This window comes from Rhea pennata, chromosome 2 (genome assembly GCF_028389875.1).
Source record: "Rhea pennata isolate bPtePen1 chromosome 2, bPtePen1.pri, whole genome shotgun sequence".
NCBI classification, from domain to species: domain Eukaryota; kingdom Metazoa; phylum Chordata; class Aves; order Rheiformes; family Rheidae; genus Rhea; species Rhea pennata.
Genome location: NC_084664.1, coordinates 19,330,209 through 19,432,477, shown reverse-complemented (window position 1 = coordinate 19,432,477; position 102,269 = coordinate 19,330,209). Strand labels below are relative to the sequence as shown.

Sequence of the window (102,269 nt, the reverse complement as noted above, 5' to 3'; positions counted from 1 at the left end):
CATGTTACCAACTTTTCAGTGTAGCCTTCTCGGATAACAAAGCCAGGTGTCCAGGGAAACTGCCTTTACCAGGATGCTGCTCCTCCTGCTGTCCACGTGATGGTGTCTGAGGCACAAAGAGAAGCCAGAAGAGATAAGATTTCCTGGCCAGCATCACTGATCCATACCAAACAGAAAAGAAGCAGGTAATTAATAGGCCTGTAGTATTTTACTTTCCCTTAGACCAAAGATGACCAAGTAGTGAGGTAGGTTATCCATCCAAGAGATATGTTTCTGCTTGTAGGCCTCTGGAACCAGAATCAGAAGTACCTGCATGAAGCTGCCAACGTGAGGAAAGGCAGACTGATGCACACCTTTTTCAGGAATAAGCCTCAGTTGTTCTCACCAGCAATCCTTGCTTTTCACATTCTGTATTTTGATATATTTGGTGGGCTCATGGTATTACTATTTCAGTTCTAACTTGGTACTCTGCAAAGAAATATGATATTGTTCAAGCAGGAATTTACCATCATTCAGCCAGAGACAAAAACAAATTCAAGTATAATTCAGTGTGCCTAAGGGAATTAGTTGCAGTGTAAAATTTAAGCAAGTAGATTATGACTAGGAGGAGCCCAACAGAACTCACTTTAATATTAACTTGGGTTCCTAGCAATGAAAAGCTACTAAAACACTCTGAAACCATAAACAAAGCAAAACTCTTGTTTTTCATATTTTACTGTTGGAAACTGTCACGGTGGAATAACAACTTGTTTCTGAAAATGCTGTGCACATTGTTTACAGCAAAATTTCCTAATTTTGTAGAGGTCTAGGGAAAGAAAAAACACTCCCACTTCTTCTGCATTCACTTAAGCTGTCCACATTCTTTCATTTGTTTCAAATTAGAGGAGCAGGAGTCTAACAGATAAAGTCATCAGCCTCAGTCCTGTTGAGGGTTTATTCACTTTAGGTCAAACAATGTTAACTTGTTTTAGAAAACCATTGGGACTATCAGCTGTGCAGCATTTTCCCTTGAAAAAAAACCCTACAGTTTAGAAGAGTTCAACACAATAAATATCCAGTCTATTTTAAACTGGCCATGACAGAAAAGGTTTAAGTGCTCAAATAGTAGAGCAAAGTAAAATGGCAATTTGGGTTTCCTTAGCTCCTCCTCTAAAGTAACATCTCTGTGTTTGGTTCTGTGCTGTCTACTGTCTACTGAGAGGTGATAAATCAGCCCTATTTTTTAAAATGTTTAGCTTAACTACTTAACTGACAATTTAGGTGGAAGTAGCTGGTGATGAATTGACAACAGTGTTATCACTCTCTCCATGTTTTATCACATAATCAGCAGCTTGATTTGCTGATTAGTGAAACTGTGCTTTAGTGGCACAGAGGTGCTAACAGCCATCTCCAAAATTCAGGCTACCTGTCTTGTATTTCTTTCAACTGTACAGAGTTTACCTCTAAATGAACAAAGTTTGACAGCTTTCTCCCCAGCCCTGCCACTGAACAGATCTTCCTCTATAGCAGGGGCTAGATCAAAATAGCTTTCAGGAGATGAGTAAAAATAATACATTTATGTAATATGAATATAAACATTTCCTAGACTCCTTCCTCCTTCCAGCAATGACATGCTCTGCCCAATGGCAATATGTCACTTGCTTTTTACCTATTTTCCCCACTCTGTCTGGAGCTTTTACTTTGCTTTCAGCTCATCAAATACCTTGTAGATATGAGGTACTAGATGATCGGAGGGCTGGAGCACCTGCCCTATGAGGAACGGATGCAAGAGCTGGGCCTCTTCAGCCGGGGGAAGAGAAGACTGAGGGGGGATCTTATCAATGTCTAGAAGTACCTGAAGGGAAGGTGTCAAGGGGACAGGGACAAACTCTTTTCAGTTGTCTCATGTGACTGGATAAGAGGTGATGGGCAGAAACTGAATCACAGGAAGTTCTGCCTGAACGTGAGGGGGAATTTCTTCCCTGTGAGAGTGACAGAGCACTGGAACAGGTTGCCCAGAGAGGTTGTGGAGTCTCCTTCTCTAGAGCTATTCAAGGCCTGCCTGGATGCCACCCTGTCTAACATGTTCTAGGTGACCCTGCTGAGCGGGGAGGTTGGACTAGATGATCTCCAGAGGTCCCTTCCAACCTTACCGATTCTATGATTCTATTCAGCTCCTACTGGTTTCTGTATCTGACTTCCATGTGCTGCTACCTGTGCCAGCTGCTGTTCAGCTCTCTTTTCACTGAAGAGAGAGACAAGAGATGCTCTGCAGGACAGCGGGAACGATCTAAAGGCCAGAAGGTCTCTGAACCTCTAAGCTGATTACTATTTATGGGGACTAGGCTCTGAAAGTGATACTACAATGTTCTTTATTTTTTCAATGTTTTCCTCCCACCCACCTTCCTGCTCTGGCATGAAATAATGAGATAGAAAATGGGGACACAGTTCCCAGGAAAGTGTGCTCTCTCCTGTTCCCCTCCCCCCCAATAAAAGAAAGATCTGTGAGGCATTTTGGATTGTATTTGTATCTATATAGTGTGAATTTTGCTAAATAGGCTGGATTAGGAATAAGTTTGCTACTTTTACACGCTAAAAGGTCACTGTAGCTTCATAGAAGATATGTTATAAATTCCCCCCAAACCTATATCCAACTTCCAGAGAACAGGCTGTCTAAAAATACTGCTTTCAAGGAGAAGAAAATACTGGACTTCATTCTCTTTCAGTGTTTCACAAACTCTTTGAACAAATGTCCAATGCTACAGAAGATGCTGGCTAACTAGAGCTAGATATGTTATCTCATGAGTGATTCTGCTCTAGTTTAAGGACTAGCAAGATAGTGAGACTAGCAGTAGCTGGAGCTGAGTTGAGGTTCCAAGTGACTCATCTGCCTATAAGAAAAAAAAACATAGAAACCCAGCCATGTAAATTATTGCAACTAAAAAACACAGATGCTCATTAATTTTCTGTAAACAAGCTATATTGACCACCTGTGCAAATGGTAGTGTATAAAGAAATGTTCTTTTGAACTGAATGAAAGCAATAGACAAAATGTTTTTCTAGTACAACTAAATTAATTGTTAGCACCTTACACCAGTTTGCCCTTGTTAGGCAATGGATTTAAAAATGAAAATCTAGTCAAAAAACAATCCAAAAGTCTGATCAGCAGTAACATAATGCTTTGAGAAGTCAAAACGAAAGCAATGAGCTAAGAAACACCCATATTAACAGAATGTTTTCAGCCACTCTTCTGCTGAGACACTCTCAGATGTTCTTTTCAGAACTACTTTCCCAGAAGAAAGCAGCAGCCAAATGTTTTAACTCATTAGATATACTTGAACTCTTCTGTGCAGTATTGTATGGTTTCATATGCACCAGACTCCAAACGGCTCCACATGGATGCAAAGTATCTCCACACAAAGGTCATTTGCAGGATTAGACCGAAGCATTACAAGAGAGGCAAAGGGAAATAGTCCAAGTTAATTTAATTCTCAAGGCAGTCCTTAAGCTCTAAGCAAAATGCAAAACAAACTCTGAGCATAGTAATGCAAATCATTTTTTCAAAAAATATAAGGACAGGGCTTAAACTTTTTAATGCAGAAATAGTAGACTTTTCTTCTAATCAGGTATGGATGGACTATTAGATATGAGGATGGCACAAGTGAGTGAGGGCTCAAATACTATGCGACTTCTATAAAGGTAACTAACCTAAGTAACTGAGACTGATTAATACCAAACAGAAATCCAGAGGGAACGTGCTTGTCCTCAACACACTGAACTGACTATTTCTGTTCTGCATGTTAACACTCTTCTCATTTCCATCTCTGTAGTATCAGCTGCAGGTCCCATTTCATTCCCTTTGAGTTCTTGTCAAGACTTCTCTTTTGGAAACATCATTAAGTTTTAAAAAAATCTTGATAAAAGGCAGAGAACAAGCAAAGCTTTGTACTAGTCATCATTTGTCAAACTTTTCTGTTCAAGTTTTTTTTGGTTGAGTTGACAGCTTCTGTGTTTATTTAATCTACTTTCCTTTATTTATTGCCTTTATTTTATAAAGAATTAGTTGCTAAAACATTTGGCAGAACAGTAAATTTCTTAAAATTCAGTAATGTTGCCTTTTGAACTGTTTGATACCTCAGAAGCACTAAAGAGTTAAAGAAAAATAAACAGATCACTGCAACTTTGAGCATTACAAAACAGAGGTAAATACAGCTGTGCACAACTCAAGTCCCTTTCCAATAGTTAGCTGCTTTAGAGTTGGGGAAGAACTAAGTGGAAACACTTCAGCAGTCATCTTTTGGCTTTTTCTCCTGCAAGATGTTTTTAGCTCAGAGGATTAGGGTCTTCTGGATCAGGACAAAAATTGTTCTTATAAGAACAAGGCCAAGGACAGAGAGTAAAGCACTCTGCTTGTATTAGTGGATGATCCACATTGCTGGTGCCTGGAGACAGCTACCTGAAACAGCTGCATACTTCAGCTAAAGCTAAATGGTTATTTCACAGACTGCTGGACTAATCAAGCCATTTCTCACCTATGAATCAAGCTGGGTGTTGTTTCATAAAGTTCTTCAAAGCTGGAGAATAGTGGACCAGTTTCTTTCCCCCTTAACCTTTTATGCTGCTCTGCACTAAAAGAGGTTATAGAAACACCTACTCCAGTCTGAGGATGTACCTGCTATTAGGGCAACTGGCACTTCTGGACAAGGGGCTGGTGCTATATCTGTGATACCGCTCCTGCAGCATCTTGTGTAGAAGCACTGCTGGAACATCCTAGTACTGGCAAGTGGAGCTTCGGTGCGGAGCAGGCTGCAAATTGTGCTAAACTGCGTCAGGACTCACTTCCCATGCTTCAACAGACAGCAGGTCCAGTCAGTAGCTAAATCAGTTGAGTTCTTCTCTGATAAATTCCAGAGCTGTATTCATGTAATCTAAGGTCTAGACTATTGCAGTTTTTGCTAATATCACATTAGCCTCCTCCAAGTTCTTTCAACTCATGCGATCTCCATTGTGATCCACTGACTGTGCATAGGATACCAGAAAAATCTAAAAGCTCTTCAGAGTATTGGTTGGAAATGTTTTCATTTAATGGATCTCATTCTTCTCTCTCCTCTGGCTTTTGATGAAAAGACTTGTTTTTGGTTTCAATTCGGAGCAGGAACACTGTTGAAATACTGAAAATATTAATGAATTAGCATAGCATATACTCTTTCCAAAATAAGAATGTTTTATTCACCTTTAGTTTACTTAGAACAAGAATGAGGCACTTTTATGCTGGATAAAGTTGTTCTAACACAAACAGTGCTGAGTAACTCCAAATGCAGGAGTTAGGGTAACTCAACAGAAGCTACATTGCAAATCTCACTTGCCTTCTAGGCAAACAGGGTGCCTAATAACACAAACTTCTAACATCCTGAAATTTTTCGCATGCCTAATGTCTCTATTCAAAGTGTTCAAACCTTTACTAGACACCAAGGATGGTAGTAACGACACCTGACTTTACCAATCTATAAAGTTTTCATTTCACCTGAGATAATAATCACCGAGGCTCTCTCAATAGTGAATGAAGAGAGGCAGGAGCTGACAGAGCGCAATTAGGCCATTATTTCAAGATGGGCTGCACCAATGTTTTAGGGTTCCTATTTCTCTTCACTGAGTTTTGGGAGAGCGTAGACTACTGTAATTGTAATGAAATATTACTAGCCCATTTCCCTTTTGTCCAGGTTTGTATTGTGAGGATTACAGTAAAAGTAACACTTTATTCCTACATATAAACCAGCATGCCTTTGATGAGTAGAGGTGAGATGCTGTGCAGTTCTGCTCTGTATAATTGCATATGTACAAATATTGATTATTTTTATATTAAGAAATAAGCATGACATGAGTTGGCATTAAGGCTGCCATCCAAATATGTACAGAGAATTCTCTCCAGTTAGTATTGCTGTTAATCAAGTACACTAACTGAAACATTTAAATTATATTAATTGGTTATTTCCTTATTCTTTGGCTTATCACTTTATAAATTGTAATGCTGTTTTGAGGAGTGAGAGCAACAGCATGACTATGCACAACAGAGGTTTGTTGGAGGTTTGCTTTTAGTATGAAAAGGGTTCTTATTCTGAGCAGAAGCACCAAGACTAATATTCTTAAAATGTCCGTGATAGAAGATACTAATTTTTATTTTAGTTTCATTCATTATGTTACAAAACTTAGCAGTATATCTATTGCAGAGTTTATCAGGAACAACTGTGATACTGGAAACAATATGCCTACTACATGCCACTTTTACTGATACTGAAATTCTGTCTGTTTAATAGTAATACAGATTTGGACAGTGGTGTCCACAAGCATTATAAATCATTAGAAAATCTTTTGCACAATTGATCTATGCATATGTCCAGAGAAAACTGAAATATTGAGGTATGTATATAACTTACCTCCACTGAAGTGAACAGTTAAGTGTTATATACCAAATGTATGAAAACGGAATTCAGATCTCATGTTTTCACAATATACAATTCTGAGAAGGGTGATTTTTTTTTTATTTTTTTGGAGATCTCTTCTAGATGTCAGCATAGTAGAAGGATTTGCAATACAGATATTCTCTAAAGTATTTGGTGGGAAGAAAGGACTAAGGCCTTATCTTGTTCACTGCTAGACAAGAGACTAGTTAAAGATCTGTCCCTTCCGTGTGACTGGAATCACAAACCAAATACTCCTACAACAGTTTATTTTTCAGTCCTTGGGGCTGTAAAGACAGCCCTTAGAATCTGATTTGAACCTAGATCAGTGCAGTTATTCTCCTGATACTGCCAGCAAACAGCACAAACAATAACTTTGTTATCCAAGAACTGCCACATTTATCACAGCTAGGATGTTAATTTAGAAAGCAAATACGACTTGGTTAGCATTTTAATGGTGTGTCTACCACCACTGCTGAATCTAGTGGAAGGTGTACCATAGGTCAAAGGTGCTGTTGACTGCACTTGCAGATTAAAAGGGGAGAAAATGATGGATTGAGAACTGGCTGAAAGGCAGAGCTCAGAGGGTCGTCATCAGTGGCATGGAGTCTAGTTGGAGGCCTATGGCTAGTGATGTCCCTCAGGGCTCAGTACTGGGTCCCATCCTGTTCAACTTTTTCATCAATGACCTTGATTAAGGGACAGAGTGCCTCCTCAGCAAGTTTGCTGATGATACCAAGCTGGGAGGAGTGGCTGACACACCTGAGGGCTGTGCTGCCATTCAGAGAGACCTGGAAAGGCTGGAGAGCTGGGCAGAGAGGAACCTCATGAGGTTCAACAAGGGCAAGGGCAGAGTCCTGCACCTAGGGAAAGATAACCCCAGGCACCAGTACAAGCTGGGGGCTGACCTGCTGGAGAGCAGCTCTGCAGAGAAGGACCTGGGAGTGCTGGTGGATGACAAGTTGACCATGAGCCAGCAATGTGTCCTTGTGGCCAGGAAGGCCAATGGTCTCCTGGGCTGCATTGGGAAGAGTGTTGCCAGCAGGTGGAGGGAGGTGATCCTGCCCCTCTACTCAGCCCTGGGGAGGCCTCATCTCAAGTACTGTGTCCAGTTCTGGGCTCCCCAGTACAAGAGAGACATGGAGCTACTGGAGAGAGTGCAGCATAGGGCTACAAAGATGATCAGAGGGCTGGAGCATCTGCCCTATGAGGAACGGCTGCGAGAGCTGGTCCTCTTCAGCCGGGGGAAAAGACTGAGGGGGGATCTTATCAGTATGTACAAGTACCTGAAGGGAGGGTGTCAAGGGGACAGGGCCAAACTCTTTTCAGTTGCCCCATGTGACAGGACAAGAGGCGATGGGCAGAAATTGAATCACAGGAAGTTCTGCCTGAACATGTGGGGGAATTTCTTCACTGTGAGTGACAGAGCACTGGGACAGGCTGCCCAGAGAGGTTGTGGAGTCTCCTTCTCTGGAGCTATTCAAGGCCTGCCTGGATGCCACCCTGTCTAACATGTTCTAAGTGACCCTGCTGAGTGGGGAGGTTGGACTAGATGATCTCCAGAGGTCCCTTCCAACCTTACTGATTCTATGATTCTAAAAGAAGTTTTGAATTCTTCCAGGGTTTCTCAGACACAGATAGAAAGGAGATGCCAGTGTGATCAAAAATGGATTTAGTATTGTGAGCGTTAGCACGGCAGAAACTACAATTCAGAGACCTATCTAGTACAGCAGGCACCAAACATGCAAAAAGGTTGGACAGTAGAAAAGGTCCTTCAGGAGAAACCCTCGTGTTTTGAAATGTGACAGAATGCTTCAGCAGCTCAGCAAGGCCTTTGGGGCTTGCTTGAGAGCAGGGACTGTCAGTGAAGTCACACAAACCATCTTATGTTAGCTTGTAGGTAGATCAGACCTTAGTGTTTCTTTTATGAAACTATTGCAGGACAATCACCTATAAAGCACTGAGGCCTTTGACAGTGGTGGGCAGAGTAAGAGTAGCATGTTGAAGTATCCTACTGGATGTTCATTATGAACTTCAGAATTTTTCATAATGTTCCTTGTCTGGATGAAAATCTCTACAAATAAAGAGCAAATTCCTAGTCAGCTAACTGATCATACATATAATGTATGTAATTACAGAGTTTGTATTGAGTTAGCAATGCTTACACTGTTTATTTCATTCACTGTGTAACAGGATGCAAGTACATGGCTCCATACTTATTCAGTCTAAAAGCATGCAAGTGTTTAGCACTCAACCAGAAGCATATCTTTTTCTGTTCTGCCTCCAAAGTAGTTCTGTTATGAAGATCTATTCCTAAACTAGCACATAGATGTCACTTAGAGACAGGTTGTAATGGGAAACATTTGCTTTTTGGCTAGATTAGTGCATTTAAATGGATCATTGATGAGATGCAGCTGTAGGGTGGAGGCTCTTTAAAAGCTGCACCTCTCATTGCCAAGTATAATGAAACACGGATGATTTCCAGCTAACTTATTGTTGATCTTTATATGAGGGAAATTTTGCAACATGAGTATTTGATACTGTAAGTCTGCACTGTGGAAAATCAAAAGATGTATACAAGAATTATAAAGATAAGACAAATAAAGGGAGGAAAGAAATGCTGACAAAATAAATAAAATAAATATGAGCTGAACTGGAGACAGTCAAAGATGAGTAGGAAATTAGAAATGTTGAAACTTTTTTAGTGGACAAGAGATGAAAATAATGGAAAATATAGCAGATACAAGGAGTAGTAGGGAGCTGGCGCAAGCAGTCAGAATAACCCTGATACAAAGAAGAAAATTCTTTGAAGAATAGATTGTGAAGCTACATAAATTAAGAGCTCTGATTCTGAACAGATGACCTTTACCAGCAAAGGTAAAATATATATTTTTTTCTGCTATGCCCTAGTCACAGTTCTTTCATTACTTATTTAAACTTACATGCTCAGTATATAAGAAAAGCAGACCCTCTGAGTAATTCAGATAAATCTTCTTGCATCCCAAGTCATTTCTTTCTTTTTCTTTTCTTTTTCTATATATATCAACAACATCCATTATCAGTTTATTTATTTTGTCTCTGATTGTGAGATGGGAAACTCTCCGGCATCTCAGGCATCTGATGGCAATCCAACAATACTGCAAAAAATAAAGCCTTTTGCCCTTGGAGAAATAGAACATCCTGCTTGGATGAAAAAGGAATAACACAAGGAGACCACTGACCTGTTGTCCTCTTCTGCAAACTATAGAAAATGCAAAGAGTTGTAGAAATAACTGAAGTCAAATAATTTTTATCAGATCCTTTAATTTACAGAAATTTGTGTGTATGATTTTAAGCAAAAGAATTCCTCAAAATGTGATCCCTTTTGGGTTCAGTTTTCTTCAGTGCTTCAGCTTGAAAAAATGCATTTTAGTGGAATTCAACTACTAGATAATACCGCCGTGTGTAGAGAAAAAGAAAAGCCCGCTGTGTGGACTAGCTGCTTCTAACGGGATAACCCACAGTTTTACACAACAAAAGGCCTGAGCAGTGTAAATGGACAAGAAGGTCATTTCTCTGCTGCTTCTCTGAATTTGCTCTTTCACTTTCATTACTTTTCAAGTGTTTCCATAGCTGCATCAAAGATAATTTTTTTCAGTATATCAGTGTAGCCGGACCATGGCGATTTGCTAAAGATGCAACCATAAAGGAACCATTTTATTGGCCTACTGGTTTTGAGAACTGGAAGCTTGAATCATTTATGGGAACCAGGACACTTTCAGGGCCAAATCCTAACTCCATTAACTGTAGGTGGAGTTGGACTGGCTCTTACATGCAGTAAAGAATGAACCGTGATAGTAAAAGCTGTTTCTAGCAAGTACCTGTTCAGAAATTAGAGCTATCTATGACAGTTCCTGTTACAGCAAGGCTGGAGGAAGGGATTTACACTTCAGATTGCTTCGGCTCTGCCATCTAGGGGAGGTCAGTCCGATAGGGTACACGGTAGAATTAAAAATGAGGTATCAGCCCCAGAACAAAGGAGCACTGGCAGAAAAATCTGATGCTATTCCCCAACCAGGTTTGCAGTATGGAGAGGAAGAGGGCTGGGGGAGGGAGGCAGTTATGCTAGCAAGCTTGAGTTGTAACATTATCGCAAGACAGAAGAATGATCTGTTAGAGTCATATTAGCATTTCAACCGGTTTGTAATGAGGACAACCCAGGGCAGCTGTGAATTTGGCAGTCTTATTTGAACTGACTCTAAGCAAGGCATATTATTTAATTTCAGAGTAAAAGAAACTGAGACTGAAATAGTCTTTCAAAACCGTATAGTTCATCCCCTTCCAATTCCAGCTGGGCTGGTCTCAGCTCTCTGGTTTTGTGTTTTATCTGGTCTAATTTTAAATGACTGAAGAGATGGAGTTTCCACCACTTCCCATGGGAAATTAGTCCATGGTCTGATAGACATGGCCAGGATATTTTCCTGATGTTCAACCTTCGGTGGTTTTCCTTTGTTCAGTTTAATCTCATTATTCCCAGTTATTCCCTATTGGTCAAGGCTAAGTGATCAGCCCCTCTCCTCTGTGTTTACACCTTCACCCAGCTGGGCACAGTTGTCTTTAGTAAAATCTGATAGGCTTGATTGTATATTGTTTGCTTTTCACATGCAGAGATAAAGCAAAAATATGAGCAAATGGTAGTTTAAGTTAGTCTTAAAGGATGCTTTCAAGACAATTTACTTCTGTTCACCAAACCTAGCTGAAGCCCTCTCAGATCTTTTAGGATATAGTGACTGGTAACCCCACACAAACCCACCATCTCTTTCCTACCTATATTGTAAAAACTATGGGACCACATGTAATAGAAGGTGGAAGTAACAGAAGTGGGAAACTAAAATCAGTTATCTATAATAGGACACAGATGCTAGAGAGTGACACCAGAATGTGGTTTAGTGGACTGGCATTAAAAAAGATTACCAAGAATATCGTGATGTAGGTACTACTTTGGCTCAGCTTAGAAAATCACCAGACAGTAGAAGGGAAATGAGTGCCAAAGAGACAAGCTAACATTTTAGCTTGGAAAGAATATGACAGATCTGAAATAAAAAGACTGGTGAATCATAAGCATGGGGAAAGTTGTTGAAATTTTATTTATGGTAAGATTTCTCAAAGGTAAAGCACAGAGAGGGAAGAGAAGGAGACTGAAAATAGCTATGTGTTGAATTTGTGGAAAATGCTAGAGAGAATAAAGAAGACCCCCTAACTTCTTATAAAAAAAACTAAAGATACAGAAGGAGAAATGGACTTGTGGAAGCCAAATGAAAACACAAAGAGTAACCTGATCAAATCTATAGGAAGGTAGGAGACAGATCAGAGGAGGGAAGAGGATATTAGCTAGAGAGAAATCAGTGAAGGTGTTTGTGAGGCAACTGGGCTCTCTAGATGCTCGGTTTGAAATGCAGCAAAAATAGAACAGTCTGTTCCTTGTTGGCTTCAATCATAAGAAAGCTGTTGAAAGAGAGATGTACTATTCCTTCTCCTTCCCCAACAAGGTCTTGCTTTTAAAATAACTGAGTTTTTGAGGTAACACTTTAAAATATTTTTAAAATAACATTGTAAAATGAAAATGAAAGACTCACCTCCAGTTTTAAATTTTACAATAATCATGACCTAAGGACACTGATGTGGTGGAGCAGAAGTGGCAGAAGCCAAATCAGGGAAGAGCCAGGTCAGAAGCAAAGGAAAGAACATATAAAGAGGAATTGTAGATGCTGTGCTCAACGAACAGACCCACAAGAAAGAGAAGAGAAAGCACATGGACAGGCAACTGGGGTCAGCTACAAGCTTCTTAAGATAGAAGAGACTAAAATACTGTTGGCAAGTGTTGCTCCTTGCACCTGCAAAAATGCTATTTTATCTTTCACAGTGAATCCAGAGGCAGCAAAAGAACATTGCTTTTAGCAGGGATAATGACTATAATTCTGTGGCACTGACACTATCAAGAGCTGCTCAAACAGCATATGCACAAGCTCCAGACACCTGTCCTTTGAGCACAGCTGAAAAATGTGAAGAACATTCAGATACTAAGTAGGACAAAAAATGTTGATATGGGTTCAGGCATGTTCACTCATGGGAAACTGCACTGTATTCCAGCCCATCCAGATTGCAGTGAAATGGAAAAAAAAATCTAGCATATTTTCATGAGCTAAGTGTAAAGTTATAGTTTTTATGTGATAATATAGTAATAGAAAATGGATAAGTCCTCTGGAGACAACAGAATCTTCTTTCATCTGGCTCTGTTCAGATACTGCCAAATAGAGATAGTTTCTAGCCACAGGCATCCAAGTCCAGAGATATATTTTAAAATGTTTATGTTCAGATTTTGAATTTCAGGTGTTTAAAACAGATATCCTCTTTTGCAATAGATACTTTTGTCTAATGTATGTTTAGAAATGTAATTTTCTCTACAGTTGTTTGCTTCTGCTTTTTCTTATACTTTTTTATCACCCTAGCTTCCTATTTTTTTAGTATCTTCTTTCTCCTTCTCTCATTTATTTCACCTTTTCTTCTGTCAGTCTTTCTCTGTGCTTTTTTCATTTTTTTCACTAGTCTTTCCTTTCCACACCATTCATAACTATAGAGGAGGATCCTCAATAAACTTGTTTTCCATCCTTTTACTCTCCAGTAATGCAGTTATCAATCAATCCTTTAGCTGTTGGGAGGGAAGTGCACAGAGAAATGAATGCAGATATTTTCTGGACCCAAGTTTATATCTAAAAGGATTCCACCAGGCAGCTTCTGCTGTCCTTCCAAAAAGGAAACTTCAGTGTTGTAGTCATATAGATTATTATTAGTTCTAACTATACATGACATAACTGAGCCAATCTAAGGGATTTCTTTCCTCTCCCAGTCACCATCTTAGTTTCCCTGTGCACTTGTCTGACCAGATGATAAACCAATTTGTCTTGCTAACCGTGGAGAAAACTGTTCACTCATTTTCTGTTGGATTAGTGAATTGAACTGTGTCCCCCCCCCCCCCCCCCGGATATTTGTAGCAGATCTGTGGCGAGAGAGGGGATTGGAGTACCTGCCTGGACGTGGTGGTGAAGGTTCCCCCTTTCAGTGTCAGTGGATCATTAGATGAATCCAGCCATACTGTAGAGATATACCCTGACCACCAGGAAGGAAACCAAGCGAAGAAGATCCAAAGTTACTGTTTACTCATACCTAATCTGCTGATAGCTACAGGAAAAGCAACAAGAATAATGTTACATGTGGTATGGCCCACACCACCGTAGACTACATGTACAGATTTTTGTGCAGTTTGCCTTCCTACAGCACACTGTCCTTGGAAAAGTCTGAAATGCCCAGTGGGCCAGTCTGGCTTGCCAGCACTCCAGTTTTCAGGTAGGAGATGAAGAAAGGCTGGAAAATAGTAAGTAAAATTTCAGATTGAACTTCCTGAAAATGAAAATAAATATGAGGTTTTGCTGATGGGCAAGGCATAAGGAGACTTTAAACACTGATTTAGTAGTCCAGCTATGTAATTTTCATTTGGAAAGTAACAATGCAAATATAAAAATATTGTATAGGCCAAAATCTAGTGATCTTTTTGAATTCTGCATTTTTGCAGTGACTCCACCTAAACCATTTGTCTAGATCCTATTTGGCTGGACTGTAATGGTGTGGTATGCAATATCGCTTAGTTATCCCTTTTAAGGATCAGCCTTCAAATCAAAAGATAAGAGAAATGTCAAGACAGAAAGCAAGAGTTTGTGGTTCACAAGATGTCTCATGCTTTGGTTTCTTGACTGAAATTTCTGAAATGAGAACCACCTGCTCCTGGTAATAACGAAACATCTTTGATTGGAAAGTCAAACAGCTATTTCAGCAGAGCCTGGAAAAAAAAAAAGCTATAATAAAGAAATTCTGCCAGAAGCTTCAGCAACAGTCCTGCGAGACTAGAAAGGAAGTACAACAGATCCTACAGAGCCTGAGAGTCCAGCAGGGGAAAGCTACTTCCAGTAAAGTTAAGACAAAACAGAATTAAAAATACAAGAGAAGATGAAGAAAGACAGCAAAAGAAATGCAGTAAGGGAAAAGGGGGGAAGTACTAGGAAGAGGTGAGGGTGCAGCAATCAGAGTATAATCTGGCAGTTAATACACTGGACTAGGAATTGTGCAGTTTAACTACCCGGCAAATGGCCAGTTCTATGGCAAGGGCCACTCACCTCAACGTTAATGTGCTGGTGTTACGTAGAACACTTCACCATGGATATAGTGCAGTGCAAAATAGTGAAAAGCATTAGTATTATGGCTCCTACACAGCTTGTTTTCATTTGTCTTGGCACGCTCCCTAATACCTTGAAAGTAGAGCTGATGCATACCTCTAAAGTCAGGGCTGTAACTTCTCAGTCTCCAGACAGAAAATCTGGGACTGTGTACTTGTCCACATCACAAATTTATATTCTGGAAGCCAGCTTAGAAATGTTTGCAAGGAGCCAACTCGTAACACTCTTATCTGGAGTAGTACTTTATTCTTGGATGCCACTACATTTGACTGTCCTGTCGGTTAGATGAACTTGCACTTTTGTCAGGAGTAACTTGAAAATATGGGTAATAGGAAGATGTCCAGAAAGAATGAGTGATGGAATCTGGCCCCGAGTGACACGCAATGCTTGGGTAGGAGGTGCTGAAAACATACAACTGTGACTTTCAAATTTAATTGCAGTGGAATTGAAGGAAATTTGAACTAATATGACATGAAAGCTCAGATGGACTGGTTTGGCATAAACGAAGCCTGTAGTTTGTTTAAACATCTATCGCACTGACCTCTAGTAACTGGGGGTCAGGAAACAACGACGGGGCCGGCGGGTGTTTGCTGACTGGCTGTTTCAAGGAATGTTGGAAGAATGTGCCAAGAATCTGGCTTTGTCAGGGAAAAAGTTCTGGTTTCTTGAAAAGATGATCTTTAGGAAAAAACAGAAGTGAGCTGACACATCAGTGAAGAACACTAAACCTAATGGCAGGTGACAAGCTGAAGCAGGACCTTTTCTAGAAGCGTCTCCAGATTTTACCAGAATCAGAAGTAGTAGGAGAGGCCCGAGGCACTGGACAATAACCTTAAATTATTTTTTTATGTGTGCAACTAGTACAGAGGGTGGAAGCAAGGTCAGGGTTACGACGTCTTGGCAGGCACCCCTGAAGGCTCATGCCCAAGAGAAAGTCAGAGAGCAAACGCGGGGTTGCTGGGGTGACTGCAGAGGGCTGCACGCTCAGAAAAGCAGCGTATAGCTGCGCCCCAGCATGCTCTGGATGTGCCACAAGACCGGCCAAGAACTAAGATGAAGCTCAGCATCTATTTTATACTAATTTTTGCCATGGCCAGAAGGGCTCATGTGATGAAGAATATTCTTCTCAAGGCAGCTCTTCTCACTCTGAGGCTGCCTTATTGTGCCAAGGTGCCGTAAAATGTCACAGGCACAGGAGAAAATAATTTCCTGGTTGTTTCAGTAGTGATTCAGCATTTAAATGGGAACGCTGCAATGTACTACCAAATGCACACAAGATATACAGGAAGAAAAACAGTAAGTGAACCTGTGGTGAAAAGCATAAAGAAAGGTAAAAAGAAGTGTAATTTGGGTGAGAAATCCACATGGTACCTTTAAACATACTGAAAATAATCTGCTTGCAAGAAGGAAAACTGAGCCTCCTTAGATAAAACCAAATTTGTGAAAGTTCCCTTGAACGTATTTCCTAAAGTCAGTAAAGTAGAGCTGAAGCAGTACAATGAATAGGAAATCAGTGAGAAATCCTGTGACTGACTTAAAAAGCTGAACCAGAAGTGAACACCAAATTCTGGTAGAACTCTGGAAAAATGAGAATATCGGAAATAGAAAAAATGCTTTTTATCATTTAGCTGAAGCTTTATTAAAAAAAAAAAAAAACAGGAATGAAATTACTGCTTTCCTATTTGGCTGTGTCCAAGTTTCCCTTACCTATCATTTCTATAAGATTAGTAGATATAAATAAGAGCTTTTATGTCTATCACAAAGTAGTTAATACAGACAAATAACTTAGTGAAACAAGAATGCAAACTGCATTTTTTAAAATTAACTTTTCAAGCAAGTTTGGTACAATGACTTTGCTTGGAATTAACTCAGAACAGTAACTGAAACTTCTCAGCATTTTTTTTTTCACCGTAGATGAGCCTATAGACATTAATCAATCATGCATGCTTGTTTTTCTGGAATGACTTCTTAAAAGACTTTTAAAAACATGCTGCAGAATTCTTTTTCAAAGTTTTAGGAGAATTCCTAAGAAAAGAAAAGAAAAAAGAAAAGAAAAGAAAAGAAAAGAAAAGAAAAGAAAAGAAAAGAAAAGAAAAGAAAAGAGAAAAGAAAAAAGAAAAGAAAAAAGAAAAAAGAAAAAAGAAAAGAAAAGAAAAGCCCTAACTTCTTAAATAGAAGTTCGTAAGTTTGCAGCTCCTTAGCTGTTAGCTATTAGTTATGTTACGGATAAGTAGAGTATTACCTACTGAGACACTACATTTCCCTACATATCAATACTATCTAAAGGAGGAAAAGAGTTGCCTTGTTGCCATAGGGTTTAAGTGTCTGGTTCTATAATTTTGATTAAACCTAAACATGGAAACCACACACTTCCTTGATTTTCAAAATACTTCCCATCTACCCAAATATCTCAGCAGGAGCCATAGGCTGGTAAGGGGTGTAGTCAAGAAATGACATTTTTGGCCTGTAAATAAGCCCATAAACAACAGACATCATGAATACACATTGCTAGAACAGGCTGGAGCCAAGAGCAGCAGACAGTGAGAAAAACCGGTTCTGGAAGAACCTCAGTAAAAGTAGTGCTCACGGTCATGAAGGGCAACACAAGCACTCAGCAGAAGGACACGGGTGGCTAAAGTTCACTTGATGACATGTTTTATTTAGAACTTGTTCTCAGTGAAAACCTAACTCCTACATCTTTACAGTTTTAAACTGTAATCCCATCTGCTCTAACATTAGTGAGAGCTGAGCTTGGAAAATACCAGGAGACCTCAGCAAAATGCTGGAAATAGCGTTGGCGGTCTCTTCTGTGCCACCAGAGCCTCTGAGCACTGCGTGAGCACTTGCCTCTGGCTATGCTCTCAATCAGGCTGTCGTGTCAATCAGAGATTATGGCACTTCCTCCTCATCTTCCCAACCCAACTCCTCCAAAAAAGAAAGAGGTAAAACATCACTATCTTCGTCCCATTCCAACAGAAGTATGTTACCCCTGAGGTTTATGCAATACCCGCTGCATCATGGCTGTTCCGGTGATGCATAACTATATAATAATGGCATTTTACATGTGCTTCAGTTAGAGACGCGCTTCTTATCAAATTAAAGCAGATGAGGCAGAAAGGCTGTCTGCCTCAGGAGGATAATAGCTGCTTTCAGATGTCCACAAAACGATGACTTCAGGCATACCAGGGCCTGGCTGTTAGGAGCCTCGTGGAAGAAAGCTGCAGAATATCTGAACAGATGAACTGAAGAACAGGAAAAAAAGCAGTTGTGCTCTGTGCCGATTTTTAAGATTCATAGTTATGATTTTATATTCTATTCATTTTTCTCTTACTAGAAATAGAACTTCTAAGTTTTGACTATGGACTTTGGAAAGTCTGCTTGATACCTGAAAACAGTTTTGACATACATTTCTCTGTTCAAATAGTAAACACTTACTGAAACAGTCATGACTCCAAGAGGGCCATGTTGGTGGATGAATGTTTGGCAAGGCTTACCAAGAACTGTATGACTGCATTTCCGCAGTATTTAGTAATGTATTAAATATTACACAAAAATTTAAAATTTCAGAGTTAACATAGGACCATTCCTATTGTTACATAGATGCCATCATATCATCAGGCTAAAGGATTGTTCGGAACAACATTCACACTGAAATATGATTCTATTATCATCCACCCACCTATACTAACTAAAAACTATGGCTTCGATCCTGCTATGAGCAGAAGCATCCTTAGTACGAGCTTAATTTGGGGCATATACATGACTCTATTCAGTTAGGGCCTCCTTCTCTGTAGGAATGGAGACAGTATAGACAGAACGTGCATTCCTTATTGTTCTTGAGTGGCTTGACTTATATTTTTACATCACAAAATACTGTTGTCCTTCTACATAAAATAATTTAAATGTTTCAGAACCTGCCAAAGATAAAACAGTGTAAATAGTTTAAAGGGAATGAAAAATAACATCAGTTAGTCTGTGTCTGGCTGAAGAATTCAAATCATCCTGAGGCAGTGCCATGACGTACCTTGACTTCCTGACTTCCTTCTTTTTTGCACAGGAAATGTGTTTCTTGTATTTGACTCTTTTTCCATAAATAGGTGGAACGTAATCAGGAAAACACTCACTAGCTTTAGACTTTAGTTTGTGACTGTGTGGGGAAAATATTGAAATGTCTTGATGCGTATTTTGGCTGGGCTGTTGCAAGATATGGTGGAGGCCTGACAGATCCAAATGCATGTCAGATCTGACCTGGATAAACCCTCTTCTATTCTTGTCCGAATACTGGAGCTAGAAATACTGCAGCAGGGCGGGATGTTTGTTGTGCTCATTTGCGTGTCAATAGCCAGATTCCTCTTCCAGCTCTCGCAGTTGGTTCATAGCCGGGCTGTTGTCTAAGCTCTGGGAACAAACGGGACATTTGGCGATGCTGGTGGGTACACAGTGTTCTCTCTGTGTGCCTCATAAGCCACTTAGCTTCTCCACTGTTATACTTTCAGATACAAATTAGAGGGCTTTTCTTGCCTTAAATTATGTATTTACTGCTTTTCTTAAAAGCTGTCATGAGAGGTCAAGAACTGTCACCCAGATTAGTGTCTCAGCGGAGACACTAAGGGTTGCAAACTCCCTGACATTTCTGTGATAGCTCCACATTCACCAGAACATCCTTCACCTTGCTCCTGGCACTAGCAGAACTTGTAAATCAGCTTCTGCCCAAAGCAGACTAACTGGGAGAAACAGAAGTAAATAAGATCTAAGGAATAAGGTAAAGCCTGAGATGGGAAGTCCTAAAAGCATCAGAAAAACAAGAGAGAGAAAGAGAGAGGGACAGAGGGAGAGAGGGGGGATAATAGTAACAACGCTAGGATCTATTTAGATGGACTAATATAGGTGTCTAATTTGGTTGGTTAAATGTAAGACAATTCAGAGATGATTCAGGTCAACTTTTCAGAGCTGACTCTGCCTTGCTATACAGCTTAGACAGAGTAGTATTTAGAAGCTTAAACTGGGTGTTTATAGGTAGGACCCTAAATGTAGTTAATAACATTCCTTTTGTAGGAAGATAGCAAACAATTTCAGTTTAATATGTTTTTCTTTCCCATGTAGTACAAACAGGCCCAGGACCAAAATTTCTCTCAGCATAAAGCCTTCTATCTCCATATTCATTCAGCAGGTCATATTTAACCAATTTAAATATCCTTCCTGTACACTCAATAGTAGACCCATTCTGATCAATAATTTGCAGGTAAAGTTTTTTACGATGCTTCATTTTTTTTTTTTTTACCCTCCTTGACCTTTCTGGTGCTCATGCTACTGTTGAATATTCCTCTGTATCTCATCTACCTTCTGTGTCAAGTAAGCTGTCTGCTTTTTGTCTCTCTGTGCAGCTGTTTATGCTGATCTGCTATTTCCAAAATTAAAATTTTGAGCACCCTCACCCTATTCCAGATTTCGTAAGAAAAAGCAGAAAGACTACTAAAGTAATTCTTATGAAAACCCAAACAAATAAATCAATTAAATAACACTTGCATGCATTGGAAAGACAAAGACATATTCATGCCTGAATCAAAGAATAACACAATTGTACTTGTCTCTCCTCTTCTTTTGATACCTTCTTTTTCCATTCAAACTTCTATTATTGCATGTTTTCCCAGTCTACCTAGATTAGGCAAGTAACATACCTTCAAAGGTGCATAATCACTGAAAGATATAGCTAGGCACCTACTTAAGCAGGAGAAATCCCTGAAATTCTTCTTGGATGCCTAAATACCTTTGAAAATCTGGCCCCGAATGTTTCAGAACAAGGGCTTATCTCTTCTGGAGAACAACAAACATTTGTGAGTGCCATAAAAACTCAGTGGCAAGAATTTAGTTAAAAGACAACAGGGTGAAAGATAGACCATGATATATAAATAGAGTGTATGTGATCACATATGAGAAAAACAATTTGAAAAAAAAGAGAGTAGCTTGGGAAAACTACAAATAACTGAGAAAAGACACTACAAGGTACCTCTTTCTTCTGGCAATACTTTCTAAATATCTTAGCTAAATTCAAATGTTTTCCTATGCAGTTGCAGAGCTACGATGGTGTAACATGCATCATCCAGAAACAGAGTTCGCCCTGTTATAACCTTATGTTATAACAATGTTGACAAATGCAGAAAGCTTTACAAACAGTTGGACCAATGGATTGTGAAACATGTATAGTAATGGTTCAATTTAATGACACTTTGCATCATGATTAGAAACATGTTTCTTACCATTATCATAGATTCGTGCAGGTCTAATGGAGACTACTAGATCACAGTAACACAAATCACTTTTGACTTTTTATGCTCTGGGAACAAATGGGAAATCTTTCCTGCCACTGCTGAAACAAACTAAAGGTCAGTCTTTGAATGGTATCCAAACCTATTTCTCTCTTAACAGTATTACAAATAAAGTGCTGCACTGCAAACTCCAGTAGTCTGTCAGCAGTTCATGGCTCTGTGCAGCAGCAGAAGGAACAGCGGGTGACAATGAGGTATTTAACTAACTCATTCTAAGTTTTTGTGGATTTGGAACCCACTTTCTGTTCCAAGGTAGCCAGTCATAATAGGGAAAAGTGCTTACATGTGTTCATGTGAAGATACAAAGAAACCAAGCACACAAATCCAATCCACACCATTTTATCCCCAGAAAGCAAAGCAGTGGCAGCCAATACTTTGTAACAGTGCACAGGTACCAGACGTACAGCTGACAGCCTCCAAGGGCTTCAGCATCCCACCTAGCACTGATGTCTCTTCTCTTCCTTCTAAAGAAACCCTGAGTCTTCGCACTGGAGCAACCATATTTTCTGCAAAATAAACAACAACCTTTCTTCAATATGTTAATGCCCTCTTCTTTATTTTGGTTATCTTTCCCTCTCTTCAGTTATGGTAACTGCAGAATATTGCTCTGTCTTAACAAAAAAATCATTATTCTAACACCACAAACTCTATACGGACCAGAAAACTCACAATTTATGGTTTGAGCTCAATTTGGGCACTGAGTTAGCTAGCTGTATACAACTTGCTTGCCAGAGTGAAGTATATAGCATTAAATTAACAATTGTGAAAGGTTTATGAAATTAGAAACTTTTATTTTTCCTCCATTTTTCCTCATTTTTTAAAAGGATTGGGGAAGGATGGGGCACTGTTCCTCTTTCATCTGGGAAGTTTCCAAATGTGGACCACTGAAACAAGCACTCCCTGAGGTTGACTCAACCCCTTAATTATCTTTTGCTCCTTCAGGTGAGTACAGACAGAACTAACTTTTGGAAGACTAAACTTAGGTTGTACACACTTACATACTTAAACTTAAACAGATGTTATATGTGTAAATTTATCCCTCCAACCTAAGGAAAAAAAGAAATCAGGCTACCTTTCATAGTATGCTTAGATTTTGTATTCGTCTCGGTTCTTTTATGTAGAATATCAAGGTTTCAATTTTGGAAGACATTTTTAAAGGAAAGGTGTTCCTAAATTGATGGTTTTAGAAAACAGACCGATTCCTTTAACTCTTGCTATGTTATCCTCTGTTTTTTTCTCTTGTGATTCTCTTATTTTTAACTGAAACCAAAAATTAAAGTATCCTAGGTAGCTAGAATCAATTACAGTCTTTGTGCATACCAAGTTTGATTAAAGTAGAGGTTTTCACTGCCATTTTATCTGGAGAAAATCAAAATGCAAACATATGCAAAGAAGCTGATTTGGCCTTTATCTTCTTCAATCTAAAGAAATATTAAAATTTAAAACCCCAATATTTCTATTGGAATAAATGTCATTCTCATCACAGAGCAGCAATGATGACTCATTTCAGAAGTATATCTCCAAGTTAAGCTTGTGCTGCATATACAGTGCAGACCACTCCACAGATCAGAAACTTACTGTACTACAAATGAACATCACATACAATTGATACTGTATTTTTTGGTAAATGTTAGGATTTTACATTAGATAAAATCAATCATAAAATTTTCAGAGTACACATAATGTATTGGAAATAACACTAAATAAGCAATTAAAAAAACAGGTATGATTTTTCTACTTTTGTTCAATTCACTGTAAATGCAACAATACTACAGCAGAAATTGTATAGGAAAAAATATTTTAATTACAGACCTTTTAAATTATTTCTTTTTCAAGTAAAAACTGCTAGATATTCAGACCATATCTATACTTAGTAACATGAAATCCTAATGATTTGCAGTTAACCAAGTTGCAGGAATTATGTTTCCTACTTTTGCTTACTCTCAAGAAAACCTCTTTCAGACATTTTGAACTTGGACCTGACGTAAGCATGAATGAACTGAATGACGTTTAAAACCTAATGACTGATAAACATTAATGTAGGTTTAAAACCAAACTAGTGGCATGTTATGTTGTATTCAACGGGTGGGGAAAGGATGCTGGTGTTAGCATGCATGAGAAGAAAAACAGAGATAAAAATGGATGCCTGCCAAACACATAAACACCATGTCCAAAAAATAGCTGATTGTAAAGCACATCCTCTCTTCTTATGTAATAGATGTTGTTGAACTGATTTTTTAAAAAGTGCAACCACTTTATGAGTCATAGGGTGCAACTGCAACCGAGAAAATGTTTACTGGCCTTTAAATTAAAGTACATTGTGACCAACGGAATCAACATTATTATTAAACCAGGAGACAGCTATGGAAAAATATGATTTTTTTAAAAAATAATCTGAGCACCCTGAAGAAACTAAAACCATTATTAATCCAAGAAATATATGTAGCCTCATCTGTTCACACAGTTATACTGATGATACTCTCACAGTGAAGAAATTCCCCCTCACGTTCAGGCGGAACTTCCTGTGCCAAATTTCTGCCCGTTGCCTCTTGTCTTGTCACACGGGACAACTGAAAAGAGTTTGTCCCCGTCCCCTTGACACCCTCCCTTCAGGTACTTGTACACATTGATAAGATCCCCCCTCAGTCTTCTCTTCCCCAGGCTGAAGAGGCCCAGCTCCCACAGTCGTTCCTCACAGGGCAGGTGCTCCAGCCCTCTGATCATCTTTGTAGCCCTATGGGTATGTTTTCTTCTCCAAAACAGAAGAAGGATATTCTAAGACTGAAAACATTTTCAGCAGAGATCTTTAAAAATAGGGGTTAAAAGAATAAACAAGAAAGGATTAAAATATTTCTCTAGCAATCACAGTAATTCTATTTCATGCCATTAACATGATGGAATTTATCCAAATAAAAATAGAGCCACAGGATACATACATAAGGTATGTTTAGATTACCAGTTAGATGCATATTTTTAAAGAGCTTTTACAGGATGTGCAAAATATTACCAGTTAGATGCATATTTTTAAAGAGCTTTTACAGGATGTGCAAAATATGATGAAGCAGGAAAATAATTATAAACAACTGTGCAATGTAACAAGTGTTCTTATTGTTTCTTTATTAGTTTAAAGAAAACTGAAGCCTAATAACAATATGCCTCTTACAGTTCAGAACAAAGCTATTAATGTTCTAGCTACTTACTTTGCATTTGCTTCCCTCAGAAAGTTGTTGAGAACAGTCGCATACAGTACAGAATTAAAATTTTCAAAATTAATACAACCAGTAAGTTAACAAATTTCTTGAAACACAATGGATAAGGAAAGGAAGGAATCTCTAGAGTCTACAACATTCATATGTTAACTTGTTTTCTATGTTTTGCTATGCACTTTTTACTTTGTTTTAATACTAGTATTCTCCAACATTGATAGATCTGTTTTCCTAAAGAAGATAAACGGTTGCAAAAAGTCTCATCTCAGACATCTGATGAAAATCAAATTATAATTGAATAACTGTCTGACTAACATTAAACTTCTGTGCTTAACAGGGTTTAATTAAGGAAATATGCACAGGAGAACATTATGTTAATTTTTCAACTTGTTTGTTTCCTATAGAAATAAAAGGCGCTTGTCTGCTATTGTTTTCTCCTGATTAAAATTCAGTATATTAAGCACAGTTGAGTAGATCTATGCCTACATGACAGACCAAAAACACAACTCTTCAAAGTTCAGATCGAGAATATCTTGTAAAGGTTCATTTTGTATCAGCAGTCTCAATCAATGTACTTTGAGAGTTAAAATTTCTGCTTGTAACAGGTGAGAATGGCCTACCAGAGATGTACTACCATATAACATACCACTTCAGTAGAAACTTTCTAATTGAAGAATTAAATCAAAATAATGTTTTGAGTATAGCAACAGCAGATTTGACCAAGAATAAAGTGACACAGAAGTTAACAAAATTCTGTAAAATAAAACCAAACTTAAGACACAGAATGGCACTTCTGAGCAATCTTATGCAACACAGCAAAGTACATTAATTGTAGTAATGGCTGATTTAGAATGATGGACTGAATGAAGGAAAGATCTATTCACAATGAAACTTGAGGCAGACAAAGTATTAGTTGCAAGGCATATTATAGGGCAATTTTTGTACTTTAAAGAAGTAATGACTTTAAAAGCCCTCCAGATTTTACATAGGAACTCTCACTTCTGCATAGACACTAGGCAGCATTCTAGAGTCCTTATTCCCCTTACTATACTGTGTTGAAAGAAACAGTGATCAGTTGAACTGCTCTTCTGAGTGATGCTTGAAGGAGTGTAGTCAAAATTCTTGTTCACTGAATTTACAAATCTTCATGTGAGGATGTTATGGCGTTAGACTCTGTATTTTGCTTTGCCATGATCATTGATAACACATATGTGCTGAAAAAATATAACACTGATTGCAGCAGCATAATTGATTATGTTATTAATTATTAATGAATTGTTCTGAAATACATTTGTTTGACCAACCCAGTGATCTTGTAATTATCCCTTTTCTCTCCAGAGGCCTGGAATTGAATTTTGATTTCACTGTCTAGCTATAGAGAGTTTTTCCATTTGTAATTCCCAGCTTTGAACTCCACCCTCAGGAGTACCACAGGAAGCATTGGTGAGGCTTGAACCTTTTCTCCATCATTGTCTCACTGCGAAAAGGGATAGATGACAGAGCAGTAAAAGGCCTAAGCTGTCTGAGCTGTAGCTATGGTGCACTTTCTCCTGCTGCCCCCCCTGCCCACAGTTCCACCCAGGAATGGTGGAGCTGCAAAGTCCCAGGCTCACAGATGATGGAAGCGTGGCAGAGGTGACAATTTCTGCTCTTAGCGGGGAGAGATTGGAAGCTGTTGGGAGGAATCATGCACAATGCTGGGCAATGACTCCTTGGGTTATTAGAGGCTTTTCTGGGAGGTCTGTACTCACTGAAAGGAAGACCCCAGTGGGGAGGGAAATCACAGGCTCTTTAAGACCCCCCCCCCAAAAGTAAAACAATGATTTTGTAAAAACACTTACATTTAGATCTCTGAAGTGCTCATTGTAGTCTAAGGCATAACCTACCACAAATAAATCTGGAATTTCAAATCCATAATCTGTATTGAAAAAAATAACAAACATCATCAATACAAAGTAGGCAGCTATTATACAATTCTTCAATTCATGTGTTGGTTCTCTGACCAGAAAGCTATAGATATACATAGTCAATTTAGGTTATGTTTCTTTTGCCTCTTAAACAGCCAGCTGAGGTTAGCAGTGGCTCTATGCATGAATCCTGCTCATAGACTGTTGGGGACAGGCATGTGAACAGTCAGTTGAGAGTTAGGAGGAGGTGGTGTACAACTGTGTGGGGCACAGCACATCTGAGCCCTGAATCTTGCCTCTGTGATTCCAGCTGGAACTAGCTGTAGAGAGGCCTCTCTGATACTGCAGAAGGAAGCCAAAATCAGGGCAAAAAAGTTCTGCCTAGGTTGGCCTTCAGCTTTGCTGGTGTGTATGTGATGACAGCCAGCCAGTATCACACTACTGATGAAACAAAATATAATTTTAATTAAGTAATAACTTGCAGAACTACACAAAGGCTTATATATTCTCTTCTGAGAGTTGCAAAACTGTTATGCATATTATACTACCAAAATGTCTCAGATGCTGAGCAAACTAAAGCCCTAATCATATGAAGACTCATGCACATACGTAGTTCAGTCATGCAATCACACACTTCAAGCTAAGCATAAGCACATCTCTTTTTCAGTGTGAAGCCTGGTGCAGCATCAGCACTATAAAAAAGAATTAGACCCTTTCCAAATTGTTCACCAGAAAAAACCAGAAAAAAATACAACCTTACAAACACAAAACTAGGTCAGCATAAAAAAATCTGTAGATATTCAAGGGAGGATTTTATTTGTGTATTAAAAATCTGTGGGTAAGAGATATTTTGGAATTGCAAATTCAGGAAAATGAGGAACTGACACAGCATTCTTAGTGATTTACAAGACTGGCCTCCGATGTTCTGTAAAATTTGTCCCAGTTGAAATAGATGAGAAAGTGGATAATACCTGTTTCATTTTATGAATTATTACATAAAAATATTAAGCTTTCATTCATGCAGTAATTTTATTGCATTTTTAAATATGTTTAACATTAGTAAACCTAATAAAATAGGTACTTTAACTTACTGGATTAAATTCCAAATATTAAAAAAAATATATAAAAAAAGTTGCACATGGAGATGATTGGGTCACAGTTTAGATTACTGGGCTAAAACTGGCCCAGCACTAAATTACTTCTGCTTCACAGAAGTTTCTCTCTCTCTTAAATCCCAGATCCTTTCATGTTTCCTCCTAGTATTCATCTGTCTCTCTCCTTCTATCCCCCTCGCCAGCTCAGATAACCAGTACTGGTTATGTTTAGATGGAATCCTGCAGCTCATTCAAAGAGAGCTAATGAGGAAGGGAAGAGAAAGACTTTCTTTTCCTTACAGTTTTTCAGAGACAGAAGACAAAAAACTCACCTGTCATGGATAAAATTTAACTTTCTCATAACTTTCTTATAAAGTTGGCATTCTGCAGAAAACATCAGACTATAATGATCATGGCCGGGATTTCCAAAACACCATTATTGAAATCATTCCATTGCATCCTATAATCCCACTGACAATTGAAATTTTATAATGTTTCTAGGTGTTACTAAAATGGTATGAAAGGCAAGTGATAGAATGGTAACTGTGATATAAAGAAGATTTTCACAACACCACTTACAATCTGGTCTGTACCCATCAGGCCGAGATGTTCTTTTCACCAGCAAACTGTAATTAAAAATGGCAAAAAAAGTCAATTTGGTTATTTATCTGAATAACATGCATAAAAAACTATTCCCTTTGTCAAAAAACTTCTGAGCCATATGAATCACTTTTCTCTTTCTGCTTCTCCTTCCAACAACGTGCTGATGACAGGGAAGAGATGAGTGCATTCCCCCTCAAATGCCATCCGTGCCACTCTTGGCATGGCTGGAGGTGTCACTGCCACTGCAGGACAACACAAAGTCATTTCCACTCTTCTCCTCTCCTCTGCCTTGTCTCAGGTCTCAGGGACTTTGGCAGCTTTCTCTGCTGAGCTCCCTCTGTGATACTGCAGCGCAGGATTAAAGCAGGATCTTGGAAGGTAAATCTGCATGGGAAAATATTTTCTGCTAGACTAGCCTTTTGTTTCAGTCTGCTAGTTAATTACTAAGTTTTGTGGTTGTTTTACTCACCTTGCCACTTTAATCATTTTTGGCTTGTATTTTTCAATATTATCAAGCAGAACCTTCATAGTCCTTCCAGTTCCAACAATATCCTTACAAAACATGAAAAATACAGTAAGTAAAAAACAAAGCAAAGCCAAAAAGAGGAAATCTGGATGACAACTAAGCACTTCCACATTCTTATTCTGTGGAAATGATATTATTTCTCTCAGTGTATTGTGAGCCACATCTGAAAAAGGTTAGGACTGTGCTCATGTTTTTTGAAGCAATCACTTTCTACTCAGAAAATAAACAGCTAAAGCACTGTCTACTTCCTCTTGAAAATAGTTATGTTTCTAGTATGCAGGTATCAGACTTTTCACATTATGTTCAAGACTACAGCTGCGCATCTCAAAGCAAATCTGACCTATTTGTTGTTTTATTATTCCAGCAAAAAGGAATTTTCTCTAGATCTGCTGCACTCAACCTGATCTAAATGAGATAAAAAATATATGCCTACCCAACTGAGCATCACATGGAGAGCAGCTGTTGTTCATGAACTTTACAGACATGTAATTTCCATTAGCAAAATCTTACCTCTATTCCTCAGCTATCAAATAGCTTTAACAGACTTTGCTGCAGACATTTTTTATTCCTGTCACAGCAATTAGTGTTAACAAATAAGGAGCTCCTAGCAATTATTACAGTGGCTGATTTCTGTGGCTGTTGATTTATTTCCCTCTGCTATGGAAAGACATTCCAATATCTATAGATTTCCCTCATTACACTGTCCCTCTTGCTGTTGCTTTCTCTCACAGGTAGATTGGGCCTGAAATGCCAGGCACATCCTGACATGCCCTTTAAACATCTCAGTTTCTTTTCTACCACTTTTGAAGAGAATCACCTACACTAATTAAGAGAAATTTTGCAGCGCCAGAGAGGTGACACATTCTTTTTTGCTTCTCTACAACTGAATACTGTTGATTTACATCAGCAGCTTATCCGTGATGTTACTGCAGCAGGGGATACTGCAGGATGCAGTGCTGACAAGCAGCAGTCAGGAAACTTGAAAGACTGACAGTCTGGTCCAGCGTGTAAACAATACTGAAGTTGTAAAGGATGTGCAGGACTATGCTACTATTTCAAAGTCATGCAACTGAGAAGTTTAGGGCATTGCTGCAGTTGATTCACTGCCCTCCAAGGAACAGGACAACTTGCAGAATGGCTGCTCATGAAGCCATAAAAAGAACAAATCAGGTGATGCAGTAATGAAGGTTAGAGTACAAATTAGAGCCTCACCAATGCAGTTTGACTCATCGTGCAAATGCAAGAAGACTGAGAGGTCATTAAGTAAATCAACTCTTTATCTACTTCACTGCCTCCCAGTCCAGGAAACACAGCTGCAATCCAGTCTGTTTTAGAAACTAAATACACAATCATGACTTTACTATGTGACTTTATTATCAAAGTACAATATGATAGAAGTGGCCTCCTTACCTCCACAATTAGAACATTCTGAAACAAACAAACAAACAAAAGGAAATATGGTTACACAATATTCACAAACTAAAAGAAACAACAAGTAAAATGAAGATAAATATATCTATGCTCATATGTACAATTGGCTAGGATACAAGGAGCTTCTGTTTGATTTATGTGCTCTGAATAAGAACCAGACAGAAATGTAACACCTGCAGTCAGGAGCTCTGACTTGGCCTTGTGCAAGAATGGATATAGCTACAGATGATACAATCAGACAGAAGAAATCCAAATGGGATAAATTGCACTTTATTCCAATGTGACTGCAAGTGTCTCAACAGCGTACTCAACAGTCTATTCAGTTTATTCAAATACTATTCCCTATGCTAATATGAGACTTTAACAATAATATTTTTACTCTGAAATATGTTCCCTTTTTTCCCCTAGAACCCTCACAGAATAAAGAATTATGGGCCAACTTGTAGCACCCATCCTCAGACTGCAAAGCATCCTCTTCTCTTCAAATAATGCTGCTGAAATCATTAGTATTACTTGAAAAGAAAGGGAGTGGTCAAGGTTAGAGCAGTGATGTCAAGCCTTATGCCTGCACAGTCACACAAGCTGATGTTTTGCTGAAATGGTTCATCACTGTTCCAGGCAGCACAGTATCTTAGATGATTTCTGCTCTTCTATTAAAACCAATAATAAGAAGTAATATTCTTACCAGAAGCAATAAGAATCTGTTTATTAGTGGACACTATCATATGCACATGCAAAAGGATAGTGCTCTCTACTACAGTCATGCATGAAGACCTCCTTTCTGAGATGGAATCAACAACAGCAAAAGGAAAGTTATCTCACACATATCCCTCTCTCTCTCTCTCTCTCTCTCTCTCTCTAAATATATATATATACATGCATGTTCACATTGTGAGTGCGTCCTGAAAACCTTGTGACTGATAGTTTCACATCCATGCAGTACTCACTGGACTAGCTTACACTGCACTTCCTTTTTATCAAGCTTATTGGCTTTGCTGCATACATAATGCAGAGCTCATCTAACTTTCTCTGCAATCACACAATCCCAAAGTTGAGAATTCTGGGAAAGACTCAAATAATACGGAGAAGGAGGGTGTAAAGTGACAGTGCACATAAACAACATACCTTTGAGAGTTTCATTAACTGTTATCTATTTTTTTAAATCTTCAAAGTAGAAATAACTAACATGGGTTATCCATGAGTACATTCATAAGTTATCCATAAGTATATTCATACTGAAGTTCCTCCTAACAATCACAGTGGTTGGTGGAGAAACATGGCAACCACTAAAGAAACATGTTACCACATACTGTATTATTCGTCAATGCTCTGAAATGGCAAAACACTTGGTAAAGGTGTGGAAGGAACTCCCGTAGTAGTTCAGCAGACGTCAGCAATGGAGATATCCCTCCAGAAAGCCACTAATTTAGAGTGATCTCTGATAGAACGTGCACTAATCTTGGAGGGTGGTTTCTTTTTGGTGCTTTCATAACAGGTTTCACTAGCGGTTATCCAGCTTGCCATGCCTGACTTTCAACTTCTCAACTGCTGACACAAACAACTTTGGGATCCGGGAGACCTAATCCTGTATAGGCAAAGAGTCAAGGCCTTTCAACAACCAAAATCTAAAGATGTCCTGCATCTAGAAACTTCCTCCTTCAAAAAAGAATGGAAATTTGTTAATTCTCCAGGTAAAATGAAAGACCAAAACCATGCTCAGGAGAAGCCTACAACATGCTTACAGGCACACACTGTCTTAAAAGAAACAAGTCAGAGGAGCCAGCCAAAAGGGTCTGGATACCATCTCACTTCCTGGATGGAATCATAACCAGGAAAAACACTTTCAAAGATGAGGCCAGGACATCTGGATCTGAGTGGATCACTAGATCCAATCAGTGGACACCTGAAGATTATGTGCAGGAGTAACGGTTTAACGATCCTCCTGAGGAACTTGCACAGCTGGTGATTTTTATATATATCTATATATGAAGGTATTTATATGTATGTGTGTATATATATATATATTTATTTACATATACACAGACATCATATACTTATATTTAAAATGTTTTATATGTATGTGTGTGTGTATATATCTATAAAACATACAGAACAATCCACAGATGTGCAGAGAGCTACAGGTTGCTGTGGAAAAAACTCACTAGAACTAAGGAGAAGAACACCTTAAGTTACAGCAAATAACCCAGAATGACTGGGACTGTCATCCAGAAGGAAAGGATAACCCAACAACGCAACCCTAACATCCTTACCCGTTCTGCCAGCTTAGTGCAACTCTTGGTGTTCTTCACAATCTTGACAAGAAGTTTCCTCACAGAGGAAAAGCAGATGTCTTCTAGTGAAAAGATCTATCCAGCAACTATAGCTTGAGATGGGACACACCATAACTGACACGGCAGAGAGCCACAGAATCCTACATTAGCAGATTGTGTCAGGGTGTAGCAAGGGCTGTTTGCTCCCCTAGGGGAGCTGGCAGCTGAGTGTAATAACATGACTGGCAGGCTAAGGACCTCTCCAGCCAGGGCCCAGCCTCATAGTACTCAAGTGAGGTGAGCAGAGCAGACCCAGAGATGGTAGCTAGGTTCAGCCAAGAGTCCAGATCATCAAGCAAGTTTGTGGTGAGGCAGGTCTAAGGTCAAGTGGAGGTCAATCCACAGGCCAGAGTCAGGATCAGTTCCAGCAACCATAACCAGGGTCAGACATAGCCCAGTGATCACCAGGCAAGTCCACAGTGATGAGACAGGAGTCAGCCCACAGGTCAGGGTCCAGACTGGTGGGCTCCATGGCTGGTCAAGGGCCAGGACAGGGCCAGGGCAGGGCAGGAGCTCAGCATTACTATGGCATCGCAGGGCAGGACTAACAGCCCTGGGCTGCGCTGAAATGGGGATCTGAGCCTGGGTAGTGATAGGGGAGGCTCGGGGGGACGCAGGGGAGCTGGGCAGGGACAATAAGGCCTGTCAATGCCCTCATGACAGGTTGAGAGAAAAGTATAATACTGGGACATTTCGTTGACAAAGATGGATTTTGCTGCCAAAACTGCTTCAGTTATCCTATCATGAACAGAAATACAGATTTTCTCATTTACTCTCAAGCACAAAACACAAAATTAGATGGAATATGGCGACAGCAGCCTCCCTGACCATGCAATTAGGGTTACAACTAACTGAGAGAGATAGACCTTACTAATTAACTAGTGAGAAAAAAAAATTACACATTAATAAAAATGGGACTGAAGAGAGACTTTGAACAGTCATTAAGACTATTCTCCTGGCCCAAAGAATTGACTTAAGCTATTCCTGGCAGATATCTGATTTACCTGTTTTTGAACCTGATGAGGACGTCAACTTCCTCAGGCAATGTGTTTCAGTGACTCATTATCTAAGAGCAAAAATACAGTTAGAAAGTTTCTGTTGATATTTGACCTGAACTTGTTTTGCAGAGGATATAGAAAAAACTTATTTTCTTCTCTTTTTAGGTTCTTCCATATTTGAAGACAGATATATTTCCTCAGCTTTCTCGTTTTCAGATTAAACAACCCTTATTCATTCAATGATTCCTCACAAGTTACATTCCTAGATTTCTGATCTTTTTCTTGTTCTGCTATGGAATCTGTCCAATTGGCCAGAATCCTTCTACAATTTTGATGCCCCAGACTACAGAGAAGCTTTTTCCAGTGCTGAGAAGAATAAAAGAACTACTTTGTATGCCTTACAAATAATCCTCCTTTTTCTATATTCTAATACAATGCTTCCCTCTTTTATAAAGGTATTCTGTCGAACTTGTGATCCACCTGTCATCTCCAGTCCAGAACTGTTGCTTAATCAGTCTTTCCTCACTTCATGTTTATGCAAAGGATTACTTCTATATAAACACAGAAGTTTGTATTCATCTTTATTGTCATTACATGCCAAATTTATTCAAAGCATTATGTGCTTTGAGCCAAATTCTTAAAATAATTCTTAAAATCGTAATCCCACCTTGTAGTATTGTTCCAGGTGGTAACATTAGTGTGAAATGCTAATTCCATCTTTTAAATCATCAATGAAATATTACATAGTCCCTGAAGAATATCCTTTAATGGATCCCTCCAGTCTGACAGTGAAGCGTAATTAATTTTCTTGAAAACAGCTTTCCAACTAGTTATACATCCATCTAACAGAAATTCAATCTAGTCTGCATTTCCTTATTACAAATGACTTGAAGGAAAAAATTGAATGTGGTGCCAGACATCACTGAAGGATCTGTCTGATCATAAGAGTGGCAGTCACATGCACAAGGCTTCAACGGAAGGATAAGATCTAGTATTGATTAATTAACTTGAGAAGGACGGACCTTGGTGCAGCCTGACGTTTGATGACTGACATTCTGTTGGCATTCTGTGGTCTTGTCACTTCCTTCTCAGATTCAGGGAGTCAAAGAGTTGTAAATGGGAATTGTCACATGGGAGATTTGGTCGTTTGATAGTCCCTTTAATCAGTCTAGCTCAGGAAACACAGATATTCTCTTTTGTATTATGTACATTCTCATTATTTCCAAAACATAAGTAAGATTCCTTGTGCTTTACAGAAAGCCTGGGAATAAGGACTTTGTACTAGAAAAGCCACTGTAAACTATTTAAGTAAGAAAACATTTCATATATATAAATAAGCAGGCAGCCTGATACTTGAGAGTGACCCATTAGCCAGGGTTACTGTGACTAACGTTAGCTTTTGCTTGTGAATGAAGGCACTCAAAATGGTTTGCCATTCTGAATGGTTTGCCATTTTGCCATCCTCTGGTACCAGAACTATCTCCTCTAGAACTACTTGATGTTCTTGGAAACTGACTGTATTGCTCCCACTATCAGAAGACAGCCTGTTGAAGTAGACTACTGATAGAGAGGTTTGAGAAAAAGGAGTAGACACAGTAGCAGAAAAATAAATGGGGGGGGGGGGGAAAGTTTCAACACAGAGTATCCAAGATAAGGTATTGGTGATGCTTAACTACAGCTGGCTGAAATGGGGTAGCTTATCACTGAGCAGATGCCTAGAAGATAAAAAAGAATGTAGTGAATATAACAGGTTGGTATGTTATTAGTATTGTCACTATCATCCTAAAGGTACAGCTGGCTGCATCTAGCACACCTTGGCAAAGGTCACAGAGATGGGCTGGACCTTATTTGGCTTCACCTAAGTTGACAGGCAGGAGACTGGTGAAACTGATCAGCTTTTGGTAACACCGCAATGCCTGATAGCTGGTCAAGAGACATGCCAAGGACACTGAAGAAGTCTTCTTCCCAGCATATGTGTTTGGGGGTCCTCTACCATATAGATCAAGACTGGTTTGTTCTTTCAGATACAGCTGTAGCAAATCAGATGAGAAGAATAGTAATCCCACCTTCTAGCATGTGCTCAGTATTTTCTATTTTTGAACCTTGGAGAATAGGAAACAGTAATCTTTACTGATACGAGTCTCTTTAGCTGACTAGACTGAAGACAGTATAATTTCTAAGTAAAGCCACCTTCACCAATACCAGCTATGAAATAGGTCCAGAAATCAAATCATGATTCTGGTATATCTTACAGTGAGACACAGAGTGAACAGTCAACTTTTTGAAGTATGTCCTGGAAAAGATTTCTTCTAGTGCAAATAAAAAACCCTTAAGCAGATTGAAACACATTTTTATACTGAGTGGTTGCAAAAAGGAGCCAAAGATTTCATTGCTGATTTATCATAGAAATGGTTGGGAGCTGATGGGTATGGACGATTGTGATTTACCCTGTGTTTTCATCTGTTCCTTCCAGATAGCTGACACGAAGGAGGCTGGTGCACTCTGTACTATAACTTTCAAATGCAGGAGGGAGTGGGCTGCTGTGAAGCTTAAAATTCTCCCATTTTGAGTGATCAGGGTTCACACAATTTGACTCTCTGCATATGGACACTGCATATATGATATTCACATTGTAAAACAGATCTATACAAAAATAAAATTTGCCCTCGTGTATTATTTTAGAAGTATTAGAAATGCTTTATAACACCGTGCCATGGGACATCTGGAAAAAGCAGGAGGCTTTTGACAATATTAGTACTATGTAAGACAAAGAAAAAATCATTTCTAATTCTTGCATACCATGTGAATTCATTTGTCACGTGATGAAAGACACACACACAAATAAATTAGAGAATATCATAATTCCTTTCATGGATGCACTTTTTACTTCTGTAATAAATATGTATGTCTCTGTGGATTTAAAAACCTTTAGTAATGGACTGAAACCTGCAAAATTTGAGAAATAGTCATCTGTACTCTACTGCCTTTCAAAGCCACATGAACCTACACACTGAAGTATGTGGGTTGTTATTACAATACATGCAAGAAAAATCTTGTGATAAGCTGAAAAATACTCAAGCAGTGAGTCAATACATTTCTATTGTTTACCTTCCCACAGGTCAATAATAAATGGAACAATGTCAGCTAACAAGACCAAGTATAGTAATGAGATCATGTGTGCCTCCTGCCTGACAGTAATAAGTGCTATGGAAACTATTTTTCACCTTCCTGGAAAAGAATAACATTTTTTTTTCCTGGACTTGGACTTCATATTTCATTTAAAAGGCTAATTTCAAAGGAAAAATTACTATGCTTTGAAATAAGCATTTCAGTATTTGAGGCAAAGGCTGTCTGCATTCACATAGCATATAATAAATACTTTAACAACATGAAGTGCTTAGCTGTACATTTAGAAAGGGGGAGCAACTCTACTCAAATAATCAAATAAGCAACCATACTTAACACAACACTACAGCTAACAGGACAAACACAGCCCTTGCATGTAAAGCAAGAAAATCAGGTAGGTACACAAAGAAGCTATTTTCTCCTTAAATGCCTTAGTATAAAATCAATAGGATACTACGTACACACATTTAAAAAAAAATGCTAAGAAAAGCAGGGAGAATTTAAAACTGAGAAAGAAGAATGATTTGAGCCCTGGAAAGAAACACTCTACAGTGAAGTAAGGTTTGTAGCAGGAAATAGTATCTTTTATTTAATTAACAGCCCAGTTCCCAGTAGGAAATTTTTTTCAGAAAAGAATTTTGACCTCTCAGCCCACATCCTCAAAGAGACCACAAAATACCTTCAACAGCTGATCCTGTGAACAAAAATTCAGAACCATTGTGTGTGCTAAAAATCATGGATTCAGTAAGACACTGGTTTTATGGCACATTACAATCTCTCCTCAGAGCCTGCCTTCAACTCATTTATCAGTTTTCCATAGCTGATAATTTGCTCTCTTTTTCTATCTCAGAGAAATTCTTAACATTTTTATCTCCCTCTTTGGTAGCGGGGAAGGTGATTGCATAGGACAATCATCTTTTTCTCCCAAATTGCCTAACTGATTAGCAGCAGGTTAAAATTAAGAATTACTCCCAGCATATACTTAGCCTGAAGTTTGCTGATTCCATTCAGATCAATAGAAGGATCTGCAAGTTTGAAATTTTTAAAGCAAGACTTGAAAATAGTCTATGGCTCAAAAGAGAAATCGTAGGCACAGTGAAGAAATTATCAGGTAGGATCCCTTGCTCCAAGTTACCCCAAAGTTCAGATAAGAAGATTTTAAGAGTGGCTTCTGATCTTAAAATATAGGAATCTCTAAACAAAGCTTTGTTTATCTCAGGCCAAAGAACTGTACTGTAGAATAAATAGAAAAATGAACTCTAATGGAGGAAGATTTGCAGAGATTTTTGAGAAGCAATTCAAAAAGGCAGATTTACCTATGTCTTGAAAAGCTCATAGAAGGTGAGCAAGTAGTAATCTTAAAAAAAGAAAAAGCAAAAGAACTTTTTCACAGATATTTAAATGTGCAACTCATTGGTGTAAGATCTTGTGGGACTAAAGGCATAGCTGGATTTACAAAGAGATGAGATAGATGTAGATAACAATTCTAGCATTGGATCTATTCAAAATGACAGTCCAGATACAACTTTGTATTTAGGAAGTCTTTATACTTGTTCTGTCTCACATTTCCTTTCCCTAATAAAATTCTAATTGGCTGCTGTTGAAGAGATTATGCAAGCCTAGACAAACACTTCATCCTATGTGGTACGATAGTAATTGTGGTCTTATGAGTGGAGAAAATACGTGCAAATTGAGACTGATAGAAATACTTTTGCCACAAGGCCCCATTGCTGTCCTGAATTCCTTCCTCTCTGCTTCTTCGAGGAAATTATTCTTAAACTATTTGGGGACACATATAACATACTGTTAGTAATACCAGCTTATAAAGTATGAATGAATACATAGATATTGGGAAAAAAAAAAGCAGGTGAAGGCAATAAAAAATACGAAAGATAAAATAAATATATAGCCCCTTCCTACCTATATGTATTTCTTTTTCTGGAGGAGGGCACACTATCTCAGATTTTGATTCTCTTACGTTCAATTTCCATTCAAAAATCTGCATTTTCAAGTAAGATTATTTCTAAAAGTATCTTCTTTTCATGTGTAGTTTGTATCTTAACAGAGTACATAATTTGATAAGGTGATTGCTCCAGCTGAATTGTTAACCAATTGTTAACTTGCTCATCGCACCTACAGCCCTAGCTTTCTTAGCATTGTGTTTGGGGAACCTCAGGTCCTGCTGGTTAAACAAGACATTTTATGACAACTTAATATAAATTAGCTTTGAAGAAGCCATGATATCCAGCTGAAGAATCATCAACAAACAAAGGTTAAACAGTAATACATCAAGTTTTAGTGAAGTGGTCTAAGAGAGACTGCAAGGATTGCTGTTAGAACAGATATCATTTAACAGTATGCACATGAACAAAATCTACAGATACTCACATCTCATCAGGATAGAAAATAATACGGAAGACTTTTGAGAGATTAGAAATGTAAGTAGGAGCTTTCGACTGGATTCTAGAAAAGGTCCCAAACGGCTGATTTTAATAGTTTCTGCTGGGCTGATCCACAGCTAATATCATTTCTGAAAGACCACCTACCTTCTCTGAAAGATATTATTGTTTGAGACACTGAATTTGGTCAGTGTCGGCTGCTGATGAGTGCAAATGGGTTAGTGTTTTAAGAGTCTACGTACATAGATGCTAGCTATCACAATCAGTTCAGACTAGCTCAGTATCTTGAAAACTCAGCAGTGGGTGACCTAATGGAGGGAACGATGATATGCTGTTGTTAACTTTTTGTTCCTAGAGCATTGTGTTAAATGCTGAACCTACATGTTCTGCTTGCAGCCATTTTTACAGAACGTTTCTGTTGCGCACAAGTAGGGCAGATTACCATAATCAGTCTAAAGGTAATGCATGAATGGATCACCATCTCCATTCTCTTACTTAGATGACATAGTGTAATTGTCTGATAATTTGGAGTGGGAAGAGGATTTTTGACATAAATGCAATCAACACAATTATGAATTCATATGACATAAAAGAAGGTAGACAGTGGGTGAACATACCTCATATCAAAAAGAAGGTGGGAAGTCTGGAAAGTTTTCTTTGTACTTTCCTTCCTCCAGAACAAAAAGAGTAAACAATCAAAAGTAACAGTAGAACAGATTAGCTAAGAAGGAATTGCAAAGATAGGTTATTAGCTTCAGGGAAGAACAAAAAATAGAACGTCTTTTGCTGTGGAAAAAACAGTTAAAGTTGGTAATTGTCAGGAGTAGGCAGTATAAAACCTAATTAAGAAAAAAGCAGAAAGATAAATATGACTAAAGATGACAGTTAAGTGGAGGTACAGAAGACAGAATACTTTGAGATGCACAAAACCTATCAACCACTGAAAAGATGAAAAAGGCAAGGCTGAACATATGATAGGAGTATACTGAGATGCAAAGACGAATGGGAGACATGACTATTGCAGAAGCAAGAGAATAAAACTCCATGTTGCACAGCTGCCCCATGGATCATTTATTAAATATTCAAATGCTAACATATTTAGGAGGATTACAAAGAAACAGTTCTCGGTACTCTTGTTATAACTTATGACAAGCACAGAAAATGGTTGAATAAAATAAAAGAAATAAGAGACACAAATATTGAAAAGAAAGTGAGATTGAAGTACATCCCTGGAATGTGTTCCCATATGACAAAAGGGAAAAGAAAGAAAATGACAGACAACTGATAAAATAATTTAGGCTACAGATACATAAAAGAAGTCTAGAGATTTTATAACACCATATTCTGCCAGAAGGAAGTAAGGACTACTTAATGGTGAGTATCTTCCTCTGATTGAACTCTCTTTTAGATATGAGTTGACTGGGCATTTTAGGAGAAAACCAGAATAATGGTAGTATGTTCAAACTAGTACAATGAAGAACAGGAATTCAAGACATGCACTTTCTCTTCCTCTTGATCAGTATTTATTACTGTATATGCTTCTCCAATAACACCTAAACCACTGGCTGTCAACAAAATGGATTTAATATGAAGAATGACTCTACATGAAGGAAGTTATACATTGATCTAAGTTTTGGACAAAATTGGCATGATCCTTACAGCTGGAATATTAATAAAAGTGCATTAGATTCATAATTACACCTTACTAACTAGGTTGCTACCTTGTTTTCATTAAAAGTTCATATTAACCTAATAAAGAAGAACAATTAATTTTGTCCATACTCTATGTTATATAGAGAAAGTTGTAATTGAATAATTGTATGTATGTAATTTTTAAATTAAATATATATTACACACATATAATAAGTATGTAAATACAAAACTATACAAATTATAAGTATGTCATTTTGTCTAACTTGTCTCACTTGTGAGGAAACAAGTAAATGGTATAGGAGTTTTTTTTAAAAGGTTACAGGACGTACTCCATATGGAACAATACAGGAATAACTCCTGCCAGTAGAGACTTTGGACAATGTAGCCAGCCGCACAGCACTTGGAATTAATGTTGTCTGAATTCTGTATTTCTCATGCGTCTGGATATCCGATTACAATAATTGTTCCTTCCCCTTCAACAAAAATAAAAACTTCACATTATCTCCAATGCATTAAGACAAAATATACATACATAAAAGTACAACAGGTAAACAGCAGTGATAATTCACAACACTGGTTCAGTTAGATCTACTGAAATTTCAGGAGGTTTTAAAATATTTTTGTTTAGATGCTACAAATACTTTAAAATGTGTTATGAGTTATTACAGCATTGTGCAGTACTGTGTATTCTTACAGTATTTACACCAAGCAAGGTTATATTATTTGTTGTTTCACCTTATCTGCATGGGTGCCATAAACATCTTGCATTGCCTCTTGTTTTCTGGATAGTTATTAATTATCTCCCTATTTTCAAATTTTATTCTGTTTCATCTGCATAGAAAAATATACTTATAAAGCATTAGAGTCTTAGGCTACATCAGGACTCATTCTCCAAGTACGTTTATTAATGATTCATGCAAAGGAAATCTTGAGTCTCAACTCTATGACCTTCTCCACGATACACGGAGAATTTTGAATTTGTGAATAATTTTTGCCAGGTAACAATTTGGGTATGCATACTAATTCCTTTCTCTCAGAATATTTATCTTTTTCATGCTCTAGGTTGTTATATATTTTTTCCTAAGTTTTTAATATTTTTATAAACAAAAGTATGTTCTAGAGATACAAAAGAGATATTTTTCCTTCTGAAGAGCTATTATCATTAACAGTTTATTTTAAATTTGCTTTTTAAATGTTTTGCTTTCTTAAAGCTTTCTCAGAAAGAAACATTGCCAGAGAACAGCATGTTCATGAAGCTACTCAGCAACCTATTTTTCAATATAATGTACCACAAGGAGAGAGGTAATTGTTAAGAAATACATGAAGTCTTATTTTTTCTATTTAGTGTTCACTAAGATCATAGTATAGCTGAGGTTCCAGGTATTATTACCTAATATATATCAGTTAAGATCAAAATCTCCGTATCTTTTGCCTGCAATTTTCAAAAGTGTTTTAGCCATTTATGCTTCGGAACTTGACAGAAAGTTAATGGAACTTACATTCCGAGTACATGCAGGCACTTTTGAAAATATCTTCCATGATCATTACGTTAATAGGTTTTAACTTGGCATATTAAATTTTGACACAATTACAAGCCTTCATTAATAGGTATTTCAAGCAGGCAGAAGTATCCATTTTGCTTAAAAGCAGAGAAGTTGAATTCTACCAGCAAATCTTCCACTAATGCACTTAGTGCACTAGGGGCTGACCTGCTGGAAAGCAGTTACGTGCAGAAGGACCTGGGAGTTTTGGCGGACAAGTAGTTGACCATGAGCCAGCAACGTGCCCTTGTGGCCAGGAAGGCCAATGGTCTCCTGGGCTGCATTGGGAAGAGTGTTGCCAGCAGGTGGAGGGAGGTGATCCTGCCCCTCTACTCAGTCCTGGGGAGGCCTCATCTCGAGTACTGTGTCCAGTTCTGGGCTCCCCAGGACAAGACAGACATGGAGCTACTGGAGAGAGTCCAGCGTAGGGCTACAAAGATGATCAGAGGGCTGGAGCATCTGCCCCACGAGGAACGGCTGCAAGAGCTGGGCCTCTTCAGCCTGGGGAAGAGAAGACTGAGGGCGGATCTTATCAATGTGTAGAAGTATCTGAAGGGAGGGTGTCAGGGGGACAGGGACAAACTCTTTTCAGTTGTCCCGTGTGACAGGACAAGAGGCAATGGGCAGAAATTGAAGCACAGGAAGCTCCGCCTGAACGTGAGGGGGAATTTCTTCACTGTGAGAGTGACGGAGCACTGGGACAGGTTGCCCAGAAAGGTTGTGGAGTCTCCTTCTCTGGAGATATTCAAAGTCTGCCTGGACATGATCCTGTCTAACATGCTCCAGGTGACCCTGCTGAGCAGGGGGGGGTTGGACTAGATGATCTCCAAAGGTCTCTTCCAACCTCGACCATTCTGTGATTCTGTGATTCTGTGACTTTAAAATGGTTACTAAAGCAAGCAGTTTCAAAAGCAGGCAGCTAAACTAAAGCATTAAATTAAAAAACTTCAAGGAATGATTTACACTGACTGTAGGAGGCTCTGAATCAGTCTGCAAATGGTTGATTGCTAAGATGTGCTGAATACTTGTACTAATTGCTTAAGCCAACAACAGATGGAGGAGTTGGCATCTGTGGACATAAGGCCACTCCTTCATATATCCATCTTTAGATGTGCAAGTACGAACATCTGAGCTCAAGTTTTGCATCTCAGTTTTTCAATTAGTAAAATGAATCAGAAGGAAACCCTATTTTCACTTATTACGGTGAAGGTACTATTTAATTAGTGATAGATCAGCTGTGTCACAGGAACAACCACATACATGCAACCTCTGTTCACCCCACGAGCCATGTCAGTCTCATCCCTCCCTTCCTCCTCTGCTTCAGCCTCTCCAAATTCAGCTTCTGTCCCTGGATGACTCCTCATCAGTAACTGTTTTCATCCCCAAACCAGCCTCTTCATGCTTACTGTAGGTCCTAGCCCCCACAACCGAACAATCCTAAACTGTACTCTTGTTTCTCTACCCAAATATTTTCTAGTCTCAAAACAAATTTGATGTCCTTGTTCCACACCTGGGAATAGGAGGGCAGGACCTACAAGCAAAAGGTCACCAGGATTTTCAGTATAAGAAGACAATGTGCTTTATTTTTTGAAAGATCAGAACTATTTTGGCTGAAAGTTTTCTTCTCTCTTATATGCATATGCACACATAAAAAACCAAAAGTTGTGAGATAAACAATAATATTTTGCACCAGTGAATTCAAATTACACTAGAAAGATTAAATCTGGAAAAGATGTAAGTAACTGAAACTAGGACCTTATAATATGCCTGGCGAGATAAATTCATCAAGAACATTTGGGATTGAGAGATGAGGAAGGGGAGCTGGGCTTAGAATGTGAGAAAGGACTCAGACTATCTGGGAAAGAGAAATGTTAGGTAATGTTAACAGGTGCACCACCAGCTCTGTCTATGAAGCAGAGGAACATACGCAAAATCAGTGCAGAAAAACAGGTAACTCCAGTGCTTGAATATCAGAAAGGAGCAAATGATAAATATTGCACAAGAACATGATTAACGCTTTAGTGATCATCTGGAAAAAGAACCCACCCAGTTGAATTTAGAAGTGCAAATTGAGGACATATGGATCACTAAAATTGCCTGAGTAGGATAGTATTTTTTTGTTTAAGTTCTAGTTGCTTCAAAGCCCATTTAATACTAATGAAATACTTTAAATTAAGTTTTTCTCTTCCTTTTCTGAAGTGTGCAATAGTACAACAACAACAAAAAAGAGCTTACTGGTGCTGCATTTGAATGCTTTGAAGAAACTGATGCTGTTTAGTGTCAGCTAATCCAAGAGTAACTGTGTACAGTACAAATAACAAAATAAGTATTATTGCCTTATGCACAAGTGAATATCCATTTCTGACCATTTTCCACATAGACTATTTGCCTAAAGAAATCAGTCTTCCTTCCTCTTCAAGTACTGCTTTGTAACAACATGCTTGGATAAAAATAGCTTTTCCACTGCATCAGACCTCTCCCTCTCTTTCATTACCACAATGTTCAATCATAGAGCAAAACATATTCAGCCTTAGAGACAGCCTGGTGCTGAAATAAAGTATCCCATTTGATTAGCCGTATGACAGGTTCCACAACTGAACCTTATACAGTTAAGCTAAATTGTATTAGACTGCTCGTCTGTTGGACAGGGATATTCAAAGTGCACTTTGTTTGCCTGCAGCACCAAAAACAGAAAAAACAAGACTTCAAGATGTAAACAAGCTCAGGGGAAAGCATCCAGAACAAATATTGCTACACAGTATCACTTATAGTATGCCTATGACTACTTGGGAAATCCTTACACTAGGATGGAGGGCTACATTTTGATCATTTTTGGCACCTGTAATGTGAAAGCAATGGCATTACAGCAATTTAATGGAGATGAACACATTTCTTTGGTTCCAAAAATTAATAAAAATGTATTTTGAAATATATAACCCATATGTGGAAGTATTAGTACCTGATTTTGAAACTGACAGTTAATGTGCAAAACTAAAGTTTTTATCAACCATTTTTAGTGGATGTATTTTCTTTCTTAAATTTAAAATTAACAAACCTTCCCCGTCAGCTTTGAAAGATCATCTCCTCCTATTATCTGCATATCTTGCATTGATTGATCATTCTGAAAGAAGAAAGACAAAATTTTGAAATTGGATGTAACTGCATAAAATAAAAGTATAAACACATCAACATTTCCTCGATCTCTCACAGGCTCAGTTACCAATATTTTTTAATGTTTATTGCTACCAGTATATGACAAAAACATACTGTGGCATGTTATTGTGCCATCTAACATCTCCTGGTTGTATTTAAATTACCATTAAGCTCCAGACTTCTTCGAACTAAACAAAGTTGTTTCTTATTTTTTAAATAAATGATGTTCCTTGCTATTTCTTAATGCAACAAGTGTTGAGTAACATATTAGTTCTTTTTGCAGTGGAAAAACAGAGGCACCTAACACTTTACAAAACACCTTTAAGTACATTCTTCTTTGGTACAGTCTTTATAAACACAGCTAAAATGTGCCTACCTGTGCCACTCACAGTGACCACTCAGCTATTTTAGAAGAAATTCAATTAGTATTTTTTTTTCTGGAAAATAGTTTTGCTAAAATTATCAGTTGCATTCAATAAAAGGATCAGTGTGCAAGTGTATGGACATACAATTTCAAGGGCTTTGTTTTTTGTTTTTTCAGCTAACTCAAAGATGAAATTCTTGAGGCTAATTCAATAAAACATAATACAGTCAACGAAGTCAAACTGATCTCAACAACATAATACCTTTTGATTTTTTAAAAAATTAGTAAAACATTCTCTTCTGATAAATTTGTTTTACAGAAATTTCTAGTGTAAAGTCATTTTGATGAAAAATACTCAAATGGGTCTAGTTCAAATTCATTAACAGCAGCAAAGATAAGATCAAATAGTGGAGACATAAGGAAACCCTATTGCTAACAGAAGACATACTGTTAGAAGTCTTAAGGAAGGTAGCAAATTAAAAAAAAAAAAGTCATGGCCAGGAAGTATGAACATTGCGGAGAAATCAAGAGCAAATTTAATAAATGTAGTTAATGGAGTTTTTGCAAAATTGGTGCATGTGCAAATCTAATCTCCCTGCCCACAGGGAGACTGGGTTAATCCAATTTTAATATTAGCTGCAGTATCTTAACATGACACTATACCCAACACTAATAATATCAGAAAGCTTTAGCTTTACCAAAACCCACCAAATATGCAACTTCTGAATACTTTGCTTTTACTTCATAAATAAATCCAGTGCTCTGAAGTCAAGCATATTTCCATGAATAAATAACAGGGCATTATGGCAGACTAAGGGGTTTCTTCTTCCCTCAACAGCAGCAGCAGCGGTGGCGGCACGTGTGTGCCTGCCCCACGATGAGGTGCAGGCTGCCTGCCTTGGCAATCCTCCCCTTCCCAATGAAACTGCACCAGCAACGCTCTCAGCCGAATGCCAGGCACTTGCAAAGCATCTTTGCGGTCACTTGATCACAAGCAATGTGGCAGCGCCAGGAATTATTCATGGTCCCCAAGGAAAAGGATTGTCTAAATTAACATAGTCTTTCTGAGCAGCTGTAAAGGTTGTAGTGTTGCTCAGCTGAAAATTTCTGCAAGGTCGCCTGCTACACCCTCCAAAAGATCTCTCTTCTGTTTCCAAAAAACACTTACACCATGGCTTTGGAAGAGGTCTTTGGCAGTCATTGCCTTAAAAGACAATTTTAGACCTGCCTTCACATTTCTGCACTGGATCTAGGAGCTTTAGATCCTCTTCATGCTGCTCTGATTCGTTTCCTGGGAAACAGGGCTACAGCAGGAATGAAGGTTGCATCCCATATGTTTTCTAATATAAGTTTCAGCATTTATTTCATTTTTGTAAAGAAAACAGAAAAAACAAAGCAAGCAACACGTTCCTCATAAGATTATTTTAAAACTAAACAAAAAGTGGAGATAGAGAATATTTTAAGTTTAGGCTTAAAAGCATAAGCCTTTTGCTGTAGAGTAAGCCAGATCATTCTTCAAAAGTCAGGGACAAATTCAGGTCAACACTAGTATGAGACTGTAGAAAGCAGAAAGATTGTTTCTAGTGTCTATCGGGGCATGTGTAACCAAGATGGTGACAAAAGATTTTTCCATTTCCAAATAAGATGGAATTTCAGTAACTAAAAAAAACCAACACGCAGGAATTACTGAAGGAGCAGTCTGCCCTTGGTTGCTAGTTGAAAAAGAGAGAAAGAAAAGATAACAGTGAGGTTCAGGGATTAATGAATGAGATTTTGTTTTTAATTAAAAAAATCTCTTTCAGCAGACTTGCAGCAGCAGTGTTTCCTTTGCATTTGGTATTTCTGGCTGCAGCTGAAAGGAAGACGCAAAAATAGCATCTTCATTGCCGGCGAGCGGTTAAGCAAACACAAAGGCCATTGAGAGCCGGGGGATTAGAGCAGCCCATCAATCTGCGTATTCACACGCTGGCGGCTGTGCCACAACTGCACAATTATGTAAATCCCTGCGTTCTGACTGGACAACTATTGCTGCCAGAGGACAAGACTGAGCCTTTACTGTGCCTAAAAACCATATACAACAATACCACTCTGAACCCTCCAGCCATGGGGCATCCAAGAAATAACAGAAAAAAACGACCTGCATCACACAGCAGAAAAATTCTATTTCAAAACAAAAATCTGATCATTGATTTTAATGCCATTATTAGAAATATCTCTACATTCACCAACTGACACTGAAAAATACATAACTGCCAAAGAGCAAGATTCAGTAGCACAACGTTACATTACAATAATCACAATGTTCATATAGAGAGAGTGAGTTCGCACACTATGGTTGCCATAGGAACCTCTCAATGCTTTTTTCTCTTATTTCTCAGTTTATAATCTCAAAATAACATTGCACTAAATGTTAAATATGAGATACAATAGATGTCAAAAAGAAAAAAAAAGATTGAAAAAAATTGATTCATTCAGAACTTTACTGTTAATTCAGAGCTGTTTGTTTAATTTTCACAATCTCAGTTACTCAGGGTTTCTTTCTTTCTTTGGGATACGCTCCAGAGATTGACAGCACAAAACCAACATACTGAGTCTCTGGGACTTAACATAGATGCAAAGACACTTTCAATTTCTCAGGACTCCTCAATACTTTCTAACAGCCCTCTACCTTACCAACACTATTTTTGCAGTTAAATGCTTAAAACTAAATATAATGTCCGAAAGAAAGACAATATCAAAACCACACTGCGTTTTGATTTATGCAGCACAAAATACGTTGCAACTGTTTCTAAAGAATCATGATGCATCTCATGTCATCCCTGCATCTCATCCCAACTCGTATTAAATGCCTACATTTCCGATTTTTTCGAACTTAATAAATTTTTGCTTTTCTAGGATAAGTCTCACTTTTGGTTTTGCTATTGTATCATGTGTTGCACGTTCATCTGTTGTTCAAATGTTGTGCATCATTTGTTCATCTTTGTTTTAGAGTTTCATTTCATGCAGACCTTGTCAATATACATCTTGAAATCCTAGGAAATCTTAATGAATGAAAGCTAGAATGGTGCTGCTTCCACCTTCACTTCTCAAAGCATGAACAATAACGTTTTGTTTGACTTTCTATGCTGATTGAAAGTATAGATAATTAAATTCCAGCTATATTAAGTCATGTCTTTTGAACTGGGTGGGGCACAGAAATATTACATCTCTTTTACATCTCCTGAGATCAACATTTGGACATAGTTCAAGTTACAAGTGAAATGAGTTGGGTGGTCTTAGGAAAATTTATTATAAACTGCATTGCTCATCTGAAAATTGCACCAAACTGTGAACATCTGTTACTCTTCTAAAGGAACAGAATCTGGAGCATATTAATACTGAGCTCAGGGAAACAAACATTCTTTAATGATGGCAAAAAAGGCAGTTCTAACAAAATAGTTTAAATCCATAACTAAATTATACAATATGGATACTGTGATATTATCACACGTCTACTTAATGTAGTCTGCACAGTTCATACATAATCTCTTAAAAAAAAAAATGAATACCTTTTTACTCCCCAAATTCATCAGAGAGACTCCTAGGACAGAAGCACCTGATCAGCAGGCCTGTGCCACCTGCTTTGTGTCACTGTGTTGGCACAGATCTGCCAACCTGAGGATTCCTATGAGGGCAGCTCTGCCACTTTGCACCCTCACCTCATCTCCTACAACTGGGTACTCCAGCAAGGCTTTGACCCCAAAGAAGGGACGGACAGACTATTAGTTTTAATTACCCTGGGAGTCTCAAGCACTTGAATATAATGTAGAGTATCTGCAAGGCTTCCCCTTTCCTCCCCTGCCCCTAAGCGAAAAAGTGACTTGACGCTGCCTTTTCTTACCTAGGTAAACTGAGTACAACACGAATTATTGTCTGTGAGGTTTCTAATTTATTCCCTCAACTGGCACAGTACGAAAAGCAACAGTCAGACACTACTTCACCAATAGGATTGGTCTGACACGTTCACTAAAGCAGACTGGAGTTCAGACTTTACACTCACTTAGGCCTCACTTTTTATTTTATCATTAAGACTGTCATTAACTGCATGTGATCTACGCTACTTCTACTCTAATACAGTGATTCATGATCTTGAACACTTGAAACATCATTAGAAACAGGATTTCTCTGCCCTAAATTTAAGCATCTAAGTCAGATATTTAAATCTATGCTACTCATTCCTTCATCATCAATGGAGAAAATGAGACACTTGAAAAGGTGATTTATTTCAACTAAAGATAGGTTTGTATGATAGGTCAAATAAATCATCTATTTTACTATACAAGAAATCTACAGAAAATAACTTATACATCTATCTGTCAGACATCTGAAATTAGGTTAGATGGATCTCAATCTGAGAGACTGAGGTTTTTTTACTATAAACTTCACTGAGCACTCAGAAAGAAATTATTTTCACATCTACCACAGACATGTAGGAGGTAATAATTTTCCATTAGTAACATCCTGAACCATTCATTAGACTCTATCTCACACAGACCTTTCACATAATTCCTCTCAGTCCCACCATAGCATATTTTGCTTGCACATTTACGCAAGGTTTAATTTTAATCTAGTTAAAAGATATTTGAGGAAAGATTTCAAAAGATACAACCAAACACTTTTCCCACTTATGTCAAAAATAAATATTTGCAGCCTGTCTTCACACATTCAGAAGCAGTTTTATAGTACTGACACAACAGTTTTGCAGTTAGTTGTATCTTAGTTGTATGTAACATTACACTGGAGGATTAATAGGGTTCTGCAGTCTGAACTTCTAGATACAGAAAAGTAAATTTACCTGTAGGGTCTACTCACTGAATAATGAAAACAATTGCTATTTTATATGTATGTGGGGTTCATGCTCATCAAGAATGGAGTCTTAATGACCTTCACTAAAATTATAACTTGAGTTTGACACTGGAGGAAGGAGGATAGCAACAGGGTAAAAACAGTGCCTCTGAAGGTGATCTGAACAGCTGCATTTTGAATGGCACTGGGGAACAAGATGGATGGATGTCATTAAAGCCAAAGAGATGATGATATTAGCCAAGGTAATGAATGAGGATGATTAGAACAAATTTCTTTGCAGTTCATACAATAAAGTAAAGCTGAGACTTCAAAATGTTACACAGACAGAACTGATGCATGAAATAGGTATCTCGTTTCAGAGACACAGCTGTGCCAAAGGCAATGGCTAAAATACACTGCTAAAACTGAAACTGAATATGACCGAAAACCCAAGCAGAACTGTATACTCTGGCACGCAAATCAACATATATTATAGTTATCTTTTTCAGCTAAGAAAAACATAGTTCTCAGATGAAAAAAAGAAACAGGTATGACAAGAAATTACTGTTGAGCTAGTATCTTTCAAGTATGAAACCTCAGAAGCAATGCCTCTTACCTAACTTCTAAATAGAAAACTACTGTGACTTAGCTGCATCAAACTGATTCATAGTAAGACCGAGCTTTCTGCTTTTAAAAAATAGCATTGTAGAAATTAATTGTAGGTGTTTGTAGAGGTTAGATTACTATACCTGCAATAGTAAAAGTTCCTGCTTTGAAATTATATACTGTTCAATAATTACAATATCTTTTTCTTCATGACCATGCTCTACCATCTCATTCATGAACATAATAATTAAAATGAAAAATTTGATATTCTAGTTGGGATAGAGACACCCTACTATGAAACTTACTTTGCAATCTGCCCTCTGAAAGGTACTTGAGTATATGAATATGATGGTCTGAGAAATGACGGTATGGAATCTACATTTTTATTAACCGATTTTACTACTAGGTAAAATTAAACTGATATAAAAAATATAAGCTACGAAACTATCCTCAATATATCAGCAGAAGTAAGAACATCACCGGAGTGGTAATATGTTCTTACCAGCAACATATACTTGAACTGATAGTATTTGGGGTTTCTTCTCTAAAGAATGATAGCTACGAACAATGGACCTCAAGAGCACAGGCCAAAACATGGGCTGTTACGGTTTTCGTGGCAAGAAACTAGAAAGACTATGTAGTTTCTAGCAGCATTAAGAAGACAACTGGTAATGTTAAATTGGAGACTTGTGCAAATGAATGCAAAAGACATGAAGCTCTCGCCAGCAAAGCCTGGAAAGCATACTTCCCTTTCTCACACTCAAATGTATTTCCAAGTGCAGGCTGCAACCTACCAGGCACACTCACATTCAAAATAATCAAATGCGAGATCACTGATATGTCTGTAGGAGGTGCCCTGAATATCCTGCAAACAAGTCGGTGATGCTGAACCAACCGGAAATCAAGCATAGTAGGAACTCTAGCACACACCCACTGTCAGAACGCCATTTATCCTGCAGGAACTGTTCAATACCATCTGCCACTTGATACTACAGGTACATTTACACTGAAATGCTGACAGTTTAATATATCTATATTAGCTTTAAAGTTGAGGCTATAATGCCTTCCTGAGCTTCTTGGTAACTACATCACTGACTATGCTGTGCTGAGATCTGTGCCATTGCCCTTGCCAGTATAACCTGAGATAGTCAATTTGAACCTGCTGTGGATATACCTATCCGAGCTTCAGTTACTACAGTATAAAGTATACCTTCACACCTCTATGGTATAGAGGTATATAGAGCTATATAACCATACAGATCTATGGTTAGATCTACAATATAAATAATTTGAAGTTATTTTCTATTCTTTTTCTCCATGTTGTTATTCCTTAGCAAAAAGGGCCATCACAAAGGTTTGGAACTGCTTCAAATTCAGGAGAGCTTATCCAGTTCCAGGGAAGGCCAGAGTTCTGCGAGGAAAATGTGGGCTTTGGACAGCATAACACAAGCAATTAAGTTACTGTAATTCAGCAGAGTATTCCTCATTAGCTGACAGGTGGTAACAGATGTACATGTTTCTTCCCTACTATAAAAGCAAAGTAGATCCTTAGCTTAAACAACTCTCAGAGCAACAGTAAGTTATTAAACTTGGTAAAATGGATTGTTTGCAATCATGTGTTCACACATTCAGTAATTTATTGCATACGAAGACTGCATGCCTTCTCCTTATTTCATCCAAAGAAGGTAAGGTATCTTGCAATAGACATAAATTCCTGAGAAGAAACCCCACTTTCACCATAAAGAACTGCATTGTATAAGTATAGTTAATTCTTCTCACCACAAACAAGGTGAAACAAGCAACAATTGTTTATTCTGAAATTCTATTGAAAATACTCACAGAACTAACAACGGGTGCAATTTCATTAAACATATAGCCTTTATATTTAGAGCATCATATCTGAAGACTAAAAACATATGATCCTTTCTAAGTGCAATAACACTGAAGACCATATTTACACCACTATTACCTTAAATAACAATGTCTGAGACTGAATTTCTTTTGGTTTGTTTATTTTGCAAATATTTCAGCAACTGACAATATTAAGCTGCAGTGTGTATTTAGATTTCAGTTTTACGTTTGTATTTTACCACAGTAGCAAGAATAAAACGAAATGGAACATTCTGATGGTTCTTGTTAGTGAATGAGTGAGTAAGATACTCAACTTAGAACCCCAAGGCCTGGTATTTGCAATGCATGACCCAAAATGTGAGCTGAAGGTAATCTGGTCTTTTCAAGCTTAGATGATTGTCTCTAAAGGAAAAAAAAATACTAAGCAAGTATTCCTTTTTTATTGGAATATACGTGCAAAAAATATGTATCTTATCACTCAGAAAAATTTGAAGAGCCAGGGAGATCCATGTTGTAAACAAAACAGAAATACAGGTGTTCAAAAATTTTATTAAAGCTTAGTCTACATAAGATGTTTTCTATAATGTAATGCAAGGTAGCACAACTTTGGCATTGCTTTGCTCTGACATTTAATTATTTAAGTTCTCTTTCTTCTTTGCTTGTGCCATACAAAGCTCTTCTGTTTCACCTTTAAACTGTTTCCTAAAAAAATCTATCACTCAGTCATTCCTTCTCTTGCTTGAGTACTCCAAAGGCTGACAGGGGTTAATGTGCTCAAAGATATTAAGTTCCTATTAGTTTTATGAGAATAGGTATGAAGAGAAATAGATCCTGCCTCCCATGGAGGGAAGCAATAAGTATAAGCTCAGCCATCATTACACACTGGAAAATCCACACTGAAATGAAATGTTATGAAGCTATCCATATGAAAAGCTTCAGTAAGAGTTCATGATGTAGTAGATATTAGAAAATTTATCCCTTTCTGGGGAAGCTTAAGTATACATTATCTGGTGTCTAATAAAGCATAAATTGTCCTTGAATCTCTTCCCCTCCCAGTTAAGGCATTCATAACTCTGATGTATGCTCTCTGATGTCTAACAAAGGTGAACTTGCATGCAGTCCAATTAGTTAAGTTAAAAATTCAACCAGCTATGCAATGCAAATCCTTTGGAAATACAACTTTTTTTTGGATTCACATAAATGTTTGTTCTGGTCACTTTGAATTTCTGAGTATTTTATCAATATTACCCTTAGGATAAAGGAGCTGAAGTGTCTTACAGAGTTAATTGCTCTGTGTTAAATTAGGCAGAGTGAGAACAGATCTGTCATTTCTCATCAGTATTACAACTAATAGAACTAAATGTTGAACAGAAGTCTGTCCTTCACACGCACGCACGCGCGCACACACACACACGTACACACGCAAAGGCTAAGAGAGGCCAATTAGGAGATATTCATGCAAGATCTCCAAAACAAGTAAGAGATTCTAAACTGGATGCTGCATGTATGCAGATGACGTTCTCTGCACATGCCCAGCAGAACAAGCACTTTCTGGGAAAATAAGGTTTTCGTCCACATAAGGTTCCAGGAAGATAAACCAGCAGCATTCAGAATAAAATCAAGATACATGCTAGCCTTCATAGAATCAGTTCTATTAATCCATTTTCTCCAATTTGCATATTCTGTTTGTCCTTAAAACTAAATTTCCACTTTGCCATTAGAAGATGGTCTACAGTGTCTCATTCTTACCAACCCTCACTGAAAAATGTACACATTAATGCAACAGCAACATACCAAAATATCTGCTATATCTGGAACGAAGTACACTTTTCCAGAGACAGAACTGAACAGCTTTATTTTGTCTATCTCCTTTGAAAAGAAACTGACATTTTTTAGTTTTCCTCTTGATATATTTTTTATTACTGACAGAGAAATGTTTGCATGCTAAAGAACTAATTAAAAAAGAATCTACCATGCTGTAACTCTACTCATCAGTAACTCAGGGTAATTGTTAAATGATATACCATGCTGTCCTGTCTCCACTAATTTTCCAGGTGTTATATCACTTTGCAAGCAGTTTCACCTGTGAGCAGGACTGTTTTGGGTATACTTTTATCAGCGACAGAAACAATTTTAAAATGTAACAGCACCACATATATGCCTCAAATAGTACCTGTACATTTAAGATCAGCAACAACTGAATTCAAGAACTTGTAATATTGAGTTTTTTGAATCATACATATATCAAAAATACAATATCTCTTCAAAACTCAGGTTAATCTCCACAGAGTGTAGTCTGGGGCTTTCTTGTACTATAACTTTTTATTCTGTAAAATAGCGAAAACATCTAAAAAGTAAGTATAAAAATTGTGTATGTTCCAGGATGAGAAAAGGTACTAACATTTGAATAGGGCTGTTGACTCAAAGTGGGATTCACACCACATTTCCAGATATGGGAAGCAAGTCAAATTTAAAACTTACAGACAAGAGAACAATTTAGGAAGTATACTCTCCAGAACTGCCTTAATCCTACTCCTCCACTCAGTTTGGACTGCTGGGCGGCATTAGTAGGGCTGTCCATCTTTTGTGGTAATAAACTAATTAATAAAAGCACACACTCATAGAACAGGAGACCTGGGCTTCCTTTATCCCTCAGCTCTCAGGAGACTGTTATAAGCTACAGAGTATAGGAGAAGGCTTCCTCATGTGACTATGCAGAGAGTAAAGCAAAAATCATGGAGGACATCAGCAAGCTATGGCCAACTAGACTGAACTCAGCTACGAAAAGGACAGTTCTGATTCAAGTCCACGTTTCCTGGGCTATCTGTCTTTTATCCAATTAGTATGCAGCATTAAATGCATGAACATCACAGCAGCAGGACTAGAAGCCATGTTTCTCAGCCTCAGCAGAGGGTCCTGCTGTGTCAGTTGGGACACTACTAGATTGTACTTCTACCATGTTACCCATCCTTTTGACTGTGGTATTGAGTAATGCAAAAAAGTAAATTAACACTGTGGGAAATCATCTAGTGAATCTGTAGTTCTGTACCTAAGAACCCGCTGGTCCCCTTGGGGCTTTCTGAAAGCACAAGAAAAAACAGCTTTTTCTAGACTAAGCACAAAGTACTAATCCCCTGACCTTGACAATGAGCAATTTCTAGGATTTGGTGATAAAAGGAAGGTAAGATCTTCAAATCTTCAAATTTGTCAAATAGCTACAGGCTGAGACAACACACAGATGGTGAAAGCAGATTCTCAAGAGATGAGACTTACAAAAACCTCAAACTCTTAATCCCTTCCAGCAATCTGAAGTGTACTGCATCAGTGACTGACTCCGTGGTGCTCCCTTTCATATCACTAAACATTTAGTCCCTTGGCTAGTGACAACTAAGAAAATTTTGACAACACGCATATCCTTAGTGAATTTTCTTGCAAGGTTATTTTACAGTATTTTTTCTCTAATGAAATACTGTAACTTCCATTTATCAAATGTAAACTAAAAAGAATTTTGTATTCGCCACACGGATGAAGAGTGCAAGTACGTCTTGTTATTGCCATATTCCTATAAAGTATCATTTTTTACACCTTACAGTACCCCTGGGATGTGGCATAGCATGAAAATCACACATGCTATGATCTGTTTTAAGAAACGGCATTTAAGAGATGCCAGTAGAACACAGTCCTAGAATTCCTTGGGAAAAGTAGAATCCTCGGGCTTCTTTTAATTAATTTTGTCCCATTCCAGATCTTAATTTTTAAAAATACACGGTAAATAGTATTATTAGTATCCAAGTAATTAATCAAGGTGATACTTTGCCAATGCATAAACATGTCATAGCACTTTCAAACTTGCTATATCTTATTTGTGCAACAGAATTAGCAATCATCCTATTCTGGACATTCCTTATAAAGAAGGGTCTGCCTCCCTGTCACTGTAAAAATCTGTGAAGGAGACTGAAAATAGGAGAGACTAACAGTGACATACAGTATTGCTGCAAATATCATAATGTGGTGGTAGCTTGCTGCATTTTTTGGCAGAACATGAAATAAATTATTTTACTAAGACTGAAATTTAATCTTTTAGACTTCGTAATAAACCACTGTTTTACAACAAATACTGTATCCAGGGGAACTTTAGAATCTACCTTCTTTACAAGATGACCTCTTGTATGCTTTCAAGGAAATTCCTTGATGCTTTGAATCTGTTCTAAATCTCAGCAATTTTAAGAACATCTTTAGTCTCAAATGTTAAAGATGTTCCAAAAGTTAGGACTGCTTAAAAATAAGCAATGAAGAAAACATGTTAAAAAAAAACTTACAAAAAAAACCCCCATTAGATCTAAAAGTCTGTTTACAAATCGTAGCTGTGCCCTCTGTAACATACTATAATCTTAAACATTTATTTCAATTCTGAAAATATTTTTCAAGTGAAAACATTACAGCTACTTAGAAAAATGTGACCCAGAGGGAGACAAATTTCTGCAGAAAGATTAGAGGAAACTTCTCATGGACATGGCATTAGATCTAAAGCCCAGAAGAACAGAGTATCAACAAATACGACATGAAAACTAAGTTAGATTGGTTTGTTTTTTAAGTTAGAAAAAAGAATTCCACAGCTAAAAATCATAAACAAGTATGAAGGAAGGCAATATAGGGAAGAATAGATAAAAATGAAAAGTATCTTGATAAGGCAAGTAATTACTTGCTTTATGCCCCATAAATATCTTAAAATAGTATTTAGATATTGTGAGAGAGCTTTCCTACAACTTGTTACTGCTCTGCCTCCATTGACACATCTGTTCTCATTCTGTCCCCATGGCAATCAGACTGCTTCCTACTCAGTTCTCCCCCGGCTGATCTGTTTGGTTCTCCCAAATAGTTTATGTGAGTCACTGAAACACTTACTCATACTTTAAAAAAATCACTAAGAATTCAGATGGTGTTAACATATTTAAGTGGTGTGTAGGTGTATTATCTGATCCATTACAGATAAACTTGATAAACTGACTGTATTACAGGTTTATTATGACCTTTCCTGAACTATGCCCACAAATTAATACCTACTTATATTATCAGTAACACTTCAAGCCTTGAAGCAGTGTCCAATAGGAAAATACTAAGTGCTTTCATTAAAATAACTTAAATCAGAAACATTTTCTTCCTCTTTATGCTCAAAATAGCCCTGAGCGAGAGATGAATTTAAGCTCTCATATCTCCTGACTCTGCAACCAAGTGGAAGCTTTAGATCCCTGCTTCCAGACCTTGAAAGGTCTGAGATACTGAACTTCAAAGTGACATCTTCTCCAGTTTGTCCTAGAATATTATGAAAAGTAAGCTGGTTCCCTAAAATTAGGGCTGAAATACTCCATGTTCCCTCTGCCATTTCTGAGGTGTAGCTCTCTGATAATATGAAAGGGCATTTCTGAGGCTTGTCACACTGGACCCTTAGTAATTATCATCCCTAGACATGTGCAGGCTTCTTTTCCCAGCAGAAGCTGTGTTGACTAAAGAAGCTATGGCCCACAGGCTGACCCCAGTGCTTCCCCCTCTGGCACACACTACTGGAGCCTCAGATTTGCTGGCTGAGATGCATGTGATGGCTAAGATGAATCTAGACAGCTGAGGCAACTCAGATAGGAAGCCTCCGGTAGCCAGTCTCATCTGGGCTGAAACAGATTCATTTTATCCATTTATAGACATGGAAAAGTACACCAAGATAAGATCCCTTTGAATCTTTGCTAGGAGTAGAATTCTAGTCCCAAATCTAAAGTTTAGCTTGCCTGTAAGAAAGACAGCTCTTTGGCTGCATGGTCTACAATCACTGTAGTATTTCTCAGAGCAGCAACAAATTTAAGGTCCATATCCTTGACACTGGTAGTCTCTGAAGACTAAAGTAATGACAACTGTTTGTTGCCCATTGGCTATATATAGTATATAGTGCTGCAAAATTCTCATCTCTGTATAAGTGTTCATGATCTACTGCACTGACTGCAAGCTGTGCATCTGAAAAAGATTAAGAGTATATTTTAGTTTTTGAACGTCTAGTACATGTAACAACTCCTATCCAAATTAAATAAATAAAACTAATTTTTTTACAACAAAGCTATTTCTTTGCATGTCAAATTGATAAACTGCAGCTGACCTAGAGTTCATTTTTGCAAAATTTGGCCTTAAAATTCATAGGAATTCATTCTACCAGGTAGGCTCCAATTTCTAATTCATCCATGGCTGCTTACTATTAAGGAAGATGGCTCGTCATCAGCTGGACAGCATACATAAAGCAAAATAAAGAGAATTCAACAACCTGCTCAAGAGAAAGCTAATGAGAATTCTCCTTCATCTCAGGAGGCACATTTTTCTCAGAGGATCACGAATTGTGTTTTCATGGCACACAGGCATTGAAATAAACAATTATCACAACACTGGGGTAGAGTTTGGGTACAGATATGCATCATTAAACTCAAGCAATACATTTAGGTGTTTCTTTTGTGTTGTTAAATGAATGAAAGCATTACAAAGTTATTTCCTTTTTTAAGCTCCAGATTACAATACATCATTTTTAGATGCAAAGTTCATACTGATTTTTTAAAAAAACAAGTTTCATACAGTAAAATTAAACTAAATAGCACTATATTATTATGCAAAGCATAATATTTTGTGCTTTATTAGAGTATTTTAAACCCTGTTCCACTGTGATTATAGTCTGATGCCTCATGCTTTGGTATTTTTTAAGGTGTAAGTACTTAGTAATGGCATTTTAGAAGTAAAGCTACAAGGCAGAAAAATATGTAATTTTACTACATTTACCAAATGGCTTACAATTTATTCATTATAAAATCCCTCTGTTTCCTCACTCCTACGGTAGAGATTTAGCAAAACTATTTACTGAAATGGCCTCATACAGACAAAAACACTCAGATTTCTAATAAACAATGCTTGTTTTGTTGCTTGTTTTCAGAATTGTGCAGTACTAACAGTCCTGTTTATGCCAAGATTAATAATCAACAGTTGTAAATATATTTCAAACAACTGGAGGCTGAAGAGGAAACAGATCATGTCAACGTATTTGTTTGTGAACAGATATCAATGTAACCATTGTGCATGGACTGCAATTCAGAGGCTGTATTTTTTTAAATTATTTATGCTCTAAAAACCATAAATAACATTAATTTTAAACAATTACATAATTTAGCTCAATACACACTCTTCTACAAGTTTCCTCTATGTGATTAGTAAGCAACATTCCTTTGAAGTTCATTTATATTTTTGAGGATAATTTTCAACAATATATTCCTGGCATTGGAAGATGAAAAATGCACTTCCAGAATCCACAGTTCAGGTACTACAAAGAAAATACAGCAATATTCTGTAATAATCTGCACTTGAAATGGAATTCACAACTAAGTGGTATAATCTGAATATCACAGTTTGGTTCATCTGCTATCCTCTTTCAGATGTCCACAGTTAAAAAATAACACAGATGAATGCTCATTTTCTGGCATTTTAGTCCATACAAGAATAACCAAAGAAATCACAGAAGCCTTAATGAAAAGCCAAACTCTCTCAATCTCACTGCTAGACTAACATGGTTTTCACTGCAAAAGCATGCCACTGAGATTCCCCTGCCCTTCCACCAAATTCAATGTTTATTACCATACTTATCTGCATCATGCATGAATTACAAGTGTTAAATAGACATCTATGGAAAATGATACGGGAATACTAAAATTTTAACAAGAACAAATAACTATGCACATAGAAAGCATACTGGTCTGCCTAATAAAAGTATATGTTCTTTTTTCTCTCCATCATACCAACGCCCAATTTTAGCTTCCATCAAAGTCCACTATAGAAATATTAGTTCTTACACATCTACTTTATCTTCTATTGACAGGTTGCTGAGAACTCCTCAAGAAAGTCTACAGACTCTGCATACTTCCTCTGCTCCTTTCCTGAATTTTTCCAATTCAATTTCAAACTGAGCTTTGGTTTAAAGATCAAATTTGACTTGGAAAAGGACTAAGTGATGTTGCTGAATCTATTAACAAGGGTTTAGACCTGGTAAGCGAGAATGTCCTCTCTTATCTCATGTTCTAACTCAACTTTTACCTTTATTAGTTTGTCTTAAATTCTCTGTTCCACACCGAACAAAGAGAAGTTCTTACTATTGTTAAGGGTGTACTTAACAGAAGAAAACTGATACAAACACACTCACTTTCACTTTGTCCTCTATCAGCTTACACAAAGTCTAAGACTTAAGTGATCTCACAGTCTTTTATTAAAAGAGATTTCTTTTAGCCCTCTGTTTCTGCCACCCATCTTCTTTCATTCCTTTGTTCACCCCCTTTCCCTCATCTTCATGCATTCTTTCTTATCTAGTCCTCTCCATTAGACTGTGAACACTCTGGTAAAATACTCTCCTGCTTCCTCTGCTCTACTTCCCTATGGATTCTTCTTAATTAGTTCTTTAATAAATTGAAGTTATCAATATCACAAAAATATTAAAGATTTTCTGGATTCATAATTCTTACCTTTCTTGTTGGTGTCATGTTGTTCTTGGGTTACATTCCCAAGCCCATCATCTTCTTCCACCAGTTTTTATCAAGGACTTCAAACTACCGTATTTCTGAAAATACTTTCAAATTCTTCTATGAACCTTAAACTCTCACCTTCTTTTCAATTTCAGAGCTCTGATTCATTGTGGATGAGTTACCACTCAGGAAAAAAAATGGTATGGTGAAAATTGAATACATTTAATTTTATTCTGCCAATTTTAAACTCAAAAAAATCTCTTAAATTAACTTCACTGTTCCTCACCTGTGCTGTATTCAAACCCCATCTCTTGTAACTTAGTATCTAAGGTACTGCCAAATTCTATCAGCTCTTACGTTAGTGTTTCCAGAATACATTTTTCCCCTAATTCCTCCCATGCAACTTATCCACACCCTCATCATATTTCATTTGAGGACTGAAGTAGTGCTTCCTTGTCTATCCACAAGACTTGTTGCCTTGCTACTCACCAGTCCTTTCAAAAACGAACCTTAACCTTTTTTCCTTTCTGCCTCTTAGAACTAAGCTGCTTCTCATTCAAATCACTATCATTGGATATTATTTCCCCCCTCATCTGCTTCCTGACTCTTGCCCTTAAGTCTACATGCTACTTTTATATATGTTTATTTCTTAAAAATCACCTTTCTAACTCTCACCTTGGACCTTTCTTTTAATTTCCCTGTTGTGCTAGAAGTGTGAAAAGTCATCATAGTCTCTAATCAAATCCCCACTTAAATAATCTCCTTATTTTGAGCTTCTGGTAATCATTCAAATGCGTAAAATTTACAGGAGAAAAAGTGTCACACTGCCTGTAAGTCTACAAGAAGCCACATTCTTCAAAGAGTTTATCATATTTATATGGAGGATACCCTTCCGCATATATTCCAACGATGATTCTTTCCCGTTCCGTAATTTTAAAAATGTTATTCTTACTGATTAAGAAGCTTTCAAAACATAAATTTTGAAACATAATCTAGTGTTCCTTTGTATATATTTCTAAATTTACAGATCCAGACATAAACTTTGCTTATAACTAGGCACATCGATTTTTTTCTTTACTAATCTAAACTGGAGCCTGTAAGTTTTTCTACATGTATAAAAATCTTATCTCTTTCTTTTCTGTATCATATTATCATTCTAACAAAAAAAAATAAAGAAATGGAAAACATAGTTCAAATTTTAGAGTCTAAACTCTAAAAAAGAATTTGTATGTCCAACTTCCAGCTACTTAATGTGAAAGCAGTTCTTAAGATTTTACTTAAACTGTCTAAATTGTGGAATATGACAGGTTTTAAAAACAGAGAGCCCTGTAAAGCTGGACTAATTTGCAGTCTCCTTTTATTTGAAAGGCCATCATCTCTGTATGCCAGACATCAAAATATGATATTTTTTGCTGATACGTCACAGTTAAGATGTGCTTTCACTGATGCCAAAACCAGAGTTTGGACCCTAATTAGAGGTCATTTTTGCAACACAATTAAATCAAGAAATCCCATTTTCAGTTACAACCTCAAAAAATCGACTAACCTTTTTGTACTGAAGTTGGAATGAGCCAATTCAAAAATCCCATCAGTTTGAGCTGAAGTTAGTTGTTGGATTTAGACAGACAGGGGTGGGGAAGGGAGACATATCTGAAGGAAATGTACTGAGAGCAGCAGGAATCCCTTTAGGAGAGAAACAGAAAACAGTTAGTAAAAGGAAGCAGAAGATATTACATGAGAAGAACAGTATCTGTAAAATGAGAGAGGGATAAAAAGGGAGAAAAATGAGTAGAGAATAATAGTAAGTCCTAATAGAAGGTAGAACAGAAAAAGTAAAGAGAAGGAAGGATGTAAAGATGATAATGCTCCAAGGCTCCAAGCAGCATGTAGTATTTGCCTGCGATTAAAGTCTAAAAACACTGTGAGAGGTATGCTAATACTGAATAAACTGACATGGGAGATTTGGAAATCTCATATAGGGCTGGGATACAGGGTCACTCAAACTAATAAAAACTAGCGACTCAAATGTTCTGATCACAGCTATGTTGCAAAGGGCTATGATCTCAAATTTTACAGAACCTACCCTAGCCTCCAGTTGGACAGAACACACAAAATGATGATGTAAAACCCAAAGGACGGCAGATAGTGATATCAGGACTTTAGTTTGCATTGTTTTTACCTTTCACTTGTTGAATGAATGCACCAATTTTAAATTTATACTGTAGTGTCACCCAGCTTCTCAAGACCAAGCAGAAATCAAGCACTGTTCAAGGTTCCATACTCAGCACTAACTCAAGCACAGCTCTAGTCTCTAAATACATGACACCTGTTTGGAAGCACTTACAGAAAAAAGAGGATTATGTTTTTAAAAACTAGCTGCAAGCTAGTTTCTGTTAGTTCTAGCACCCCCTAGGTTTGAGGAAGCAGTTACCTTCCTGATGAAGGTAAAAAAGCTAAGATACAGAATGCCCACAGTCATTAAATACTAGGATTATCTAGGATTCAGTAATTACTTCCAGCATAACCAAATTTTCACTGCAGTTTCAGCTTTATATATATATTTTATATATACTTTTCCTTCATTTCCTAAAAAATGATGGAGAGATTTCCACATTGTATACATCTCCTGCCACTCATTGGTTACGAGGTAGTATTCCTAATAAGACTTGGCTTGTCACTAAGGAAAATAACTTTACAAAATTGGGTATCTTCATACTAAATAAAAGACAACCCAATAGGAAAAGTATGTGCATTACCTAGAATGTCAGGTGCAAAGTAAAAATCATTTTAAATAATCCTACCATTAGCAAAGCATTGTTATAAAACAAAAGTGCTAGCATTACCACACCAAAAAAATCAATTATAATTTCCACACATCAATATGTGAGACAAATATGTATTTTAGTTTATTAACTAGATCTTTTATAATTCCACTAAATGGCTAGAAACAGTGCAATAGTTGTACTGCACATGTCCTTCACAGACCAAACCAGTTCTCAAAAGAAAAGTCCCAGGACCAAATCCTGATCAAATGGCTACAAAAGGCTCTCATCCAGGTCTCTTCCATGATGGAAAAAAATGTAGGCTGTATTTGTGAAAATTAGGAAAAGGTTACAGTCGCTGGCTTTGGAGCAAAATACCAACCCATCAACCTCTTTCTGTGGAAAGGAGGTAGAGCTATTGTAGGAGCCACCAAACTCAGCAGGTTGCATTTGTGGTCAAAGAGAAAGCTTATTATCACTACAGGTATTTGGTGTACTTCCTTAGACATTTCTAGGACAACTTATAGAAATGCTCTCTCTATATACAGTGTGGAATAAAAGGTAGAAAATAAATGTATAGTTTATGCAAACAAAAACTGTAACCAATCTTTCTAAAAAGAGGCAACTCTTCTCACTGAAACAAATGAATCATTATTGCATAATTTTCTCTGAAGATAACAAAAAGTCTTAACTTCTACCTCAGCACTGGATTTGGTTCAATGTCTTATTTCATTTTATTATAAAGCACTATCATCATCTAGTGGTATATTCTGCTATCATGTAAATTGCATGTTATGAAGAATAAAACATTTAATTTAATTAGCATTAAACATTCAGAATAAGACATAGATTCATCATCTTGCAGTTATGCTAAACATAACTATGAGGGGAGGTGGCAAATGAAGTAACGAGAAATAAACTTGACAGGATTGCTGAGGAATCTGAGAACAAACAACACGCAGATATTTTACATGTTAGAAATATGACTAATTTTCTGTCCAAAAGTGAGGACAGATTAAATGAAAAAAAATACAGCCTGAGGATGCTTCATGTCATCACTCATGTTATTCATAAAGTAAAGAAAAAATCCTCATCATTTTTTTAAAAAAAATCACATCGGATTTCTTATAATCTAAAAGATTATTTTTACTTCCACTACAGAAGTCTACTATTTATTATGAGAATACAGCCAAAATTTACACAAATAAGCTGTTGACTTACGTGATAACTTTTCAGTCTAACAAAATCGACTTTCATGGAGATGAATCTTTCTGAATTTCTGCTGAGATTTTTAATGTGCTCCACAAGGTCAGCACAGAACTTGTAGCCACCTTTGAGTACACAGAGAACCACAATATCATTGTCTCCAATGTCTTGCATAATATCTTTGGCCAATCGTTCTGTCCTGAAGTAAAAATTAAGGATAAAATAACATTAGATGCGGATTCTCCAAGTTCATAATATGCTTCCCTTGTGATTACAAAGAAACATCAGAATGAGTATTTAGCTTGACCTACAGCCTGCACATGTTTCTTGATTTGACTTGAATATGTTTTGGATCAAGTTCACAATGTTGGGTGATATGGAATGTAGGGTGCAAGATGCAAAGCATATGAATCTAATTGGTTAATCTTAAATGCATTAATTCCCCAGTTATAGAAAAGGTAGTAACACTTCTCAGCATATATTGAATGCATAAGTATTTCAGAGATGTTGGAGGTCTTTAAAGAAATTAAGCCTTAAGTTTTACCTTGCAGGAGACATGAATACAAAATAATTCTGTATAATCACATAATTTGTTATGTTAGTTACTTTAAAAGATAAATTAAATGAAAGATAAGATGTTAGAAATATTTCATACTGACAGGCTTTGGAAAATGGTATCCCTACAATTTTAATAAATATGTAAACAAAATACTATAAAGAACTATCACATCAATCAACATTTTTTGAAAAATGCACATTATCACTATTCCACACTGGAAATAAACAATGCAATGAATTAAGTAATTTGCTCAAGGTAACACACATAGGTTATTACTCAAGGTTATGCTCTGATTAATCTGGAATTGTAGGGTACCTATATCTATCTCTCTTTGACAGTTGTGCATCTCAAACACAATGTGACTGATTGAAACCAAGATTCACATCGTTCCCAAACAATACCAGATAAATCTTCAAAACAAAGGGAAAAAAAAAAAACACAAGTGATCATCTTAAGTGGCTTTGATTTCTGGAAAAATGAACTTTTAAAATACCATGTTCTTAAACATCCAAGTCATTAGTCTTTCTTTTCTTTCCTTTTTTTTTTCTTTTAAGTCAGTCTTCCATTTCTAGTATACACCAAATACGACTTACAATACATCAGATGTAAAGCAATTATCAACAGAAAACTGAAAATGCCAGCTGATGTTTTGGGGGAAAACAGCTTAGGGGACAATTTTTGGTGAACACTCTTTCTGGAAAGTTCTTTGATAGCTCTTTGAATGTGTTTAGTGCTTCTAGTGAGGACAGATGCTTTGATAAGACATAATTTATTAAAAGATCCTACAATTTATGCTATGTCTTTCATGATCAGTTTTTTTGTCTATAAATTGTTTTTCCCTTCCAATTGTAATACAGGAATCCATTTGCCTCTACACAGAACTTCAATGAAATCTACCTTGCAGGCACGTACCAGAGAACAATAAACTCTAAAGTGAAAATAATACACTAGTTACAAGCAAAAGCTACCCCTCTTTTAACTTTCATTTTCACAGTTTTAAAATACTTAAGTAAATTTGATATAACAATTTTTGGATCAAAAGCATTAATATTTTTTAGATTTGAAAAATACAAAATATTATTAGATCATCTTGTTTGACCTCAAACATATAATTCCTTTTACTGTTGTAATGATAAATATTAGTAAACTAATCTTTTATCACCTCAAGTTTGAGAAGAATAGGAAAAACCTTTCTTTAAGAAGTGAGGAAACTCTCTTCTGATAATTTTAATCTATTTGTATTTTTCTCAGATTGTTTTAGGAACTAAAATTTCCAAGAATTCCATAGACCACTTCTGTATTTTAAGAGTATGAACTTCAAAGTAGATAAAAAATTACTAGTTTCAATTTATAAATAAAAACATACTTGTTTTTAACCTATATTTAATTGCTTTGTACTGACAAGATAATTTTCTCAAGTGTCGAGGCTTACTCTTACATGAAAATTTTCCATAATCATAGTACATTCAACTGTTTCCTCTTCCATCAGAACTGAATCAGTCTTTTTGCTGGAGTAGGAAAAGATACTGGCATTCAATGCTCACTTCAGAAAATATTTATTGAATCTTATGAGAAATGAAGTTGTAATATATTTATTTAAAAAGAGGAATTAAGAATCAGTTGACCCTAACAAGAAAAGATTAAAAATTCAACACAATGTTAACTGAAAAGGCAATGAAAGAAAGCTTTTGTTTCAAAACAAATACAGGAGTCACTATTCTTCCTTATGACGGATGTTTACGATCTTCTTTCAAGGAGTTCCAAGAATTTCAGTACTTGCAACTGGCTGTTCAAATGTGGTAGGTAGAAAACCACAGGCTGAGAATGTCTCATGAAATTCAGATGTTTGCAATAAATACACTGTTAAAATTACCATTTCCGTTTTGTAACCTTTTCAAAAGATCTTTAATAGCATGTCAAAATAAAAACTCAGCATGAACAGTGAGCTGGACTACCACAAACACCAAAGTACCATCAGATGCACACTGAGAACACACAGGAACTGCTACAAGGTGGGAAAAGGGAGACATTCAAGCTTCCCTACAACCATCCTCCAGACTTCGTTTCTGCACCCAAACAAGTGCAAACAAGTGTGGAGTGTATTAGTCCACACTTCTCTCTTGTGCTCATCAGTTTGAATGGTAGAAATCAATGGTACAGTATGAAACCATCAGGTTATCCCATATTAATGATTTGTATTAGGAAGTTGCCAAAGTTGTATATAACTGAATGTAGTTTTTCTCCCTTTTATATTAAAGGCACAAGCTAGTTAGGATGCAAATAAGCAACTCAAATATTACTAAATACGGAATATTTTGTATTTGACCTTCCAAATTCAGATCTGCCCTTTTGTACATTTACATTCCAATGCTAATTTCACTAATTTTCTATTAGACTCACATCTCATTTAATGCCCAGATCAGAAATTAGGTGAAAGAAATTAGGCAAAGAGCTGTAAAGGCAACTATAACCCTAGCATTTCCTGAGCTTCAAGCATTTCTGACTTTGCCAATTGATATAACTGATAATATTTTATATATACCTTGCTTGTGGGTGACAGGCTTTACAAAAAACAACAATAATTTTGATCAAAGGATTTATTTAGTGACATTGAAACTACACATACCTGTCAACAATAATGCCATGAGGTATGAGGACATATTCCAGATCTCCATAGTAGTGCTGAGGGTAAGTGAACAAATCCAGACTATATCCTGGCCAGTTGTCTGAAATCTGAATATCAAATAGTACTGTTAAGACAACTTCATGGTGTTGGCCAATATGTAACTGACATAAAAATCAGTGTTCTGGTACAACATATTGGTTGAATTAATTGTATGACACTCTTTTCTGCATACAGTGGCATTCAAATGGTAAACTATAAAATTATGTGATCAGCAGAAGATATAATTTACCCTATCAAATTTCCTACTAATTATTTTGCTTCTTAATATACCTCTGAAATCAAATATTGCAAAAAATATCATTTTCTAAGAAAAACATTGTAATTTCTTTTCCCATGGAATTGTGAAATTTCACTTGAAATTACAATTAGTCCTAAAGGGGAAATATTTAATACTAAACTAGCAGCAAGTCTAAGTTTCTTGTCACTTTCAAACTATAAATACAAATGTAAGATTACCAGTAAGAAGAGATTCTCCAATGAGAGAATCACCCAAAGGGACTTAGAATGTTTCAGAGACATTTTAGTCTCACATAAGTAAATACGACAGACAAAACAGCACAAAGGGAGAATAAATAATGTGGTTCACAGATTGTATCTGTACAAGTCAGTGAAAGACTATTATCTGTGAATAGTGAGGGTCTTAATTTAAAAGTCACCAAAGGTAAGCGTTTAAAAAATGTTCTCATCTCACCTTACTATTAGACAATCTGTAAAGCCATACATTTACGGAAAAAAATATTTTACAGATTTAATACATTAGCTTCATAACCATCAGAACACAACAATTATAGTCATATAGAATAAAACAGGAGATTAAAGAGATAATGTTGGACAAAAATCAGCCAGTGAACAAAGGCTTCAGAAAGACTTCAGAAAGTTATGAAGATACAAAGTACATTTTGAATAAAAACAAAAACTAAACAACCTCCAAACCCAAAATTTTCACACGTCCATATGAAAAACAACACCTCCAGGTTTACAAAACTTCTTGGAATCATCCTAGAGCTTTGTTTTGAGGTTGGTTCAGAATAAAAAGTAACACCTACTAGGCTTTCTTTACAATCACGCTCTCTGAGCAAAATACTGGCTTTCTTCTTTCCTCACTTCAGGCACACAAATAATGACTAGAAGGATAAGGATAAGGTGAGAGACTTGCCTTTGTTAAGTGCATTTTTAATGGCATTTCTGCTAAATAGAGTCCTTAAAGAAGTGTCACTGAAACTAACCCAGGCTTACTATTTCATCTAGTAGGACAACAAACCATGTCTCAAAAATAACTGGGCTTACCCAGCATAGTAGAGGTTAAGCTCGTCCTCCACATCGGCAGTCTTTTTGAAGTAACCTACCTCTACCTAACACTACACTGAAACAAAGTCTTCTATCTAATGGGTTAATCTCGGGGGAGGCTACATATTCACTGACATCTAGAGATGCCTACACTGTCATGCTTTCTTTGCCCTGCCTAACATTTCTGTATCAAAAAAGTTATTTGTTCATAACTACTATTCAGCATTTGCATGATTCAGGGATCACTAGTGCCAAAGAAAGCGTTTCCATTGATTTATAGGAGCCTTGAAACTAGACATACACAAAAGAAGAGTTACTTAGTTACATTCCTCATTTCCATAGAAGCAGGAGATTATACATATCCTCATTGGCAAAGTTTTAATCGGAGGAAAATATTGTTCCAAAAATACTGCTGCAGGAGGCCTAGCAAGCCTATGTTGTTTTTTCCATCTTCAGTTTCAGTTCCTAGGGTTGGCTGACACCTTTTAAACATTTTGTAGCAATGAACTGTCTGGCATAATTTTGTTCAAAAGTATTTTGACATTTAAAGGAAACAATTTAAGATAGCCTTTTGATTGTGTAAGCACTACTGACACACAGTAGGAATCCATGTCAGTATTGCTTATTTAAGCAGTAATCTCATCAATTTGGATGTTTTTAAACATGGTGTAGAAGACTTGAAGAATTGAAACAGCTTGAGAAATCACACAAATCAATAGCTTTTACTTAAGTTACAATATGCTCTTTATGAAACAAAATTAGGATGAAATTCTGGTTCTTCTATCAATTTTACTGGTTCTTCTGAATAAAAGAACATAAATTGCATCACCTTGAAAGAATGAAGAAATTATCATTTAAAAGTGCTCACTGGCATTTGGTATATAAGATTAAATTCACATATGCATTTCAATTTATCATTTTTCTACAATAATAAGCCTATTCCCAATTTGTCTTTCATTTAAACAAGCACTTACCAATTATGAGCCTTAGGAATTCTAATTTACTCTGAAGCTATCCCACAGTGTTATGCTATAGGACAATTTTCAGGTAACTGTAAATTTTGAAGAGTATTCCACTTGTGAATTAAAAAGATCTGTGTGATGGTTCTCAGCTTATACAGCTAAATACCAAAAAAGCTCCATCTCAAGTTAAACTCAACTTCTGTTTACATCTGACTTTGAGCACAGAATATATTAAGAAAATATTTGTGATTGCTTCAATGAAAAGAGAGAAAGAGTGTTTGACTGGATAAATAAATGCATACACAAGCTTGTAAAAATATCATACAGTAAAAGAAGCAAACATGTTTTTTAAAAAAAGTTCAGATTTGGCATGTTCAAACAGGCCAGCAGAAATTCAGTCTTAAAAAGCTGATGTGAGTGTATACTAATAAAGATATGGATACACGGCAATATCTGAAAGTGTTCTATTGAGGCACCTGAGAAATAAAAAAAATCCAACTGGCAATACCTTTGGAAGAACACTGCTAGTTTTGTATGAAAAGGTGGGTGCACAAGAGGTTTAAGCATGGTATTTCCATTTAGGTAACAAAGATCTGGATTCTGCTTTTTTATAAAACAAGGAACCTGAGCATTAAGCTTTGGTAAACTTACACTAAATCATACCGCATTGGCCTTACTTTTGGTTTCTGGGGGCAGAGCTGCGGGCGCTCACGCACACGCGTGCGCGCACCGCAAAGCGAACGGTACGGCAGCACACGCCTGCGGGCCGCCGGCCTGGCCGCCGCAAGACGCTGCCCTCGCCCTGGCGCGAGGCTAGCCACCCGCTTTGGAAACGGCGTCCATTCCAGAGGTGTCGCCGACACACGGGGCGGCCGACACGGCGCCTCGGACGCGGTTCTGCTGCCTCGTGGGAGAGGCAGGCGGAGGCGCCTTTGGTGCAGGCAAGATTTGACCGTTCCCTAAGCAAAGCTCCCAGCTCTGCGCTGCGACTTGAGCTGTTGCTTCGGAACTTTTAAATGCCAACGCTGCGCCGAAATAACAACCTTCCTGAAGTGGGGGCAACCCACGAGCCTGGTGTTTGTTTTACAGGAGAATCCAGCACTTATCCGCCGGCGGGGACCTCGCTCCCCGCTATCCAAGCGCCGGGTGGGGCCCTCGGCCAAGGCCGCGGCTGCAGACAACGCGGCAGGGCGGGCGGCTGAGGAGGGCGGATGCTCCCGAGCGACGAGCAAGCGCGGGGACGGGGCAGGGGAGGGCCGGGCGGGCGAGGGGGCGCCGCGGCCGCGCGGCCCCGAGGGCACGGCGAGGGTTGCGGCAGCCTCGCAAGGAGCGGAGCGCCGGGAGCCGGCGGGCAGCGGGGGAAGGGAGGGCGAGGGGGCCGGGCCGGGCCGGGCCGGGCCGGGCCGGCGGCAGGGCGCGCGGCAGCGCGGACGCGTCCATTTACCACAACACCGCGGCCTCCGCGCGCCGCCGCGCCGCTCCCGCCTGGCCCGGCCATCTTCCTCCGCGCCCGCCCCAGCGCCTGCGGCGGGGCGGGGCGGGGCACGGCTCGGCACGGCTCGGCCTGGCACGGCGCGGCGCGCTGGGGCCGCGCCGCCAGCTAGCGCTTCCCTTCTCCTCCAGTCACGTTACACGTAAAAACCGCTCAGCAGCAACCAGTGCCCAACGCGTAACGACTGCCCGCAGAAACGGAGGGGACGCTCCCCGCCGAAAGAGGATGCAGGCTCAAGCAGGGAAGGCAGACGTCTCGGACCAGCTACCTCATCTTCTCTTAGGACACGATTAGGTCTCCTTTTAACAGAGAAAATACCGCTTATCACACACTAAAATGTGTCAGGTGTTACAGGCTGCTGTTCAGCAAGAACTTGTCTTTGCCGACAAGGCATTTCTGTGTACAGTGTGCGGGGAAGCATCAGGTGAGACCGGCAGGACACAGCTAGACAACAGGCCTGGGCTTCGGGAATAAGGTAGCTACAAGGAAGCCGGAGTGGTTTAGAGTGACATTTTAACTGCTTTCTGTTTATGTCCTAGGAAATAATGGAGGCCAGAAAGCAAGCTGTTGCAGTAAGTCAGTAATGGTGCCTCCAATCCTGGCTGACCGCTGAACTGGTGCTCCTTCTCCCCACCACTCTGGAACAGGCTGTGGCTTCCCGTTTCCTTCAGCCCACCTCAGTGTTTCGCTGTCTGCTCATTAAAAGGAGATCAGTCCAGGAGATTCTGATTCTTTGATGATTTGATTCTGTGAAAATTGTTAGTATTACTGTTTTGCTTGAACAATCTCACAGCTGAGAAGGCTTGCATCTTCTCAAGGGTTATTCTGATTGTTGTCTAACTTTACATTTCCATTTAAGAAGTTTAGAATTGATTGATTTGATCTATCTTTCTTGGTCAAGTGTGGATAAAACTGTAGCTTCTAGGAAAATGTTCCTCCCCCAATTAGAGTCTACAGTATTCATTAAGTGTACAGCTAGTAGAATTCTGCCGTATCTATATTATAAATTATTAATACGGAAAACAAACAAAAAAAGTAAATAAATCACCAGTTACAGTCTGGCCCAGTACTACGGCAATTGGAAATCATCTTGTGATAAATGCTTTTTCCTGCAAGAAATAAAATCTGTTTGCTTTTTAACAGGTTAAGGATCTACTCTTACATGAACTATCACCACAATTAGCAACATAGCTGAAGGAAGAGAGGACCAGGTTTATGAAGTAACAGAGGCTGAATCCAGGGTGTTTCTGTCTTGGAAGTGATCCCTATATATGAAGACTGAGGCGTTATGGAAAAAAGATTGCATCTGTTCACAGAACTTTAAAATGAGCTTAGTGAAAGTTGCTGAACTCAAATTATCAAATTTGATAAAGAGTGTGTACAGGTTTGTACAAATTTTCATCATGTGAATAAAAATATTTCTGTAAGATCTATATAGATCTTCATAAGTGGCAGAATCCCTAAATCCTTTTGTATTTCTGGTGTATGTCAGTGTTTCTCAAAACTATTCAGAAAAAAAGTCTAATGTTTCATCTAAACTTCGGGATCAAATGCCACTGATTTGTACAAACAAGCACTTTTTAGGATTTGAAGATTTTTCTTGCCTGAAGGTGTGTAGAAAGCCCATCTAAAGCCCACATGCATCCTAAAGTGAATGCAATCTGATTCAGTTACCTCTGTTACAGATAAAGTTCTCTTGCATAAACATCATGGAACTGGGCTCTACAGTTTTAAAGCTGCTTAGATTACAGTTAAGATTTCAGTTAAGTTTTGGCAATGCTGTATGCATACTGGTTTCTTTTACTATTTGAATTTGTTGAGTTATTCTTACAGAATTTGCATCTTTTTAACTATGCCCTTTATAGGACCACAGGAATACAAAAGTGCATTCTGACTACATCACAGCCAGAACACCACAGACAGAAGTTTAAAGATTTAGAAAAAGATTATCATGAACAAGAGACTAAAAAATAAATTCCTCTGGCATTGTGCTGATAAACTTAAACAGGAAATGTTTGTTCTTCCTGTCAAGGTTGGATGACTGCATTCCGTCGATCCTTCCTTTTTGTATTCTCCCCTTCCAACAGTTTTACAGGGCTCACTTCAGAAGCATAATGAAGTGTGATATCTTGCTAATTATAATAATAAATAGGAACATTGAAATGAAAAACTAAATAAGTTTAGCTGGGGTACAGTTCGAAGAGTAGTGCTGCTATCAACAACCACCAGTCCTTCTGCATGTAAGGTTAGTCATTGACATAATATAAAATGTAATAAATCTTTTTTTAGTTTTGGTACAAATGAGAAAACAAATTGTGCTTCTGGAAACCCACAGAATTAAGCCAGAGTTAATTAGGTTCTTTGTGCACAATGGAAATGAAGCTGCTAAGGATTTTTCTGAGGAGGTATATGTATGCACTGAAAGTTTACACTGGCTTTTACAGTACCAACTGGCATACAATAAGTTTACAGTAGATTTTGAAAACTTTTTAAATTAGAGCCAAAACATAGTTATTAGCCTTAATTGTGAAAAGGGCTGTATGAATTCCTATAATCTTTGTTTACCTGTTTGTTTATAAACTAAAAATAGTACGAAAAAATAAACACTTTCAGATATACAGCCATAGGAAATGATCAAAGAGGAAAAGAACAAAGAAGATAGAGTAGAAGAATAGTGAACTCACACTGACAAGTAGGTCTGGACACATAGCCAAAAAACATAAAGAAACAGATGGAAAAAGCGACACAGTGGCAAAGCAGAGTTATGACTTAAATGCAAATCCCTTGTGAAAGGAATTGTATCTTGGGCCTTTACAAAAGTAACTCTGTAATTTCAGTTACACATCTTTTCCCCTCTTACCCTGTTTCTGATGATCATAAAGCAGCACATGAAGCATCCACCCTTTCACAGCTATAATGTAAAGAAATAACAAATACGAGGTTGGGAGCAAATGTATATCAAGAAATTAGTACAAAACAAACAGTATCATGGAGTTAGCAGTTAGCTTTTACAATTCTATTATAAATTCTTCTCAGAAGTTAAAACAAAAATTTGACAACTGAGTTTAGTATGTAACAGATAGTGGATGTCTTATCTTTACTGATTTCAAGTAAATACCAAAAATAAAAAACAGCGTGAAAATCCAGACTATTTCAAGAGGTATGGCTTACCTGGGTAGAAGCCTGCCAATTAAGGGTGAAAAACTCTTATTCTGGTTCTCCTTGTTGCTAAAGCTGCTATGCTTAAAGCAGAACTGTAAACAATCTTAGCAAGTATAAACCTGCATTTGTTAGCTGTGACAAGGTAGGTGAATCCCCCTATTATTGCAGGAAACGATCATTACCTTTCGGGTAAGATAATCACTGAAGAGAATATTGAAAAGGGTACTAGATACAATACTTCAAGGTATGTTGAAAGCAATTTAGAATTGCTTTCATATCCAACTTTAACACATTCCAGAATTTTGAGTTATTTTGCATTACCTGAGGCAGTTCCCAAATCCATAAGCTGTGTGCTGAAGAGGACTGCAGCAAAAACTGTGTGTCAGACTGTTACAGACACTTTGCACAAGATGGAGTGGTACTTCAGACTGTTCCCCTACATTCCAAAACCTGCAGAGACCTTGGGAAAAGCTGTCAAATTAGGCATATGGGCTAGGCAGCATCCTACTATTTATAGTAGTGTAGACACTATTATTCCCCCCTTGCAACTACTGTAACATAGCAGCTAGTGGAGTGGCACTGCACACCAGAATCTAACTTCTTTCCACCTTCAATTTCAGCAGAACCAGAGAACGCCTTTGGATATTGGGAAGTTCAGCTTTCAAGCGATTGCAGCATCGAAGACCCACAAGTGAAATTCAGAATATTCAACTATCACGGTGAACCTCTACTGAGTCTACAAGACTGACTTAGGATTTGAAAATTAACTGTGGTAATTTTCACATCAAGAAAATTACTAAAAGCTGACATTTGAGATGTCACTCTGTCTATATAAAATATTTACAACAAAATTAGACATTGCTTGAAGGAAGTCTGGATTTTGACTTATTTGTTCCATGATAAACATCTTTCATACAAAATTGCACTTCTGTTTATTATTCATCTCACTGTATGAGACTAGAGCAACTAGCAGCTTCACTTTGCAATTTCCTGGCTGCTGAAGATATAGTTTCTGCTTTTCAGGTTTGTTATTAATATAATGTTTTTACAGTTGAAATAAATGCAAACAGAAGTTTCCTTTTGTCCTTTAATTTTAGAATAGTGTTTATTTTCTGCATAGTATTGTGAAAGTATCGCCCCCATCAGCTAATGAGAAGTGTATGTTTGAATGATAAAACATTATTATCAAGAAAAGCTGTTTGCGTTACATCTTGCAACAAATTCATCACTCATGGCCATGAAAAATAGTCAGAAAATTGTAAATTTGTAGTGGGTCACATCAATGTATTGAATTTAACTGTTATAGATTTTTTTAAAAAGCTTAAGCTAAGACAAGTTTAGGCAAAATCTGCAAAGCAGAGGAATTCTGAATGTGGATAACAGTTCACGGACTGATTTTTCATTGCCAAAATAGCTCAGTCTTCTTTGATGTAATTTTGTATAATTCACAGCTTGCCTTGAATAAACAGTGCAGTAACAAAAGTGTATTGAAAAGCAGAATCTGGTCCAGCAAGTTCTCCTGTAGAGTAGGCATGTTAAATGCTCATGGCTGGCCAACTGCTGAACTCCGTTGCTGCACAGAATGGCTCACTCCCTAAGAGCACTGGAATGCTGGATTTAGACTATTTGCTAATTTTATCATTCTGTGTACAAAACAGACTATTCTTTCTAAACAAATACTAAAATGTGGTTGTTTATTTTTTGTTCAACATGTGGACCTAAGCACTGTGCACTACTGAATTTTTTCTCTGAAGAGAGAGTTACGATGTTGGTTCCTGAACTTTAGTATCACCCTCAAAGTAATAATGAAACAGTTCTAGGGGTTCTAGCTTATCTTTACAACAGCTCTGTGAATTAGAGGGTAATCTGAATTTTCCATATAACACCTAGCAAGATTAAATTAAACATTAATTTAACCAATTTTGAGGGACCATTTGAGATAATTGTTTTCCAACTGTTATCTAGCACTTTCTGTGCTCAAAGTATAGCTTCAACTAACTTGATGTGCACTGTACTTACCACATATGAGTTCAAAATGCAGAAGTCAGGAAGCCCAGAAATGAGAAATGCAGTTTTTATGACTAACAATAAAAAGCCAGATATAAGTCATTTACTACTGCATTTCAAAGAAATCTTACTGCTCTAGGGAATTACTTAAATGCCTTAAATCTCATTTCTCTTCTTACAATTCTTTATCTACTTTCCAACTGCTAAAGCAAATAAGATCAGGGTTCTTGAAAAACAGATCCCTTTACTACACAACTTCAATTTATCCCCTTTATGGCATAGCATTGATTCATGCCCAGATGAACATATTTATTGGTATTATGAGCACCTAGGAGCTCTGCTTATGAACAAAAATTCCATCATATGCCAAATACTATGCAGAGAGAAAAAGATGATCCACACTTCCAAAAACTTACAATCTAGGCATAAGACAAGAAACAACAAAGGGATAGTGAATGCCATGAAAATTCAAGGAAACTCCCTAAGTCTGTTGCTCAGCTGTTGACAAATTTCCTGCAAGCATCATTGCAAAGGAATATGAATTAACATGCAATGAATTAACAACACCGACTAGTACTGGGAGATTGAATGGAACTTCATCCTCACACCAACATCAAGAAGAACACTTGATATAAATGTAATCTACTATTTGGTTATGCCTGTGTTGCAAGCACACTCTATAATAATAAGAAAAAGAGATAGTTCTTTAGGTTTTTTTTTTTTTTTTTTTTTTTTTTTTTTTTTTTAATAACTTGGCAAGATGGCAGTCATGCTTATCCTGTACAAACACAGGAAAAAAAACAGTTAAGAAAAAAATCAATACAAACAAGAAACTCAATTCACCCTGTATTCCTATTGTGCCACTGCTTAGCCTGGAGGATTGAACCTCTGAATTTACTCACATTTTTTTTTACATAACATTACATAACGAAAAAGAGCTGGAGCAAACTCAAGGCAAAATGGAACAAATACAATCTAGGATTCAATCATCAAGTATACTTGACATGACTGCCTCAGACATCCACTCACAAGAAGGAATAGCCAGTCCTCCTTAGCCTAGTCAGGCTTGATATAACCTCTAGCTACCAAGCTGAACGATCACAATCAGCTGCAGGGCTCAGCAGCTGGCTTCCCTGACCATGGGAAATGTCAGGCAACTTTAATAATAGGTTTTGCCACCTGTCTCTCCTGTAATTATATTATTAATATTATGAACATCATAAAGCAGAGGATTAAAGCACTGACTTTGGTTTGTTTTTTTATCTAGGACTCCCATTAATCTGCATATATGCGCAGTTTTCTTATCTGAAAGATGTCTGCCTTCATTAGCACTGAAATTGTTAGATCTGTTGTTTTCCTTGAAACACGTGCCAGTGAAAGGACCAGATTTTAGCTTTGTGGCACAGCGATCACAACAGCAGTTGGCGATGCCAGTTTTTTACAAAAAATATACCGGGGTAAGAACACATCTTCCTATAATAATACCCCTATATTGGGACTAATGAAAATTAAATCTGTAAGAACTTTCTCCCACATTATTTCTCCCACAAATTTTCTACCTTCCTATTTCATTAGGGGAATGAAGTTGCCCCTTGGCAGAAGGTGATGAGGAACTATGCTCAGACTCAGTCCCCAAGAATGCATGCAGATCCCAAGAAGCCGCAGAGCTTTGAGACAAGCCACATGCAGGCCATATGCTCTATGAGATCTGAGTCAGCTCTAGGCCGCTCCACCAGAACCATATAATCAGGAACTCCCTGTATTTGCGATCATGCCTTATCTTATTCCTTACTTCCTGAATATAAATAGTTCCATTCTGAAGAACTTCCAGTCAGATATTTATCATAATTTCATGTTGCTATTTTTAAAAAATAGGTACACAGTTTTGTCATGCATAGCTTAGAGACAGAATGGTTTCAGTTTGTGGCAACATAACTCTTACTGACCAATAAAATGTTTATACGCAGTTTAGTGTGTGTTTAAGGATTGCTACCCAACTTAATATAGACCATTTAACAGTATCAGTTTGAGAAAATGATTTTAAAGTACTGGAAGTATTTTGATGATTTTGTTATTTCATTATTAGAAATGGACTAGTGAATTTAGAGAATGTTTGAATAGGTAATACTATTTTATTCTGTGGACAGAGCTCCCATAATGAGGACTGGTTTTGCAGAATATGGTCCAAACTTTACTGTGGAAAGCTGCAGGTCCACACCTTGTGTTATTTTATTCTGCTAGAACACAATACATAATTCCGCTAAAATGTCACTTTCATATTTGCAAGAATGTAGTGAATTTCTGGACTAAATCCTGTTCCAGCTGGGGGGGTATAGCTGTCCATCTGTGAAGGTGAAATACCTGGAAATTATAATTTGAAGAGGCTACGTGTAGGAAAATAAATAATGTTCACCTATCTATTCTAAATGCATTTGTCTGTAAGAAAGCATCTAATCAATGTTAAGTGTTTTTTACTCTCCTATCAGTACTTTTTTTATTCATCTATCAACAGATTATAGTTAGTAAAAGGGTTCCCACTGGCATCAGTAGGCTTAAATTACACACATAAGATATTTGCTATGGTTATACGACTTTATGTGATTCCAGAAGTCACCTCAGGAAGTGTTCAGAATGTATGTCAAAACTTCAGCAAAACCTCTAGCAGTTTGCTATTAACTACGTTAAAATGCTGTAGTAAAGATGGAGGAGATTGGAAATTCCCAATACTTAATTAATCTGTTGATAAAATTAAAGTTACAAGAGTTTTTTTAATGTTAAATTGAGGCATTAAGAAATTTCTGATTTTTTTAAAAATCAAGAAGACAAATTTTTTCTTTTTAACTATTGTAATTTCATTTTGTTTGAAAATATTAGAGTAAAAATTCTGTTCTCAGGTCTGCACCCTGTGCCTCAATCTGACTTGATTTCAGGAGACTTCCAGGCAGAGAAACAGATTACCATAGTAAGGACCTACAGATCTGAAGACTGTCCCACAAAAACAATTTGAGACTTGTTTCTGTTTTCATTTACTATCCTTTATGAAGGAACAATTTTATCACAACAGTTGAGTTAATTCATTCAATTTTTTGCTTCAGTTACACCAACAGTACATGCTAGTTGATTCAGGAATTCTACACGTTCAATTATTGGCACTTCATGAAAATTACATTTTCTGGATTCTATAAATTTATTTTGTCAAATCTCCCAGAGAGAATTAAAGGATAACAATGTTATTCTTGTGCCTGTACTTTCAATGGTTTCCATTATATGCTTTCCATAATCAGAAGCACTGATAATTCTCTCATAAAATATGCATCAAAATAAATTGAAGGGGCTATATCCTCACCACAGGATAGCAGAGCTATTCACATGCACCAAGAGGAGAACACACTGTGTAGCAGCAAAACTGCAAAGTGCTCTAAAAGGTTATATGTATAAAAAAAGTGCTGTTGAAAGGCACTAGTGACAGCACACTCCACTGAACAAGTACGCTGACTTTAGTTGCTTTCTCATGTTAGACAGCAGTACTTTTTGTATCCCTCCCTGCTTCATTCTGACAATTTTAATACAGAGTAACTATTAGTACTGAATGATAAATGTTTCATATTTGCAAGTGTGGCTTTGTTGCTTGTATTAACTTCTAGGGTAGGCAATTTCCTACATTGCATTTCCATTAAGTTAGCACTGCTGATAGATAGAAGAGCCAAATCCAGATCCTCAGTCAAACTCAGTCAAATGGTCTTTGAGTAACTAATAGCTGAAAGCGAGGTGGTGGGAATGCATGCTATTTTATTGTTTAAGCTGTTTTTTCTTTTCTTGAAGCCACACGAAGCATCAATGATTGATTATATTGTGTTCTCAAGAAAGGTATCTTGTACTTCATTTGCAGATAATGCGTCATGTTATTAAGTCCTTATGATCAGCAGGGTTTTGTTAAAGTACACACTATAAGTCATTTTTCTGAGTAAACAGTAAATGACATTTATATTTTATATAAATTTTATATATTTTTTCCTCCAGCATATACCTTCTAAAAGTAAACATTATCGTTTGTCAAAAACCAAAATACCCATTCCTGCTCACCCAAGCTTTCCTAGTGCATCTCATAGACAAATTCAAGAAGCACAGGAAATACAGCCTTAAATCACTGCAAAGTCTTCAAAGCCCTTAAATGACGGATTTATGAAAAGAACTTAATGTATGTGAAAATGTGGCTCTTAATAGTTTGTCTGAAATTCTTGATTTCATCCTCTTCTGATGTCAAATATTACAATGTCACAACAGCTGCTAGTTTAAATGACTGATGTAATACAGAAAGATGTGTTATGAAGCAAAGAATGAGCAGAAGGAAAAAATAGTTTTTATTCAAATAACTGAAGTACAGTAAGCCAATAGTCTTTCCAGAGCATGACTTACATACTAGTATACCGCTTCTGATCTAACATTATACCTACAGCAGCAATCAATACATATTTTCCTACTTTAGTTGTAAATGTAGTATGGCATTATGGCATTATTTATACATGAACGTGCACAGCATGCTACCTATGGTAACTACACTGCACAAACTTTATATTATTATGGGCTTCCAATGTAAAAACTGATTTTGGTAGCAATGAATACAGAAAATGTTAAGTAGAAACCAAATTGTTTAGAAATAGAATTGTTTAAACTCTTTTGCTCTTCAGTTCTTTAATAATTAGACCAGAAGCAATCCCACCCTGAGTTATTTTTTTATCGTGATTTCTTCAGTAGCCAATCAGTTCACTTAGTTTTGTCTGTTAAATGGAAGTGCTCCAAATATAAGAAATTGTATTATTTATGCTTACAATGTTTATAGAAATCTTAGTTGTTAGTAAAAATTACAAAGAATAACATGAAATTACTGCTTCTCTGCTGAAAGTTAGTTAAGAATTTTATTTGAAAAAGTTTTGTGAATTATACAGATGATAATTAGCTATGTGTAACAACTTTGGTAAGAAACTACATACTTGTATTAGCTGAATACTTTCTTCTTCTAAATAATTGGACTTGTTTCATTTTTTTCTAAGCATTTAGTTTGTTTTTTGTTTTTTGGGGTTTTTTTTGGAAAGGCAGTGGTAGAGAAGGAGAAAAGAAAGAAAGAGCAATTTTTAGAAAATAGTCCCTACTCATAGTAAGGACTTACTTAATAGTTCTTACTCATTTGCAATGTAGATAACTTTGTGCTTCTCGATGACATCTATATCATGCTCCAATTGTTTCATCTGTGATTCCAGTTTTTCTTTATGCATCTTCTTGGGAATGGTGTCTATATCTACAGAAAGACCCTGAAACTCATGATGCACCTCCTCCCAGTTCTTTTTCAGACCCTACAGACATTACATGAAAAGGAAATATATGAGAAAAACTTACTTCATTAAGAATAACATACACACAAGCTACTTAGACTTTTTTTAATATCGACTTTGCCATTGCAATGTTAAAATAATAGATAAACATATGGAAAATGCTTAATCATCTTAACTATTTGGACTTAATTAATCAAATGCTTAAAAGTTAAGGTAGTTCCAACAGAAAGGATCTTGGCTTATTTCTAAAAAATACAAGAATGGGTCTTGTTCCTAAAAACTCGTCTGATTTGGTCTATTATATGAATTAGTTTATCCCCCCCCCCAAAAAAAAGACTGTTCTCTGCAAATGCTGACTAAGCAAAACATGAATTTTAATATGAACTAACATTTTACTAATTCAAAGCAGAGTATTTATTGCATAGCAGTTCATGCTTTGTGCATTCATATTGAAACTCAACAACATATTTTGTCTGTAACGGTTATTCCTTTATCTTAATATACATCTAAATAAATTTAAAAACCCTACCTTAATATGTGAATCTAAGTCAATATACAAGTTTGTTTATTTACTGTCTTGTAATGCTACCTGTCTTTGCAATCAAAAGCTGTAAAGTACTCCAGTAATGCTCCTAGTATACTAGGCAAAAGGTACACTTTACAAGTATATAGTCATGAAAACAAATACAGTATTTCTGAAACCTTCATAGAAGAGCCATTCACTACTTTTTTAGATAATTCTTCCTTGTTTACATTAATAAAAACTGGTTTGGAAACCACTGAAAAAGAGCATTTGAAAACACACTAGAACATCTACTCCTCACAGTTTACTCTAACCCTGCAGAGTGGAGAGATCAAAAGCAAATTGTGACTCCTTCAATAAAAAGCTCCCTTACAGCTGTTCCAACAGCTATTTAATATGTTGACTGTTATTGCTATGGGCTAAATCACAAGCTGAATGTCTAACTCTATATAAGGATTTCTAATACATGCCGGATCAGTGAGAAATATGTACTGCATTTATCAACATTCTATTTTATTCTCATAAAATCACAACTAACATTGTGCATAATCAAGAGGTATTTCAGAAATGTTGGCAAAAATGATTTCCGCTTGTTTTTGTAAGTTCATAAGGCTTGACTTTGCCATGTATTTTTTCAAATCAGATAGTGCACATGTGTGCACTAGCACAGTCAATTATTTTAAAAGACAGGAATTCCCATATGTCTACATCTGAGCACTGGATAGAAGCCACATACCCTGGGGACACTAGTTCCTCCTGACATTATAACTGTATAAATAATCTGTCCCATGAATGAGAAAACATTTTGAAAAATTTAAAAGAAGATACTGAATTAACAAAATGAATCTAAAACATTTTAAATTAACAAAGATGACATTTCTTCTTACTCTTGTATTTGAAAAATGTAGAACACACTTTTATCAAACAACATGCACAATGGTCAGCAGCTGAACTCATGTGCCTTATTTCACTTATAGTTGCATAATTAACTTGCTGAACCATCAGCTTCTCCCCTGCCTTCCCCATCACAACAATATCTTCATCTTCACCCTTGCTGTTATGTTCCTTTTATTGCTGCCACTGCAATACCCTACCCTCTCTCCCATACTCCTTCTTAGAATTTATTGCTTTCTCCATAACCAAGAAATGTCACTGTGCTACCTATTTTGGATTTATCCTCTTGCTGATTAATCTGTTAGCTTTGCAAGTGAGTTAGACACTGTTCTGTCTCTAGATATTCTGCTGGCCTTTTGTGGGAATGTAGTATCTGGGAGATGTCCACCCATCTGCTAATTTGCTGCAAATGGCTGCTAAGATCAACAGTTATTAAGGGACAAACTGACAAACAGACATCACTGTTTTCACAGGAAGCAGCTAAAAAGTGGCCAAGAGAAATTGCAGTTCAAGACCTGGATTACACCAAAATATGCTGACAAACACATAATTTAGTCAGTGCAAGTTTGTACAATATAACTATAGTATACAGTTAGTAACAAAACTAAAGTATTTGACCATTTGAATATCTGTCATTTAAACTGAGAAACAGTGCCTATCTTCTCATCTCTTCATACAGTATTAGTCTTACACAGCTGATGCAATGTCTCTTTTCCCATCAATTTCTGACACCTCAGACAGGCAGCCTGTCTACCTCTGCTCATAGATCAGTACAGTGTATTTTGTTTCAAATCTCAGCTTTTTCCCTTACTATACATTTAAAATGTTTTTTTTTTTTTTATCTCTCTACCTCTTTTATGCTATTATTTCTCTTTGCAAAGACATGTTTCATACATACTGTATGGAAGACTATACCAAACAGCTTGACAAAATAAGATTTTTAGTCATAATTCTACAAAGGTATTACAATTGAATTCCATTTTCTATTTTTGCCACATCTAACACATGCCACAGCATGACCTTACACTCTATTCAGCCCTGGTGAGGCCACATCTCAAGTACTGCATGCAGTTCCGGGCTCTCCAGTACAAGAGAGACGTGGAGCTACTGGAGAGAGTCCAGCGTAAGGCTACGAAGATGATCAGAGGGCTGGAGCATCTGCCCTATGAGGAACGGCTGCGAGAGCTGGGCCTCTTCAGCCTGGGGAAGAGAAGACTGAGGGATGGATCTTATCAATGTGTATAAATATCTGAAGGGAGAGTGTCAAGGGGACGGGGACAAACTTTACAGGTTTGTGACAGGACAAGAGGCAGTGGGCCGAAATTGAAGCACAGGAAGTTCCGCTTGACCGTGAGGGGGGATTTCTTCACTGTGGGAGTGACGGAGCACTGGGATAGAGAGGTTGCCCAGGGGGGTTGTGGAGTCTGCTCTGGAGATATTCAAGGCCTGCCTGAATGCAACCCTGTCTAACATGTTCTAGGTGATCCTGCTTGAGCAGTGGGGTTGGACTAGGGACCTCCAGAGGTCCCTTCCAACCTTACCCATTCTGTGATTCTATGATTTAGCCAGTGAAGTCCTGATGTGAAGATAGAAACTGCCAGTAAATGTGATGGTGTTATGTATCAGGAAAAAACAAGATGCAATTCGTGTTTTTCTATGATTCACAAACAGAGAGTCCGAACTGTCTCTGGATCCATACAGCTGATTTTCTGCATCCCTTTGAAGCTTCACTGAAATTCCAAGTGGATGGAGAGGATATGAATCTACTAGATTTGACGTAACTGTAAAGCTGCTTTGTAACTGCAGATAGATCAGCGCCCTTCTGCTCAATTTAGAACTGTTCTATAGCTCCACCTAGTGAAAAAGCAGCCAGCCCATTTGTCTTCCTTAAAAATCTAGTACACTTTTTATATGGACTTGCATTACCTTATTAATCCTTTGCATATGTTACTACATACACTAAATCAAAATATGCACCTGCAGAAGACTGTTCCTTTCTTCATCAGATAACCGTTTCATGGCTCTTTTTTTGAGAGATTCCAAGACATAGGCCTCATGTTCTTTCTGAGCTCTCTTAATTTCTTCATTTCTCTGTGTCACATATTTTGGTATAATACCATAATCCTGTAAGTGCAAGGAAAATATTTATGTATGCTTTCAAAGAGAAACCACAGACATACTTGTCATACATAGTATATTACATTTTAACAGATATTTTGACATGGAATTTTCTGCCACAGAGCAATAAAATCTTAAATTTCTGTTCTCCGAAGTATCAAACATTATTCTCCCTATAGTCTTATCAAAAAGCATGAAGAATTTTCACAATTTTTTTTTACAATCTCAAAAGACAAGAGGAACCAGAAACTAAAACACCTATTTATAAGAACTGATGGTAGAGTGAAGACTTTGAAACCTGTTAATGACAGTAAACCATTTTATATTTGTACATGATGTCAAATTCTACCTTTGGAAATACATGTTTCTTAGAAACATTCCTTGAGCAGTTTTCTTGCATCCTGATTTCTGCTAAAACACTGTAAGCCCTACAAAACTACCAACTACCAACTATCTAGTAACCATAGTTCTCTAACCACACATCTTGTATCACTCGTATGGTTTCAGTTTTGGAAATACTAGTCAAAATCCTAACAGTGAAGAAGGCTGCCAAGTGAATAGATTATTCAGCCAGAAGTTGGTTCCAGTTGGTGGAAAATTCTTCTTTTACTCTGAGATGTGAGGTAAGCTGGTGCCTAGTGCCAGGATGATTAGAGGTGGTCTAGCTATTGGTGGGACTGTTGAGTGAGCAAAAGGAACCAAGCTTAGCTCTTTATCTCCCCATTAGATAACCCGTGGGCTCTTAACGCAACACACCTACTTTTGCTTTAGCAGCATCATTTTGCTGAATTTTTGCTGACAACATAAGCAAGTGAGTACAGAGTAAAGGCAAGGCACAACTGCAGTGCTTATGTTTTCTCCTTGATGAAACTCAAGGGTTCTAACGCAAACAGTATCTAAGCATCTCAAAAAGAATCATAAACACTTCACACGAGAACACAGTAGTGAATCGAAAAATAGACATTACTACTGATATTTCCACTATAATTTAATACAACTTACCTTTTTTTTAATATATTTTGGAACAAGTCCTGAAGTTTCAAGCAGGTGTTTGTCTCCTTGTCTTCTATCAACATAAATAGGTTGCGGTTTTTTAGCCAATCCCATGATAGCAGCAACAGCATTTGCATTTATAAAATTCTTTTTACTCTGAATTCCCATAAGTGGGTGATCTGTCCTCCGTGGCACTGATAATGCAGGCATTTTCCTACTATCTTGTTCCTTTTTTCCTGTGAATTGAACATATAAACACCCTTAGCAATAACCATTAAGAACTTTACAGTTCAATATTATTAATTTTCTCAAGAGGGAGAAATAATGTACCAAATTATATAAAACCAACCTTATCTAAAACATAAAAATTGACTGGGGATGTACTGTGATGAAAACTAGTATGCTTGTTTGGTGTAATGGAAATTAACCTGGGAAGTAACTGCGTTGTTTTAGATAGGTTTCCCATATAATATGCTACTCATTACTTCCTAAGCCCGTTTGTGTGGGATTCCTTTCAAATGGGATTAAAACTGCTTTTACCAGAGATGCTCATAAACAATTATTCACAATACTTTCTCCAGAGAACAAAGAGACTCTTCCCTTTTTGTGTAATCTTTTCTCCAAAGTTTCAACAGAAAGTCAGTAGTTTCCTGCTCAGATGAGGGATGACAGACAATCCATTTCCCACATACTTCCCACCAGTTATAACTCTGTCATTATCAGAGATAACTCAGAAGAAGCTAGAGTAGTTTGATTCAGGTTGTCTAAATTCATGTTCATCTCTGATGCTGTAGAATACAGGACTTAATCTCTATTTCTCTCAGGATCTCTTCTGGGAAACAAGATCTCTGAAGCTTCTCAGTGAACACTGGCTCACCCTTATCTGCAGAACACTGACATACATTTACTGTTTTGGGAACTCCCATTTCTTCTGGAGCCAGCAACTGATTTTAATTACAATGAATGTAGGAAAGCAGTAACACAAGATCAGTCTAATGTTAGGAAGCACACCTCCCCTAAGGAAGTGGTAAGTGATCAAACTCCACAAGAAAGACAATATCCTAGATTTCAGTGAAAAAAAGAAAACCAATCTTTGTGTCTGTTCTGCTTCTGCAACCTACTTTTTAACTAGATGGACCAAAACCAGTTTTGAAGGCAGTCCAGATTACATCAACAAAATGCCATAATCCAATAAAGACACTTGGTAACTGGTTACATTCCAAGTTATGAAAGTATGTTCACATGCTTTAGAAAAATAGATCATGTACTTCAATAGAGATGATTAAACAGTTTAATTTTTCTGAGGTATGTATGAAACTCCATCCAACAAAGGTGCAAGAATGTTCTAATTTAATGACAGAATTCCTTTTCAAGATGTACTAGGAGCTAATCATGGCACTGAAATAACAAGTCTGTATGGAAGTTATGATGTGTCATGGTCATTCTGAAGCTCTAGCACAATGACTCCTAAGGTAAAACACCAAAACACATATTAGTAGGAGCCCTGAATCAGTAAGTAGAAATAGGAATATTGTGAGCTGCTTGTTTGAGAAAAATGTCAGAGCACTGAATTTCAAAATATAGCCATTTGAAAGTAGGTAACACTATTTTTATGATAAAAGTACATAAAAAGACCTTATGGACTGCTCAAAGTTACTGGTGAATCACCTTCTTTGTTAAACTCATCTAAAGCACTAGTGTAGTAATGTAACAAGTTCTTGAGCTTGGAAGCATTAATGCTCAGATGTCATGAAGTATTACATTTTGGTACACTAAACACTGTTTAGCTTTTCTGAAAAAGTTAAGGTTTTATTCAAAAAGCACCCAAGATGCCCACAGGACCTCAGAGACCTAAGCTTACCTCAAAGTTCTGATAATCCATATTGCTTGAGGCATCAAACCTCCAAAGCCTCATGGGATAGCCCATATTTTCAATGCTAAAGTTGTTTGCATGTGCCAGATAGATTATGTGCTGGACTCCCACACACTATTACACAGCATATTTTTGTTATACTACACCATAAAATTATCTGTTTTTCTAGGCTAAAAACAGTTTCAAGCTAAAGCCTTCTAACACCATTACAAATTCTGACAGCGATGTACCTACAACTCCAGCAGCATTAAGGTAGTCCTTTCTGGAGTAGGACTATTCTTACAGAATTGGCTTTGAGGATGAACATTAAAATTGTCATCTCCCTCTCCCTAGAATTATGATTTATGCCCAAGGATAGGATGTTGAAAAACAGGCACTTTAGAGCAAAATATTCTTTTTATTATTTCTTTCTTTTTATTTCTGTGGCATGCAGCTCTCCAGAAACTTCTAAGCTTTGAACACTGCCAGTCAATTTAATGCTACAGGATTAAGGCCAACAGTGAATGCTGAAGAGTAAAAGCTGTATGTTAGTGATAACATTAAGAAAAATACACACTTTCCCCATGTCCATTCAAGTTTTAAAAACAGTTAACTCACTTTTAACACCCTCAATTATATTATTTACCTTAATGATCAACTGCAGGGAAGATTGACACATCAATCTAAATCAAATAATTCTGCATTTAAATATTAGTAGGGTAGAACATATCACTGACATATATTAAATATCTAAATAGCTGCAGCCAAAAGAGATTTAAAGATATTTCTATTCATTTCAGCCAGCATTGTATCATACGACAATAAATGTTTCCCATATTTTCTATTCACAATATTTTCCAGTCACATATATAATCTCCATGTTACCTGTTTCAGTATTTTGTAGAATAAAAACGAGAGAAACATTTTTGTAAAGTAGCTAAATAATTTCAAAATCACAGATATTAAAAAAAGGAAACAATCCCAGCACTCAAAAATGATTTTGAACTTAAAAAAATCAGATTCTCAATAATTAACAATATTGTTTCCAATGTTAACATTATCATTTCTAAAATAACAAAAAAACATATTAAATTTCATAGATTTCCTGTCAACACTTACTCTCTGGTAGCTTGGGTTCCTTTGAATGTTTTTGCAGAAAGTTTTTTGGCGAGGGCACTTCAACTTTTGCTGGCCCCATTGTTTTCCACTGAGCTTTACTTTTCTCTATTTCACGTTTGATGAATGGTCGAAAAGTTGATATATACCTTTGATGTTAAAAAATAGCCAAAAAGAAGCTAAAGATCAGAAAATTATTTTTAAATACTTATTCAAATAATACACACTTTTGCAGTTGTTCAATCCAAAAGCCCAAATTATATTGTTCCAATACCTCTCTCAAACAACATCTCTCATTTGTACACCTCTGCTAAGGTTAGGCCCAGCACTGCACTAATGAGGTGTACTTCTAGTTCTAAAGCTAACTTGCTTCTTCCTTCCTCTTTTGTGCCTCCCAGGTCACTATCACCTCATTTGTGGAAATGGTTCCTGCATACACTGCTCATATAAATACTGAACACAAGTCTTTTGAAACTTGAAAAACTCCACATTTTGGAGCAAAATGGCTTTGAGTGTTGCTTACCAAAACTGTATTAGAAACACAAATTCATTATTTTAACGATGTTATGCATTACACACTGGGGTCTCTTTATTTTTTAATTATTTTCATTTAATATTTTGAAAATGTATTTTCATAGGGGGCTATACAGTTTGTTCAAAAATGCACCCAAAATATATTGCTGTTGTATATTTACAGGAAGAAAGTATCAATCACGAGCCAACTTCATTTGATTTTCTACGTTTGAAAATTTCTAGCCAGGGAAAGGTGCAAGCACTAATGTATCTCAAATATGTTGCAGAAGGTGAGGTAATGTTGTGGGACCTTACATAACATTGTAATCAGACATACTAAAGGAGAAATCGCAGTTGGCTTCAATGAACATTTACAGTTTTGTTCTATGAAATGAAATATATTTTAAAGGCATATAAAACCTCATGCTTCAGAATACATCAAAACAGATGATGTGGAGAGTTGGAGAGAATGTCTTTGATCAGCAGATTATCTCATTACTGTCCACTCTATCATTGTCCCAATTCTCCTCTTGAACTACTTGTTACAGGCTAATATAAAAGATTAGATTAGATTAGATAGATGATTGCTCTGAATTCTATATATATTCTATATATACATAGTCTATATATGTCTTACATGACACAGATCTGAACTCTGATCCTGAACTACTGAAGTTCGTAGTGGTTTTGCCACTAACACGTGGCTAATGCAGAAATCAGTAATAGCTCAGATACGGAAAACTTCACACCCTGCAGTTTTGGAGAAATTTTGCACATAGCATTGTAACTCCTGCTTTAATCAAAAGTGTACAAACATTTTCTTCAAAAGAAGCCAAATGCTGGTCATTCACTGATTAGTACCATTTTGCATTTAACTGAGGATTGGGCTCAGTTACATAAACATCACAGATGCTTTGCTGAAGGTGTCAGATCTCCTGGCTCCTGAAATCAAGGCTACCTTGCCACATACCCTCTGAAATCCACCGTTCTTTAGGAGTAATGTTGTATTTGATTGTGGTAGACAAAGACAAAGGAGGCAGCAACTTTATGTTGACTTATTTTTGAGGAGTTAAATGTACTGAGGTTCATGTACTCTTGAAATGAGAAAGTGAATGAAAGAGTGAATGGAGTAAGGGTCTTTTTGGACAAATGGATGTGGCAGCCCTATCTTTTCAGTGAATGTTGACACATGGTCAGGACAGTGGAAAATGCTGCTGTATGCCAAAAATATAGAGCTAGAGAGGGCCAAGAGGAAGAAAATACAGTCATAAAGGACTTCATGATCTTAATCCATTCAGTATTTGGCAAAGGAAGAAAGGGCAATATATTTATAAGATGACAACTACTGTTCCTTAGATCTCATCTTCCTGGGACATAGAAGTTGGGGAAAATGAAGATGCTGGCCTTGGTTTCATGAGTAGTACCCAGTCAGTTGGGAGTAAAATGTATCTATGATTCCATTACAGAAATGACCCTTTATTTTGTATACATTAGTAAAAATTGGTAAACTGACACATACTAGTCAAGAAACTGGTTTTCAGCTGTTGTCACCAATTGGATATTTGGCACACTGTGAAGCAATCAGGAAATGGGGTGAAAGGGTATAAATCACTGACATAGGAAAAGGGTTTTAGAAAGATTATATTCAGCCTAGAGAATCCCTTGTCTAAACTGAATTGATGAACTATAGTCATGTAATGTCCAAATCTCTGAATAGTATTAAGATGAGAATGGATTTAATGTGCTGCTTGCCCTCCTCTACTATCATTTCACTTTGTGCCCTCTGCAAAATTACTCTTCATTCCCACTGGAAACAAACAAACAAAAAAATGTAGCATGTATTTTTACATGGAAAAGGTTCAGAATGAGGAATCTGGCAAGTCTGAACCTCTTTATTTGAAAAGGGATAACTATCTTTGTTCTAATAAATGTCACTGGTATTTTGACCGATTTTAAAGCTACCATACTATGAACTGAAAACGATTAAGTGTAACAGCTTTCTTTCAAATACAGTAGTAGGAATCAGGAAAAAAAAAAGTATTTACAAGATCATCAAATATGAACTTTATGCACGTTCAAAAAGGAATTATTACTAAGTGTGTAGAAAGCATTTTTTAAATTTTTTTAAGGGGTGAAGAAGAGAGGCAAAATAAAACATTGCAAGATATACTCCATACAGGAAAGGAATGGATATGTGACACTGAAAAAAATCCCAGAGAAACGGTTTTTCAGCTGCTGTGTGATTCCTCTGTGTGGGAAAACACTGCCATATAAATTGTGTGGCATCAAAGATGGCAAACTGATTCATCAGCCCTTAGGAACAGGCTGTTAACCCTCAGATGTTAGTTCCTGTGACTCATTAGCAGGAGCACTAACTAGGCAAAAAATGGATTTTTTTTTTCAATAGCTGTCTGTAACTTATCAGGCTTAGTGCTCCGCCAGAGCTAGCCAGTGCGCCGGCAGCTGCTCGCTCACAGCCACGTACCTGGGCGGCTGGACAGGCCTCTCCTCCAGGCGCGGCAGGAGGTTGTAGATGCTCTCCGGGGCGCGCGGCGCCGCCATCCTCGGGCGCGGGGGCCCTGCGGGCGGGGCAGCCACACGCTCGCGACGGGCCCTGCCGCTCCCCTCCCGCGGCGCTCGCCCTGTTTATGCCCCTACTTCTCCCTCCCGCCCCCTCCTCGCACTCTGCCGCTTCTGTGGCCGCCGCCCTCTCCCTCTCCCTCTCCCTCTCCCTCTCCCTCCCCCCGCTGCCGCCGCCGCCCCGCGCCCCTACCCCGCTCGGGCGGCGCCCAGCCGCGGAGGCAAGCAGGGGCCGACATACTGTTGCTTCCGCTGTTGCTAGGGAAACCGGTTGCCTAGTAACAGCTTCACGAGGGGCGGGATTTACGCCCTCCCACTTCCGCCTCCGGACGGAGCGCCAAGGCCAGGAGCGGTGGCGCAGGCGCAACAGCCTCAAGCGACGGCCAAGAAGGTGCTGGCAAACCTGGCGAGCAGCGCACGCGCACTTCGCATAGGCGAGGGCCGGGAGCGAAGGGCCCAACAGGGGCGTGCCGGTCGGCCTGACTGCGCATGCGCCTCCGCTCCGGGCAGAGTCGCAAGGGGGCGGAGGCGCGCAGGTGGCTGCGCATGCGCGGGTGGCGCAGGTGAGGCTGCGGCGCGTGGGGCTCGGCCGTTACCTGGCTGCGGCAGGTGGCCCCGCCCCGCTGGTATGTGAGCGCCGCGCGGGGGGCGGGGGCGTCGCAGGGCTCCGAGAGGGGCGGGGGGGGCTGGGGAGCCCCGCCGCGGCCAGGGCCGCCGCCCGCTTCGGCGCCTTCGAGGTGTCCAGACCGCCATAACGCGTGACTGGCGTGTTCCCGGCGCCGTCCCTGCCTGCCTGCCTGCCCGCCCCCGGCGGCTGCCCCGGTCTCCGCGGCGCTGCGGGCGGCGGCTCCCTCCCTCAGCCGTCCCCGGCCCTCTGCGGACCTTGCGTGCCGTGTTGCAAGCACAGCCGTGGCAGCACCTGCCCTTTGGATCTGTAATACAAATCTGAAATGTGATCAAGCAGCTTTGTCATTTATTTTTTTATTTTTTTTTTAATTTACAGACCTAATGATGCCCAGAAGTGAGGCTGACACCTTCCTGGCAGTGAACAAGACTGAGGTCTCTGACAGCTGTAAACTGCTGCTGGCTTCCTTGCTTACTGAATTTTAGCCATATAGTATGTATTTGCAAACTTCATTTTTAGAATGTGCCTCAAGTCACCAGGATCTAAGGCTACTTTTCACTAGAACTCTTGCTATAGCACTGTAATCATCAGTGATGATTATAAAAAATACCCATGTTTTAAAATGGTACTGCTGTTAGGAGTCCAAGTGGAGGGTAAAGATGTATTGTAAAAACTTACTACTCCCCTGGAGGTATGGATGTGTAAGCTCTGCTTCAAGGGGAAAAAAAACCCCAACATTTTGACCAAACTGGTTATATCTAAACTAGGTTGGTTTGGTGGTGTAACTAGACTGCTAAACTCTGCTATACATGAAGCCTAATTCAAGGCTTTTTTTAGAGTGAAGATTTGCCAACTTAATAGAGAACTAATTTCAAAAGCAGTTATATTTGACTGATGTGAACCTTTGTGCACATATGTAATTTTGAGGAGTAAGTCCCTATAGCATAGATTTATAAACAGTCCAAGTGTTACATCGTGAAGCTCTACAGCACATACTTAGTGCCTGCTCCTCAGAGTGAATCTGTAGTGCAATTAGGCACATAGGCCTCAAAGTTGAGCATAGTGTAGGCTCCCTTACCTGATACGTAAGGTGTCGAGTGTTTTGTCTGTTCAAGAAGTAAAATTAACAAAAGGCCCTAAATGTTTTGAGCCCTGAATATAAACTTATATCTGGAAGCTTAATAAAATATCTTTTACTGGCCCTATACCCCTGTATATATATTCCCTACAGTATATTACCATACAGTACAGCTTTATAATTATACTGAATAATATAACTGCTTTTCACAGATTTTGTTTTTTAAGTAACCATCATACTGCTTCTACACAGGAGCATTCCCTAATACTTTACAAAGATTGGAAGAAACCACAGCATGCTATGCCTATTTTAGTTTTACCTGTATCTGGTAATTATAGCGTGTACATTAAATTACAGTGCTGAGTGTAGTTAGGATCAACAGAAAACAGAATTAAGTTTAGGAGACTTACCCTTTCCAAAAACATCTCTCCATGTAGAAATGAACGAACAGAAAAATTTAAATAATTAAAAGAGCTTTGACTTTGTAACACATACTAGTAGTATGATAATGAGTATGGAGTATAAAAGACATCTAGGAACACAGAGTAGAATCTAGAACAAGGAGCAGATGGAACTGGAACTGAAATTTGTTTTCATGGCAATCTTTTACAAAATTTGAGCCTCTTATTTTTGAAGCTGGAGTAATTTGATACTATGGCTCTGATGGGGAACAGTAAGGTCTTAAGGACTGCTGTGATAACTGTAAACATGAGAATTCATGAGTGGGTCTTTGGAAGATAATGAAGTTCCTGTTCAGTGCTCACCCTACCTTCTGCTGAAATCCTAGATCTGTTCCTGCTTTCCATAGTTCTAAAAAGCCGTTGGAAACCGTGAGGGTCTAGAGAAAAGCTACTGGAATGATTGAAGGATTTGGAAACTCACTCGATAGTGAATTTCTTGAATCTTTCTGTGGAATGTCATAATTAATGTGGGGAAACATCTCATTAAAAATCATGTCACTGATGAAAATAACCAGTATGTAAACTAAAAGTATTTTAATAAATAGTGTTAAGTAAATACCAGAAGTATCAACACCTAGACTGAGTTTTAAAAATTCAGTTATTAGAAATTGCTGATTGCGAATCTAGTTTTGTGTTAGGGTGACAGAAAGAAATTGTACAATTTGCAACTCAGTCACCCATCTCTTTGAGTCCTGCATACTATAGCAACTAAAAGTTACCTTCAAAAAAAAATATATATATACATTTTTAAGGATTGATGAGTAATCACTAAGTAATAGCAGTCTTGGATTTGTACGTCCAAAATTTCATTAGTTTCCTAAAAGAAAGTTCCCTGTTTTTCTCTAAGCATTTTAGATGTGATCAATAAAGAAATAACAGCATGACACTTAATTGACCTCCTAAAATGAAAAATGACTCTCTAGGGCTTTTTGTGCAAGTTTGTGCCTTTTCTTTTTTTGAGGATCCTCCTCCTTGCCTGTAAACATCACACACAGTTCTTATTCTGCAGTTCCTGTTGATACTGGTGTTGGTTTCCCTACATAAAGAAAATAACACACTGATTTTGAGAACTTTTGCTTCATCTGTATTGGAGATCCTGCTTTTGTCTTCATGATATTTTCTCTCTCTCTCTCTCTCTCTCTCTCTCTCTCTCTCAAACTGCACCAAGTAACATTCCATTATATTGCTTGGTTTCCTATCTTTTTAGAAGAGGACTGGATGCAATTCTGCCAGCCTTGCTGTTGTGCAACAGTCTGTGAGTTTTCTGTTCATTTAAATGGTTCTTATATTTGATTTCTGGAAAGAAAATATAAGAAATCAAAGCTAAAGACATCTTAAGGGGGTGGGTGAATACAGATTTTGTTAAAGTTCTGATTACAGCAAGATAATTTAATTAAGCTTCCTTATTTGTAAACATGTATGTAAAAGATGATTTATTATAGGCATTCAAAACCAATTGGTTTTGCCTACGTACTGAATTATTTGCAAATAGTATCATAGTGTTAGGTTTGATAGGTCGTTATTTAGCCACAAGAGGTGGACTGTAAGAAGTGAGATTTGTCTGTGGGAGGTGAGCTGGAATTATGCAGGGGAGTGAACAACCTTCAGAAAAATATTTACCTCTTTGGCACTGAGAAAGTCATAGTTGGATTTGTGTTCTAATTCTTGCTGTTCTGGCTTCATATTCTTTAGTTTTTATATCGCTGTTTGCTGAAGGACTAATTTCCTTTTTTTTTCTTTTTTTTTTTTTTGAAGCAGTTGGGTGGATTTTCAAGTTGACTTGAAAAAACAGCAGAGGAAGATGTTTCACATTGTTCGGTATCAGCCTTTAAGACTAATAACCCAAAACACTCTTTCTAGCATGTGTTTAAAACTGATGTTTTCAAGACCTCTAGCTTTCGCACCGATATGGAAGTTGTGGTTCTCAAGCCATTCTCTCATTGGAAACAAGAATATTATCCTAATGGGACCTCCAGGTGCTGGGAAGACAACAGTAGGGAGAATAGTAGGTCAGAAACTAGATTGCCCTATCATAGATGTAGATGATGATGTCCTTGAAACAACTTGGAATATGAGTGTGTCAGAAAAGCTGCAGGATGTTGGTAATGAGCAATTTTTAGAGGAGGAAGGAAAAGCCCTGTTGAAGATTGCAGCATCTGGAAGTGTAATTTCCCTTACTGGGTCCAATCCAATGCATACTGCTGGCATGCAGCATGTGAAGAAAAATGGAATAGTTGTATATCTGGATGTACCCACAGCAGTCATTATGCGCAGGCTGAAATTAATGAAAGTGGATCGCATTGTGGGCCAGGGCTCTGGTATGTCTCTCAAGGACATACTTCAGTTTAGGAAGCAGTTTTACAAAAGGTGGCATGATATCCGTGTTCTTTGTGGAGGAGAGCTTACACCAGAGGCTATAGCAGAAAAGGTACTTGATGCAGTTAAGAGATATCAAAACTCAGAACTGGAAACTTTTATTTCAACTAGGTCTAGTAGGTCTGGAAATTGTAAGCAAAAAGACTCTTCTAAATATTTCAGTGACGTTGTCACTGAGGGTTTAGCCCCTGATGGGGGACTCTTTATTCCTGAGAGCGGACTTCCAAAATTAACTGCTGGAGAATGGCAAAGCCTGATAGAAGCAACTTATGTTGAAAGAGCCCAGGTAATACTGGAAAAGTGCATACATCCTGCTGATATACCTGCTTCTACACTGGGAGAAATTATTGAGACTGCTTATGGAGAAAACTTTACCTGTTCTAAAATTGCCCCAGTTCGGCATCTGACAGGCAATCAGTTTCTCCTTGAATTATTTCATGGACCAACAGCTTCATTTAAGGATTTTGCATTACAGATGATGCCACATGTATTTGCGTACTGTGTTCCCAGAAGCTGCAATTACTTGGTTCTGGTAGCTACTTCTGGAGACACAGGAAGTGCTGTCTTAGATGGCTTCAGTCGTCTCCATGATGCTGACAAACAGAGAATTGCTGTGATGAATTTTTTCCCTGAGGATGGAGTAAGCCAAATTCAAAAATCACAGATGATTGGCTGTCAGAAAAAAAATGCCTGGTCAGTAGGTGTCAAATCTGATTTTGACTTTTGCCAGACAGCAATAAAACAAATCTTTACTAATTCTGATTATACTGGCTTTCTTACTGTAGAATATGGAACAGCTTTAGCTGCAGCAAACTCAATAAACTGGGCACGGCTGCTTCCTCAGATAGTTTATCATGCCTCTGCATACCTTGATCTTGTTCATCAAGATATTATTGCTTTTGGAAGCCCTGTAGATGTTTGCATTCCTACAGGAAACTTTGGCAACATATTAGCTTCATTATATGCTAAAATGATGGGAATTCCTATTAGAAAGTGCATTTGTGCTTCCAATGAAAACAATGTTTTGACTGAATTCATAAGAACAGGTATTTATGACTTGAGGGGAAGAAAATTAATTCCCACTTCATCACCAGCAGTAGACATTTTGAAGTCCTCCAATCTTGAACGATATTTGCACCTGATTGCTAATGGTGATGGACAACTCATGACACAATTATATAATCAGCTGGAAAATCAGGGCCACTTCCAGCTGCAGAAAGATTTACTTGAAAAGCTTCAGCAGGACTTGGTGGCTGGGTGGTGCTCTGAGGAGGACTGTCTAGCTGCCATCCACTCTGTATACAGTACTACGGGGTACATTTTGGATACACACACAGCTGTTGCTAAAGTAGTTGCAGACCGATTACAAGACAGAACTTGCCCAATTATTATTTCATCTACAGCTCATTATTCTAAGTTCGCACCTGCTATCTTGAGGGCTTTGAGGATTGCAGAAATAAAACAGAATCCATTAAGTCAGCTTCACTTGCTGAGTTCTTACAGCCCTCTGCCTCCAGTCCACTGGGGCCTATTAGAGACCCTGAAAAAGAATGAGAATGAGGATCATCAGATCTGTGCTGCTGATACAAGTATGCTGATGTCTCACATAGAAGCCTTAATTCAGAATCATTTTATGAAAGTTTTCTGAGTAAATTGTCTAAACTATCAGACATCTACTGTGCCAATTGCAATACTTTCATGGCAAAATGCATGTTTAATAAACTCCATCCATTTCACAGCATAAATTTGAGAAAGTTGTATTCAATTGCCAAATTTTCAACAATATATTTGAAGTAATGCATGTGAGAATTCTAGTAGCAGTAAAAGATTCTGAGTAAAGAGGATCAAAAGCCTGGAATATGCAGGTCGTGCGTGGTACAGACAGCAGCAGTGCAGGCTTTCCTTGGCAATGCTGCTTCCTTCAGGAGCCTGAAGCGTTCTCCGCGGAAGGAGAAGGTAATGCAGTCTGACCTTTCTGAGACCGATAGCTCTGGCTTTGTGAAAACGATACCATCACTTGGTCAGTGCGTGGTTAGTTAAACTGTAACTCACTTCATTTGGGGTATTGAAACATTATCAGATACTATAATCGTGTTTGTTTGTTCCCAGTGAGGGTTGATTTCACTACAGAGATTCAAGTATAAATGTGTTGTTAAACCCTTGAAACATCCAATTTGATACAGTCATGTATATTGTTTTTATGTACTGTGAGGCCAATGTTTATATAAAGTTTAGTTCTTTTGCTGTTTTTTCAGGCAGTTTTTCCTCTAGATATTTTCCTCTGTAAAACAGAACCCTTTGTTCAATATTTTTAGTAACTTTTGAAACAGTTCTTTAGTATGTTCTAGTCTTTCCTAGGCCTTTTCTATTTGACCTTTAAAATTTAGATTTTTTTTTTAATGCTGTACAATAATTTGTTAGTAATAGCAGTAATCTCCATAAATGTAAATAAATATTTAATTTTGTTTCTTTATTTCTTGCATTTTAAATTTTTAGGGTACAAGATTTATCTTAAAGGTCATATGGGCTTCTGAGAATATGCTAATTCTGTTTAGATAATCTTTTTAGATTTATTTCCTCAATATTTAATTAGCTTTGCATGAATTAGTATAAAAATAAGCTTCCTAAAGCTCCTAGCGTCTCATCTTGGAAAATGAAAGATGAATTTCAGAGTCTGGAAAATGTGATAGCATCAGAGATATTCATTGTGTAACCTAAACCATGTCTGTGTTAGCAATCTGATTTTGCTAATGACATAATCCAGCAAACTATTTTGAAAAATTGTCATTTGATTTACGTAATGTGGTGTATTGAGTTCCAGCACAAGCCGAAAGACTCGAACATAATCTGTGTTTGCCACAGTGAATGCGTCATGCAACGTTAGATGTAGCCAGTTAGAAAGGTGTGACACAAACCTTTCTAGATTCTGCTCTTCTTGGATGGCTTTCCAGGATCTTTCTAATCTCTGCTCAGTCCTATCTTGCTATTTCTGCAATAATTTTGGTAAATCACTTTGTATTTTTATTCTCTGGAGGCAACATGAGAGAGGCTGTATAAGATGTAATAAACATCCATGTATTGTAAGGAAAAGTTGCATAAATGAGTTGCCAAAAAAAGCACTGCTGGTCTAGGTGTTTTAGTGCACATCCCTTTCCTGTCTGGACATTTCTGCTTAATTCACACATTAGTCTTAAGTGAAAAGAAATACAATGCTCTTGCTGTATGTGCTCAGGACAAAACCAGAAGTTTAAGTCTTAAATGTCTGAATTGAATTGCTGGCAGAGGAGCCAGTTCCAGCATAAAGAATTTCTCTACAGAATTTCTGCAGTACCTGGCTCCACGGGGCTTAATGCCATTTGTCACCAGAGGACAATTTGTCACAAACTGTTACAATACATTCTAGAAATACTTGAAATGAAGAGCTTGTTTTGCTGAACAGCACCTAAAAGAAAAAAAGTTCAGATTTTAGACAACGTTAAGCTAGAAATCCGTGACCTACCTTCAGTTAGTTAATTTATTAGATCGAAAGAAGTGAACCACATCCCTAATGGAGATTTCTTCTGACATGACTCTACCTAACAATCAGTACTTCACAGTTCACGGCAATAGCTTATACTTGATTTGAAGAGGAAAATATTAGTAAAATTGCAAACTGATGTTTTTGTGTCACTTTAACCACTGTCACAGTTGGTACTGTTTCATGAACTGAAGAAGTGTAAAGGTGATCAGTGGAGCTTAGATAAAAGCTCCCGGTCCTAAGCAGAGATGTGTAAAGGCAGTGGTTAAAGAGCCTGCTTAGACGGTACGTTTCTCAGAATGTCTGAAGGCTTTAACAGTACAGTATTTACTAATAATTTTTGAAACAATGAATTAGATTTTGGACATTTTTGTAGCTCCAATTTAAATATGAAGTGTTTTTGTGCATCATGTGTGCTTGTGGACTCTAGAAATGGGCACTATAAAAGTACAGCAGTTCTGTTAGGATTTTAGATTTCCACAGCATCTGCTAGTATGTGCTAATGCTGTGCTGTAATAGCAGTAGCATTCAGTCTCCTGGCTTGCTTAGTGCTGCAGGAACTGGAGGAAAGAGAGAAGAGATTTCCAGCGTGCTCACTGCTAAGACTAGCTGCAGGGAGATGGGACAGTGAGAAGCAATTCCTCCATTTCAACCCCTGCCTTTCTGAATGTCATTCAGCAAAATGCTACAGTTAACAAATATTGTGATAGTGTTATTGCACTGTCTTTCACTACTAGTTTGATAAAAGATTTAAAGGACGTTACCCATTAAGAGAAGAGAATTAAGAGCTAGTTTTTCTGTCTTTTGCAGAGATTGCACTCACTGAATGTTGTGTCATGCAATATTTTGCATTAACTCCTTTGGGGAAAATGATGCATTAATGATGCAGAAAAGTAAATCTATTGTGGTGTATCAGAGGATTCTTAAAGCTGTTTAGGCTTGGTGTATGCACAGTTTGCCCCTCTTTACCTGAAGATATTGCAGCCTAAATTAACAT

At 37.6% G+C, this 102,269-nt stretch overlaps 3 protein-coding genes and 1 long non-coding RNA gene across 12 annotated transcripts; 2 read left to right on the top strand and 2 right to left on the bottom strand.

The window, feature by feature from the left end:
• Positions 1–24,137: 24,137 nt before the first annotated feature.
• Positions 24,138–72,154, bottom strand: PRTFDC1 (phosphoribosyl transferase domain containing 1). Of its 2 annotated transcripts, XM_062567700.1 has the most exons (9): positions 72,080–72,154; positions 68,327–68,433; positions 65,157–65,340; positions 44,900–44,965; positions 29,777–29,794; positions 28,310–28,392; positions 27,817–27,863; positions 26,078–26,154; positions 24,138–25,450 (listed from the first exon to the last, which is right to left on the bottom strand). In XM_062567700.1, exons 1-9 carry the CDS (start codon positions 72,131–72,133, stop codon positions 25,403–25,405), a joined length of 684 nt encoding a protein of 227 aa, XP_062423684.1. In that variant the 5' UTR covers positions 72,134–72,154; the 3' UTR covers positions 24,138–25,402. The 2 variants fall into 2 exon arrangements, with proteins under 2 accessions (XP_062423684.1, XP_062423685.1); XM_062567701.1 differs by lacking the exons at positions 24,138–25,450; positions 26,078–26,154; positions 27,817–27,863 and adding an exon at positions 27,884–28,224.
• A 26-nt stretch (positions 72,155–72,180) lies between these two features.
• On the top strand, positions 72,181–73,405 carry LOC134136003 (uncharacterized). The gene is made up of 3 exons (XR_009957406.1): positions 72,181–72,551; positions 72,667–72,885; positions 73,271–73,405. It is a non-coding gene; the product is annotated as an uncharacterized LOC134136003 (long non-coding RNA).
• Positions 73,406–80,306: 6,901 nt separating this feature from the next.
• Positions 80,307–93,471, bottom strand: ENKUR (enkurin, TRPC channel interacting protein). Of its 3 annotated transcripts, none has more exons than XM_062567698.1 (6): positions 93,457–93,471; positions 93,121–93,214; positions 90,126–90,271; positions 87,164–87,390; positions 86,021–86,167; positions 80,307–82,647 (listed from the first exon to the last, which is right to left on the bottom strand). In XM_062567698.1, the coding sequence occupies exons 2-6, from the start codon at positions 93,195–93,197 to the stop codon at positions 82,474–82,476; spliced, it is 771 nt and encodes a 256-aa protein (XP_062423682.1). In that variant the 5' UTR covers positions 93,198–93,214; positions 93,457–93,471; the 3' UTR covers positions 80,307–82,473. The 3 variants fall into 3 exon arrangements, with proteins under 3 accessions (XP_062423682.1, XP_062423680.1, XP_062423683.1); XM_062567696.1 differs by having other exon boundaries at positions 93,409–93,466; XM_062567699.1 differs by lacking the exon at positions 93,121–93,214 and having other exon boundaries at positions 93,409–93,471.
• Positions 93,472–93,736: 265 nt separating this feature from the next.
• Positions 93,737–100,102, top strand: THNSL1 (threonine synthase like 1). 6 transcript variants are annotated; one of them, XM_062567693.1, is made up of 4 exons: positions 93,737–93,778; positions 94,219–94,274; positions 96,587–96,634; positions 97,135–100,102. In XM_062567693.1, the coding sequence occupies exon 4, from the start codon at positions 97,181–97,183 to the stop codon at positions 99,401–99,403; it is 2,223 nt and encodes a 740-aa protein (XP_062423677.1). In that variant the 5' UTR covers positions 93,737–93,778; positions 94,219–94,274; positions 96,587–96,634; positions 97,135–97,180; the 3' UTR covers positions 99,404–100,102. The 6 variants fall into 6 exon arrangements, 4 of the variants coding, with proteins under 4 accessions (XP_062423677.1, XP_062423678.1, XP_062423676.1 ...); XM_062567694.1 differs by having other exon boundaries at positions 93,743–93,841; positions 97,138–100,102; XM_062567692.1 differs by having other exon boundaries at positions 93,743–93,841.
• Positions 100,103–102,269: the final 2,167 nt, after the last annotated feature.

What these genes read in the sequence shown, in the direction of transcription:
- PRTFDC1 (XM_062567700.1), bottom strand. Translation starts at nt 72,133, where the DNA reads ATGGCCGGGCCAGGCGGGAGCGGCGCGGCGGCGCGCGGAGGCCGCGGT. An exon ending in GCGGAGGCCGCGGTGTTGTG is followed by an intron (nt 68,434 to 72,079) that starts GTAAATGGACGC and finishes TTTGATATTCAG; the next exon opens with ATTTCAGACAACTGGCCAGG. An exon ending in CATGGCATTATTGTTGACAG is followed by an intron (nt 65,341 to 68,326) that starts GTATGTGTAGTT and finishes TTTTTACTTCAG; the next exon opens with GACAGAACGATTGGCCAAAG.
- ENKUR (XM_062567696.1), bottom strand. Translation starts at nt 93,454, where the DNA reads ATGTCGGCCCCTGCTTGCCTCCGCGGCTGGGCGCCGCCCGAGCGGG. An exon ending in AGGCCTGTCCAGCCGCCCAG is followed by an intron (nt 90,272 to 93,120) that starts GTACGTGGCTGT and finishes TTAACATCAAAG; the next exon opens with GTATATATCAACTTTTCGAC. An exon ending in CAAAATATATTAAAAAAAAG is followed by an intron (nt 86,168 to 87,163) that starts GTAAGTTGTATT and finishes TTGCACTTACAG; the next exon opens with GATTATGGTATTATACCAAA.
- THNSL1 (XM_062567693.1), top strand. Translation starts at nt 97,181, where the DNA reads ATGTTTCACATTGTTCGGTATCAGCCTTTAAGACTAATAACCCAAAAC.